This window comes from Panthera tigris, chromosome C2 (genome assembly GCF_018350195.1).
Source record: "Panthera tigris isolate Pti1 chromosome C2, P.tigris_Pti1_mat1.1, whole genome shotgun sequence".
Taxonomy (NCBI): domain Eukaryota; kingdom Metazoa; phylum Chordata; class Mammalia; order Carnivora; family Felidae; genus Panthera; species Panthera tigris.
Genome location: NC_056668.1, coordinates 58,424,023 through 58,568,201, shown reverse-complemented (window position 1 = coordinate 58,568,201; position 144,179 = coordinate 58,424,023). Strand labels below are relative to the sequence as shown.

The following is a 144,179-nucleotide window of genomic DNA, read 5'->3' as shown; positions in this document are numbered from 1 at the left end:
TTTTGCTGTAACTTCCACTCTGCTTCTTCTGCTAATCCAGGCTGAACTGTCTTGTCCGACCCTGTAGCCACCCAGGAAGCAGAGGGCCCTCACTCCATGTGCCCATGTCTGGGCCTTGCATCACAAAGCTCCCCAGAATCTCCAAGTGGCAAATTATGCCACATGCCCAGCTACCCTATCCCCCCTCCATCCTTCTCCTTCCTCTCTAGTCTCTGGGATCAGGGTTAGGGTTAAGGTTAGTTCCTGTTGACCCTTTCTCTTCTCTGGAGAATCAGTTTCCATTTCTATGTGGCATGCCAGCAGCGAAGACTTTCATTCATTCGTCAACAATATTTATGTTGAGCAATAAGGACTTAGTATTGCCTTTATTTCCAGAGAAATCTGAACAATTGTTTGGTTTTCTTTTCTTATTTCCAAAGAACTCTGAACCATTTTAAATGGAGACCTCAGTGTGAGTGCCTTAAATAAACATGACCTATTCAGAGACAGTAGAGGATGGGAGAGGGGCACTGTCCATATCCCTGCTTTTGTCCCAGGCAAGGGAGGGGAGGCTACAGAAAAGGGTCTCTTCTAGGCAGTTTGAAGATAGCTTGTAGCAATCCTGCCCTTGATGATGCCTCTTCTGGGCTCTCTGGCAGTGTGGGGCTATGGAAGGAAGCCTTGTCTGAACTATAAGAGAAAAGAAGTTTTCTCCCACTCCTGGCATGAGTCCCTCTGCACATTATCTGAAAGAAGCGAGGCTGACCTCTGGGAGAGCCAAGTGCACTAAAGTGCACTCGGACACATACGAGCTGTCAGAAGGGTGCCAATGAGTGCCATAGGATTGAAAACTTTTCAAAATACTAACAGCTCAGGGTGGGAAAGAGGAACAAAAATAGAAGGAAAAAAAATCTCAATACATGTGTGAAGATTTTGTCTGATGTCCTTTGAAAGAAAGCTGGAGTTGGAGTGGAGACCTAGTCCCTGGCCTTTCCCCCAAGAGATTCTTTTAGGGGAAGAAGGCAGATTTCGGGATCTCAGATGTTGACTAATTATTTTTTTTCTTTTCAGGAAGCTTGTCTGCTGGAGTCCTCATCTAACTGCTCTCTGCCCCTTGGAGTGAGATCTTTGTTTTGCTAACAAGTTTTGGGGTGGAAAAGAGTCCTGTGGATTTGTTCCAGAATATTGTCCGTTTAACTGAGGCTCACTCATTGGTTAGTGTTTATCTTCCACCTGAAACAAAACCAACTTCCCCATTCTGCTCACCCCTCTTTTCTCCTTTCCTTTTTAGGAGAAACAGGGTGCTGTGGCCACACTGGGGAGGAAGTAACTGGCCCAGCGTTCTCACCTCAGCAGGACAGCACGGAATGACCCAGAATGACCCCGTTCGGGATGGTCCTTGGCATCGCCCTCTGTCTCTGACCTGTGGCAGAGGGAAGAAGGAGCAAGAAACACGGTGTCAGAGAGAGGGATAAATTAAGAGGCCAAACATAAAGAACATGAAGAACACTCATGATTGTTTTGTTATTAGAATTTGGGTTGACATACGTGTATGTATCTCGGAAGGATATTGTAAGGAATAAAATCATTTTATATGTATAAAGTGCTGAGAATGGTACCTGGCAATCTGTGAATGTTAGCTATAGTTACTCTTTAATCCTAGACTTCACATTTTCTTTTGGTGAGCCCCTCCTGGCCCATTCCTCTCTGTGATAATCTGAACTCTTCCTGTTCCTTTTAATCTCAAAAAATCTCCTCTGTTTTATGAAACCAATGAAACCATTATGTGTACCATGCACTTAATCCATAGCAAGCCCTACTTTATTGTGTATTAGTTTTTCCTTATGTACCTTTTGTCTGCCTCAGTTAGACTGAAGTCCTTAAGGACAGCAATGCTCTTGTATGAATTCTTGTGTCTTCTGTGTCTTGTTCAGTGTTTTGTGCACATAGTTCCTCAAGTAATTTTTGTTACTGGGGCTATGAAAACAGTCACCAAGAAGAATTTGGAAAGAGCATGATGTAAAAGTAGAGAAATCCTATTTGGGCTATGTTGGCTCCTACTCTGACCCTGAGGAAGGCAGAATTTTCATCCTTTCTTGGTTGGAAAGCTGGGATGATCACAGTGCTTTTTGTTGCTACCATGTGGCTTTTCTTTGAAATGTTATCTCTGGAAACCACATAGAAATTTTCACTTCTCTTCCAATTTATCTGATAAGGAAAAGATGCTGACATGTATTTGCCAATGCAGTTCCAAGGAAGTTTTTCTCCCACAATCATCTGCAAACCCTTCTGCAGAAAGTTCTGCAGGGTTTTGGCATGAGGGTTGCCCAGCGCCTCATCACCTCATCGCCACACATGGCTTATCTGGAAGGCGGGCACTCTACGTGGGCCAGCGTTCCTGTGGTTGGCATTCCTGCTTGGATCCTGGTAGTGAGATGGTTGCAGGAAGGTAAGTGCAGAGGGAGGGCAGAGAGAGAGATGCATGAATGCAGCCCCAGCTTCTCTCAGCCTCAGGTGGAAGAGTCTGTCTAGTCTGGCTTAGCTTAAAGGATGTGGGTTTGTCCTGAGGTGAACTTGATGGGAAAAGTTTGCTCTAGTTCTGAACTCAGCTCTTGGAAACTCATGCCAAATGAATATCTGTTGAATAAAGAAATGAGTCAGTGAGGGAGGGAATGGCCTTAAGAAAACCGAGGTTGGTTCAAGCCCTCAAATTGAAAATGTGAAAAATGGTCTGCGTGTCAATCATAGTGGCTCAGGCCACATCTTTAATGTCCCCCCGAGTTTTAGAATAAAATGGCATCATAAACTTACCCAATCTTTCCATCTGGAGCTCTAAGCCTTATGTCATCCTCTAATCTATTTCTAGAGCTGCCTAAGATGCAAACGTGATCACGTTACGCTCACTCCTTCAATAGCTTTTTGCCACACTCAGAAAACATCCAAAGTCCTTGGGCATATCATGCAAAGAATTCCATGTTTTCCCCTCTACCTTTTTTCTTTTCTTTTCTCATCTTATCTATTGTTCTTCAATTCAGTAAAGTTCCATTTCTCGTCCTTTGACTGTGGAAAGCTATTTGTTGTCCTCCAATATGCAAGACACTCTCAAGCCTCCTCACCTTTGCATAAATGGCTCCTCTGCCAGCCATGCCCATCAGCTTTTATTCCCCGGCTAATATCTATTCATCCCCCAAGGATTAACTCAAGACTTTCCTCCTGGATGAATCTTTCTCTGATCTCTTTCTAGGTAGAGTTAGGGGCTCTCTTCTCATATTATCCCATCAACTTTTGCCAATTTCCATTGTAACATACTTTCTTTTCTCCCAACACACCTAATCAATGAAAAGTATTCCATCATACACGTGAGCATAATTTAGGTAGAGTGATTGTTGTCCATAAGTATAATTATGAAATTATAATTTAGTATAATGGTGATATTATGGACATTGAAGTTAATATTGCCTGAGTTTCCATTACAGAGCCCCCATTTTTTGAATTGGGCTAGTTTGTAACTTCTTTAAGCCTCAATTTCTCCATCTATGAAACCAAGATAATAATCATATTCACCCCTTAGCTTCATGTGAGTATTAAATGAAATGTTGACGGCCAATGTCCCAGCACAATGCCTTGAACACAGTGTGTATTCAATATTGTCGTGCAGACACAGATGAAGATAAAATTTATTTTTGTGTTCCCTGCTTCCAGCAAGAAAAGAGCTAGAAAAGCAGTTTGAACTCACCGAGGCTAACCTTTCCTAGAAGGAGGTTGAGATGAGGGATGTTCTTTAAAATCACTCTAGATGGCTATCCTTAGAAGGTTATTGCTTCATTATCTGGGGGAAAGGGATGGCATAAGACTGTTTTGAGACCCAAACCCTGGGCTAGAAGGGAGAAGAGGAGGGTGGGGTTCTGGGTGCCTGCACTGGCAGACTTCTGAGCCAAACCTAACTCTGTGCTCTAGGTCTGACATGCAGGTAGAGTGGGGTGTGTCTGTACAAGGAAGAAACACTGATATAAAAATGCTGGAATTGAGAACTGGCCCTGCCACAGAGTGCTGGTCTCAGGTCTCACAGCAAGTTTCTCCTTAGCTCTCAGTGGCTTACCACCCAGAGGTAGCACCCGAAGTGGAATGCCCCTGGGCTGGAATCCACCTCCCAGCCCAAGATACTCTTAAACTGGAACAAAACAGAGTCCACGATTTTAGATTGGTTCCCATTACTGATAGGTAGAAGAATGGGCTTGTTCATCAGGTATCTGGATTGAAACTGGATCATATTAGTTGCATAAGGAAACTTAGAAAGGGCTTGGGGACCCTCACATTATGATATCACCATTAGTTATTAAATGAATGGACTCTATAAGGTGGAGTTGATTTTGAGTTCCGTCGCTGTGTCCAAAATGGGTTGGATACACCACAGGCTGTGCAAGACAGTTCACTGAAGTGTGGGAGGAAAATATTAGATCTTCTATTTGTAATTTTTAATATATGTATAAAAATATATAAGTGTACTTACAATATATAGTGTTTGGTTTCACGCAGACAAACCCCGATAAAATAGATTAGTAGCACAAAAAATATTTCTGCAAAAAAAACACAACCCCCAAATCTCTGCAATGCTCCACATCCTGAAGATAACACTAACAGCATAAATACAAGGAAATCCTAAAACAGGTCAAAATTGACTCTTTTCTTAGTTTTAGTTGTTAAAAGATAAACTGAGGCATATTAAAAATGTTGAGTTTATTTGAACAAAACTTGATTTGAATTAGGCAGCACCCAATCTAACAGATTGAAAGGAGCTCTGAGGAGCAGTACAAAATGAAAGACTTTGGTAGGAAGAAGAGAACAGGAATGAGGAAGTTGTACTAGGCAAAAAGCTGGGCTGGTTATTGCTGTTATTTTCCCTTAGGCAACGGCAGGAATCTATCAGGCAGATGACCGAACTAGTGTTGATCAAGTGGTTCCTGATCCACTGGTTTAGATTCCTTTCTGGGAAAGCTGAAACTGTAATTAGGTCTCGGTGTGATGATGGCGGGGGTGGGGGTGGGGGGGGTGGGGGGGGGTGGGGGGGGATAAGCATCAGCAACCCCTTTGGGGCCTGTTGTCTTGTTTTTAACATAGTATAAACTTGTCAACCATGAAATTGTATTAAAACAATGATGATCTAAGCAGATCTGACAGTATGCTACATTATAGGTATTTTTTTGTGAAAGTAAATTCAGTATCTTCTTTCAAGGTCAAGAAAGTATTTGATCAGTGAGTGAGACAATAATTGCTTTTCAAAAGAAACCCATACTGTGAAAAATGCTTTATGAAAATGATGCTTCCATTAAATGTTGCTGTAAATGATTTTATGTTATCAAGTATTAATTATTCTTTCTCTGTACACCAACAAAATTAGAAAGTAGGGTTTTCTGAACTATTTTTCAAATCTTCCAAAAAGATTTAGTGTAGTTTTGACCCATTTGCTTAAAATACATAAATGTGCAACACCTTGCAATTCACTTACAAGAATAATTGATATCAGGACAGATGTTAATTTGCTAGTTAATTTCATTAAAAGTTTTAGCCTAATTTGTAATGACCTAACTATTCAAATTCTAGCAGCAAAGAAGAGTGAACAGAGGTGTTATTCCACTCCACTATCTTTACATTAGTAGGTATCTTTCAATGAGGCAAAACAGAGTCCATCTCCCATGTGGAAGATAATTTTGTGTCTACATCAAATAATTTTTTCCTGACAGATATTAAGTCACATAGAAAGTATGACCACAACTGGTCATCCTGTTTTTTCCCAAATCGGAAGTTTGAGCCACAACTATGTAAGTACTTTTCTTTCTGGGACTCCATGTTTCTGGGGAATTTGCCTTCAAAAATAAATAAATGGCCATTATTCAGTTAAAATTGAACACAGACCCAGGGACTCAGGTTTTAAGATTTACTGTGGGTAAGTCATTTAAGTGAAAAATACTAAAACTGACACTTTATTTAATCTTCATGAGAAAATCAGAACTGTGATATGCTCAAAATCATACACACACACACACGTTTGGAATTAAGAGAAAAAAGGAAAAATTACACTGATATTATTTAACTATGTTTTTATTTATTTATTTATTTATTTTTATTTTTGAGAGAGAGAGAGAGAGAGAGAGAGACAGAGCATGAGTGGGAGGGTCAGAGAGAGAGGGAGACACAGAATTTGAAGCAGGTTCCAGGTTCTGAGCCATCAGCACAGAGCCCATTGCAGGGCTCAAACTCACAAACCATGATATTATGACTTGAGCCAAAGTTGGATGCTTAACTCACTGAGCCAACCAGGCGCCCCTATGTCTTTTATTTAATAGGGTAACAGGGGCTAACTCAGCAGGTAATCCAGAAACTGCTTCAGTTTCTAGGTAAATTGCTTCTTGTTCAGTTTTTCTCCGGAGAATTGTGCCTATAGGTTGTAGCTCAAAAGAATGCCAAACCTTCCAACTATGGGCTGTCCTGATTACTGCCCCACTTACCTCCAGCTGTCCCCCAAATCCAACACACATTCCAGCAGAGTACTGGGGAGGGGAAAATAAAACCTGTCAGTTAGGATTAGGTTCATCTGGGAATAAAATGGACCACTTTTCTTCCCATCCAACCTCCACAAACACAAAAAGTGCCTTAAAAAGATAGAGGTATCATTCTCTCATGTAAAACAATTTCAGAGATAATAAGTCCAGGAATGATGACAACCTCACAGTCATCAAAGAACCAGTCTTTCCCCAAGATTCTGCTTCAACATGCTTAAGAGTTGGTCCTTGTTCTTATGGTTCAACATGGCTGCTGGAGTTCGAACCATCACATCAGCAGGATGGAGGGAATGTAGGGGAGGGCTTTTTAATCTAAAGATTAGAAGTGTCCTGAAGTGTCACACAATGCTTCCACTTATGTCATATGGCTCCAAATTAATCACATGGCTAGTCCTAGCTGAAAGGGAGATTGAAACATATTTTTTACTACATTCTAAGCTAAAAGGTGTATTTCTTAATACTAAAAAAGGAGGGGGGGAGGATAATGAATATCAAAAAACAAGTGTCAGTCTCTGTTATAATTCTTTTCCTTTCTTTAATTATTTCATGTTTTATAAAAACCACAAAGCCCTTCTCAATTGTGTAAATGGGACCCTTTTGTACTATGGAGTAGAATTCCTTTTATTCCATTTCCCAAAGAATTTTAAGTTATTGGCCCAGCAACCAAACTCCAGAAGGCTATACTTCCATATGGCTGTGGTCTTTCAATGCAACTCACACTTTTGCTCCAATCCAAAGCTCAGTGATTCTCCCAACCCTTTTGTTTATTGATCCCACTCTCCCCTCTTGTTATTAATAGCTAGAGAAACTAGAGCATCTCAAATATATTCAGATTCACAAGATGTACTCAGAAGTCTTGGAATTCTAAGTGGTTCTACTCAAAGTATTTATTATTTTTTTAAAAAAGAGTGAAATTATAGGGCCAAGTATCCCAATATTTCCAAATTTCTAGATATTAAGGCATTGTAAGATCCCAGCAACTGAGAAATCAATCACTTATCTCTTTATATGGATGTTTTGGCCTCTTTTTTAAAAATAGTATTTTCTTTTTGTCCAATTACAAATTTGGAAAAATAATCTTTTTGGTATTTTAGGTTCTTCTATAAGGATTTTGTGACCTATTTAAGATATCTACTATCTCTCATTTGATACTTATTAAATCCACTCCTTTATCATCACTAACTTCCTAATTTATCTCCTTAATATTTTTAGTATTTTCTTAAAATCATAGGCCTTCTTCTCAAAACTTCTCAAAATTTCTAGAAGAATTCCTGATAATGGAGAACACATTTGCATGAATAAACATACTTCTCCTGTTTCAATTCCCACAAGAAGATTTTTTTTTTTTTTGTACCAGTGAGAGATGGAAAGAGCATGGGGATTCCTAGGAAATCCCAATCCTACACTGTACTCAAATGTTTTCCTCACTTGTAATTTGTACACAACATTTTTGATGTAGCCAAATGATCAAAGAAAAGTACAACGTTCTGTGCATGGTCTTTGCAAGATGTTTTGTAAAACCCACATATTTTCCAGGCTCTGTGCTGACAGCTGAGAGCCCAGAGCCTGTTTTGGATTCTGTGTCTCCCTCTCTCTGCCCCTCCCCTGCTCATGCTCTGTTTATTAGAAAATAAAATATTTTTTAAAAAATTAAAAAAATAAAACCCACATATTTTCTGTTAAAATAGTTAGAGGAGTTAAATTAATTTACATGTTTGTATACAATTTGTTTATAATTCTCAACTGGTCCTCGTGGATTTTCTGGCTTCTTTCTTATCAGTTGAAGGTATCAGTATGTGCTTGTACTGTTGTCCTTGTGGTTTTGTATTATCTCTCCTCTTTCTTAATTTTTTAAATGTTTATTTATTTTTGAGAGAGAGAGAGAGACAAAGTGCAAGCAGGGGAGGGCAGAGAGAGAGAGGGAGATACAAAATCCAAAGCAGGCTCCAGGCTCTGAGCTGTCACCACAGAGCCCAATGCAGGGCTTGAACCAACGAACTGCAAGATCATGACCTGAGCCAAAGCTGGCTGCTTAACCGACTGAACCACCCACCCAGGTGCTCCTATCTCCTCTTTAACTCATTCTGATTATATTCCCATGAAGAAGAAAAGTAAAGCATAAAAGAGAGCTTGAGGCATATAAAGAATGAGAGAGAATGACAGAGGTTACAGGGAGTATAGGCTGTCATATCATATTGGTTAGGCAGCTAATTCCTTTAAAACCATCACCTCCATTCATTATGCATTATGTATTCATTACACACTGGGTATGTCTTGCCAAAACCTGAAGGGTGAACTTCCCCTGGGAAAACCAGCTGGGAATATACCTGCTTGGAGCTGGAGGAGGCATTAAATAGCTATTCTGTGGGAGAACAGGACTAGAGGAATTTACAGGTGAGCAGTAGGGACTGAAGGTAGGCTGGAGCTCTACCATGATCAGAGTCAGACCCCTGCAATGAAATAATGTTAAACTTCATGACAAAGAAAGAAATAACAGTTAACACCAAGGTGTATGAAAGTTGTAAATCTCAAAGGGGTCAGGACTAAGGACTATGGTAAGTAAAGGGAACTGTGTACAAGTGGCAGGTGAAATGGAAAGAGCTTTTGAGGCATTTGCAAGAACGCCTTCTCTTCTCTTACCTTGTTGTTCTTGAAGACTTCTGATCTCTCTGGATCTGGGAACTCTACAGAACTGACTTGGAACCCTGGAGTATATATGTGGATACAGGGGCTTATCAAAGAAAAGACTACTTCCTTATCTTCAGAAGACAAACTTCTGTTTCTATTTAAATTGATGCAATTATTTAGAAAACCCTATTTGGGAGGTGCATTTTATTTTATTTTTTTTAAAGTTTGTATTTCAATGTCCCTTAGTCTCTCTGCAGATATCTCTTTCAAGGAGGCCCTGGCTGTAAAGGGGCCTGGCAACAAATTTGAAGTGAGACTATGAAGACAGTAGTAAGAAGAAATAGATATCTTTCCAATTGTTGTTTTCTTTTGAAAAGTTTGGGTTCACATAAATATGTTGCACCACAAGAGTAGCCACGAGAACAGAAATTTTTACAAAAGATTCTGTGTGATGTCAGTTTTGGATCACGTTGAGAGTAATGGTTCCATCCAAGGAATTTTAGATGTTACTAATCTGCTGTTTTTAAAAGCTTTCTTTAAATCCATATCACAATGATAGGAACATGCTGTGGGTAACAAGAAGGGCTCATGGGAATGGTATTAGAGCACAAAACTTTGGCCTTAAGGTGTTTTGTTTTGATCCAATACACTTTGTAAATGACTAACTGCATACCAGTAGTTTAGTATTGAGGTCTTCCCAGAAACAACACCAAAAAAACACATTGTTATTAAAGGCACAGTAAGTATTAAAGATGCAAATTAGACGATGAGTAGTAAAAACAGATTTACACAGATATATAAAATATTAATAAAACTGGACTCCCTCTTAGAAATCATGTCGAAACATGCCACATTTCAAATGAGGTAAGTAGTTTCAGATTTGGCTTTCCAAAAGCATTTGAGAAAGAGAAGTCAAAAAATATATTGATCTTATTATAAAAAAATAGTTAATAATAATAGAGCTGGTCAACTTGGTGGAGAAGTAGGGGGACCTGAAGTTCTCTCGTCTCTCAAACACAGCAATGTTGAGGCCGGAGGACTTGGAATTCCAAGAGTCCAAGCTGCAGAGTGATGGAGACATCTCCAGGGGACCACTGGGACAACTTGGCTGGCCATAGGTGTGTGATTGAGAACTGGAAGAGATAAAACATGCAGCATAGGAATGGAGGGGAGGGATCCCCTTCTGTGGAGAGACAAACCAAAGAGAAAGAGAGGCTGTGGAAGTGTAGGATTATATATGAAGAAGAGAAAACCCACAGACCAGGGATTGGAAAAAATGGAGAAAGATCCAATTTCTAACTGTGGGGCTTTCTCTGGACTGGGGCCGGCTGCCCTGTTCGTGCACCTGGGAAGGTGGGGAGCCAGTCCTGGGCTGGGTAACTAGCTCAGAGGCACAGTCTGCAGTGGGAGAAAGCAATCTCCTCTCTTGAGTGCTGTGGGAAGAAGGCAAAGAACCGTTCCAAGGACAAAAGACCCTGCTTGCAACCACCAGCCAGAGGCCTTTTGTCAGCAGGGTGGAGTGGCTCTAACCCAGAAGCGGGGTGCTCAGAGCAGAATCCTTTAAGACATCAGGGTTTGAATCCCAGTTGAGTGCCTGGGAGGCACAGGAGACTGTGGAGCGGAAAAAAACGGCCAGCTCACACCGGTGCAGCATTGTGAAGATGGACTGAATGCAGTGGTTTGGGACACCCAGTCTGGGGAGGAGATACTGGGGTGTCACAACTTTTCTCCCCATCACCAACAAGGTGGGGCTTCAGGGAATGGACAAGGGGCCCACAGTGGAGGCAGGATCCACTTATACAAAGCATGCCCCTCTGTGCCTGGTAACTGTGTATCTACTAGAGCAAGACTGACACTGATCACCAGTGTTATATATATATATGATGTATATATGTACATCATATATATATATGGTATATTTTATATATACATATTTTTTTTCCTGTCTTCTTTCTCTTCCTCTTATTTCTTCCCTGGTTATTCTGGTTGTTGGTTCATTTAAGCAGACATATTTAATCTATTCCTTTTACACCTCTTCTATATCTCTTTCTTCTTTATTTTCCTCTCTCTTTCAATGGATTAAGTTATATAGTTTCTCTGCCTGGTCAATTTTCTTTGATTTTTCCCCATCCCTGTCATTTCTCTCTTTGTATGGGATAAGGCTTCTTTAACCACCACCCCCCTTTTTAAAATTTTTTCCAGAGTTATTTCAATGAACAAATCAAAGCACACCTGGTGGAAGGTCCAAACCACCAGTACGAAGAGGGAGGTAAAACAACCAGAGTTGCAACAACAGACAGAACATAACACGCTCCAAAAATACCTCCTGTAGGGCCAGGCCCTGGACAGTGTATGACCCCTTTTTAATATAATAGTGCTCACAGGTGCAGGACACATAACAAGCTATTAAAACACATAAGGGACAGAAAACTAACAAAATGATGAAATGGAAGAATTCTCCTCAAAAGAAATTCCAGGAAGAAATGACAGCTAGAAAATTGCTGAAAACATATATAAACAATATATCTGATCAAGAATTTAGAATAATAGTCATAAGATCAATTGCTGGGCTTGAAAAAAGCATAGAAGACAGCAGAGAATCTATTGCTGCAGAGATCAAGGAACTAAAAAATAGTCATTATGAATTAAGAAATGCTGTAAATGAGGTGCAAAATAAACTAATGCAGTGACAGCAAGGATGGAAGAAGCAGAGGGGGAATAAGTGAAATAGAAGATAAAATTATGGAAAATGATGAAGCCAAGAAAAAGAGAGATAAGAAAATAGTAGACCACGAGGGGAGAATTAGAAAACTAAGTGATTCATTAAAAAATAATATTCGTATCATAGGAGTTCCAGAAGAAGAAGAGAGAGAGAAAAAGGCAGAAGGTTTACTTAAATTATAGCTGAGAACTTCCCTAATTTGGGGAAGGAAGCAGACATCCAAATCCAGGAGGCACAGAGAACTCCCTTCAGACGTAATAGGAATATGTCTTCTCCATGGCATATCATAGTAAAACTGGCAAAATACAAAGATAAAGAGAGAATTCTGAAAGCAGCCAGGGACAAACAGGCCTTAATCTACAAGGGTAGACACATGAGGGTAGTAGCAGACCTGTCCACTGAAACTTGGCAAATGAGAAGGGAGTGGTAGGAAAATATGCAGCCAAGAATCCTTTATCCAGCAAGGCTATCATTCAGAATAGAAGGAGAGATAAAGTCTTTCCCAGACAAACAAAAACTAAAGGAGTTTGTGACCACTAAACCAGCTCTGCAAGAGATCCTAAGGGGGACCCTGTGAGTTGAATGCTGCAAAGACTACAAATAACCAGAGACATCACCACAAGCATGAAACCTACAGATAACAATGACACTAAATCTATATCTTTCAATAATCACTCTGAATGTAAGTGGACTAAATGTCCCAATCAAAAGACATAGGGTATCAGGATGGATTAAAAAACAAGATCCATCTATATTCTGTCTACAAGAGACCATTTTAGACCTGAGGACACCTTCAGATTGAATATGAGGGGATGGAGAACCATCTATCATGCTACTGGAAGTCAAAAGAAAGCTGTAGTAGCCATACTTATATCAGACAAACTAGACTTTAAAGGCTGTAACAAGAGATGAAGAAGGGCATTATATAATAATTACAGGGTCTATCCATCAGGAAGAGCTAACAATTATAAATGTTTATGCCCCCAATTTGAAAGAATCCAAATATATAAATCAATTAATTGCAAACATAAGCAATCTTATTGATAAGAATATAGTAATTGCAGATGACTTTAATACTCCACTTACAACAATGGACAGATTATCAAGGCAGAAAATCAATAAAGAAACAATGGCTCTGGATGATATACGGGACCAGATGGCCTCAACAGATAAATTCAGAACTTTTTATCTCAAAGCAACAGAATACACATTCTTCTCAAGTGCACATAGAACATTCTCCAAGATAGATCACATATTGGGTCACAAAACAGCCCTCAATAAATATAAAATAATTTAGATCACACCATGCATATTTTCAGATCACAATGCTATGAAACTTGAATCAACCACAAGAAAAAAATTGGAAAACCTCCAAATGCATGGAGGTTAAAGAACATCCTACTAAATAATGAATGGGTCAACCAGGGAATTAAAGAAGTAATTAAAAAATATATGTAAGCAAATGAAAAGGAAAACATGACAGTCCAAACCCTTTGAAATGCAATAAAGACAGTCCTAAGAGGAAAATACATTGCAATCCAGGCCTAACTCAAGAAACAAGAAAAATCCCAAACACAAAATCTAACAGCATACCTAAAGGAACTAGAAGCAGAACAGCAAAGAAACCCTAAAGCCAGCAGAAGAAGAAAAATAATAAAAATTAGAGCAGAAATAAACAATATAGAATCCAAAACAAACAAAAACAGTAGAACAGATCAATGAATCTAAGAGCTGGTTTTTTTGAAAGAATAAACAAAACTGCTAAACCCCTAGCCAGACTTCTCAAAAAGAAAAGAGAGAGGACCCAAATAGATAAAATCACCAATGAAAATGGACAGATCATAACCAACACCACAGAAATACAAGCAATTATTAGAGAATACTATGAAAAATTATATGCAAACAAACTGGACAACCTGGAAGAAATGGACAAATTCCTAGACACTTACACACTACCAAATCTCAAATGGGAAGAAATAGAAAATTTGAACAGACCCATAACCAGCGAAGAAATTGAATTGGTTATCAAAAATCTCCCAACAAATGAGAATCCTGGGCCAGATGGATTTCCAGGGAAATTCTAGCAGACATTTAAAGCAGAGTTAATACCTATTCTTCTCAAGCTGTTCAAAAAAAAAAAAAATAGAAATAGAAGGAAAGCTTCCAGACTCATTCTATGAAGATAGCATTACCTTGATTCCCAAACCAGACAAAGACCCCACTAAAAAGGAGAATTACACACCAATATCCCTGATGAACATGGATGCAAAAATTCTCAAGAAGATACTAGCAAATCAAATTCAATAGTATATTAAAAGAATTATTCACTATGACCAAGTGGGATTCATTCCTGGGCTGCAGGGCTGTTTCAATATTCACAAATCAAACAATGGGTTACATCACATTAACAGAAGAAAGGATAAAAACTTTATGATCCTGTTAATAGATACAGAAATAGCATTTGACAAAATACAGCATCCTTTTTTAATAAAAATCCTCAACAGAGTTGAGATAGAAGGAACATACCTTAACATCATAAAAGCCATATATGAAAAGTCCACAGCTAATATCATCCTCAATGATATTAGGAAAACTTGGATATTAGGGGAAAAATTGAGATCAGGAACACAGGGATATTAGGGGATATTAGGGGGAAAATTGAGATCAGGAACACAGCAGGAAAGTCCACTCTCACTACTGTTGTTTAACATAGTGTTGGAAGTCCTAGCCTCAGCAATCAGACAACAAAATGAAATAAAATGCATCCAAATTGGCAAAGAAGAGGTCAAACTTTCACTTTTTACAGATGACATGATACTCTATGTGTAAAACTTTCACTTTTTACAGATGACATGATACTCTACGTGTAAAACCCGAAAGACTCCAAGAAGAAAACTGCTAGAACTAATACATGAATTCAGCAAAGTTGCAGGATACAAAAACCAATGTACAGAAATTGGTTGCATTTCTATACACCAATAATGAAGCAACAGAAAGATAAATCAAGAAATTGATCTCATTTACAACTGCACTAAGAACTATAAAATACCTCGGAATAAACCCAACCAAAGATGTAAAATATCTGTATGCTGAAAACCATAGAAAGCTTATGAGGGAAATTGAAGAAGACACAAAGAAATGGAAAAACATTCCATGCTCGTGGATTAGAAGAACAAATATTGTTAAAATGTCAATACTACCCAAAGCAATCTACACATTCAATGCAATCCCAATCAAAATTGCACTGGCATTCTTCTCAAAGCTAGAACAAACAATCCTAAAATGTGTATGGAACCACGACAGACCCCAAATAGACAAACTAATGCTGAAAAAGAAAACTAAAGCGGGAGGCATCACAATCCCAGACACTAGCCTCTACTACAAAGTTGTAATCATCAAGACAGTATGGTACTGGCACAAAAACATAGGCCAATAGAATAGAATAGAGACCCCAGAAGTAGACCCACAAATATATGGCCAACTAATCTTCAACAAAGCAGGAAAGAGTACCCAATGGAAAAAAGACAGTCTCTTTAGCCATTGTCCTGGGAGAACTGGACAGCAACAGGCAGAAGAATGAAACTGGACCACTTCTGTACACCATACACAAAAATAAACTCAAAATGGATGAATGACCTAATGTGAGATAGGAAACCATCAAAACCCTAGAGGAGGAAATAGGCAACAACCTCTTCGACGTTGGCTACAGCAGTTTCTTGCTCAACACATCTCCAAACGCAAGGGAAATAAAAACAAAAATGAACTATCAGGACCTCATCAAGATAAAAAGCTTCTACACTGCAAAGGAAACAATCAACAGAACTAAATGGCAACAGATGGAATTGGAGAAGATATTTGCAAATGACATATTGAATAAAGGGTTAGTATCCAAAATCTATAAAGAACTTACCAAACTCAACACCCAAAAAACAAATAATCTAGTGAAGAAATGGGCAGAAGATATGAATACACACTTTTCCAAAGAAGACATCCAGATGGCCAACAGACACATGAAAAGATGTTCAACATCACTCATCATCAAGGAAATACATATCAAAACCACATTGAGATACCACCTCACACCGGTCAGAGCGGCTAAAATTAACAACTTAGGAAACAGCAGATGTTGGCGAGGATGCGAAGAAACAGAAACCCTCTTGCACTTTGGTGGGAATGCAAACTGGTGCAGTCGCTCTGGAAAAAAGTGAGCAGGTTCCTCAAAAAAATAAAAATAGAACTACCCTATGACCCAGAAATAACACTATTAGGAATTTATCCAAAGGATAAAGGAGTGCTGATTCATAGAGGCACACACACCCCAATGTTTATAGCAGTGCTTTCAACAATAACCAAATTATGGGAAGAGCCCAAATGTTCATCAACTGATGAATGGATAAAGAACATGTAGTTTATATATACAATGGACTACTACTTGGCAATGAGAAAGAATGGAATCCTGCCATTTGCAACAACGTGGATGGAAATGGAGGGTATTATGCCTAGTGAAATAAGTCAGAGAAAGATACCATACGTTTTCACTCATATGTGGTACTTGAGAAACTTAACAGAAGACCATGGGGGAACGGAAGGGAAAAAATAGTTTCAGAGAGGGAGGCAAACCATAAGAGACTCTTAAATACAAAGAACAAACTGAGGGTTGATGGGGAGGGAGCAGGGGAGAGAGGAAAATGAGTGACGGGCATTGAGGAGGGCACTTGTTGGGATGAGCACTGGGTGTTGTATATAAGCAATGAATCATGGGAATCCACCCCCAAAACCAAGAGCACACTGTATACACTGTATGTTAGCTAACTTGACAATAAGTCATATTTAAAAATATAATAATACTAATAATAATACTAATAATAATTAGGCATTATTTAACTTTCATTGTGGCATGCTTGTGTTAACCAACCACGACATATCAAGCCTAATGACTTGACCACCAACCACAGTAAGAAAACACTATGAACAAGGACTCAGAAAATTACAAAGTTAAAGGTTCCCCTTTTGACTTTAGATATGAAGAATTTGGTTAAATCATAAGAAAATCTTTCCCCAAATTTCACATGAAGAAAAAGGAGAAGATTTGGACAATTCAAAGATACATTTTTCACTTCAAATTAAATAGATGTAAAAAGAAGACATTATTAAAAATAATGTCTTCCTCTGTAAAAAATTGATAATAATACCTGCTCATCAGATTATTCATCTACATAAGTCCTGACATGAGGAGATTGCTCTGTGTATGTTCATTTTCTCTCTTCAGAGACAGTGATCAAAATGTAACTATAAATATAACTATGATCATCTGGATCATTTAGGACAAAGTAAATTGTGATGGGAACTTAATTATTTTTTACTCTTAGATCAAAACAGCTCTTTCATTTCAAAGAAAGCAGGGAACTACAGTAGAGGTACAGAAGTCCTTAGAAAATCATTTCCTCCCTTCCAAGAGTGCACCCCCATCTACCCTCACACAATGATACTGTTGGACTCTGTAACTATGACTATTAACTTATTCACTATTTTGTAACTATGATATCTATAATTAACAGAGATAAATATTTAAAAGTTAAGGTAATTCTTGAAAATTTCTTCCTATAGAATTATAAAGCAATTAAAAGTGAAAAACAAACAAAGGAAAGACAAAGGCCCTTCATAGAAGGTTGATGGTGTGATGGAAAAGACATGATATCTGTAATCACGAAAACTGGGTTTCAATTTCAGCTACACACACAAGTACTGTGTAGCCTAGAGATTATATTTCCTTGCTTGTAAAAAAGAGATGACCCCAACTGTGAGAGTAAAAGAGTATACACAAAACATTCAGTCTACGGCTTATCTTGTAGTATTCACTCCATTCAGCAATGTTTAATGCTTTCTTACACTATGTTTGGCAATGTGCAAGCACTGGAAATACATCAGTGAAAAAACAGACATGGTTCCTGCTCTCATGGGGTTTCTAATATGGCAGAAAAGGCAGACATAAGAACGACACAAATAATGGTTTGATAAATAAGTAAAAGTTAATTCTGACTAAAAATTAGTTCCCTTTCTTTTCTCCTCATTTGTAATAAAAAGAACACCTGTTCTTTGTACTTTCATTTATAAGAATCAAGTGAATTAATGAATGTGAATCCACTTTGGACATTATAAAGCTCTCTACAAATGTCCATTTCTGTATTTATAACAAAAGTTGACCATGCACCTGATATTTGCAAGGCCCTACGGCAAGTACAAACATTAACTGGACACGGGTTTTGCCTGCCTGTCCTGGGGGAAGGTAGGACAACTGGGCACTGTGGGCTATTATTCTGGGCAGAAAGTCCTAAAAAGTGCTTTGAGAGAGGGAGGAGAAAGTAATTGGGTATTTGGAGAGGGCAGAGGTGAGCTTGATTGAGAAGGCTCAGGGAAGACTTTATGGAGCAGGTGTATTTGAACTGGCCTTGACTGGGAGTATCTGGACTTGAGGAGATCAGGAAACAGAATAAGTAAAAGCACAGAAGTGGGTGGACAAGGGGCAACAGAGAAACATTATGTGGTATATTTTGGCTAGATTGAAGGAAGTGTTAATGGCGGTAGTTGGCAATTAAGAGTTTTGACAAGTAGTTTGAAATCAGATCATAAAGGACCTTGAATGCCGAGCTATAGAGTAATGACCTGTATTTTTGACAGCTGCAAGCCATGAAAGCACTTTGAGTGAGATCATAACATGACTGGAGCTGTGAGTAAGGAAGAGTAATCATCTTGTAACAGCATGTCAGAAGGAGTGTTATGACTATTGATATAATTTTGCTGAATGGCTTGGAGAGAGAGCTTTGAAGTCTTTTATTTTGTCTTGAAATCCAGGGTCCTGAAGCCATCAGAGTCAGAGTGGTCTAGGGAACTTGATGTATTCTTGTAGTTCATGGTACTGAGACAGGTAAAAAATAAACTTCCTTCTCCAAGTAATATAGAACTCATAGATCCAAAGAACATTTTTCTTTGCTGAAAACAAAGCACTCTTTGCAACCACATTTCTCATTTGCCTTAGCATGGGTCACATTATCTATGATCTCATGTCATCGAAATAGACGAGAGAGACACCAGGAGGTAAAAACAATTGCTCCAAAAACTAAGCTGCTATGACTCACCATTCTAAAAGGTACACACCGGACCCTGTTTCACACCCACTCAGGGTTGTGAATTTAGCATTCAGTAATGGCTGATCAGAGCAACTTAATGAAATATCCCTGCTTCTGGAACTCCCATGGGGCTACGAGCACAGAACAAGCTGACCCTGATCCCCTCCCTCCACACCCAAGAGCCTTTCAGAGCCAAAACAGCTGTGGGAGATGAGTGGCAGCTGGTCATCCAATCAACAAGCAGCTGACAGATGACAGGCTCCATGTGTGGCTCTGCAGAGGTGGTGGAGGGAGCCAAGCTGCCCTGCCCAGCTGGGTTCAGAACCTCTGGACTGAAAGAGAATAACAGATGTTCATTTAAAAAGTCCAACTGCAAACCCCAAACATAATTTTACTGCACAAATACATGCCAGCGAATATTTGGAGAATAAGAACATTTTTTGCCAGCCCTCACAGGGTGTTTGGAAGGCGGACACAGAGAAAGGTCTGCATATTTCTAATCTTTATCACATTTCCATGATGAACTCCAGAGAGTGTGAGACACTGTCTTGGTATGTCCCACAGAGCTCTCAGAGCTTGCACTGGGTTTGTTCAGAGCCAGGGGCAAACATGGGGCTGAGCTTCCTATTCCCAAGGCAAGGAGAATTAATTGAGTAGGAGCAAGATAGGTAGCAAGAGGGTAATACTATTACTTCATACAAAAACTTTCACATTAAATTGACATAACTGGTATGAATTTACCAACATAGAAGAAAATGACACTAAGCCATCTACATAAGCTTTTAAAGAATTTAAAAAGATTTAAAATTCTCTTCATCCAAATAAGCAACCAGCAACTAGGGTTGGGCCTTGTGATGAACAGATTATGTAAGAAAGGGAGGCAGCCAGAGGTTAAGCCTTTCTCCCAATGGTGAGCAAGGAAGTAGAAATCTCCTACCATGGAGAAGACCACCTGAAGGCCAGTTCTTCAAAAGCTTCACCTTGCTGCTTTGGCCCAAAGGCCAGTGTGTTTAGAGCCAAGGTGTGAAATTATGAGCTCTATAAAGGTCAAGGAAGATGCCAGAAAAGTCTTAACAGGTTATTTGGACTGGTCTTTAGGCTCTAGTCTATATTTGTGTCTCTTATCTTGTCTGAAACTGCCTCCAAAGTCTTTCTAGCTCAACTATGAGAAGACTTGAACCTCCATCTCAGTATCAGGATTACTTGACCTCCTGGATCTCTCCTGGGGCAATACTCTGTAATGAGGGAAGGAGCAAGCTGGCTTTGAGTAAACGAGAGGTTGTGCATGTCCAGGACAACTTTTCCCGGCATTTCACTTGGGGTAGAGTTAATTTTACTTTAAAAAACAGATAATACCTGTGAGGACTTTTAGAGTGGAAATGGATTCCAATAGGCACTCAGACTTATGTGCTAGACCCCAAAACACTAGAAGTAGTTCAAGAGACCAAGGTATGATTCATGGAGCAGACATCACAGGCAGAGCTGGCATAGACCTCGTTTAGAAGCAAACACCTGAGTCTTGGTATGCTGAATCACCTAAAAATGTCACCCATAATTGCATTCAGTGACAGAGATCCCAGGGTATGCTTCCTGCCTTGTATAAACTGGGTTTTTTTTGGTATAATTGATTAGTCGAATTATCTTAGACATCTACAGAAGCTTATGACACAACAGGCTTAGACATTTTCCTTTTAAGTTGATATACCTCTGCTATTTCTACTATGGATTTGTGTAAGGTGGAAAAGTTTAAATAATTTCTTAAATTTTATTAATACAGTGCCTCTCATTGTATATGTTTGTTTTCAGATTCTTTTAAGGAGCTCCCTTTGAAAATACAAGAAGTCCTTATGGCTCAACAAAAATTTAATCCTGAAAGAAAATTAATCCACCCAAATTAATCTATCTCAACAAGTACTAAATGTCATAGCAAATAGTTCAAAGTTTGTTTGCAACCTTATCTTGAAATCTAAGAGAAAAAATATATAGTTTATTTCATTTTAGTTTTCAATTGAGTTATAATTGCAAATGTGCACTACATTCTTTGGATGATGAATGAATGACTCAGCCCTTGATTTGGGGGAGAGTAAAATTTCCCAACCAAACTGCATAACGTGACCTAGTACCCATCACTTCACAGTGGACTTTTATAGCACAGTCCCAATGAGGATCACACTTTTAAGTCTATTCAATGACTTTTAAATGGCTTAATTGATTTTCTGAAAGACCTATTTCCAAATAATTTTCATATGAAGTACCAATCATTTTTTCATGCTTGCTGATTTTGTCTTCTGCCAGATTCATTTATTAATATGTCTGCATGGAACTTGAGTAGTTCTTCAGTATTTCTTGTTAGATAAAGATGGTAATTGATGGGCAAAGTTGTTATGTGGAGACGAACGTTTGGAAACTAACTTTGTTAAGTGGACAGTCCACTACTTTTGTGTTATTATGACACTTGCTTCTCTACCTCGTGTCTTTAGATAACAATTCTGATCATAAGTATTTCACATAATTTTTTTCCCCAAAAAATAAGCCAGGGAAATTACTGCTTCAATTTATACATGGTCATTATAGTAACCATAGACTCCCAGAGTCTTCAAGGCTAAATATCCACCTGGGTTAGCCACTTACCTAATGTTTAAATGCTCGGCTAAGGAGCCCTTATTTTAACACTTTGTGCGGCAGGGAGCGTGCTGCTTCCCCAGGCATCTCTCTTCATGATTGAACAGCTCTTATATTTAGAACATTTTCCTTATAGTAAGCCGAAATCTTATCTACTATTTGGGCATGTGAAAGTTCAAGCTGTCAGGATGCTGGAAAAACACAGTGGGGAAAGGGAAGAAAAAACATCAACTGGGTTATTTTTTCCATGGACGTAAATTGAATAGTTGGGTGAACATTTAGCTGGCTATACTACAGTTGAAAACACAGAAAAGAAATTGTTCTTTTAAGCATCTGTTAGACTGTCATGCTCTGAATATCTACAAAACAAATAGTTTCAAATCTCTAAGTACTCGTGTCATTTCAATAAACTGCGTGAATATTAAACACTTAAACATAATAAAATACTTGTTTTTCAAAAAAACTCTTAAAAATAACCTCCGGATTTAGGGGTGCCTGGGTGGTTCAGTTGGATGAGCATCCACTTCAGCTCAAGTCATGATCTCGCAATTCATGAGTTCGATTCTCTCATTGGGCTCTCTGCTGTCAGCACAGAGCCCACTTTGGATCCTCTGTCTTCCTCTCTCACTGCCCCTTCCCCACTAGTGCATGCTATCTCTCAAAAATAAATAAACATTAAAAAAAAATAACCTCTGGATTTGAAACATTTTTTTGCTGTATCTTCACTATAACCACTCACTGATACAGAAATCCTGGTAACTTAGACATATTACCATGGACAGGTGTACATGTGTCATGTTTTAATGCCCATCTATTTTGATACAATGTTTAAATTAAAGATAAATTGAAGCTACAATATTTTAAAAATCAAATAAATTATTTCCAAAAATAAAATTAAAGGCATAATTTTCTTTACTGCCCTTTTCCTCTTGTTAAGTTTTAAGTATAGCCAGGTTAATTTAGGTCCAACATAGTATAAAATTATTTCCATCTTATTCCAAGTTTACACTCAGGAATACTTTTTTATAATTATAACCCTTAATTAATGGAATCACTGCTCAATTTCCAGTGCAACTGCACTGGTCTTTAATTGGAAGCAGAGGCTCTGGGGCTCTTATGTCCCTTGTACATGGGGATATTGACTATTTACTGTCCTCTGTAAGACGTGTCTGGGGAGTTTCATAAATACTTGCATTTTGTGCAGCTCATATTCAAACCATCAAGTGGTTTTCTTCTGAAGACCATGGCCATGAGGTCATGCATTCCTCTTGCCCATGTAGGGCACCTTCATACTCATCTGTTGGTTAAAGTTCAAAACCTTATTTGCAAAAGGAAATCTCAGGGTCCCAAGCTCCACTCAGATATCATACTGCAGTCCATACAGTCTCACGACTGCTTCCAGCTTGATCCGATTTCACACCATTGGCAGATTTCCATTGATACTGCTAGAATCAGTGCCCATCAGCAGATTTCTGTGGTTACTGCTAGAATAAGTGCCTATTTTTCAGCTCACTTGTAGGCCAGGGGAGGCTTGAGTTTTCTCACTAAAGTTCTCTGCTCACTGTGGAGGAATTTGCAGCAGAAATGAAATATTGATGCTTGAGGAAAATTATAGTTACAACCACTTATAGGATAGATTGGAAGGATGAACCTGGTGGCCAGAAAACCAATCAGAAGACTTTTGCTGCTGTAGAGGTGGAAGCCAACAGGAGACACAAAGTGTACAGATTACTCTGGCTTCTGATTTCACAACAGATTCGCACAAAATAATCAGTGAGTCCTCTTCCAGTGTTTGACCATTTCTCTTTGTGTTTGGTCCTTAGCATTTCCGTCTGACCCTTTAATTCCTTTCCACATTGTTCTAGTAGCCCTTTGCCTTAGGCTAGAAGCCCGAGTTTATGGCTGTTCTTGTGTGGGCACCATTCCCTGTTCCCCCCGATTAGCTGAGTATTAGTATTGTGGTAGGCACATCTCATACATTAAAAGCCATCCACAGTTCAATTCATAGAGTCAGAAAGTAAAATAGTGGTTTCCAAGGACTGAGGAAAGAGGGGCAATGGAAAGCTATTGTTTAATGGGTAGAGTTGCAGTTTGGGAAGATGAAAAAGTTCTGAAGATAAACGGTGGTGATGGTTGCCCAACACCGTGAGTGCATTTAATGCCACTGAACTGTACACTTAAAAATCGTAGCAATGGTAAATGTTATGTTGTCTATATGTTACCATAATGAACAAACAAACAAACAAAAATTGAGAACTCCTGGGGCAAATCAACCCAGAAGATTGCCCTACTTTGAGATACTTTATTTGTGTGAGCTAACAAATTCTCTGTGGTTTACAGCAGTTAGCTATGGATTTTCTGTTATTTGAACCACAAAGCACTCTAATAAAATCATTATTAGAAAAAAAAATTAACCCTATTATTTATATAAAAAATAGCTTTCACATTTTTATAGGTGAAGACACTGGGGTTCAGGGAGGTTGACAGCTTGTCCACATCACATGGTTAATGAGCAGTGAACCAGGGATTCGAATCTAAGTTTTGTTTGGCTTCAAATTTTGTACTACCTTTTCATAGGCAAAACAAATCTTATCCAATGAACGTATCAAATCTCCATACACTCATACATTCATATATCTCCACCTAAGAACTGTTCTCCAACCAGGAATTTGGTGGGGGAAAAAGGAATCGAAGTTGTTTCTCTTGTTTTTGATGCAGTTACTTACCAACATTTATTTGCACTGATTGAATTTTCCCCATAGTTATGCCAAGACTTCTGTCAAAATCCACTATTACAAATTACTTGAAAAGGGACCACACGCTTTTATTTTCCATACTTAACTTTTAAATAAAAATAACATTTAAAGCTTTGGAATGTTACCTGTTAACATATTCAGAATGAATTTTGCTTTGAACTTTTTAACTCACTTTGAAGACCACATTGTATTTGATCTTTATCCTGAAATTTTTTGCAACAGACTTTGGTTAAAAATATTTAAGCCATAACAATATAATTTTTAAACAGAGATGTGACTAGAAACTAATGTGACTTTTTAGAAAACAGTGGAGTCCAAATTCATATTATTGACTTCAAAGCAAACATCTTGGGAGACTATAGATAGTGATATTTCAATTATTTATTCAGTGAAACACATAAGAAATACTTATTCTATGTCAGACACTCAGAGAATTTTTAAAATTCCTTTTTTATATTTCTTCCAAATCCAGTTAATGAAGCATGAAGAAAACATTCCTTTTTTTTTTTTTTTAATGTTTCTTTATTTGTTTTGTGTGTGTGAGAGAGAGAGAGACAAAGAGCAGGGGAGGGGCAGAGAGAGAGGGAGAGAGAATCCCAAGCAGGCTCCACACTGTCAGTGCAGAGCCCAACACAGGGCTCCATTTCACAGACTGTGAGATCATGACCTGAGTCAAAGTCAAGAGTCAAACACTTAACTGAATGAGCCTCCCAGGTGCTCCAAAACTTACTTCTTTATAGTCATCTATTATTTTGACCCCAACCGGAAATATACAATTTGGTCATCTACCAAATAGACTATTCAATAGACTTGGCTTCTAGAATCTTCAGGCTATAACTAAAAGTCAATTCCAACTTCAGAGGCTGAAGAATTGATCAAGTTGAAGATATGCTAAAGATTCCTTTATGTGTAGCATACAACCACTTCGATAAGGCTAGCAGTTGGTAATATCCGATCACCCCATCTTAAAGAGTACATTTCTTCCTTTATATGCTATTACTTTTCCCTACATTATTTTTCTCTACTTGAGAAAACTGAATAGAATCTCTCAATAGAATGTGAGTTTCATGAGAGCAGAGACTTTTGCATGTTGCTGTATTCCTAACATTGGAATAATGTTTGACACATAAAAAGGTGCTCCATAAACAGTTTTTGAATGAATAAGTGAATGAATGAATGAATGAACAAATAAAATGAAGATTTATATTACTTCACATAAAATTTTGCTTTAATTTCACAATTCCATAAGTCAATGCAAGTATAAGCTTTCAATTAATGACTTATATAGTTCAGTGTTTTCTGTTTCTTCTATTATTATTCAATAAATAGAGATAAAGTGGTCCTCTGGTTCATTAGCAGTATAGATTATTTTCTTCTGTTCTTTCCTACTTCAAGGGGATAAGTTACCATTGGATTGCCTTCTAGAGTCTTGCTGTCTCTGCCTCTCACTGTATTATATTGGTACAATTTTTGTGCCATAACTACATGCAGGGTGCTAAGAAGGATGCAAAATAAGTGTAGGACTACTCCAGGTTTTCAGGAGCTTAAAGATGTGCTTGCAAGAACAAGAGCCCATATTTAAAGTAAAAAACAATGAGAAGAGTGACGTTCTATGGAATACCTTCTCAGAGAGAGGAGAGTGGTTTGTGTTGGAGCTTCTCAGAGGATGGTGTAGAAGACAGAGTACAGCACCTTGACACTGAGAAATGAGCTGAATGTGGACATGTGAGGTGAGGACCTGTAGAGAAAGGGTCAGAGGCAACATGTGATTCAAGCTGTGGGGCAGCGGAAAACAGCACCGATCTATCAAATACAATGACTTCCTCCTACAGCTGCCCCTCCTCTATGACCTTGACCCCTCATCTTTTAAACATTGTGCTCTGCCTGTTTCAGATTCTGTGTCTCCCTCTCTCTCTGCCCCTCCCCCATTCATGCTCTGTCTCTCTCTGTCTCAAAAATAAATAAACATTAAAAAAAATTTTTTTTTAATATATGCCAGAGAGGATGATTTTTCTGCACCTGTACTCCTACTAGCAGCCTAATTTAAGTTACCACACCATCTACTTGCTCTAGTGCAGTATCTTCCTAACTGGTCTCCCTGCTGCCATTGTCTATTCGCCATGTAGCCCCCCTAGTAATCACTTCATATTATATTCAGTTCTTGTGACATCCTTGCTTAAAAGCCTTCAAACATTGCTCTTCTGGGATACACTTGCATAAGAGTCTGCTTCAGTGCCTGTGTACCTGCTGTTCCCTCCGCTTAGAATGTTCTTCCCCTCCCCCAACACTTGAGTGACTAGCTCCCCTAGCTTCCCTTAGGACCATTATCCTCGAGCCCTATTTAAAAATGGCCACACTCCATTCATCACCTTTTACTCCCTTCTCTTTAAAAAAAAAAAAAAAAAAAAAAAATCTCTTCCAAGCACTTATCTGGGTACAGGTTTGTTCATTTATTTATTCATATCCTTATTGCCTGTTTCCTACCACTGGCATATAGGTTCCATGAGGTCAGGGAGTGCTCATTGCTATACCTCTTGTGACTAGAGCAATGCCTGGCATTGAATAAATATCTGTTGAATGAGTGCATTGCCATCCTCTTGGTTAGCCCCTCCTTATGTAAGGTGGTATCCTGAGTGATGTGATCAAAACCCAGAGTGCAGGCACAATATAGAGAAATTACAAGTGAAAGATGGGGCAATCTTAGCAGAGCCAGTGCAGAAGACAGAACTAAGATGGGGACTAGAAAATGAGGATGAAAGGGCGGTCAGGCAATCCAGCACCTCCTGCCACATAGAGTATCTAGACTCTTGTAGACTCTAGGGGACTCTAGAGCCAATGGAACATACCAAGCAAGATTTTCCAGTGTCATGCAGTGGCTGCCATGGGAAGCCTTTTTCTGGGGGAACTGAAGGAGCAAAGTTTCCAACAGGAATGGACTCTGTGCATATTGGCTGTAGCCATAGTCAGCACTGAATCTTTACACGAAGAGGAAGTTGGTGGTATCGCTGTGCAAGTATAATTGAAAATTGTTTATCTTTTCCAATGGGCTGTGAGTTTCTAAAGGGAAGAGACTGCCTGGTCCTGTATCACTCCTGATACAAAGTCTACACTCTTGGCAAATATTTGAGAGAATAGCTGAAAGAAGGGGAAAAAAAATGGATCACTGATCTCTTCTTCGCTATATACAAAGGTGTGAAGAGCAGAGTAACTAGAATTTGCCTCTTTAAACCTGATTGCTAGAAATCTTTTGCATGCATTACATGGCCAATGGTTAAGACTTTTAACAAGGTACTGTCTATCCCTTCCCAAGCAGCAAATTGATATGCCCACAAATTTACACCTCTTGCACAGACAGAATGACAACCAATATGGACCTAAATTTCAAATCATTGACCTCAAAGATTTAAAATGAGCCATTAGGTGATTCACTTATTTCCTTAATCTTCCTTAATCTTCCTTAATAGCAAGATCTTTCTACTTGTTCTTATTAGGAGTTCAACATTCTCTTAATTAAATAACCTTCCGCTTGGGGAAAAAAGTGCCTTTAAGTCTCCCCCGACAAACTCTAAAGCAATTTAAAAAAAATGAATAAAAAGAATATTAATAACCGTTTCCCAATAGTTTGGGACATTATCTTATCAAATAATTATTTTTATTTTACTTTTTTAAATACACATATTCATCAATTTTGGATCAAACATGTGACCCTGTTGACATTCCAGGGACAATTTTAGAGTGTTTCTTTGTTGGGAATTAGCCTGTCTCAGAGCCTCTTTGGACTGGCAGCATCCTGAATTAACACATCCCTGGCTTTTCCCTGGACCCTGTTGTTTATTTCTTTCATTGTCCTACCCTTTGAATACTGAGAAAGAGGAGAATTCCTTTGCATTCTGAAAGACACAAATGTGGTCTTCATTCTTAAGACTGAACATTTGATTAAGGTCTGCAAATAAAAACGAAAAAAACCCAGCAGTAACCTCAACGCGCCATTCCATGCCTCTGCCACAAAGATGTGGATAAAACAGCTCTGCTATTTTCCCAAGTCTTGGTCCCAGGTTGCTGAAGCTTTAGGTCAGTGTGGGTCTGACCAGTTAGCACACCTCCTTCTGGATGCCTCCTTACATTCACTCCCACATTCATCAAATAACTACTCCCAAAACTGTGTCTCCAAAGCCATTCTGTTTTGCTCATTCATTTCCTTTCCTCCCTCCAAATTACTGTGCAACGGGTGTCAGGCAGTTTCAACACAGTGAATTCCCAAACTAGCATTTCTAAAGTCCACTTTAAACTTGTATTCCTTTTACCCCCATCTGCCTCAGCATCCATCTCTTTCAAATCTCTCTTCTCAGTTAATGGGTCACTGTTTCTTTTTTAGGTTATAGAAAAATGGAAATATCTCCGTGGAAGACTTTTTAATACAGAGCTCTTAAATCTTGGACTAGAAATTGAGAATCTTTGCAAACCATGTATCAGTACACGATTCTCCAGAAAGCTGTGGATTCTCACTTGTTTCCTAATTGCTTTTATTAAGTATGTGCTCCCTGGACTCTTAAGGTCTCAGGGAAGGCTTTAGGTATTGAGGTTGAAAAATTCCTAACAGGCAGGAGAAGCCCCACTCTGGCAGTGCGTGTGTGCGGGAAGGTGGGGGGCAGATAGCTCTGGGGAGGCACTGAGTCGGTCCTCCTCCGCCTACGTGGTTTGCGCGCCATCTAGTGGAGCTCACAGAAGGGAAGAAAGCCCCACGAAGACACACACAGCTCAAGGTTGGGCTGGCTTCCCCTCTGGGTCAATTCCCCATGGCAAAACTGACTGTATTTCAACTTTACTAGTGCACAGGGGGCAAATGTGGTACACATCGTTAGGAGGTTGCTTAAAGGCATGGGATGTTTAAGAAAGAGGATAAAAGACTTTGAGAACCTATTAAGAAAGTCAAGAAGTACTGTTAGTTATTCCAGAAAGCAGCACTCTAAAATTATAAGTACTCTGGCTGAGAAAACAAATAATACTTCTCTCTGAATATGAGAAACACAAAGAGGAAGGAAGAGGAAAAAAGAGAAAGCATGGGGAGAAAATGAAAGAGGGAGACAGGATAGCATAATGCTGGGTAGATAGTTCTAAATCTGGGTTCAAATTTCAGAGCTACCACTTACCATTCGTGCGATGTTGAGAAATTTATTTAAACTTACTAAGCTTCAATTTGTTCATCTGTAAAATGGGGGTCATCCCCCCTACCTTGTAGGGATGCTATGAGGGTTAGATAAAGGAAGATACAAAAGCACCAGGCCCAGGGATGCATGTGAAAATGCACAATAAATGGTAGCGTTATTAGTAGGGAAAAGACAAAAGTAAAAGAGAAGGAAAGAAGAAAGCTCAGTAAGGGATAGATATGGAACACATTATGATGTGAGAAAGAAAATAACATCTAGGACTTCCAACTTAGCAGAGGCATTTATTTGATCAACTTAACAGGTGAATCCCATGAAAGGGGGAGTCTTCCCCAACCCCAGTAGATACAGAGTCTCTGTCTGAAGTTCACCTTTGTTACTGTACTCACAAGTGTCAGAAAGGGCTTCACAGGAGAGCCTTCCCTCTTGGCACACCTTGGTCTTGAAGCTGTGGGCTGAGAACCCTACATTCAATCCCCTACAGGTCTTTAATTCAGTGCTGGGAGTTTGTGTGAAGGAAAGGTAAATGTGACCAGTCGGAGATGGGACTGATCAAGGGGGTGGCAATTAGGAACCAGTGAGGGTAACCATTAACACGACCTAGCTTGAAGGAGGCTTCTGAGAATCCTGGTTCACCACTGTCTATGGCCGTTAATCCCGATTGAATGGTGCTCTTTCAGAGACCGGGCTAAATATCTGTATACCCCGAGGTGCCTTCTCTCACCACCAAGAGCTAAATCCCCCTGGCAGGTCCAGGAGGTGGATGCACAGAGCTGTCTCAGTCTCTCCTTTGGAACCTGATATGACAACTTCTAAGGATTGCCTAAAACCCTCCAGACAGCAGAAGCCTCTGGGAGCACAATACTGCACTACACCCCCCCACACCCCCAGACACACGATCATGTTCTCTGAGGAAGCTCTCTCTTAGCCTAGCGTCTCTAGCCAGAGCCCAGAACTAGAGATCATAATGCCCTTCTCCTGATGTAATGACCAATCACAATCTCAGGAGAACAGCAGCCATTGCTTGCATTTCTAACCTTTTACCAGCTTCTTTCCATGCCAAAGAGAAAACTAGGAACAAGAACTCAGTAATATGATCCCCAATTAGCATAAAATAAAAACAACCCAGTCATGTTTTCCACGGGCTTTTCCAACCTCAAACTAAACACATGAAACAGGGAGAAAGAGATAAAAATATACACATGGAACTATAAATATATATACTGTCTGTGGATGTGCAGCCAAGTACCCTGAGCCAAACGAGTATCTGTCTCTAGGAAAGCCAAGCAGCCAGATGCAGAAATCTGAGAATTTTCCCTTTCCAACGTACAATGTGAGTACAGACAGGAAGGGAAACTATCCTTCCTGGCAAGGAAGGGGTTAAGTCCTCAGCCATCCTATTCTAAAGTGATTTATGATGATGGGTAGTGTTTCAAAACTCTCCCCCACCCCAAAGAGCAGCCCTCCCCTTCCCCACCGAGAGTCCACTCTCAACGTGCTGAAGTGAGAAGGAGGTGGTGTTTTGCTGATCTGTTAAATTCTTAGTGAAGTTTCCTTGATTTCCAGCGGCTGCTGTTGTTTGAGTTTGGTTTGGATCAAAACTGAGGTTGTCCTGGCATTTCTGGGACCGAGTCCAGGCAAGAGGAAGAAGAAAAAGGAGAAGGAAAAGAGGAGGAAAAAAAAAAAAAAAAAGGTGGGGAGAAATAAAGGGAGGAGAGAAGCTCAGGAAAAGAAAAAAGTCTTTTTCAACATCACATTCCTGTGTTTTCCCTCAGCCTGGAAAACATATTAATCCCAGTGCTTTTACGCTTGGAAACAAAGGGACTAAGCCAGACTGTGGGGGAAAGGGTGATAAGAAGGATCCTGGAACTCTAAAGAGAGAAAGAGCAAGATTCAGGACTAGCTGGGACTCCACTTCCAGGGGCGCCCTGTGTTGTCGGCACAGGGGACTGGCACACACAGACACACAAGACCGAGCAGAAACTACAGACAAATGGAGAAGCAAAGACTTACAAGGACAGCTCCTTTCACCTCATCCTACTTGTCAAGAAGGTGAAAAGACAGCCAGAGGAAAGAAGAAAGCAGCTCAGCCCTCAGGTCAGGACAGGCTGTGGGTCGGTGGCGCCTTTGGGAGCTGGAGTTGCAGCACACCCCCCTTTGTACCGCTCAGCCTGCAAAGGAGAAAGAGGCTTGGGAGGAAAAGTATTTCATCTAGAAAACTGTCCTGGGACCACACTTCAGATTGCCTTTTAAACCCTCTGCATTCCATCTCCATGAGCCACCATGTAAGTGTGTAATCTTTCCTGTCTTTGGTGTGTTTGTTTGTTTCTTTGTTGCTTATTTGAAGAAATGAAATAGGAATGTTGTCATCATTAACGTGCTCAGTGTGCCTTTTCTCTGGAGCATCAGAGAGCCCGTGGAAACGGTGCACGCAGGCTGAATGGGGAACTGAGCTGGGTTTCCTGCTTAATGGAACTGTCTCTGTTAAGCACTAACAAATTGCAGGGGTTTAAAAGCAACAGGATTTCATCCTATTTTCCATTCCCTGACCTCCTTCCTTCTTCTCTCACCATCCCTTCCCCCACCCCTTGGCCAAGATAGAGAAAGAGAAAAATGCCCAGTTCTGTTTGCAATTAAATGATTTTCTTTTCTTTCTTTCTTTTTTTTTTTTTTTCACTCCCCCTCCCCCCTCTCTGTCTTTTGACCCCGCTGCCTTTCAAAGTGGATTGCACAATGACATGGAGAATGGGACTCAGTGTTACCATGCTGCTGGCAATGTGGCTGGTGTGCGGATCAGAACCCCACCTCCATGCCATGCATAGAGGGAGCCACGGAGGGCGGAAGGTACCCCTGGTCTCCCCCGTCCACAGAAGGCCAGCTCGGCTTCTGAGGCACACAGGGAAGACTCAGGGACTTGAGAGAACCACTGTGGAAGAACCAAAGCTTCCGCCTCTCCAAAGAAGGAGGAGTGTGCCCGTGTTGAGGGTGGCCCCTGCAACAGCCCCGCCAGCCCGGCCGCGCGGCAGTGGAGCCCCGGCGAGACCGAAGCAGAGACCAGGAGCCCCGAGCTCTCCGCGTGACATGGTCCGAGATGAGGGGTCCTCAGCCCGTTCCAGAGTGTTGCGCTTCCCCTCTGGGTCCAGCTCTCCCAACATCCTCGCCAGCTTCGCAGGGAAGAACAGGGTGTGGGTCATCTCGGCGCCGCACGCCTCGGAAGGCTACTACCGCCTGATGATGAGTCTCCTGAAGGACGATGTGTACTGCGAGCTGGCCGAGAGGCACATCCAGCAGATCGTGCTGTTCCACCAGGCCGGCGAGGAAGGAGGCAAGGTGCGCAGGATCACCAGCGAGGGCCGCGTCCTGGAGCAGCCCCTGGACCCCAACCTCGTCCCAAAGCTCATGAGCTTCTTGAAGCTGGAGAAGGGCAAGTTCGGCATGGTGCTGTTGAAGAAGACGCTGCAGGTGGAGGAGCGCTACCCGTATCCGGTCAGGCTGGAGGCCCTGTATGAGATCATCGACCAGGGCCCCATCCGCCGGATAGAGAAAATCAGGCAGAAGGGTTTTGTCCAAAAATGTAAGGCGTCTGGGGTAGAGGGCCAGGTGGTGGAGGACGGGAACCATGGTGGAGGAGCCGGAAGGCCAGGACTGAGCGGTGAGAAGAGAAAAGAAGACCCGAGGCGAGCGCAAGTCCCGCCGACCAGAGAGACTCGGGGGAAGGTGCTCAGGAAGCCGGCCACCGCCACGGCCGCTGCTCCCCCCGCTCCTCCAACCCCAAGGGCCACCACCACCCTGTCTCCTGCTGCAGTGCCAACAGTGACCCGGGCCACCTCTCGGGTGGTCACCGCGGCTGCAAGACCGACAACCACCACGGCCTTTCCCACCACCCAGAGGCCCTGGACCCCCAGGGCGCACCCCTCCTCGGACGCCCACCGGCCCCCAGCAACTGCTGAGGTGGCCACGGCCAGGGAGCCCGGGGCCTCGGAGAATCTCTACCCCCAGCCCAGGAAGGAGCAGCACAGGGAGAGGCTGCAGGCCACCAGGAGGCCCAGCAAGGCCACCAGCTTGGAGAGCTTCACGGCTGCCCCTCCCACCACCGCCTCGGAGCACAGCACGCGGGCGGGCGCGGGCCGTCTCCGGGACAACCGCACCGACCGGCGGGAGCACGGCCACCGGGACCCAAACGTGGTGCCAGGTCCTCACAAGCCAGCGAAGGGGAAACCTCCCAAAAAGAAAGTCCAGGACAAAATCCTTAGCAATGAGTATGAGAGTAAATACGACCTCAGCAGGCCAACTGCCTCTCAGCTGGAGGACGAGTTGCAGGTGGGGAATATTCCCCCCCAGAAAGCAAAGGAATCCAAAAAGCACGAAAAGCTGGAGAAACCTGAGAAGGAGAAGAAAAAAAAGGTGAAAAACGAGAAAACAGACAAGTTACTCAAGAGTGAAAAGCAAGTGAAGAAGGATAAGGCTGAGAAAAAGAGCCGGCAGGAGAAAGAGAAGAGCAAGAAGAAAAAAGTAGGGAAAACAGAGCAGGATGGCTACCTGAAACCCACCACAAAACACTTCGCTCAGAGTCCCAGGAAGTCCGTGACCGATCTGCTGGGGTCCTTTGAAGGCAAACGACGACTTCTTGTAAGTAATCTCCCCAGCAGTGTTCTGTGGGCCGAAGCAGGGCACGTTAATGTTTGCTTTGTTATTTTTCTAAAATCATGTTGCTAGACGGCGGGCTGTGGCTGAACCCAGGCCGTGTGGAGAAGATCAGGAGGTGTGCCAAGAGAGGGCAGCCAGGCCGGTGCTCTGTGAACCTCTGTCCACACAGATTCCTGGCCCCAAGGTCCAGACTCAATGGCCAGAGGACCTCAGACCTTGTGCCTGGGGAGGCACCTATGCTCAGCTTCTTCCAAACCTGTCATTGCCCATCCCCCACCCTTAGCTCTCTCCCAAGGGATAGTTCTGGGTATAGTTCCTAAAATGGCATGCTTTGACTCTGGTGACAACTTAGGAAAAGGACTATCTCTTCATGAGCTTAGGAACTAGACGCATGTGTGTGGAGAATTGGTAAAGTTTTTCCTTTTCCCCCTAATTAGGTCTGTATCAACACATGGAAGCCTCAAAAAGGAAAGTAAGGCAGCCTGGGTGGAGAGTGAGTGTGACTGGGAGTGGGGGAGGGTCCTTGTTGGTGTGACCCTCACAAATACTTTAAAACCAGCTGAAGTCTTCTCCCCTTAAAGATTGCCTCCCTCGTCACTGCCCAGCTTCCAGTAAGAGGCCAAAAAGGTAGAGTGTGAGGAACTGGGTTGATTGTTCCAATTTCCAATACCCTAGAGACAGATGTCAGTTTCTCCCGAGCCCCTGTCAAATGAGTGTGTGTGTGTGTGTGTGTGTGTGTGTGTGTAAGGAGACAAGCAGCTCTTTCTCCTACTTTGTGGGTGTTTCTGAAGCCACTGATGTTGAGCAAGCCGTAGGTCCATCTCAGGAGCTCTCTCTTTTGGCCATTACTTGCCTCCATCCAAAGAATGATAAAAGAATCTAGTCAAATCCAAGGAAGCCTTTGGACAGAAATGAATCCTATCCTAAATGTAAGGGCAGTTGTCATCAGCCATGTGAGAATGGCTCCTTCCCCTCTCCATGTCTCCTTGCTCCTTCTTTTAGGGCCCTTCCAAGATTTCTACCCCTTCTTAATACTGTCATTTTACTCCAGGCTGTCAAGGAGGAGAAGGTACCATACAATCACTTCAGAGAAAAGGATCAGAAATTAATGTTGGGCAATGTGGGTCAGGGATGAGTTTTTTCAGATACTGGGTGGGAAGGAGACCTCTCATGCCACCGAGGACAGCATCTGTCCTACCGAAGGCACAAGGTGACTCTGCACCTTGCATTATCCCCACCAAAGGAGACAGGCACTCTTCTCTCAAGGCATCTCTCAAAGGGGCTTTTAGTTTTTCCAGATTAATGATGGATTAATTGGTCATTAATGGATTAAGAATCTGAGCAGCAGGACTCTGGTGTCCATTCATCTTTAGTGATTTCAAACAAGCTGAAATATGCATTTGAGCAGAGTCCCTGGTGGTGTTTATCATGGGCGAGACATGTCCCAAAATTGTCTTAGCTGTTCCACAATAGTGTACCTATGTATTAGAACAAAACGTAAGTTTTCATTGATTGTACAGGTTTGTGTGGTGTGTGTATGTGTGTTGTTATGTGTTTTGTTTTGTTTTTTGGTATATTTTACTCATTTTTAACTGAGCCTTAAAGTATATAAATTAGTTAGTAGAGGATATGCTGTCTGCTAGAGTACTTTAACAGCTACTTGGGTATTTTCAGAGGACATAAATTTAAGTGAGAATATTTTAGTCAGAACCAAAGAATCACTATTTCAGAGAAGAATTTACCTGGTACTTAAATGTTTATTAGAGAACCCAAGGGAGTCAACTGCTGTCTTTGGGGTGTGGGCAAGCATTGGTAGTGTGCCCCTCCTGAGTACACAGCACTTAGTCCAGCCTGTGAAAGCACATCACCCAACCCTGGCCATTTAGCCAACAGGGCAGGCGAAGTGTTCCTCGTGGGCAGGGTTCAAGCAGGGGAGAAATAATCCTGGGTAAAATGTCAGGATTGTAATTGTGCACCCGGCTGGCAAATACTGCCATTGCCCCTGGTTTCTGAGTCAAAAGAAAGAGGTTTTCATACTCTATCCCTGACATTAGTCATGCCTTTCATTTCTCCCCCTTTCTCTCTACTCCCTTAGTCAGGGATTTGAAAGTCCAGCTGGCTATTTTCTGCTTTAAACAGTATCCCTGATCATAAATTTCTAGCAAATGAAAATCAAGCGACAGTTTCTGCTGATGTCATGTGAGGCAAAACAGAAACCAGCTGGGATTGCTCAGGGCAGTGTTGCTCTTTGGGGCTGGTGAACGAACCAGGTTTGTTATTAGAAAGAAAGTAGCAAGAGGAGGCAGTTCAATCTTGCCATCCCACATGTGCCCAGCTGATGATCCTATCAGAAATGTGTGTTCTTAAGAGCTAATATCTAAAATAAGAATGGGTTAGAAAAGACAAGATGAAATAAACGTGACAAAATAGCAAAAGATGGAGAGAAAAGAAATTCCATGTCACCAGGCAGAGAGGAGACTTGTGTTTCTGGGTGAAAGGGCTTGTTGGTGCCATTTGTCTTTTTCTACTCATTTTTCCCATTCGACACGCCGATGTTACTCGGGAGGTTCTGTGATTCAATTAATATTCACTAAGGTTCAGCACGCTCTGAGTTGTTAAAGACGGCTGACAACATATACCTCCAACTGGCCTCAACCTAACCCAGTGTGCTCGGACTGAAATAAGGTGTCATTCCCAGAAATCACACAGGACTTTGAGCTCATCTTTCCAGTGTTTCCGTAACCTGGCGCCCAAGTACAATTTATCATAAAGCCCTAGTGCTTTTACACTTATTTATATCATTCTTTAGATGTGAAAACATCATGTAATCACTCCTTACCCAAGTTTTTAGAGAAACAGTGGCTGCAGTGGTATGAGTGAACATCCTAGTAGGGACCTTCAAAGGAGCTGCAAGTAGAAACAGGTTTCCTACTCTGAGGCCAGAGGTCAGTCCTTCCAAGCCCCTGCCTGTCAGCCTGTGAACAGAAAAGGGCACATCCTTTGGCAACGTAAGGTGCTTCACCAAAACTGTGTGGTTTAATTTTCACAACAACCCCATGAGGAAGGACTGATTAACTCTACCGTACAGCCAAGGAAAGAAGCTCAGAGAGGTTGAGAAGTTTCCCAAGGTGTGCAGCTAATATGTGGCAGAGTCAGAGTTAGAACTCGGGTCTGTTTGATTTTTCTTAAGTTTATTTATTTATTTTGAGAGAGAGAGAAAAAAACATGAGTCAGGGAGGGGCAGAGAGAGAGAGAGGGAGAAAAAAAATCAAGCAGGCTCCGCACTGTCAGCACAGAGCTGGTTGCGGGGCTCAAACCCACCAACTGTGAGATTGTGACCTGAGCCAAAGTTGGATGCTTAACTGACTGAGCCACCCAGGCACCCGGGCCTGTTTGATTTTAAAGCTCACATTCCAGCCTCTCCCTCTATTCTGCCTTCCTATGGGTGTGAGCTTCTAGTGGGCATAAGCAGTAAAGTGAGGGGGAAACTAAGGATTCATCCCGTTAATCAATACAGATGTTTTAAAATTCACTTTCAACCTTAAATTACTCAGGTAAACGGCCAGGTATATCAATTGTCAACATTTTTTTGCTAAGCAACAATGTAGAGTTTCCGCCTTTAATACCCAGGTAATTCTCTGCACCTCAGCTCTCTGGCTTTCCTGGCCCTCAGTCAGTGGAGAACAATAGACTGAATCCCTGTTAACTTAATCCCTCAGACCGGTTGGTGTCAGTTTGGGATTGACAACGTAAGAACACAGTTAAGCCTTTTATCACGAAAACATTGGAACTATGTGGAGCCAAGCTGTAAAGCCACCACTTTGTGCCCCGAGATGTCCCTACTTGTCAATTAGCAAGAGGCCTCATAATGTGGGACTGCATAGACTCAAGATCAAGTTTAAGTACTCTTTGGAGACTGAATCTCTTCTAATGCAACTGGGTTCACACTTTTAGCCTTACCTCAGAAATCTGGGTATTGGGACAACAAGCCACTTATTTGGTTTAATTTTAGAAAGGGATACAAAGCTCTGCTTTACTGAGACGACTAGCTGGAATGTCATTTTTCAGAATCCTGTAAAAATCTAGTGTTTTGATCCTAACGCAGCACTTAGAAGAAGCTGAGACTTAAAATATCTTCCCTCTGGCATCCTCCCATTCCTGTTTGCTCCCTTTACTTATGCAAACTGGCTTCATGACATTCTGAGGCTCCTTGTGCCAACACACCAGTTGGAAACAGAAATGTAAAAAAGAACACGACACAATTCTCTATTCACGACACATGCCCTGATTTATCACCACCAAACTGGAAAGAGGGCAAGTGTCAGACAATAATGTTTACCAAAAAGTTCTAGGATGCTCTTTTTAGGAAGAGGGGACTGGACACGGTTACCATTTTAAATACCGTTGGAAATACTGCCGAACTGAACAGTGAATGGGCTGGAGGTGTCAGTATACAGAGAAAGAGTCGCCGAAATATGTTCACATGATCAGCCTCCTCTGATGCAAACTTGAGGAGCAGATTAAATGAGGATGGGCGGGGGGGGGGGGGGGGGGGGGAGGAGTGTCTTTATCAGCTGGTTTGCAGGCTGCATCTAGACATTCCTCAGCACGGGACCACTTCCTCTCCTCTGGCTGGAGTGATCTGTGGGACCCGAGAAATGTGGGCCTGCATCTGAAGAGCAATTAAAAGAAGAAAGTGACCATTGTGGGCCAGTAAAGGCATTAAGAAGGATCTTGCATTTGAAGACTACATTTGATGTGGATAAGGGGGAGGGGAGGGGAGAGCTTTCTGGGTGGAAAGAGTGATAGGGGCCAAGGCAGAGGAAGGAATGAGAGTGAACTCTTCAGAGGCAACATACACGTATGGTGTTTGTGTGCACACAGCCTGTAGATAGATGATAGATAGATAGATAGATAGATAGACAGATAGATATAATTTTTTTCTTGATTTTCACTACTTGATGAGTGGCAGAGTTGTTCTGTTATAAAGATGCAAAAAGCTAAGGTTCATAAGGTTTAAGTGGTCTTGTTGAGGCTGCAAGGTAGCCAACGGTTGAACTAGGAGAAAATTCAGGCCCTCCCGCTTTGGCTGCAGACACCCTTTCTCTGTGCCACTCTGCCCAGATTCCTTTCATTTCACCATTGAGAGCAGTCTGGCTGAAGAGTGAAGTGGTCATGTAAGGGAGGAATAAGAGGAAAGGTTAGCAAGAGAGAGCCTGGGGCCAGGTTGCCGAGGGAGGGAGGAAATGAGTCATGCAAAATAAATGTCACCTCACTGGTGGGTTAAGGCATCCCTGGGCATAGGTCCTGAGATGCAAATAAACATCAGGGCTCTTTATTTACTTCTGTTGGATTCCCACTGGGTATCCAATGGCCTCAGGCTACGGTGTTCAGAGGTACCGAGAAAAGCTGCCAGGCAGGGGAGGATGAGGTTCTGTATGAGATTCTATATTGTCTGCAAACCCCAGTTATGCACAAGAAGGACAAAGGGACCAGAAGTAGTTTTGAGGAATCTGGAAATCCTGTCATGTCATGTCATATCATAGACTGTAATAGTTCATGGCAAAATATGTCAAGAATGAAATGTATGGATTTGAAGTTACAGTGGCAGGTAACTATCAGTCATCTAGCACATGGGCACTCCTCTAAATATATTCTAGATATAGAAAAAGGAATCCAAGATCATTACCAGTAGAACTTATCCTTGTTTTTGACGGTTTTGTGTTTTCACGTAAACATTCATTTATTTTAAAATAGTGTGTTTGTGAGCAAAGAATGGCCAGAAAGAAAAACCTAAAACATACCAACTGAAAATAAAACTCCAAGATTTGGGCCACCACCAAAGCTGAAGAAATGCTTTCAAATATCATAAAGCTAATTAAAAACTAACAAACAAAGCAAAAATATCATCACCGTGTATTTTTTATAGCCACTTTAAATCTTTTTTAAAGCTGAGTATGAATCAAGGAATACATTTGGGGAAATACTATTTTTCCTCTTGGGAAATTACATTTCTAAAATAAGCATTTTCTACCCAACCCTGTCCGTCTGAACAGGCATATAAACATGAAATCAAAAATAAACAAAATCATGACTACTTAAAGTAAATAACAACCTGAGGGGAAAAAAATTTCATCTCAGAAAAATCTTTGTTAATGTTCCACTCAAAAGTGTTATTGAACACATTTTGATATCCACAAGTGATAGAATTTGGCAGGCACAGGAAATCTTTAAAAGGAAAAGCCTACAGGCAACAATTAACACATCTGTGACAGAGAAAGATAAATACCAATATCAAGCTGGGAGCAGATTTAGTAACCATTTTGATAAAGTGTGAAGAAGAGGTTTAGCAACATGGTGACTTCCTTTCTGAAAAATGCCAAGCTAATAGTCACAAACTTCAGAAATATTTTGTAAGTTTAGATGGGCAAGTAGCAAAGTGGCTGATAAAAGCATAAGAGACTCTTAAAAACTGAGAACAAACTGAGGGTTGATGGGGGTGGGAGGGAGGAGAGGCTGGGTGATGGGTATTGAGGAGGGCACCTTTTGGGATGAGCACTGGGTGTTGTATGGAAACCAATTTGACAATAAATTTCATATATTGAAAAAAAAAGAAAAAGAAAGGAAAGGAAATACCAAAAAAAAAAAAAAAAAAAAAAAAGAAAGAAAGAAAAAGAAAAAAAGAAAAGTGGCTGATAAATTTGAATGTGGTCAAGTTCGAGAAATGTGTATAGAGGCTGGTTTCTAAGGTAAGTGATGAGTTAGCAAAAGATCAATAGACAGCCTTCACTGCAGACACTAGCCTAGTGAGGTATGTGGGGTCAAAGAGCTCAACAAAGACCTGATCATCCTCAGAATGAAATTTCACATCAGTGGGCAGGGTGAACACCACCATGCCCACTCACTTGTGGAGTGAGGTATACAGTTCTGGTTTCTGCTCATGAAAAATGTGGTAGAATTGGAGAAGGCTCAGAAAAAGGCTACAAAAATAATCAAGGAAGGAGAAAAGCTTTTATATCCACTTAGATAGGAGCATTGAGACATTCTTAGAGCATTCAACAGGAGCCCTAAAAATAAGGATATTCTCTTTTTCTACAAAATTACAAAATATGTTGTCCCAGATGGCTCCAGTGACTACAGCATCTCTTTCTTTTGCTCTATTTTTCCTCTTTTTTCCCCAGAACTCAGGGGTTCAAAGTGAGCTTGAAAGACACAAGGAGTTAGGTGAAAAATACCAGGTCTGAATTAGAAAGAAGGCTGAAATGAAACAGTAAAAATCCATCCTGTTGGGGGATTCGAATGTCAAAGAAGTCTGCCACAAGCTCTGTATAGGCCCAGTGTGACAAAACATAGGCGAAAAGGCCATCCTAAAAACTTTCTGCAAGTTGCCTACTAAAGATACTGAGTCATTGAATGTTCCGTAGTGCCCCAGGCCTGGTTATGAAGCTCTCTCAACCCTATGGGACATGACACAAAAGAGTAAAAACCACTGAATTTACAAATGTGTGAGCTGCCAATTAGGATTATGAAGACCAAAAGGAAGGAAAGGAGATAGCATTTACTGAACAATCATGACATATCAAGCATTCATGTAATGCTCGTAACAGCCTTGCAAAACAAGTATTCCTATGCAGAGTTCACAGATGAGAAAACTAAGGCACATGGAGACTGGTGATAAAGATAACTGGTGGGAATAGAAAACTCTGTGTCTGGAACCATTGAAATGAAGAGGGCCTTTCCGAATGGCCTGTTTTGGCCCTAACTATGCTAAGTGTCCAGTAGAGCGCTTTAGTTGACTTTAGTGCCAGTCACTGCCAGCCCTCTATTCCAAATGTTCCCTTTGGATTTTGCCTCTGTGTACAACCATCACTGTGAATTAATATTTGCTTGCCTCCGCCTGCCTTTAGCTGATCACCGCTCCTAAGGTTGAGAACAACATGTATGTGCAACAGCGAGATGAGTATCTGGAAAGCTTCTGCAAGATGGCCACCAGGAAAATCTCCGTGATCACCATCTTTGGCCCTGTCAACAACAGCACCATGAAAATCGACCACTTCCAGCTAGGTTCTCTTAAACATTTTAATTACATTATTGTTTTTCTCATACGTAAGGTGGGACAAACTTTATGGGAGAGGTCAGTGGGAAATTAAGAGGAAAATTCAGGTATTCAGAGGGCTCTTTCCTCGTCGTAACAAAGGTCAGCTTACCTACCTACTTATGTTAACTGTTCCACATGGTTCTGGTGTAGGTTTTTGGCACTTTAAAATGAAAAAAAAATATGCAAGAATTCTATGGTTTGCAGATCAATAAGGTAGAGAAAAATGTGAGAGGTAATACAGTGGTGGGACAGCCAGAAAAGTATGTAGACAGTTTCTTCTGGATCTGGAGTCTTCTTGCCTGTGACTAATACCATCTGATCTTCCTGCTGCCTTCATGCTGCAGGTGACTCACTCACAGATGGGGACCTGCCAGGCCCTTGGAAGCACTTGACTCTGGCAAGACTGGGGAGGGCTGAGAGACGCTGTTCAGCTAAATGAAAAGTCACTGAAAGTGTGGACTGAACTGCACCCAAGTCCTTTTGGAGAGCAGAAGAATTTGGCTTAATGTAGAGTTTTCACAATTTTTCATATTAATGGTGCATGTGAGGCTCAGGAGGTGCACAGCTCAGCGCTGGGCAGCTGTCTAACTTCTTGCAATTCTCATGGGAATGTCGCAAGACTTACTGTGAGTAGTTCAGCCACAAAGTCAGAAGCCCCAGATCAGACCCACCCAGTTTCTTTTATAATTATTACATCTCTGGGGCTTTATCTTTAAAAAAAAAACTTTTACCTTTCATGTATTTTCGACTTCTCAAAGTTTTTATTTTAACTATAATGAAAGTCCTTCATATTTTACCATGTGCATATCCTGCCTATTTTTCATAAAATATATTTCCTCTGAAAGAATATAAAACATATTTTCCCCATTAGTTAACAGTTAGCTTCAATATATATAACACATTAGCTCACAGATTTTTCTGTCATGTGATCTTGATGTAACAGAACACATAGTAGTCATAATTATGTCATGAGAATGTCATTTGGTTTGAATGTTGTCTGGCTTCTAAATCATATTTTTTAAATTGTGGTTAAAACACAACATAACTAACTAATTTCTAAGTGCACAGTATAGTGTTTTTAACTAGAGGCACAATATTGTATAGCAGGTCTCTAGAATTTATTCAGATATGGAATTTCAGTTATGCCTTCTCTCTTTTTATTAACTCACCTTCCACTGAGATAGCTCCAAAGGAAAATAAATTCCATCCTTTCCAATGTCCCATCATAAATCATTGTGGATTGGTGATTGGTTTGTGGACATTAATCCCTGTGCGGTGTGTGTTTGGGAGAGAAAACAACAACAAGGTCCTTTACCAAAACAACAATACTTATACATACAAACAGAAGATACGACAGAGGGTCTAGAGTCAAACAGACCAGTTCAAACCAACAGTCCCAACTTATTTCTTGTGTGACTTTGGGCAAGTTACTTCCTAAGCCTCAGCCTTGAAAATAATTATATCTCTTTCACAGGCTATGGTGAGGATTTAGTAAGATAATGTGTATAAATATGTGCCATATAATAAGTACTATGGTGTGGTCATCATTACCACCATTTTTTCTGGCAGGCATCTGGAAATCAACGAACTGTCACAGGGACTAGAGCACCTATAATGAAAAGGGACTTGTAATTGCTTTCTGCTAATTACAGAATGTTAACAGTGAACCCTCATGACTGCCCTTCGAGGTCACAAGGTGCATTACTACTCCTGGTAATAAAACCAAAGCCCCAAAGACTAATACTACAAAGCCACATATTTAGTGTTTAACTGAGATTCAACCATTAGCTTCCTGGATTTTTAAATAGTAGCAAGAGCCAGTGAGCTTAATTACAGCCCAGATGTCTAGAAAGGAAGTAGGTATTCAATCTAGTGCAGAAGCTGGTGCTGGCTGGTGATAAAAGGCCTCCTCCACCAGGTGTTTCCAGTGTCAAATGTGTTGCCCACCAACCCTTACACAAAGAAACCTCATTCCTTATTTCAGAGAAGTTTGGAAAAATCATTATATGTTCTACTTCAGTCTCTATGTGGTCCCAACTGTTATAAGCATCTGGTGTTGCCTTGGCAAATTTTTAGCATTAATCCTGCTGTTTTTTAGACATCTGGATTAAATATGAGCAGTAGAGGCACTGAGGGTTTTTTCCCTGCCCTATTGGAAATCAGGTATTGTGCATTGGTGTTTGCCTCTCACTGAATGGCAGTTTGGACTTGATCTTGGGGGGGGGGGGCCTTTTATTTTGTTCCTCATTTAATTCCTGGAAGGCCTTTCTCTCCTCGTGTTATGTCCCAGCTTACCCTTATGGGAAAGGCCGTAGAACTTTCAGCCAAGACTGGGAGCCAGCCATGGGAAAACAGGAATTGGCATGCATCATGGGCTCAGTGAACCAAACTCTAGCCTTGACCAATTTTCAGCTGGAAATCTATCAGATGGCCTTACTTTCCTTAAAAATAAATCAAGTAGTCTCTCCTCTTCCAGACTTTTACTGGGCCTCAAAAACAGAGACCCACATCCAACTACACTGTGGGCTGTACTCACCAGCTAGTCCATCTTGCTAAGTGTATTTGAACTATAAATGATGGACCCACAAATTCCAGGAAATTTACCTTAAGATTTCAGTCGTTAGCCTAATGAAAGTCACTCATGCCTGAGCAAATTGCAATGCAGGATAAGCCCATCTGGTTTTCTCATCCAAGATAATATTATACATGAGAGTTTAGAAAGACATGGTACATTAAAGCATTCCCAATTGTTAGCGGTATTTAAAATATCAATTGGGTAGAAAAATTTGTATCTATGTCAAGAGGAGGAATTACAGACTAAGTGTGCAGATGGGAAGAAGTTGCTGGCCTAAGACACTTTGTTGCAGAACTGAAAAGAGAAACTGAGGGGAAAGCACAGCAAACATGTTTCTTTCTTAGCAGAATAGAGGGCTGAAAAATATTTGACACTGATAGTCAATCACCGGATTTTAAGGACCAGAACATACGGACATTTTTATGGGACAAAGGAAGTTCTTTGATGGCCTCCTTTGAAGGAAGAAGACTCTAAGGGTAATTGATGAGAAAGGAGGTGGGGAAGTTGATGGGCTCATGGATGGACCATGACAACAGGAAAGAAAGTGATTCCATAGTCCCATGAATAAAGAATTCATGGGTGCATTTCTAAAATACCTTTGATAGGTGAAAATGATAGACTCCATTTCAGCCTAATATTCTCTTTCTGTCTTTGATCCTGTTGAAGAGAATTGTTCTTTATGGACAAGCCTCATAGGCTCCATAACAATGTAGAGTGTCACTTTTCCTCAGGAGCACCTGAAAATTTGACCCTTTGCCCCAACTCCTCCTTTCTTCCGTCAGTAGTGACAGTGCCTGGCAGCTGCCTTCTTCAGACCCTGCCACTTTGTGCGGGGAGGCAAGGCTGGGGGAGTGATCACACTTCCAGACACTGGCTTGGCGTCCCTCTCTGTTTATTCCGTCTTTGATTATCAATCACGCTGTGTCCTCGAGGCAGGGGAGCCTGCCCCCAGCTTGTCCATCATCCCATTTCACTGCCCTCTTGCCTCTCAAGTGTGTCAGTGTCAAGATCAACCCCTGATGATCAAGGAGTGAAAAGCACCTGATACGCCAACCATACAAAACAAGTGCTTGGAGAATGTGGTGGAGGAATTAGCTCTTCCAGTTGCAGTCATTAGAGAAGGTGTAAATATCAGAAAATTTTGAAAAGTGGGTTGATTCATTGGAGGGGCCTTGAAAATGGAGATTTGTTGGTAGACGATGATTCTATCAAAGTACTTTTTGTTTTTATTTATTTTTTTAAAGAGAATTGGATTTTTGGATTCCAAAGTCAAAGCTGCACAAAAAGGTATCCACAGACAAATGTTACACCCATTCCTGACCCCTTTACCCTGTTGATCTCTGCCCCATAGGTATTTTTATGATTCCTTATTTATGAATTTAGTGCTTCTTTATGCAAATACAAATAGATATAAACATCTGTATTCCCTCCACACTTTTAGTACAAAATATAGTATATATAATACCCTGGACTTTGCTTTTTTCACCTAAAAAATATTTCCTGGAAATCTTCCCTTATGAGTATACAAAAATCATCCTAATTCTTTATTAAGCCATTGTGAGAGCCTATCATAGTTTGTTTAACTAGTACCCTTGTTAATAGACATTTAGATTGCTTTCAGTATTTTGCTATTATAAACAGTTTCACAGCAAATCACCTTATGCATATGTTACTCTATCTATGTGGGTATATCTTTACAATAGATTCTGAGAATCAGGATTATTGGGCCAAATGGAAAATGTATTTAATTTCGTTAGATATCAGCAGGTTTCTCTCCACACAAGTTGTATCATACTGCAATCCCACCAGCAATGTGTAAGTGTCTGTTTCCCTAAAGCTCTCCAAAAGACTGTACAACCAAGCTTGTCAATGTTTTCAGCCAATGTGGTAAAGAAAAATGAGATCTTAGCATAGTGTGTTGGTGGGTTGCATTTTTCTTTCTATGAGTATGATTGGACATTTTTTCATGTGTTTGAGGAGCATTCATACTTTGTGTTTAGTGTCCTTTGCCTTTTTTTTTCTATTGGATTGTTCTTCTTAGTATCAATTTATAGGTACTCTTTCTAAATTAGAATGAAAATTGAGACTCCAGTTCTCTTCCCAATTCCAAGATACTGACCCAGTTTGGGGATAAGGTCCAGGAATTTATATTTTTAAACTGTTGCTCAAGTGGTTCTGATTTGCAGCTAGGTTTGGTGGAGAGCAGACGGTTAAGTGTAGGACAGAGTGAAAGAGAGGTTGGCACCAGATTTTAAAGGATTTCAAATACCAGCACAGAGAAATCAAATTTTATTTGGTAAACCATGTGAAGTCACTAAAGATTTCTAAATATATTTTTCAAATAAATTTTAAATAACTGCCCAGGTTTGGGGGAGTCAATCTGTAGGACAGAAAAGAATCTGGAAGGATGCTTTCTTCATAGATAGGACAAGTTGCTCTTTCTAGAGACCAAGAAAGCAGCAACTTTGTGATCAGGAATGGCCAGGTTAGTCTCCCCTATCAATTTGATCCAGACACTCATTTCACAATGGGTTGGTAGGCAGGCAACTGACCCATTCATACAGTAAAATAGGAGCAAGAGAATCGACTACAGAGTCATTTAAATTAATCTGTTTCCAATCAAAAGAAAGTAAATCCCATAGCTGGAGGCCAGGGTTATCGTCAGCAATCTCAGAAATATCGCTAAAATAAAAGATTCAGCTTTTTATGGAGTCTTTGCCTTCAGATTTATCCATAGCTTTGGCCTGTGCTGACTTCTTGAATAGGATAGTTATATTTTATTATTAATTTTTTTTTAACATGTATTTATTTTTGAGAGACAAAGTGAGACAGAGCATAAGTGGGGGAGGAGCAGAGAGAGAAGGGAGACACAGAATCCAAAGCAGGCTCCAGGCTCTGAGCTGTCAGCACAGAGCCCGATGCGGGGCTCGAACTCACAGAGCGCGAGATCATGACCTGAGCTGAAGTCAGGTGCTTAACCTACTGAACCACCCAGGCACCCCAGGATAGTTATATTTTAAATGCCATATAAATAGATTTTATCTATGTTGTGTGTTACCCCGGAAAGGGTTTATTAAGGTAGGTGATGAATGGTGCAGCACAGTGGATGACACTCAAGAGATCAGAATGCCAAAGGAAAATAGAGTTTATTGCTCATGGGTGCCAGAGAGGAAATTGCAGCACGCCCCCTAGGCCCACAAGTGGAGCCAGGGTTGGGTCAGAAAGCAGCAGTAAGAGCAGGGAGGGGAGAGCCTAGGTCACTGTCTTTATTGGGGTTCCCAAGAGAAAGGTGAGGCAGGACAAAGTACAGAGTTTCTGATTGGCTAGTTTGAATAATTTCACCAGGCTTTGGGCTATAGGGCTGGTCCCTAGTTGCCTGGTACCTGACCCTGGATGATTAAGGAAGAGGAATATTGTTTCCTGGCGTGCACGTGTCAGAGAGAGGAGGCAGGGCATTGGGTTGGTTGGTTTGCATTTCAGAGAGCTACTGCAGGCTGCAGATTTGCTGTCTCTAAGAATTGGCTAGTTTTGGGAGAGGCAGTCTCTCCCTAGTCAGAAAGGGTTTTTAACATGTCAAAATATCATAATATATAGAAATTTTTAAATGTGGTTAATGCAATTATAAGACCTCATATGTGAAAACCCAAATTTAGAAAATAAATCTATATGATGAGCTTTCTCAAATTACACTTAGACTGGCTGTGTTATAAGCTCACAAGATACAGGAAGTGTAAGGGTTTGATGATGCATTTTCTATGTGGACCCAGAACTGCTCACCTCCTTCACTCTACCCCTCACTACCCTCTTTTTTCTCACGTGGCATCTTTCTTAGGGGAGAGATGTCATGGTTACCAAATCTGTACCTAGTGTCTATGTGTACCAGGCTACAGGGATTTAGAAGACAATCAAAGGTTAGTCCCTGTTGATGAACTGCTCGTATCTAGTGGAAAGATAGATGTGTAAACAACGTGTTGCAATGCAGGGTGATAAGCATTATTGCAGAAGCAGCTAAAAGTATTGTGAGTGCATAGGTGAGGTAAAGATAGGTTGCAGAAGTAATTAGGAGTTCCCATGTAGACAGGGGTAGGGATAGCATTCCAGGAAGAGAAGGCATATTTCTAGAAACTGAAAATAGAAGCTGGAGCATATTGTATGGAAGAGTTAAGTGATCAGCTCACTAAGATAGACTGAGTCCAGGGCAGAAATGGCCTTGGCCGCTATGCCTAGGATTTGGATTTTATCCTGTCCTTGTTCCCTGTCCTTAGATGGCAACATAGCGACCCAGAAAACTTGTTAACATGCAGATTCCTGAGCCTCACCTCTAGAAATTCTGATCAAATTGGTCTGGACCCAAGGATTGTAATTTTAACAAGTGCCCCAGGTGATTGTGCCCCACCTGTCTACCCAGGTGAGGGTAGACAGTGGATCATGCTTTGAAAAACTGTTAGAGGAGATAAAGAACTTCTGAAGCAATGGGAGAGGCTGAAATGGTCCAGGAACATTGGCAGAATGCCTGAACTCAGGTGAGACAGAGTGGGAGTAGGAGATACCACAGATATCGTAGAGAAGGAGCCGTCACAGATGGAAACTTCAAACGTAATGCCTGGCACACAGTTGGTGATTAGTAAGTTGTTGCTGGAGCTGAATTTTTCTGCAACGTCATTGCTGTCTATGGTCAGACATGGAAGAACAAATACATGAAGAAATCTATTACCACCTCAACTTGGGAATTGAGATCCTTAAAGGATGGAAACCCAGGCCAATGCCCCACTTACAGGACCAGTCCCCACCAGGGTGTGACAGAGTTCAAGCTCCCTTCTGTCCCTCCTAAGTCATCTTAGGTCAAGGACAGGCCGTGTGGCATAACCAAATCCCACCACATGAGTTTGGATCTGTGAATCCATTTAGCTGGATCAAGACCATGCGGACTGTTTATAGGATTGCGTCCTCAAGAATGTTTGCTTCTAAGCCCTGCAAAGGACTAGAGAGCTTTGGCAAAACTGTTACAAAAATGTAACAAGAAGCTGCCAAATTGATGCTGCATTTCCAGACCGAGGAGAGCCTCGTGTTCACCCAGCCCTGACTGAGACGGAACGTGGAACGTAATGGAGATCTGGGGCAGGGGCAGGCAGCTGGAGCTGGGAGCTGGCCTCACACATCCCTTCCTCCGAATTGGGCCAGAGGTGGACACTGTCTTATGGTAGAGCTGCTGTCATCCCTTGTAGGAGCCACCGTTGATCAGTGCTTTCACTGTGATTTTCCACCTCAGCACAAACATTCATTTGGGATGTAGATACTCTGCAGTCTGAAGTGTAAAATGTTTTATTTTTAATGTCAGGTCAAAACGTTTCAGAAGATCTTTTAGTTGAAAGGAGAAAACAGGCCATGACATCGGTTTCTTGCTATATCCCAGTTAGAATGAAGGTTGGCTTAAATCTTGGTCCTAGGTCTTCTCTGTCCTTGGGTGGGATATGTTTTGGTCAAGTAGAGAGAATACTCAATAAGAATGAGGTCGTATTAACTGAGCCTTAACCCTCACTCTGTTATTAACTAGTAGGGTAAACTTGAGCCAGTTGCTCCTTTGTGGGCTCTGTGATAGGTTTGTTCTCTGGGAAGCAGGCTCTGAAACTGAGATTTGCATACATGCGGTTAATGGGGGAGTCATCTTCGGTTAATGGGGGAGTCATCTTCGGAATAATGCTTTTGAGAGGGGAGGGATACGAGAGAACAGAGAGGGAGTTTTAGTTGTAATGCAATGAACCCTTCGGAGTAGCAGTTCACTTGGAGGCAACGGGGACGTTTTTTAGATCTACCCCACTGCATCAGCCGCTGAATGTGGGCTGTCCCCTAGGAAGAGTGTGACTTAGCAGAAAGGCACCTCCTTTCTAAGGTCAGTGATTTTCAGAGAGGGAGTCAGCGGCTAACCTTCACAGCAGCCTTGCTTCTGAAGGCAGGATCTGGACAGTACACCACAGTGTCTGCTTCAGTCCCTGTTTCATCTAATGTGCCATATATTATTGTTTCTCAGTAATGTGACTGGGTTCTGCTAGGTAATGTCCGTATCACTTCTCTGTTGCCGCAACAAGGCTGTGTAATGACGACCCACACACTCCAGTGGTGTGTAATTATTAAACATTCAGTCATAAGCCTGTAGGGTTCAGCTCACCTGGGCTGGGCTGGGCTGGGCAAGCCTTGGTGAGGCTGGCCTATGCATGTCCAGTCAGCTGCTGGTTGGCTGGGTGGTCCTGCTGATCTTGGCTGGGCTTGCACACTTTAGGGATCAACTGGTGTCGCCCCGTCTGGGCTGAGGCCAGGGTAACTTGGTTTAGCTTATTCTTCAGAAGTCTAGCGTGCATGTTGTTCTCATGGCGACGGTAGAGGCAAGAGCAATCCCAAATGTACAAGCTCATTTCTAGCCTCTATGTTACTTTTGCTAACATCACCTAGCACTGGCCGGAGCATGTGGTATAGATGAGCTCAGAATCGAGAGGCACGACAGTTTAACTCATCACTTTAAAGAGGAGCCACAGTCACTGGACAAAGAGTGTAGGTATGGAGAAAGGTGAAGAACTGGGGCCATTTTTTTGAAATCTACTACATTCTCCAACTTCCTTCCATCCGAGCCATTTAGTGCTTTTTGTAACTTTCTCTGTGAGGTAGAGATAATGGTCTCATTTTGATTCTAATTAGGAATTTGAACTCTATCCAAATTACTCATTTCTGAATCCAGCACCCAGCATAGACTTAGCTCAGGACACTGGCTGCATTTCCAGTGTATTAACAGTGTATAACAAATACTTTATTATTTGTATTAACAGTGTATTAACAAATACTTTGTTATTACACTCCAGTGTATTAACAAATACTTTGTGGAATGAACAAAAGTATGCTGAGAATTAAAACTAGGAATCCTTAGATTCAAGAGAAAATCTTGCTTGTAAAGTTTCAGAATCATTAGTTATTAAAAACATTTTTAAATCAGTTTTTAATTATTTATTTTATTATTATTACTAATTGTAAAATATGCTCCTTGTTAAATTTTACATAATATAGACATGCTTAGAGTAAATAGTGAAAGTGTCCACTCACCTTTTCCATTCCCTAGAGGCAACCATTGTTACCAACTAGATGTCCTTCTGGACATTTTCCAGTGTCTATTCCTGTACAGATGTATTTTCTTTTATTTCCTTTTAAGCAAGAATAATGTCTACTATGCATTTTCTTCAGCAACTTGCTTTTTTAGCTCAATGAGACATAGTAAACAAAAACCAACAACATGAATCTGGCAATTTTTTTTAATTACTTTGTAATTAATTCATGACAGCAAAAATGTACATTTAAAAAACAGTTTAGGGATGCCTGGGTGGCTCGGTCAGTTAAGCTTCTGACTCTTGATTTCGGCTCAGGTCATGATCTCACGGTTTGTGGCATCCACCCCCACGCTTAGGATTCTCTCTCTCCCTCTCTCTGTCTGCCCCTCCCTGCTGTCTCTGTCTCTCTCTCTCAAAATAAATAAGCAAACATAACAAATAGTTTATATGGGGGTGCCTGTTTGGGTCAGTGGGTTAAGCATCCGACTTTGGCTCAGGTCACGATCTTGCGGTTTGTGAGTTCGAGCCCCGCATCAGGCTCTGTGCTGACAGCTCGGAGCCTGGAGCCTGCTTCCGATTCTGTGTCTCTCCATCTCTCGGCCCCTCCCCTGTTCATGCTCTGTGTCTCTCTGTCTTTCAATAATAAATAAATGTTTAAAAAATTTTTAAAAAGTAGTTTATATATACGAAGCATATAATTTTTCACTTTGCAGAGCGCTTGGTCCTCATATAAGCTATGGGCTCCCATGCCTTTGAACTGCCTCTGTGAAGAACTGTCACAATTTGGGGGAAGAAAGCAGATTCTTTGTCTTTGCATTTTGATCTGCTTTAGAGGAAATCAAGTTCCTTGTTTGTGTACTTTCAGTGATCCTAATCAAATAAACCAAAGTAATAGTTAAATTGCAATCGTCCCCTTTTGAGGAAAAGAGCAATGGTCTGTGGTACTCAAGCCCTATAACCTCTGTATTTGTAAAACTATGGCTGTTTCTACTGTAGTACTATTCAGTGGGTAGCAATGTGGGCAGTAAGTGATAGAGTCTTTTCACCAATATATCTATGATCACATCTTTGCTGACTTTATTTTTTTCACATTTTTTTTTAAAATACAGGGAGTCATTTGGCAGATAAAAATTTTTGTAGGGTTGAGGGAAACACTGTGACCTGGGAGGGATGTAACATTTTCATCTCAGAGATGTTAAACTGATTTCCAGACTTAAGAGTTGCCATATTCAAACTTCCCATCCACCTAGTGACATGTTCAAGAACCATTTCGAAGTATAATAATTTATTTTTAGGGCTTGATGTTTAAAAAATATATATAATGGTTAAAAACTTCTGTACATTTAGTAACACTTTGCTTGAAATTGTATTCACTTACAAAATTTGTATAATGAGGGCAGCTGGGTGGCTCAGTGGGTTGAGGTGTCCGACTCCTGATTTCAATTCAGGTCACGATCTCATGGTTCGTGAGATCAAGCCCCTCATTGGGCTTGTCACTGACAGCTCAGAGCCTGCTTGGGATTCCCTCTCTCTGCCCCTCCCCTGCTCATAGTGTCTCTCTCTCTCTCTCTTTCTCAAAATAAATAAATAAACTTAAAAAATTGTATTATGGAGAGCTCTACATTTTTGGAGCTAAAATGAACTTGTTGGGCAGGCCTGAACATAGGCTTGTTTCTCTCTATAGCAATGACATGGTTCACTGAGTCTCAAAGTGATTCTGTAATAAAAGTGAGGAAAAGATAGAGATTTTAGACTCAACTAAATAAATAACAAAAACTAAAAGAAAAAAAACAGAAACGTTTTTCTTTAAAAACAGAAACAAAAACTAAAATAAATTTAAAAGCTCCTTGGTGAGATGGGGTGATGACTCATTCCCAGGATAGAGTTGGCAATCTTCTTCCAGGGGTGAGTCAGCGGCCTTCACTCTCACTTTGCTCCTTCTGATTCACTACCTACCATCAGGGTAGGCACAGATGGGGCTTGATTATCTGTAGAGAACTGACTTTCAAAATGAGTTTATTCATTTATTTCTACATTTACTTATTCACTTGGGGAACTTGTGTTCAAACAAAATGTTGGCTGAATGTGTGCAACTAATGAAAGCTGTTCTAATTAACTCAGGACGGAGACTCAGAGCTTCCCACTTATTTTGGTCTTGTCACACCCATATTCATTCACATTTCATTTCCTTGAAGATAATGAAAAACCCATGCGAGTGGTGGATGATGAGGACCTGGTAGACCAGCATCTCATTGGTGAGCTGAGGAAAGAGTATGGAATGACCTATAATGACTTCTTCATGGTGCTCACAGACGTGGACCTGAGAGTCAAGGTAAGGGTTTCTGTTTTAGACAGTACAGTTTCATTCCTTAGAATAGCAACTCTGAATTTTTTGTCAATGAATCTATTAGACGTATGAATAAGCACAAATTATTTTATTAAGTGGGAAGGTTTTGAAAAGGTCCAGATATTCCACGTTATCTTATAGAATTTGTGCCTACAAATGTAGTCTATGGAAAGAACTGGGTTGGATGACCTTGTATGGCCCAGCTGTTTGACTCAGACTAAACTCTTCTGTAACATCAATGTCATGTATTCATCAGACACTGGTTGAGTAGCTATGATGTCCCAGGCCCTGGGGATAAAAGGTGAAAAGTAGTTGGCTTCTTCCTTCAGGAAGGTCAGATTTAACATGGACCCACTCTGGAAGGGCCTGGAAGTTTTACCTCTCAATCCCACATGGACAAGACAGTAGGGTTTTATACCTACTTTCTTCTTATGCTTAGGGACAGAAGTTCTGAACCATGAAAAATTGTGCCATGTAGTAATACTAATAATACTAATACTAATACTAATACTAATACTAATACTAATACTACTAACAAAAATAGCTAACTTTATTAAGTATCTTCCTTACGCCAGGCACTTACCTCAACCCTTTACAATCCCTATCTCAAATCTCTGAGATAAATAATGAGTATTATCTTCATTTCACAGAAGAACAAAGATAGGCCCAGCGTGGTTAAGTAACATGCCCAAGTTTACCCACTTAGCATTGCGCTTGGTACCCACACAGGCTGGCTCCAGATTGCACTGTCTACTATTCTAGTGCACCAATAGCATACCATGCTTATATGAAGATCATCAGGAGAAAGGTCACCTGGGCCATCAGAATAGGTCATTCAACCTGTAGTCTACTTCTGGATCTGGAGAGAGTTCCCTTCTTTAATGCATTCCTTACTTGCGTTGCCCCACCTATAACGTGAGGGGCTGAACTGGATGGGCCCAAAGGTCTCTGCCAGCTTTTACACTCTAGCTTACTGAATTGCCACAGGGGGTATATCTCCAAGCCATGTCCAGACTTCCCTGTAGTTTATGCTGACAATGCTCAGCCAGCCATCAAATCCATCTTAGGTTGCTGTTATAAGTGCAGGAAGCTCTGATCCAGGAAACTGAATTGCATTATCTTTAAGGTGGATTCCAACTTTTTTTCTAAGGATACACATAGAAACATGGTCTAATTTTAAGTGATGCTTGCTCAATAAAACAGCCTCTGGGAATCACAAAGAGTTTATCTAGATTCCTGATGGCCAGAGAATGGTGCTCCTTCTGGTGAAAAATTACCCTGATAGTTCAAGTCAGATATTCCAATAGGTTATTCCGTTTCCGTGTCAATTACAGCACTTCTCACCTTCTCCTCAGTTGTGTAGCGAACAGGAACGAGTGTAGTCCCAGAGGTAGGGAAGTGAGCCTAGGATATGTGTGATAAGGAAGTCATGGACCCTTTCCCATAAAAGGCACGCAGTTAAGAAATTCTCATTAAACATAAGGGGCAGTTGCTTCATGGATTCTGAACCCCAAAACATCAGCAGAGGTATTTTTGCAGAGGAGGATGTGTAAATCAATGAACCCTCGAGACTCTGATTTCTCCAGCGCTCCCCTGAATTTTCCCAGGCCCTCTATCCTCTGAGCAGAGGGAAGAAACACCCTTAAACATTATATGCTTTCTATTCTTTCTTAAACAGCAATACTACGAGGTACCCATAGCAATGAAGTCTGTGTTCGATTTGATCGATACATTCCAGTCCCGAATCAAAGATATGGAAAAGCAGAAGAAGGAGGGCATTGTTTGCAAGGAAGACAAGAAGCAGTCATTGGAGAACTTCCTGTCCAGGTACCTCACCTTTGGAGTCCCTGAGGAGGCAGGTGGGGATGTGTTCTGAGTGAGTTAATGAAAAGGCTAAGGAAACACAAAGTAGATGTGTGTGCAGACCTGCCCAGCTGAAAGGTCCGTCTGCCTCATGGTCCTCTGGCCACTGGACTTAGTCTTTTCCTGTCAAAAGGGCTCTGGTCACAAGGTTGACTGGGGTCAGCTCCAAGCTTGAATGTTGATTTGGTGGCTTTGGATAGGCCTTTTCTCTCTTTTCTGCTTCTTTCTTGGCACAGAATAAATAATTCTAACCTGTGAGGGTTAATTTATTCCATCAGTGAATTTAGAGGGCTTTATATACTGCATTTTTATTTTACATATTTATTTATTAGGCCCTTCTGGTTTCAAACAGGATTTGGAACACTCTGCTTGATTTTCTGCTTCCCTCCAGCTCTGCAGAAAACAACAAAAGCCCCTCTAGGACCTCAGAAGGAGAAATGCCTTTTACCCAGCTCCCTGATTCCCTGGGGAGGAGGGTTTATTGAAAACCATTGTAGGGAAACTTCAGTAAATACACAGAGAAGACTGTTAAAAAAAATTGCTCCACTTCCTCCCTTCTCCATCCCTTCCCCCATGCTGGATGGAAATTCTACAGGGCCTTTGGGGTCCTAGGAGATGCAAAACTACAGAAGTTCCACCTACAGCAAATAAATGCACAGAGATCTCCATGTAACATCTCCCCTCCCCAAAACCTCCCCCCCCCCCCCCGCCCAGCTGTACTGTGTGGCCAAGAGACTCCAGAAATGGAGCAAGAATTTACTTGGAGGCTCATTAACTTGGAGGCTGTGAACTTCCTTACTTGTGTCTATAAAGCATGTTCTTTATGTGTGAGTCAGAGAATCAAGGATTCTCTGTTTAGTAAGTAGGTAATCTGAACTCCTCTAGATTCAGGAGGCTTGGGTCTCTTAAAAGATAACCTCATGATGTGTAAAGAGCACAGGACTTACTGTTCATCCAAGTTTGGGGTCTGCAGTTTACTAGCTATGTTGCCTCTATGGCCCTGACTCCATCCCAGGGTTTCTGGGATCACTTTTTGTATGCTCACCTCTGTCCCAAGCACTTCACCTTCCCAAGTTTAATCTTTACAACAATCCTATGAGCTGAATACTGTAACTATTGTTGAGTTGTAGAGGGGACAACTGAGGCTGACAGAGATCAAGTAACTAACTTTCGGTCATCACCCAGCTAGTGTCAGCTCTGGGACTCACGGCGCCACCCAAGGCCCGTATTCTTTTCAAATACTCCTTTTGAAAATATAACTTGAATTATTTTTAGTCTTGGGCCCAGGATCCCAGAGTTTGAAGTGAAGAGAGATATCCCTAAAACCACAGGATTTCAGAGCTGAAAGGAACCTGAGGTTCTTCCTTCATCCCAATTTTCAGTGCAATGCAAGCATCTGGAATGGAGATGGAAGGTGCCTGACTTTATAAGGACTTGAGGCTCAACCCAGTCTTCAGTCCACTCTCTTAGCTGAGAAAGGGCTCTAACTCTCCACCTGACAGGTGGCTCCTTGTCTAGTCTTGGGGCACTGAAACATCAACTTCTGATCCAAGGTCATCCCTCTCTATGGCAGTGACTTAGAAGATGGATGGTCAAAGCTTATTGTTGCCCTTGAGGTGTTTTTCTTCCTTTACCTTCCTTCCCCCGTTCTCCCCTACCCCTTCCTTCCCTTGCTTTCTTCCTTAGCTCTCTCTTAAACTTTTAAGTTAGGCTTTTTAATCTTATTATTATTCTATTTAGAACCTAGCAAATTTTAGCCATCACTTTTATGGGGCTTTGAATAATGTTTGATCTGGCTTACAAACTCAATAATTAAACAATCTTGTTATTTCAAATGGTCATTTTATATTTAATATATATTTTTGAGTTGTTGAAATAAACAAAATCTTTCTGAGTACTTTAATGATCCATAAGTTTAATTAGTTAATCTTGTAAATACAGTGAATCTAGAGTTTCTCAGGAGTTCCAATCACTTAAAACCACACATCTAAACCAATTACTCAATTATAAATTCTAATTTAAAGTTTCAAGGTTGTCATTTTATTGAGCCAAATTCTCTTAAGTTTCACAAGTACATATATTGTGTATATAAAGAAGACCAGGATCGTTCTTAGAAGTATAAATTATCACTATGATTGATTCTTTGAAAACTTGCTCTTCTTAATTCTAAATCTTCCAGGACTATAAGATGCATACCTGCTGAACCAACCTCATAAACTCAGGTTGCCCAACCTCTACAGCAGGCAGTTACCACCCAGTCCATTGATGTTATTTATAACCAAGGATTTGGGCCAGCTCTGAGAGCTGCAGCTACAGACATCCTGATTTTTCTTACCATCCCCAGGCAGGCTGCCTTTTTTATAATGACTGTGTCATGGGTTTCAAAACATGACAGGGAAAGCTTGACATTATCTCAATTTTGCTCACACCCGAAGCTTGCAGTGCTCATTCCAGTTGATAACTGATTTGAATTTGGCATATCTTTGATTTTTAAGACTTGTACCCACATTTTGCCTCTAAAGTCTTTTGTACTGGTTAGGGCACTGTGATGTGTAAATGTATCTCCTTTCTAATGTCAGAGCCTTACGGGCTTTCATATTCTGTACCATTTTAGGAACATGCATCTGTTGTGGATACTCAGGATGGATATGATTATAATTTAGATGTCCTGTAGCTATGCATGATTTGTGGTCACAACTCATGAAATCACTGTGCTGATGATTATCATTGATCTTAAAAATTAATGTGGAGTTGTGTATAACCTAAAGGTTTGAGTCAGACAGCCCTGAGTTTGATTCCTGGTTTCTTCATTTATTGACTGTGTGACCTTGGGCTGATTACTTAACTTCTCCAGGCTTTAGTTTTCTCATTTGTGAAAGGCAGATAAGAAATGTATTTATTCTTAAGAGTTGTGAAAAGTAAATTCACAACAATGGCCCATGACCTAGTACAAAGTAAGTAATCGATAAATGCTGGCTATTAGTATTGGGACCAGTTAATCAGCTGCTAGTTAGAGAATTTTGTCATGAAGGAAGAGGTAGGAGGAAATTTAGTAAACACCTCAGGATTGAAACCCAGGCAAAGAGAACTGAAGGAAAAAAAATTTAAATAGCAGTTCTATAAATAAATGAGTATCCAAATGGGAATTTTCCTTCAAATTTGCTGAGTTGTTGGTGAGTCTATACAGCCTGGTTTCAGCTGACCAGACTCTAAAGCCAGTCTGGTCTTTAGTGACACTCATCTGGTTCAGGCTATAATTACGTTCCTCTGAGACAGAAGCCCCAAAGACTGGCAAATGCACACTAATCTGGGAATGCCAGTTAAGGGAAGTAAACACACACACAGCTCTTAGAATTTTTATTTACTGATAAGTTAAAGTGACAGAAAATCTATTTGCCCGAAATAAGGATCTGGGCCACACTGACATCTCTTGTTACATCCTTTGGAAGTTATTTCCTTCAGTGTTGTGAGCTGGAGTCTTGTGTCTCAATGTGAAGATCCGTGGGAGAAAGAATCATTACTTAGGGGGAATGACCTTTGCCTGGTTCTGTCTGCGACAGGGAGTCTCAGATCCTGTCCCCATCCAATCAGGACAGCATTCAGTGGTGCACACAGGTAAACAAGCCAAAATATACCTCACCCAAAATAGCTCCTTCCAGGATACCCTACAGCTCTGTGTGAGGCCAGGAAGGCTGGCCTGGTTTGGATGCTGGCTGGGGGGCCAGAGCTGGGCTGGCATGCCTCCTAAGGAAGCCGGGAGAGTACAGGAGACCATGTTTGTGATCACTGTTCCCTTTCCCGGGAGACCTTGGACAATCTCAGACACTCCTCTCCCCTCCTCCATGCCAGATACACTCATCTCCCTATCCTCAGTGGAGATTTTAGTTTTTCTTTCCCTTTGAAGAGAAACAAGCAGAGGAAGCAAATGTAATGTCACAGTAAGCAGTTCTTGGCGAGCCTTCCTACAGGCGTCCATTCAGAGGTTGTATTTCATCAGACTATCATTTTCTCTCATTCACCCAAACCACTTTTCCCCCAAGAGGCCATTTTCTTCGGGGTTGAAAACTCTCATGTTCACTGTGAGGCTAGAATGAGCGTAGGGAGAGAAGTCACGAATAAAATCGAGTGGCTTCCAGCTCAGTGAGTGTACTAACACCCCACAGGGGTCTGCACAGTAGGCAGAAAGCAAAACCCCTCCTCCAGTGAAGGTGGAGTTTGAGATAACTCCATACAGTTGCCCCTGGGATGCATTCCCTCTCTACTTCGTATCTCCTTTGGGACCCTGACTGTATGAGCCAAGCCTCAGGATCTCCGAGGGGGATAAACTAGGGAAACCATTGGCCTGGGAGTCAGAGAAATCTTATTTTGGTACCACCTCTTAGATGTACTAGTTAGGCAGGTTACTTCTCTAAGCCCCATTTTGTCATCTGTACAATGAAGACAATAAGCTGTGCCTTCACTGACCTCTAATGTTGTCAGTATAGATGAACGTGAGCTGTGAAATGATACACAAACATGAGGATTGACTAAGTTATCATATGGCATGAGAGACAAACGTCCAAGATCTATTAACGGACAAACGTCTACATCTAAGAAGCCCACAGATTAAGCCACCATCTATACCCATGTCATCACATGAATAACTTACACTGACGGATTTTAGCTTAAGTCTTATAATACCTCTTTGAAGCTGATGCTATTTTTCATTCTAGAGATAAGGAAAAACTGAGACTCAGATGAACTCAGCGATGTGCTCAAGGAACCCAAAAAGTAGCAGTGACAAAACATGAACTCGGGTTTCTAGGTTACAAGACAAAAGCTCTTTCTACTACCCTACTGTGTTGGAGCAGCAAGTTTGTTATATATGCTACGGTCCTAGGCTCGAGATGTAGCCCCATCCCACTTCACAGAGGACTCTATAATGTTGGGTCTTACTAATGAGAGTAGGCTGTGTTTTAGGACTTGCATTTGCCTCTGGAAGAACAACTGGCTACTGAGAAAGGCACACAGGGCTTTGTTTTCCCAGGAATTCTCCTTGGCCCTTGGAACTGCTTTGCCACTTTCCTTCTTCCTGTCACTGTCACCGCCTTAAAACTTAGTTCTCTTTTTTCTACTCTGTTTCCAGTCCATACGTTTGATTCTTAACCCCCTCCAAGCCTGAGCAAACTCTATTAGATTGTGAGTTTTCTTCAGTTTTCTTTGGATTCCCTATTTCTGTGGCTACAACATAACATAACGATTTGGGCCAGTCCTCATTGCGTCTAAAACTCTGAGTCTCCGGAAGTGACTTCTTCGGGCACGGTGGCCAGACTCACGCCTGATGTTTCGTGCAAATGCCAGTCAGCAGACCGTGAAGTTACAACGGAAAGAGAGTAAGAAATGTGGAAATGCAGTTTAATGACTTTGATGAGCTAGGAGATACTTCTAAGGGTCGGTGTTTTATATTCTGGGCACAAGAAAAACCCGACAGCCAAAGCGAGTCTGCTTTCTTACACTAGCCTCTATTGTTTGAAGCAGTAATCACGGCCTCCTGTCTGTTCCAGGTTCCGATGGAGGAGGCGGTTGCTGGTGATCTCTGCCCCTAATGATGAAGACTGGGCCTATTCACAGCAGCTCTCGGCCCTCAGTGGCCAGGCCTGCAATTTTGGTGAGTGGGAAGCTTCGTCATCACCGTTTTCCCATACCACTCTCTTCCTGGTCAATTCTAAAATGGAACATAGAAGCTTAGATCATCCAAATATTCCTCAGTCCAGACTGGAGATTCCCAGACACTTACTCAATTGTGTTGAATATAAAGTTGCTTTCAGACTCAAGCTTTAGTCCACTGGAGTTTTTTTTTTTTTGCTTGCTTTCTTTTTTTTCTCAATATTTTCCCCCCTTGGATTCTTCACTGAAGTGTTTGAAAATAACCACTGTTTTACTTTCAGTGATCTGTGTTATGTGCCTTCTTGTTTGATTTGTTAAAACTTGCCTCAACATTATAAACCTCAGGTATCATCATTTACTTAGATAATACTTAGGTAAAAACATTGGGGGGGTACTTCTCCATAGATGAAATGCCTTTTGTAAAAACATGAATGGCTTTGAGAATTAATATATTAATGGAAGTAAACTGTACTATATTGCCATTCCCTCAAAAAGGATTTTGATCTATAATTGGGCATCAAAGACAGCAAGATCTCTTAAACAGAATCTTATTTTTAAGACAAGTAGGTCAAAGAGAAACATAGTTTATTATTTATTTATTTATTTATTTTTTGTAGTGAACTGCTTAGTGTTTCGAAAAGTAACATTTGCTTTCTTTACCAAAATGATTATCTTGGTGACCTAAAGTATCATTTTGAATATGGACATACAGAAAGGAAAATGAATGGTTATTATGCATAGACCTTATTACTAAGTTCAATGGTGAACCAAGGAGCTAAGGGCAATTTCAAAAGTGGAACTCACAACTGAAGTCTCATTTAAAATACACTTCTGCAGAGGAAGAATTTGAACAATTGTTAGAGGGGTGGAAAAGTAGCTAGGAGCCACAGATTTTAAAAATTCCTAATTGGAACACAGATGAATCAGCATTATTTTGATACTTCTGTTAGGAAGAAGAATCATTTATTAGTTACAAAACTGTGCCTGATTTATAAAAAGATGGGGGTGTAGGTTTTGTAAAGCATTAACAGAGCCTGGGTCCCTGCTATGACACAGTACCTAGAAATTATAAATACATTTCAATTTTAAGATGTGAAATAATAACACACACAAGCAAGCAGAAAACAAGTTCATAATAGTAAGAACAACTAGAAAAGTCGTGAATTTTTATGTATACTCCTATTATCAAATAATTTAAAATTGTATAACAATATATAAGATTTTTTTGTATTGTTAAGCATATTTTAAATTATTTATAACCACCAATGTTGCTAGGTAAGACAGAAGTTCTTAGAGCAGTTAATGACCCTTCACAATAAGAATATAAATAAAATCATGGATTATTAATTTTCTAAAGACATCTTTGCAGCAGTTATTAGGTGGTGTTTCATTTTTAATCTATGCACACAGAACCTAAATCACATTAGTGTAACCAAACCCTTTTGTAATATACAGGAAATGTAAACAAGTCATATTTTCCGGGAATAATGAAATTCGTGATCTTCCCTTTAGAAAACATGACTCAACAACACGCAGAACAGAATGCTTCACTTCTCTGGGAGAAGAGCAAAGACCACAAACTTTTTTTTTTTTTTTTTTTTTTTAGGAATAGCCTTTTGCTTGAATTTTAGCTCCTCCTTAAAACAGCCCTGCCCCGGCAGCTTTCAGTTTTCTCCCCTGAACAATAAACACCATCAAAACTCATATTCATAGTCCCCAGTTATGACCCTGACAAGGTTGGCATTTTGTCTAACACCATGAAATCTTGATATGATGAACTGACAGCCCCCTTGTCCTCCTAGGTTTTCTCTCCTGAACCCCTTCACATGTACTTCATCTTCAAAAGAATTCCAACAAGCTACCAAGGCATGACCTTCTCTCCTTTCCTGAAACTTTAGCTGAGGGTGGGAAGCCAAGCTGTGCTTGCTTAAGCGCTTCTTTGAATCCTCTAAATAAGTGATAAGAAACTGCCCTTTAAGCTGACAAACTTCTGTGCGAGGAAGCCAGAACTCTTCCTCTGACACTCCCAATACATGGGTTCTGCAGTCTTTTCTCTAAGACAGTTGAATTATCCGTGTGAGTATTGAAACTTCAGGAATGACTCTTTTTCCAGAATGCTAATCAGCTCACATTATCCCAGATGTTTTAATGTTCTGATGGCTTCATTTTTGTTTTGTTATTTAATAGAAGCACAGTTTAAGAGCAGATTCTTTTGTTTCAGTCTACAGACCAAAGCAAACCAACCCACACCTGACCCTGTTGATAATCCTAAATCTGCAATTGGTCTTTTTCAAGGTTTTAAAAGTATTTGATTACTTTTTTATGGGGAAAGATGAATTGTTTTACCTAATCAGGTTATGTTCCATATTGTTTTTAAGGTAGAAATTTCTAATTGTCAGATGTTGGCCTTTGGAAGTAAAAGATGATTTACCAATTCTATGGCTTTCTTTTTTCTTTCAGGTCTGCGTCACATAACCATTCTGAAACTTTTAGGGGTTGGAGAGGAAATTGGGGGAGTTTTAGAACTGTTCCCAATTAACGGTAAAGTGCTGTTATTTTAAAACAGTATGAACTCCTTTTAAGTTCTGTTAGGGATGCCTGGGTGGCTCAGTCAGTTCAGCGTCCGACTTCAGTTCAGGCCCTGATCTCACAGTCCATGAGTTCGAGCCCTGCGTTAGGCTCTGTGCTGACAGCTCAGAGCCTGGAGCCTACTTCAGATTCTGTGTCTCCCTCTGTCTCTGCCCCTCCTCCACTTGTGTTCTATCTCTCTCTCTCTCTGTCTCTCTCCCTGTCTCTCTCTCTGTCTCTCTCCCTGTCTCTCTCTCTGTCTCTCTCCCTGTCTCTCTCTCTGTCTCTCTCCCTGTCTCTCTCTCTGTCTCTCTCTCTCTCTCTCCAGTAAATAAATAAATATTCAAAAAATTTTAGGGGCACCTGGGTGGCTCAGTTGGTTAGGGGTCTGACTTCAGCTCAGGTCATGATCTTACAATCCGTGAGCCTGAGCCCCGCGTCAAGCTCTGTGCTGACAGCTCAGAGCCTGGAGCCTGCTTCAGATTCTGTGTCTCCCCCTCTCTCTCTGCCCCTCCCCTGCTCATGCTCTGTCTCTCTCTGTCTCAGAAATAAATAAAACCATTAAAAAAAAACTTTAAAAAAATAAAAAATTTTAAGTTCTATTAAATTATATTAAACTATATGCAAGCAGTGGATGTGCCTCTAAGGTGAACACAGTTCACAAATCCACCTACCTCATGTGTGTATGTACCTGTGTGTGCACATGTGCACACAGGAAGTAGAGTGCACTCACTAATATCGTTCTTAATATAAAATAATTCAAAAATGACAGTAAAAATATCCATTTTCTTGACTAGAATAATGCTTTCTGTCTGTATAGGACTTTATGATTTACAAAGCATTTTTATCTATGTAATCTCATTTAATTCCCACAATAATTTTATGAGGCACGTGGGTCATATCTTACTGATTCCCTCTCAGCACATGAGGCTAAATGCTTGAAAGGCTCAGAAACGCTGTAAAAAAAAATGACTAGCGATTAAAGTTTTCAGAAAGCAAATCAGTTCTTCTTTCCAAGATCAAGCTATTCACATGAGATAATGTGCATAAAGTCCTTGGCCCAGAAAGCCTCAGCACCCTCCCCATTCCCCCTCTTCTTTTCACTGACCATAATAGTTTAAATACATTTATTCACATCTTATATAATTGGTATTTTCCCCCTCTGACAAGAAAATAAGCTTTTTGTTATAAAAACCACAGTATCAAAAGGAAATCCATACTTGCAAAGAAGTAACTAAGCTAATTGGTAATAAACTTAGTAATACAAACAATATAATCTTTGTTCATGACAAACTTGAAAGAAGTTGATCTTGCCAGAATTAAATTAGAGGACTGGTTTTATATTTTGTAACATTCCTATAAAAGAGACATCATGTGTCCTAAAGTTTGATGCTAATAATGTTGCAGAACATTAGGGACATTTAATTTCTAGTGGAAAACCCCGGCAACCTTCTTTAATTGGATTTTGAACCAAAGGGAATAGACTCATGTGTCCTCTGTCTATTCTCATAGTGATTTCTTCTCATTTAGGTGTTTGCTTGAGTGGTGACTCTTCAATCCACTAACAACTTTTTTAACCCTCTTCTAGGGAGTTCTGTTGTGGAGCGAGAAGACATATCAGCCCATTTGGTGAAAGACATCCGTAACTATTTTCAAGTGAGCCCGGAGTACTTCTCCATGCTTCTAGTTGGAAAAGATGGAAATGTCAAATCCTGGTATCCTTCCCCAATGTGGTCCATGGTGATTGTGTATGATTTAATTGATTCGATGCAACTCCGGAGACAGGAAATGGCCATCCAGCAGTCACTGGGGATGCGCTGCCCAGAAGATGAGTACGCAGGCTACGGTTACCATAGCTACCACCAAGGATACCAGGATGGTTACCAGGATGACTACCGTCATCATGAGAGTTACCACCATGGCTATCCTTACTGAACAGAAATACGTAACCGTAGCCCCAGCCAGTTTCCCCTGCAGCTGTTAAAGCCACAAGTGGCCAGCTATGCAAAGGAGTTCTTCCACACTGCCTACATTCCCTGCCTTTTTCTTTCTGTGTTCTTCCAAGATTAAATAAATAGCAAACTTTTGCCTACTTGTGAGTTGTTATTGAAACCTTAAATCATAAAGATGTTTAAAAGAATTGTTTCTCTAACTGGAGGGGACCTGGTGCTGAACGGACACTTCCCTTTTCTTACATGATAGACATTATTTGGAACACATAATTCTATATAAAAGTATTAATACCTCTGATTTACTTTTTAAAAGTATTAATTGGCAAGTAAAACTGATTGTTAAAGAAAATTAAGGACCACGGCACAGATGTTTTCAGGAAACATCTGATCACATGTAACAGAGGAAATAGCTTCTTAACACTTTTGGAAATGTCAGTGTAAAAGTGATTGAGATGGCCCTGCTTCCTATTGTTAGTTTCTTTCATAAAGCTTGATACCACAGGAGTCCAATGATATTGGCCACCAAAGCCAGGAAATGCACCAAACCCAGCTTTGCTATCAGAGCCATTTCCTGCCCTGTTTCTCTTATTGTCTTTTCAGAAATAGATGAGAGGGCCAGGAAAAGCAATCCCTGAGTCACCACCAGAATCTGGCACGGCAGCCAGACATGATACTTCCAGAGTTTTAGCAGATGCCGTGAATTCCTGGCATGGAAAACCTTGACTCCCTCACACCTGACACCCCTGCACTTACTTGTTAAGGGGTCTATTACCATAGTGGCATGTCATATAAGAAAATTACAAAGAAGATTATACCCAAGGGTTCTTTCTGTTTTCAGAGAAAAATGTTACTAAGTTAAAACGGATACAAGTGTAGCTGGGGTGAAAAATAGATTCTCTATCTTTGAAAAAGAGCATTTGTTTTTTAGATATGGCAATTCAAACTAAATATCCTCTCTTCCTCCTACCCTCTTTCCCTTCCTTCTTTTCTACTTTTTCTTTTTCAACAAATACAATAGTACCAACTAAGATCTATGAACTTGCCTTGAGGCAGTCAGTCCAATTCCCAGGCATTTAGCATCCTAACAGCCCCAGCCTCTATCAGTAGTGGGGATGCTTATTATTTTTTTTTTTTGCCACTGTTATTAATGACTAATCCTGCAAATCATCTTAGTATTGGTTAACTCTAATGAGCATAGATGTTAATAACTGCATTCAAGCCGCATGTGAATATTTGCTATTCATTTATCTGTGCCTATTTGCACAAATCTGTCTTTACATCATCTGGACTCGGTTATAAATAATTATATTGTAAAAGTAGAATTTGTACCTCAATGACCTTGAGAAATTACTCATTTTGCCCTTCATTCTCCATGAAGATCCCATTCATTCTTACTTGTCTTATAGGCAACTGAGGCCCAGGCAGCTCAAGTGACTTTAGAACACGGTTCTCTTACTGTGTAAATTATGTTTCCACCTCCACCCCTCTCCCATGGTGAAGAGCTTTCTTCCTCTCTCCATTTATTTATTTATTTATTTATTATTGTGTATTCCTTGTTTGAGAGAGAGACACACACAGAGCATGAGCAGGGGAGGGGCAGAGAGAGAGAGAGACACAGAATGTGAAGCAGGCTTCAGGCTCTGAGCTGTCAGCATAGAGCCCGACACGGGGCTCAAACTCATGAACCGTGAAATCATGACCTGAGCTGAAGTCGTACGCTCAACCTACTGAGCCACCCAGGTGCCCCACTTCCTCTCTCCCTTTAGAACAGTATATACCAGCTGCTTGAAGTGGGCAGGTGGGAGAAGCAGGATTATGTAATTGCTCTTAAATTTTTGCCAAGGTGATGGACAGCTTAAAATCCCCAATAAAAATGGGTGTCTTTGCCATTGCTTCTGAAATTACATAGGGACAAATTCTAAGTAAGGGGTCCACATAGTGTCAATTTCAGGAAATATAGTAACGAGGGAGATTCAACTCCTGAGGAAACTAAGTAGATAAGAATAATAGACAATTTACTTATATAATAATATTAATAAAGTTCTAGCTTCCATAACCAAAGAAAGACAACACTTTTTTCATTACCTGAGATTATTTTTCACTGGCACTGAAATAACAATTAGCAATGTATCTAAACTTTTTCCTTTTGTGCACGGGCCAAGAAGCCATGAATCATCATTTGGAGTGTGGTAGAATAAGCCATAGCTCAGCAAAGGGACTGAGCCACGTGTAGAGGAAGATGCTGTTGGTAAATGTCCTCAAATCCCATAATCTGGAAAAACACAAAGTATATTTCAGTAAATGCGAGGATTAGAGAATTTGGTATCCTGAATCTCTGTCTTCAGGGCATATAGATCAGGTTGTTTGAAACCTGGGTGTTGTTTTTTGTTTGGTTTTGTTTGGTTTTGTTTTCATAAAAGCATTTCATTCCAAATAACAGCAACAAAGACAATATAGTTTTTGAGAATTATTATAGAATTATGGTATTTAGAAAGAAAAGCACCCAGTAGAGTTAGGGAAATCCGGAAGACTCTGAGGAAGACAAAGCTACTGGTTGTTACAATTCTTCCCTAAACTTCCAGGAATTGTTTTTCACTGGAGAAATCCCAAGGCTCTGAGGTGAATATTAATTCAGCAGAGAAATCCTTGTCCTGCTACAGGCAGTCCAGACACAGTAGAATCTGTAGAACCCAGCTGGTCTCATTTTCTGGAGTATGGTTAATATTGAAGTTCACACCTTCTTGACTTCTAGAGTCTTGGTGATAAAAACAACTCAAGACTAGGGTGAATAATGGCTCAATGGGCCGTGACTGATGATCTCAGTATTTAATAATGTATGGAAATTCCAGAAAAAGAGAAGTGTCTTGAAAAGAACCTCTGTTTTTCAGCCATTAACTCCCATTTTCCTGCAGGATTGCTTTCCTTTCCCCCTTTCTTCTTCTTGGCTGCTCTGTACTTAATGGTTTGAGGTGTGCAGATAGTGGAGGTGGTTGATGAGTACTCTTAACTTCATGACAAAGTGAAGGACAGTTAAATGCTAACTACTTCTCTTTAGTTCTCTCAAAGCTGGTGCAAAGACCCAATGCCAGACTTTCTCTTAGTTTCAGATATGTTATTAGGAACTCAGGAACGAAGTTTAGGGCAGTGAGAGGCAAAGGGCCAGTTGTTATAGAATTCAGTAGTGTCATAAAATGGCCACTGGACTTAGGAAAATAGCTGGTCCATGCTCTGCCATAGTCCGTGTGTGACCTGAGGCAAGTCACTTTACCTTTGTGACTCAGTGCCATATCTACAAAATGAGAGAGTAGGAATAGATTATATAAGTTCTTGTCTAACTCCATGGTATTTTGAATCTTCCTTTCGCCTTTAGGAAGCAGGATGCTAAACTCGAGAGATTTAAACTCTTAGAGAATCCAGACTTCATAGTTCAGATTCCAGTTCCAGATTTTTATGGGAACAGGAAAACGTATTAACTTCTTTCCAGCATGGTGCACTTTTCCAGCTGAGACCCAAGGGGCTTATCACCTCTAACAGAGAAACCTTCATCATCTCCACACAGCCAGACTGGAGCTTCCAAGGACACTCAGGCTGGCGAAGACTGAGCATCCTGAACATTGAAGGAATCCCTCCAACAAAGCACACACTTGTTCTCCAACACAATTACCTAATGTGGTCACCGCATGCATCACCTCTCCGATATCCTGAAGCTTCTACAAACTGGGCAATCCCTGGACAAACTTCAGAGACCTTCAATATTACCACTTTCCTTCTAGAAAGCAAAAGAATGACCTTCCATCCTCCAATCCATGGGTTGATACATGTGGCAGAGATGCTGGGTGAAGGGGTGGGGTGATTTTAAAGAGCTAAAAGTGACTCTGGGCAACATTTTCTTTGATTTTCCACCTCCAACATAAGAATTTTTTTCATCTCTCCCAGCCCTTTTCCCTTTCCCAGGCCACTTTCTCATGATCCATTCTGGCTTAGAGATGGCTACAATTGATTAGGCATAACTTATAGGCTAAAGGTGCCATCCATTCTAGGAATATCTACAGTGCAAAGGAAAATCCTTGAAGGAGAGAGGTAGGAAACAAACCACTTCTGGAAGGTTGCCAATCCCTGGAAGCAAGCCTCACTTTTCTTCCCAAAAATGTAGAGAAAGGATTAAATTCTGCCTGCAGACTTCACCATCATTCCATTTGTCTCCTCCAGTCCTTTTTTCTATCTTTAGCTTACTTCTTTGTGATGAGCACTCTTTAGAGATCCAAAGTAGGCTAGGGTAAGCAGAGGCTGGAATACTCCCAAATTTGGCAACACCTGATCCACAATTGCTGAAATTCTTGATGTGTGCAAAGAATCATCTGGTCATTCTGGTTCTTAATCCAAGATACTTGCTTGTAGATTAGACTCAAGTTATATGATGATTCAAACATTTATTGTATTTTATACTATTTTCTGTGTAGTCTGCTAGAAATCCGGAACACAAAACTGAAAAAAAAAATTTTCCCTGCACAGACGAGTAGAGAACAGTCATATACATTTAATTATATAACACTGTGTATGGATAATCAATGATAGGTCCTCATTTTGGGTGGGGTGGGTGGGTGAGGGGTGAATAAGAGACCAGGGAAAGATGAGTGATGATAGTTCTTCAGTCTTTTGGAGTCTAGAATTATAAATTGCTCTGTCAGTCAGGCTCCAAATGATGTGAGCAAGTGCCTCATATTGACTCTATTGTCACCAAGGTCAAGGGCTTTGGGTACTCACAGTGCTTCTCCTAGAAACTTCTTCCCTCTCCCAGATTTAAGAAGTTGTCTGGATATCCATGGGAAGATGGTGGCATTAATTCATTTGTCAACACCACCCTTTCCCTGAAATAAACCAAAATGAACAAGCATCAGTGAATTTATAGAAGAAAACTTCCTCAAGATTGAAACTAGGTTAGAGAGGGAGGGAGGCAAACCATAAGAGACTCTTCAAAACTCAGAACAAACTGAGGATTGATGGGGGGTGGGAGGGAGGGGAAAGTGGGTGATGGGCATTGAGGAGGGCACCTGTTGGGATGAGCACTGGGTGTTGTATGGAAACCAATTTGACAATAAATTTTGTATTAAAAAAAAGGATTGAAACTAGGGAAGGGCCTTAATCTTATGCATTAACTTTGGTAATGTGTGCCTATACACCATCTCCAACTTGGAGAAACAGGGCAGTAGGAAAGATAAGTAATACACTTGTAGTCCATTGCTCATGCAAAGGTCAGCTGTCTGAGAACCCAAAGATAGGTGATATGGCTGGGTCCTTTTTGTCCCCCTTCTGATTCACCTAGCTTCTGTGGGAGGAAGGTGGTTTGGAGGTGAGGGTGTATATAGATATGGAAGACAGAATTGATTTACAGCTAGGCTGGAAATGCTTTCTCTTTATCTCTGAGAACATGAGGATGTCTGTTTTTTGACTCTTGGCCAAGATTAGGGCAGTGGGATTTATGATGTGCTGTTTAAAGTCTGGAACACTCTGGTGATCCCTAGGGTCAGCTTCTTTAATGATGGTTTCCAACTGGCCTAAAGATTAAGAAAACCCAGCTGATTATATGGCCAGCGAGGCATAAAAGTGTTGGGAAATTCTGCTTTGAGCTCTCCCAAAGTCAAGATTCCTCACACAGATCTTGGTAGCTCAGGCAGGAGACAGGGGAGACAGTGTGGTCTGCATGAACAGATGAGAACCCTACAGAGCTTAGTCAAGAGCCCTCTTTTGGACTTCCAATATCTCTGCCCCCCTTTTCTTGCTACACCATATCCTTTGCCTTTAAATAAGTATGTTCTGTGGAGTCTGATGAGTCCTTTGAAATATACGAATTTGGGAAATCTTTGCAGGGTGGTGTGCATATGTATATATGTGTATGTCTGTGTATATATATACACAGACATACACATATATACATATATATTTAAATATATATATAAGTATTATATTATATATAAGTATTATAAGTATGCATAAGTATTTGTATACATATGTGTATATATATAAAACTTTATAAAATATAACATTTTATATAGCATAGAACATGTATATAAGATATTGGGTCACCTGGGTGGTTCAGTCGGTTAAGCGTCCGACTTCGGCTCAGGTCACGATCTCGCGGTCCGTGAGTTCGAGCCCCGCGTCGGGCTCTGGGCTGATGGCTCAGAGCCTGGAGCCTCCTTCTGATTCTGTGTCTCCCACTCTCTCTGACCCTTCCCCGTTCATGCTCTGTCTCTCTCTGTCTCAAAAATAAATAAACTTAAAAAAAAATTTAAAAAAAAGATATAAAATAATACATTAAATATTTTGTGATATAGAAGTCTGTAATATCAAAATTCTAGCAGTAAATTTCACAGCTGTAGAGAAAGTTTGTGTGCTACTTTCAAGGCACTTTGCTTAATCTGACTTCTTACCAAAGCAGGGCCTCCATCTAAAGCAGAGGAACAAACTAAAACTCCCCTCCTCACAGACAGGACACAGTTTTCCCTATCTTTTTGAAACTGGCCTCAAAGCAGAAATTTCAACCAATACAGAAGAAAAGTACTCATCACAAAGGTCCTTCGTTGTAATTTTCTATGGTCCCTGCTTCCCAGTATTCAGGTAAAGAGCAAATAAGTAAAGGAGATTCTACCTACACCATTTTGTGGCAAGTACTTGGCCTGCTTGGAGTGTTAAATTTGCTTAAAGATGGGTACACAGAAACCTTAAAAAAGGGACTCATACAAAGGGCATTCAAGCACTTAGTCTAAGAAAACAACTCACCTACAAAAGGAAAAAAAATCCATGCATAATAAAAATAGCAGGGAAACATTTAACTTCTTGGCAACACTGAACGATAAAAAAGAGATTTCTGATAGAAAAAAATGGGTGACCCAAGAAATGTTTTCCAGGGGCACCTGGGTGGCTCAGTCAGTTAAGCATCCAACTCTTGATTTCGGCTCAGGTTATTATCTCACAGTTCATGAGTTTGAGCCCCACATAAGGCTCTGCTCTGACAGAGCAAAGCCTGCTTGGGATTCTCCGTCTCCCTCTTGTTCTCTGCCCCTCCCCCACTCACTCTCTATCTCTCTAAAAAATTTTAAAAAATAGAAATATTTTCCAAGCAAGCTTTTCTTTATGTTAAATGACTATGTTTGAGCAATATGACAAGAAAAAGTGTGCAGTTAGTAAATAATTGCTAGATGCTAAAAAAAAACAAAACCAAACAAACAAAAAAAACCAAGACCTCAGGAAGTGAATCAGCCAAAAACTCTTTCAGAAGAGAAAAACCTCTTTTGTGTCAGCTTTCAGCTGAGAGAAAAATTAGCATTAAAAAGTTATAAATGAGGAAATTATGTCATGAACAAATTAAGTTTAATTAGCTGTGATAATTGGGATTACAAACTAAAAGGCAAACTATGAATTCTTGAAAGAAGAGTTATAGCACAACAAAAAATTTAATGAACTTCCAAATTGCAACATGCCTATGACAGCTTCCAAAAGGAATCACTATTTTATGCTCCACTAAGAAAGCACACTGTCAATTAAACATTCTTTTTCATGACTCAGGAGTTTTACTTTCATATTTCCTTAAAGAGCTTTTAAAGACAACATTTTATATTCTGGTTACATAACAAGGAAAGCTATACGTTAAATAAACTAATTAAGCTATTTCTAAAGAATCTTCCCATCTTGAGCCAACGATCTTTGAATCACTTTCTGGCGCAGAGCTGCAGATGTCTGAAGTTTTCCAGAGTTCTCTGCGCCCTTGAGAGAACTGATGATGATGTAGCATTCCTTAAGTTGCTCGACTGTCTCCAGGGTTTCCAAAAACTTTCAAGCTGTTGATAACCATTTTGCAAAATTCAGTGCTGACGTGTTCCTGATCTTACTAGGAGGGATCGTTGGAAGATTTTCAGACAACAACCAGAGCTCTCACCCTCTCCTCAAATGGTTTTTAAGTGGTTTGCCGACTGAAATGTCATCTGGTCACACCAAATGCCCACATACACAAGCAAAGACAACTTCATCACCACCGCCGCAAGGTGGCAGCTAGTTTAACCTGCCATTGTTTAAGGCATTCCAATTTCAGAGATGGTAATGGGAAAACATGAATCATAGAGTAGATGAAATACAGTTTAGCAGACCTAAAGAAAATTCTCGAGCTTATTAACGAAAACCGGGAATTGGGAGGACACAATATTCTATGTTCCTCAACTCTCAGTGAAAGGAGTCAATGACTGTATTTTAACTTTTGAAATTGATAAATGTGTAAATAAGGTTCTAAGTTGGCTTTTTTTTTTAAGTTTATTTATTTATTTATTTTGAGACAGAGACAGCGTGAGCAAGGGAGGGGAAGAGAGAGGGAGAGAGAGAATCCCAAGCAGCCTCCACGCTGCCAGCACAAAGCCCGACTCAGGGCTCAAACTCATCAAACTGTGAGATCATGACCTGAGATGAAACCAAGACGGGGACATTTAACCAAATGAGCCACCCAGGCACCCCTAAGTTTGTTTTTTTTTTAATGTAAAAGTAATTACCAGTGATGAAATAGATTAGAAAGGTGAGTGGAATAAATTTCAAATATTACAAGAAACTTTTGAACTGGTTCAAAATATCAAACCAATACCAACTTTCTCAAAAAAGTTATTGCATACTAAAGGAGCAGCCAAAATATACTTAATAATACAATAAAAAATATACATTTAACAATGGAGAGAATACTATTCTCACTTTGTAACCAAGTGTATGAAAACTAGAAAGTAACAAAAATACAAAAAAAAATCCCTCAATCCCACAGCCCTTGGCTCAAAACAGATTAGTTAGAAAATAATCATAGTACCATATTTTAAAGTCTTTGGGGATTGGCCTAATATGTACTCATTCCAAGAAATGTTTCTACTAGTTATAAAAGTGTTCATTAATGAACAAGAAAGAATGAATGTATTTCAAATACATAAGATGGAAAAAGAACATAAAACAAATCTTAGAAAAATGGAACATAAAATAAACTTCAATAAAATGAAAATTAGAAACTGCTGGTTGACTTATTTAAAAAGACTATAGAGAAACCATTCACACACACAATTAAGGAAGAAAACAACTACAGTAACAGAGGAAATTAAAAGAATTCTGAGAATAATTCATAGATTCCTATGCAAGTAAATTTAAAAACCTGGATGAATGACTTTTTAGCAAAACATAAGTGACAGAGAGTAGACCCAGAAGGAGGACAAGGAATAAATAGAGAATGTTGTAGGGGAAAAAAGTGCTCCTCAAAAAGTGCCAAGCCTGGGCAATTCTGTGGGTGAGTTCTTTCAAAACTTTAGGGAACACATAAAGCTGACGTTTTAAATATCTTTCCAGGGCACTGAGGCCAATGGGAGTTGGCAGCTTGACCCACACCACATCCGTATGGGATTGTCAGGGACGTGGGCTGATAAATCCCGGCAGGATTAAGTGCATTACTAGCATTGTCAGCAGGCTTCAGTTATCTTGGCAAAGACAGGATGGAGCTTGAAGCAAATAAAATAGCAAGGGAGGGCAAAAGTTCTGCAGGTCTGGTAGGGGGGGTTATTGTGATTTTATTTGAGCAGAGCAACACCTTCTCACTAAATTCATATTTGCATTGCAAGTCGGTTGGTTTTATAGCTACATTTCTATTTTAATTTATAAATTTGTTTTGGTTTTCATATAAAAACCATAAGCAAGTAAGTTTATACTTCATATCATGTTTGTATGAATTTAAATAACAGCAAAGTAGAAAAAAGCCAATGCTGATCTCTGTGAGAATTTTTTTTCCTTTTAAAAGAGGATGTATTACTCAATTTCAGAAAGTCAGCTCTAGGTGTTAGAAGGAGGAAAGCCAGTGTCTTTCCTTTGAGTCTGGCTTTCTCTGCCTCTTCTCCACGCTGGAGCAGTAAGAGTTGGTGGGAAAAATCAGCACAAACATAAAAAAGAACTGAGGAGGACCTGGGCTGTGTTTGGTCGAGCCTGTTGGGCCCGTTCAGAAAAGTGAAGGGATTCCCTGTAGCTCCACATAGTCTAGTCCAGCTCATGCAACAGGGCTTCTACATGGGGATTTAGAGGCAAGTCTTGGAGTTATAAACAAAGTCGTTTAGTCCTGAGTCCCCTCTGCATGTGGACCATGAAAACCTACAGCAGCGGGACACAGCTGGCCACAGATCTGGGATCCTGGCTTTAGGCCATCTTTCCCTCTACTACCGGCATCCACATCCTGCTTCTCCTCAGGACTCGGGTCCTAGGGCCAGTGACAGAGCTGGAACTAGGTCACTGCAAGCCACACTTGTGGTCCAACCAAAGGCTATTCAGAAACTACGAAGAAAGCAGATTCAGCATATTAGCTGTAGGTCATAACTGCTTAGCAGAGAATCTAAAAATAAGAAGGGACTTCAGAAATCACTTAGGTCAACTTCTCTACCAATGACCGAACCTCTTCTAAAGCATCCTGATGGTACGATCTCTCCTGAAAACTTCAGAGATGGAGAATTTACTAGTACTCTCTACCACTCTTCAGGAGGGACTTTTGTACTGTTGTAAAGAGTCATTTGTTAGGAAAGTCTTCATATAAGGAAAGAATAGCTGTCAACCTATAATTTTCACTATAGTTTGGTTCTTTAGACTAGGAAAGACTACTTTTTCCACGTGACAACTGTTCTTCTCCCCAGGTCATACACTTGACTCCAATAGCACCTGAGATGAAAGGATGTGGTTTCTGGACCTCTCACCTTCCAGTTATTCTCCTTTTAAAGCAGTAGTGCCCACAAAGTAGTACAGTGCATCCACACCAGAACCTCACATTTTAGTTCCAGCTCTTTCTCTCTCATTAACTGGTCAGTTAACACAAGTAAACCTATAATTACAGATAAAGTACTTGTAAATAAGAAAATCAAGCTCTGTGGACCAGTGACATCTACTTAATGTATTTAATATAGGCAATAACTTTGCAAATAATGTTATAATTTTATCTGTTCCATAATATGATTCGTGTATTTCCCAAAAGTGAGGTCTTCCTATACTTGATTTCCTTACCTTTAAAATGAATTGCCACGAGGCGCCTGGGTGGTTCAGTCAGTTAAGCGTCTGACTTCAGCTCAGGTCATGATCTCACAGGTCATGGGTTCGAGCCCCGCGTCGGGCTCTGTGCTGACAGCTCAGAGCCCGGAGCCTGCTTCGGATTCTGTGTCTCCCTCTCTCTCTGCCCCTCCACTGCTCATGCTCTCTCTCGTGCGTGCTCAAATATAAACATTAAAAAAATAAACAAATAAAATAAATTGCCATAATAGTGCAATCTCCTTCTTTGACACCATGGAGGGGTATACTTATGATTATTCTCAGAGGTCAAGATCGACTGAAAAAGAAAGTCTTAAAAGTTGTTTGAATTTCTTGCCTCAGTACATTTTTTGTAATGAAAAGTATTCCATGTCCCATGTCCCATGACAGAGTGATGACTCAAGATATAGGTTTAATAATTATTTTATTTATAAATCTCCACCAACTCTTGCCTGTCATATTATTCCAGGTATCACAGATGGATTATATAACAGTATTTTCACATGTTCATCTGCATGAAAATTAGGGGAAAGAAGAGATGTACAGACTGCATGAAAATGACACCTTAAAGTTCACATCTATAGTGTAGTGTTCTGTAAACATAGGCCTGTGAGCCAGCTCTGTCCAATTGCCATCCAGCTCCATGATCGTGGGCAAGTCACTTCTGTTTTCTCACTTTTAAATGATCTATCATCTGGATTCTCTATCTCATACTCAATTGACTGCATGCAAAAATACCATGAAAATACCATGCACTTGAAGTATGAATATTACCGTTAAGTACTTTACGTATTACTAGGCTTCCTCATTTTAGAGTAATACTATTCATAATCAGTGAAAGTCATTTGTTTGCAAGGTGATCGTTTTAAAAGGAATTCTTAGGCATTAGTCTTACTGACAATCTGTTATGATTCTGAAGCCAATGGCTTGATTCTTAGGGATAGGATATGATAGTAAGATATATAACAAACATGAGTTCTAATTGACAACTGATACAATGAAATGGCTCATTAGTTCTCTGAAATCTAATAATCTATGAGAAATGAGGTCAAATTGAGGGGAAAAAGTCCACCATGGCTTAAGTGACTTAAAATCCAAGTGAGAATTGTGGTAATTGGGAACAAACATTCACCTAAATTGAAGCTTATTTGTATAGAAAAATATATCAAAAAATAATCACTGAAAATCAAATTCCCTGTGAATTTTTAAAAATTAAAATTCTAACCTTTCAGCTCTGAAAAACTGCTTCTTCAGCAAAACATTCAGCATAGACTATATTGCCCTCAAATCAATGTTGTAGCCAGATAGATGGTAAGGTCCTTCCACCAAATTTTTTTGGAAAGAGTCACATTACTTTTTAATAGCAAAATGAGCTTCTCTTGGGCTTCAAAATTCAAGGGACAACCTAGGAGATATTTATAATGATAAATAAGGGAAGACTTTGCCATGCAGAGTAGAACTACATCATTATGAATATCTGGCAAGCTGATCTCTATTTGTACATGTCTAGGGTACAGCTAACGTGATTATTACAGGTTTTTTTGGAACCCTGGAGGACAAGGAAAATAACCTGGGAGATAACTTGTAACTTATCAAGTACCATTAATGCAGTCTCCATACTATTTATTACTCTCGTGTCAGTTCCTTAGAACTTTTTAGCCTTTGGGTCCTCTAAGCCATGGATGGAACTGTTTAGGGAGTGGTTACACATATGCAAAGAATTTTCTACTTCAGAAATATTCGTGTTTATCAAAGTGAAAAGATAAATATGACACATGCTGAAAGTGTGCAAAAAAGTTTCTGTGAGCAGCCAATTATTTGGGTACTAATTAGAAAGTATCTTCATCTGAGTCAATATCACTTTTTGGTTTCGTAAGCCTTTCCAGTTCTTCTCCATCCTAAAAAGAAATATGAAATCAGTAATTAATTAAAACAAAACTAGAAATGTAGCATTTGTAATGATTACTAAGGAGAAACCTTACTGGCAAATGTATTTCATTAAACTACAAATATAATCTAGTCAAATGAAATTCAATAAATACTTATGTTCTTAGAAAGTTCATTTTTGACACCTAAGGAGATTCACAAAACATGGACAAGCAAGCATCCTAGGACTTGAATTTCAAAGTTGACAACAGGAACACAGTAAGGAGCGCCCTCTGCTGGTCTTCAAGGGAAATAACTAGTGGTTAAAGAAATAGGTACAGTATAAGTAAGCTAGGCTACTATCTAAATTGTTACTTTTTTTTACCTATAAAGTAGGGCAAGCAGTGTTATCAGACCACTGGAAAAGAATGCAGGACTTTTGAAACTATACTCTGGCTGAGGTAAGGGCATTTGGGACCCATGCTTCTAATTTATTTTTTAAAGCACATTTATTTATTTTGAGAGAGTCAGCATGAAATGGGGAGGGGCAGAGAAAGAGGGAGAGAGAATCTCAAGCAAGGCTCCATGCTGTCAGCACAGACCCTGAAGTGGGGCTCGAACCCATGAATCGTGAGATCATGACCTGAGCTGAAACCAGGAGTGGGACGCATAACCGACTGAGCCACCCAGGCGCTGCTGATTTTTTCACCTTTGGGATCTGTTGTGCTACCACCTCAGTGACATTGCTGATGGAAGCTCTGCCATGAACTCTAATGGGCAAGAGATTGTTTTCCCAAAGAGTGAAATGTTCATTTTGTGAAGTGCTTGGTATTTTGGGTGTACAGGAAAATTGTAAATTTAAAGCTAGAGGAGTTGGTTTCATCTTTTAAATATATATCTAACTCCTTACTTCAGTCTCCAAAAGATCACTGTTCATCTGTCAACACCATGCTGACAGACCTTCCTAAAACAATTATAAGCAACTGGAAGAATAATGCTTATTCAGAATAACGACATAAGTAGGTTTCTAGAAAATATTTTTCTCTTACTTATGAAGATAGTTTTGAAAATCACCTTCATAGTGAGTTGAGGCCTACCCTTCTGGCACCGTGTGGTTTACAAGCAACTACAGATGGAAAATCAAGGAGCTTACATCTAACAAGACCTACTAATGTCGAAGATGATCAACTTTTCTTGCCAATGAGGCATATTTCTCTGACTATGGCAGAGTGGAAAGAGTAATGGACTAGGAGTGAGACCTCATGGGTTGATCATAGTTTTTTTTACATACTATCTATAACCCATTTAGCCTGTCCAAATCTGTTTATTCACTCCGCAAACCAGAAAGACTGGACAAGATAACCTGTGTGCTGTCTCCCAGCTCTGCGGCTCTATAATATTCTAAGATACAACTAATGGATAAGGTCCTCAAGGCTCTGATTCACACTCTTTCTCGACCACTGATGGCATTATCACGAGCCCTTGCACATGTAAGTCCAGTGAATGTTTGCTGAATAATTTTTAAAAGTCACAGAAATCCAATACACCCTTTGATAAATAAGCACTGATCGATTTCTTTTCTATGAGCATGCACTGAATCTGGGAAGAGCAGGAGAAAGGCAGCATCTCCATAGACTTACCCCACTGGAGCGCTCCCAAAGGCTGCCACTTAGATCTCGGATCCTTTCTTGCCTAGGTGCATATTCCAGACCTTGAGGCTTGCTGGCTTTGTAAATAAATATGGAGAGAAGAACCGACGGTGCTTCTAAGAAAAACTCCAGGGAGGGCCTGAAGTCAAAGACCAGGACAGACACCGCTGTGATGATGACAGTGGTGACCTGGGCCATCAAGACGTGGAACATGTTATCTAGGAACTTCAGAATAAAAGCCACTGAGAGGCCCTGGAATGCAGTCACAAAAATAAGGGTGACTGAAAACACATTGTGGCCATAGAAAACCCCACAGTTCTTAATCTGTTCACTGTTACTGCTCTGAAGGACCAGTGTCAGTCCATTAAAAAGAATGCCAAAGAAATAGAGTTTGCTATTCTGTATGAAGATGCTTTCAGTGAGCTGGTTCCCTTCCTTCAATATCTTTTCATTATAGATATTGGCCATTGAGGAAATAAAACACTGGACTATAATAAGCACATGGCCCAAGCCGAGATGGATGTGACTGAAAATCATAGCTGTGGTGTTCCACTTAGTTTCAGGAAAAGTCCATGCCTTTGCTGTGCAATTGACTTTTCCGGGACATTCGCTTCGGAAGAGAAGGCAGGAATTGGATGGGCTGAAGAAGGCATCATGATGAAATCCATGTCCTGCCAGGTTATTCTGTGAAGTTTCAGTCCCAGCAGTGAGAGCCACAATAGACAAGAACAGAATCAGAAGGGAAGCCCACTGTATCCAGTTCAGGTGCCTCCTGTTCAGAGAGGAAAAACAGGATATTACTACTTTTTCCCCTCCCTTCCCATATTGACTGTTTCTACTGAAAACTCGACACTTAACTACTTGGCTGAATAAACTGTACCCAATTTTTGCTAGCATTCCCAATTCAAGTTCAAAGAAGACCTTTTGGTGTCTCTGCTTCTTAAACTTGGTATTTTTATTCTTCTTTACAATAACTGTCCCTTAATACCATTGCAAGTTTCCTTTTAACCTACAGGTTTAACTAAGTCTCTTTTCTACCTCCAGAGCTGATCTTAGATCTTTGTAAAATAACTTTTTATCTTGCTATAAAGTAAGTTATGGCAGGGATTCTCAACCTGGTTTCCCTGAACCTGAATGTGATGAGCTTCAGAAATCTGTGAGTCCTTGCAGTGGGTGCCACATCTATACAGTTGAGTTCCTGTCTCTGCCCCTACCAATCCCACGAGACCCTTCAAAGCTCTGTCAAATTTCAAAGGTGTTCATGAACCAAAAAAGATTTAAGGAGGGAGCTAGCTCCTAGATCCATGGCCTAATCATAAAGCATTTTATAGCAAACTCCTGTTTGGGAAGGCAAGGAAAAAATATTTTTAGTGTTTCAGTTTACAAAGTCTTAACAATGCTTTATTTCTTTATTTATTTTGTCTAACCACAAGCTTGTGTAATATAAATGACACACATTATTGTCAATCTATTTTGTGGGTTTATTTAGTTCAACAGACATTTAGTAAGCAGCTGCTGTGTGCCTGGGGAGATAAAGAAGACTTGACCTCCATTCCCAAGGAATTTTAATAGAAGAGCCATGAAACTAAGTAATGACAATATAATGTGTGACAAGTAATACACAGAACAACTGGGGTACAACGGGGGAGGGAACACTTAAGTATGCAAATAGAGTCAGGTATTGTTTCCAAGACAAAAGGACACTTGAGTTGACACATGAAAAATAAACTGAAATTTGCCACATGAAAAGGGAGTTGGTGATATATCCAGGCAAAGGGAAGAGTCCATAAAAAGGCAACAAGAATGTACAATGTTAACTAAGAAAAGAGGAGTAGCTGACTCAGATTGGGGTAGTCAAGGAATAAAATCTTCAAGTTTAAAGATCTATCAGGTGAAGGAGAGGGCGCTTGTGTGCGCATGCAGCGTGCGCACGCGTACACACACACACACACACACACACACACACACACAGAATACCAGAAGCAAAGGCAGAAGTGTAAAGCAGCAGATAAGAAATAGAAGTTACAAGATTTTGGAGCATTTACTGAGCGCCTACCATGGATCAGCAATTTCTGTTCCAAGGAAAGAAACAGTACTTTAAGACTGACTTCCCTAAGGTCATGTACTTACAAAAGAGCAAAGAAGGGATCTGAGCGATGGTCTGCATGTTTCTTCCTGGACCAATGACCCTCTTAAGTATAATGAGTTTTCAAGGTTCATATACAGGCAGATGTGTCTGATTTCACTAATGCTTCCATAGAGCTTCATGAGTGGAGACTGATAAATGCATAGACCAGCCTAGATAGCAGCACCATGTGCACAGGATCATGCTTTCTCATGTATACACTTTCAAAAAGCCAGATCAAGCATTTAGTGATGGGGCTAGCATAGCCCGGAAGGTCCAAAATTGTGAACTAGTCACATAAATTTCTAAAGGTGTAGCTGGTACACATTAAGTGGTAGAAACCAAATTGATTGAAGACAGGAAAGACAGATGAAAAGTATATGCCCAATTTATAAATATCATCATGTAACTAATTATTGGACATCCAGACAAATGAGGCAAAAACAATCTATAATTCCTATAGAAGTTTTCAATTCTGATAGCTGTAGACTTTCCACTAACATGGACATTGAGAAAAAAATAATCTAAACAGTCTTAAACAAGTTAATCAGTACCACTGCAAACATTCATTCAAGGTAATGTTCTAGAAGGTAAAAATTATTAAGGGTTAGGCTGAAAATGGTAGATTTTCAGCAAAGAAAATAAAGCTTAATAAATTATCCTATGAAGTCAGCTGAGGATAGGTGCTCTTACAAATGACAGTGCGTGACAGTTTGCTCCTCAGTTTAGTGGATGAGACAGTAAAAAACTCACCTGATCCCTCCACTGCCCCAGTAAACCACATGTAAACCGTTTGGATTGCTGCTCAGAGTGGAACATGTACAGCCAGAAGGCTCCTCTACCTGAGGGCCTCGACTCCCAAATGAACTGCTTGCCCACAGAGAGACCTGGTTCCTATGTTTTTGCCAGTGACCTCATTATTGTAATTAGATATTTTAATGATTACATAAATGACAAATTATGAGTGAAGGAAAAGGACTGCTGTTTTTATGAAAAGTTGAATGCTCTGGGAAAATTAATTAAAGGCACACTACTCACAAGATAATCTGCCTTCAAACTGGGTACAGGTGAGCTAATTTTAAGATTAGGAAATAAAAATCTACAACAATCTACTTTAAAAGTATTTTTAAGAGCTTGCTCAATTTTTTTTTTTTTTTTAGTTTATTTATTCATTTTGAGAGAGACAGAGAGAGTGAGCAGGGGAGGGGCAGAGAGAGAGGGAGAGAGACAATCCCAAGCAGGCTTCACACTGTCAGCATGGAGACCAATGTGGGGCTCAAACTCACAAAACATGAGATCATGACCTGAGCTGAAGCCAAGAGTCGGACACTTAACCGACTGAGCCACCCAGGTGCCCCAAGAGCTTGCTCTATTTTAAAGAAACTAGAACCAGGAAGCATGTATGATGTAGATTGAATGTAGCTTCAAGAAAGAAGCCAGAGCACTTGGGTGGCTCAGTAAGTTAAGCATCCAACTCTTGATTTTGGCTCAGGTCACGATCTCAGGGTTGTGAGACAGAACCCCCTTCCCCCAGCCTGCTTGGGATTCTCCCTCTCTTCCTATTGCCCTCCCCATGCTTGCACGTGCACATGCTCGCTCTTTCTCTCTCTCTCTCAAAATAAATAAATAAACATTTAAAAAGAAAGAAGCTAAAACACTCCAATCAGCAAATCCCACACATTCTCAAAGGCCTGAGCTCTTCAGAAGAATGATGAATGGACATTTACATATCTTAAACTGTTTAAAGTATGTATTTTTTAAACATGATTCACCATTTTGAGTACTCTTAGTAACTCAACAATTAAGTCCAAATTGTATCAGATAAGAGCATCCCTACCAAATTTGGTGATAGTAAAACAGGGCACAACATGAAAATAATTAAATGGAAAGACTCAGATGACTTTTTAAAACAAAATTGTACACATTTCTTAGTAGCACAGAGTGACCAGTAGCAGATTTATAATGAGAAATTATAAAAAAGAATTATCAAATGAATGATTTTGGAGAAATGCTTGTACTACCGAGTGGCACTGTTATTTCTCTGCTGATTTTGAAGAGTAAATGTTACCATAACTTCTAAGACACCCATCATCTGTGCCAAAATGTTCTTCATTGATTTTTTCCCAACAGCTTTCCTTTGAAGATATCAGAGAAACGTATATACATTTTTTTAGACAAAAATGGTTACCTTTTGCCCCCAGTTCTCAATGTTCAGGTTGATACTACCATTTCCTAAAGACTAATTAAACAATATTATACAACTTCACCAAGCCTTAAACAGCAAGCCAGCAAGGCTTTGAGGGATAACACCTGCAACCAGTCTCCACTGCGGACCAGTGGCTATTCCTCAAAGAGCAAATGCACACATTCACATGGGGTTTCCCTAGAACATATGGTAAGACATTTGGACGGTGATCTTTTGTGTACCGCTTCCAAATTCTTCCAGGTAATTCTTGCATTAGTCACTGGGCTTCTTTTTCCCTACCTTGTAGCCTTATACTATTTGTCTGCATGGGAAAGGTATTTGGTGGCTCCGCTAGAGTCAAGTATAAGACAATGGCTTTCATATTCATATTCACCATGAAAAATGAGTTACTTATGGCAAACACATTAAGAATATGACAGAACTCAAGCTTCTACTCCTGGGTCAAAATTTTATTGCTAAGGGCAAAAGAAGAGTAGACTGAATAACAAAAACCAAACAAACAATATATACCACCACCAACAAAAAGATCAAAATAGAACAAAGTTGATTTTAAAATATAATAATAGGGGCGCTTGGGTGATTGAGTCGGTTGAGTGTCCGACTCGCGGGATCAAGCCCTGCATCAGGCTCCCTGCTGAGTGTGAAACCCCCTTAAGATTCTCTCTCTCTCTCACTCTCACTGCCCCTCTGCCCTGCTCGTACATTCACTCTCTCTCTCTCTCTCTAAAAATAAAAAAGAAATTTTAATTAAATAATAAGATAAAATAAACTGTAATAATAGATAATACAGTACTTGGAAGACATTCTCATAAAAGACAGTATTAGATTAATTATATTATTTTAGCACTATTAAGAGTAGCTTCGGTGCTAATTTGTGACTCAAATTAAGACTCCCTTTGGGAGCTAAGTTAGTACTTGTAAAAATAATAAAAAAAATAAATGATTTTATTGTTTGTTTAATATAAATAACTTCAAAGGATTCAAAACATATTAACAACAAAGCAAACACATGTCTAAGAATATTACTGTTCTATTAAGAGGTAAAATATTTGAAAAAGCTTTTTGGAACTTTAGTTCATAACATTAATTATTATTAAAACTAGCAATAATATAATATTTATTATAACTAATAGTATTATAAAAGCAAACATTTAAAGTTTAAGTATAACTAGATTTAGATTACACTAGGAATTAACTTCCTTTTCCCCTTTCCTTCCTTCCTTCCATCCATCCATCCATCCATCCATCCTTTAGAGAGAGACAGAGAGAAAGAGAGAATCCCAAGCAGGCTCCATGCTATCAGCACACGGTCCAAAGCAGGGCTCATCCCATGAACTGTGAGATCACAACATGAGCTGAAATCGAGTCAGACACTTAACTGATTGAGCCACAGGCACCCTTAACTTTCCTAATACAAATAGTTAAATGCTTAAAAATTTAATGGGCCATCTCTGCCCATATATTAGCTCTCTCAGCCTGACAGGGGCAGTTCTAGTTGGTCTCTGCCTCTAACCCTGCCACCCCACATACTCCCTTCTCCATGGTCAAAACCACCTATAAATGCTGCAAAATACCCAGTGGTTCTGCGCACAGACACCGCTTGGAACAAATCTACTTATGAATGGGGACAATAACTCCTACCTCCTGGGGTTGTTGTGGGGGTTAAGTCTAGATAGGCAAAAGGCCCTCGGATCAGCCCTTGGCTCTGAGGAGTCTTTGGTGTGATTATCTTGTCACTGTCAGCTGAAAGCCTGCAAGCACTGTTGTCTACCAACCAGTAAGACCAGCCCTGGATAAGGCCTGAGAGGCCCCTCACCTCAACCTCAGAGCCACAGCTCAGGCTCTGGAGTAAACTTATAAATAACAAAAACAAAAAAAACAAAAAAAAAAAACAATAAAAAATATTATATACAACTACAGGCACAGCTAGAGCTATGGGTTAATTCCAAACCTAGCAATACATACTTTGTATTTTTGCTTTGGAAAATTTCAATTTTAAATTGATACAATTTTGATCTAATACTTACGTCTTGTGTAACATAAGTACACCACTACGTGTACCCATAAACTGTCATTTCAAAGGAAAAAAATTTAAAAACCCAACATGTTTTTGAGACCCCTTTATGAGATGCCCTTATTAAATAATGAGCCTTTCATTATATGTCAGAGCCCATTTTTTTTCTTCCATGGACATGCATCTTTAATTTTATTACAGGAATAAATATAAAGATATTACTATATATATATATATATACACACACACACGCACACACATATATGTATATATATCTACTTATGAATGTATATATATATATATATATGTACTTATATTACTACATGTATATACATATATATATATATATATATATATACACATTTTTTTCCCTCAGAAATCAACTCTTTGTCCTATAAAGTGGCTTTTATGTTGATTTTAAAGACTTCAAAACATTTTTGGAATAGCATTCTTTCACTTGCTAGTTGAATTATTTTCACAATTCATAAATTAAATAAAGAACCTGATGCAGAAACAAATTTCAGGGCCACCTCAGTTGGTTAAGCGTCCAACTTCAGCTCAGGGCATGATCTCATGGTCCGTGGGTGGGTTGGAGCCCTGTACTGGGCTCTCTGCTGTCAGCTTTCAGAGCCTACTTCGAATCCTCTGTACCCCCATTTTCTCTGCCCCTCCCCAACTTGTGCTTTTTCTCTCAAAAAAAAAAAAAAATTCAGTGCACTCTAATATTTAACCTGGATGAAATATAATGTTCATTTTTTTCCCATCTCTCACATCAAGCATTAAATTGAATGCTTCCTCAGGGTAAAAGAAAGTCTTTCAAGAACTCCATATAATTAATGTACTGAATGCATCACGTATTCAACAAATATTTATTGAGTGCCTACGTGCCAAGCTATTCACCCTTACATACACATAAATTATGAAAGCACATAGTATGACATGGTACATTGAGAATAAGAAATTAAAAGGGCAAAGTGAACATAAAATTAAAAAAAAAAAAACAATCACAACAAATATAACAAGAAGTTAATTTTATTTTTATCATCAAGTAACAACTTAAACTGGAGTTAAGTGCCCAGATCCCATTACACCTTAGAATAGTCTGGCCTTTACATGGTGGCAGAGACTATTTACTTAAAAATGTTTACTCTATTCAAAGGTCCTCCTGGTGACAGGAAACAGTGGTGACAGCATTTTTAAAAGCAAAAATCTATCATTCTTATTTATTGTAATTTTGACTAGATTTCTCATGTAAATCTTCTGCCAATTAGAGCTTAGATCATGTACTCAAGTAGTTTGATAAAGAATTTGCCACTCTTTACATCTCCAAACTACAAGTAACAAATGTACTAACAATATTTAGGAACTTCTTGGTTCCCTACTAAAGTATAGAGATTCTGAAAAAGATAAAAAAGAAAAGAAAAAAAAAAAAACCTCATGAATTTGTTGAAAAGTTGGCACTGAAAATTAAAGTAAGCTGGACAATTATTTATTTATTTATTTTTGAGATACTAAGAAAAAACTTTTCATACATCTAGTTGCAATGATTTAGATAGGCCAGCACTGGAGCTGCTTTCCAGATGGGTTAAACAAGTTGCCCAAAGCCAATTAGGAATAAAATCCTGGCCTTGGGATTCAGAGGGTTCAGTGCTCCGGGTATATGATCTGAAACAAGGCTGTGCCGTTTTAAAGTATGATATATGCTTTCAGAGCAAGTTACTTACTTCAGCACTATCCTGAATAGAAGAGCTGTTGTTATAATGCTAAAATTTGAGAAGATAACAGCCATGGCCTAGAAAGAAGGAGAAGATAGAATTACAATCCAAACAAAGTAGTGACCTCAGAAATCTCCCAGCCTGCTGGTTCACCTGACAAAAAAAGCTTTTTGGTCAAAAACCTGAGGGGTTATTAGGGCAGCTACTTCACTAGAGGATGAAATTCCATTTTTATTGCTTGTTAAATTTATACAGATATGATCAAATTATTGGACAGACTTTGAAAACTTGTTTAAATTCAGCAAATGCCTGTGTAAATAATCTGTATGTGCAGATCAGGGAATAGTTATCAACTCTAAATGTTTAGGTCTAAAAATAATAGTGACCTTACTTATGAAGCATACTTTTTCAGGCTCTTAAAGTGCTTTATAGACTTTTAACACCGTTTCCAGAGGTAGAGAGAAGGCAAGTACTATTAGGCCCATTTACACGTTAAGACAATAGAGGTAGAGGTTTTTAAGCATCTTTACTGTTACAGGAATTGAACCGGTTCTCCTGGTTGAACTGCAGTGATTCAATACCAGTGATTCAGTCCCAAACTCATACCTGACAGTCCTTGGACTTATTCACATTGCTCTACACACTTAGAAATGTGGTAGCCAGATTTCATAAAGATGGGTTTTTATGAAGTCAGTCATATTTCACATGAGTATTAATCTGAACATGTATATAATTTGGCTCAAAAAGTACGAAATTTCATCAGTGCTCCTCCATATTTGGATCTGACATTAAAAAAAATTAAAAAAAAATCCTACTCATTTACTTCACTCTACCTTCTTCCTTGCTGTCAGTTTAAGTTCACTAAACTCCAAAGAGTATTTTTCACTAGTCTTATATAACCAGCAAGCATGGCTACCATGCAGGTAAATTAAAGAAATAAGAGTGAACCCAATAAAAACTAGCAAAAATTCCAAGAATACATCATTGTTGTTTTTCTACTGAATTTTTTATGAGAAGCACTGTTTTAGGAATTTCACTGTGTCCTCTGGAGACAAATGTTTGTGAACCCCTTGGTAAAAGCAGAGAAAAACCTAAGGAGGAAAGTAAGTGGCTGGTAGGAAGAGGGAGGACACAGTAGCTCTGATCAACCACAATAATGGAGCGGATGCACCTAACCAAGCAGTCTGGCTGACCTGATGATGAATTTAGAACCCACTTTCCATGCAAGTGCACAGAATAAACAAAACACCAGAGCTCTTTGCCCCAAAATTTCTGTGCATCTCTATTCAATTCTTTCCAACTAGACTGGGCACAGCAATACACAGAAAATGCCATGTGATTTCTTTTGTAATATCTGTGGTTGTGCACAATCAGGAAGGAAGAGCAAAGTAATAAGGTGGAAGAACAAGGAAGCTGCAATCTTGCTTTCATGCTGGGGATATAGGAAAGGGATATAAATTTAGAGCTAATCTAAATAAAGTACAACAAATATGTACTCATTGATGCAAATAATTATGTTGTTGGGTACAGGAATTCTCAGATCTGAAAAACAAAGTGGAAGTAAGAATTTAAGAGAGAACACATTCTAACATTCAAAACACTTACTAATAACATGGATCACATAGCTGAAAGGAACTTCAGGCGATCGATCACCTGGCCCCAGTCCCTGCCTTTGGGTTAGTATGGTAATGTTATTCTATTTTACAGATGGTCATCTTAGAGTAGTTGGGCTTGCCTAGTTACACAGCTTCTAAACTGTGCAAAATAATCAAATACCTGTTGTCTAGTTAGTGCTCTACTGATCCTTTTCTTCTCGTCCCACTCTCAAACTGATTTCGCTATACGTAAAAGGCTTCACATGGAGAACTAGGACCAATAAAAATCCTATTTATTATCAAAATGCCTGAATTTATTCTTGAAAGAAACTTAAAATACATTTTGGCAACAATGGCAACAGAAATCTTCATTTTATAAATTAAGGGAAATAAATACACAAATTCCCCCAAACTGAGTAACAGGTAAAAGCAAAAGCCCAAATTTTAATTCTGATTACTAATGGATTCCTAAATTGGCATGGAGAACACCAAGAGAGATGAGAAACATCCCTAGTGTTATCAGTCATAGATAGCATTTATCGTTGGGAGAATGTATTTTCTACCCTTAAAGAACTCGTTGGTTAAATGATAGGACTGACAGAAAAAGAAAATCATACAAACAGAATACATTTACTACATTAAAGCAGGTGCAGGAAAAAGTAGGGCACTGAGTATACAATTTTCTGAGAATGTGGGGCACCTGGGTGGCTCAGTTGGTTAAATATCCAACTTTTGACTTCTGCTTAGGTCATGATCTCATGATTTGTGGGATTAAGCCCTGCATCGGGCTCCGTGCTGACAGCACGGAGCCTGCTTGGGATTCTATCTGTCCCTTTCTCTTTGTCCCTCCCCCATCCCACTCACCTGTGCACTCTCTCTCAAAATAAATAAATAAACATTTTTGAAAAAACACAGTGAGCAGCAGATTGGTAACTCACTATTCAGATGATTCTGGTGAAACCTCAGGGAGACCACTGACAATAATGAAAAACTAACACTGATAAGGAAAATGATAAAAACATTAGTTCTGGGATTCATTTCTCTGTGTTTTTCTAATGCTATTTTCTATCATATTTACTTACAGGCTGAAGGTAGGAAATGACATAGAAGACAATTAAATTATCCAGGAAATAAAGAAAGGCAGGAATGGACCACTTCATGAAATTAGAGAATTCTTTCCAGGAAGCACATCTCAAGTTTCTACTTTGATGATCTTCTAAAGAAAGAAAGACAGTAATAAACAAAGAATATTGATGAGAATGCCCATATTTTTAGACAAAGCAAGTTGTATTTGATTACTGATACAATTCTTTGAAAGAGGTTTTATGAACTTACTTTTATCAGTGACTATTAGCCTTAAGAAATTAAACACAATATAAGATTTCATTTATGGTCTCTCTTTCTTCAACTCCCCACCAGACCTCATCACTGACAATCAGCAACACCCTGAGGAATACTGATTCTCCTAATTCCTGTTAACTTGAGATAGAAACACCACTTAGAACAACTCAGGATACTATGGTTTTATTTACTACTATGAGAGCCTAAAGCAAAGAAAGAAGTTAGAATCCAGAGAAAATAAATCAAGTATTTATGTTGGGATTTTTCCCCCCAGGGGGAATCAGGAAAAGGAGTACCAGGTGAAGATTTATACATACAGGAGCAGAGAAAATTAAATTTTGCTAATCCTGGTATGAGTTATGATCCCATCTCCAGAGTTCCAAGAACTCAGGAAGGTACTGTAACCAGAGAATATAAAATAACATGCAAAAATAGAAAACAATTTAAGTCCTGCAAATTCATGAGATTAAGAAATATATTCCACCAACTAGAATCTTTGCACAAACTGACACTTTTAAGAATAAAACAGAAATCTTCTTGGAAAAGACTTTTAATACTTTGAATTCTGTTTACTTCATATGTGAAGGCAGATCACAGAACAGAGAAAGGTAAGGCTCAATAAATGGGGAACTAAGATGAAGAATTAATACACAGGAAGAGCCACAAAAGGCTAGATGCTTTAGATTTGAGGAAGGGATGAGTATCCCTGCTTGATAATTGATGAGACTGGAACTCAGAGAAGTTAAAATAATCCCACCCTAGAATATAGTCTCCAATCCACTCTGCTACCTCCCTTGCAGGAAATGGGGACTGTTTTTGCAATGTGCTACATATCAAATCAGACAGCAGTGATTTAGAAAATCCTGAATTTGAGTAAAAATGAACTTGCTGTGTGCTCCAACAAAGGAACAAGTAACAAGGTAGAGCGATGGCCAAGACATGAGGAAAACATGGGCTGGAGTCCTGGCTCTGCCCCCTCCTACCTTCCACTGCATAACATCTGTTCTTTTGAGCCTGTCCTTGCTTTTGCAAAACATGGGTAACTGTACGTATGTTTGTATCTTAGCGTCCTCATATATAAAATTACTGGGCTAGACTAAATGACATAAAATCTTCCTTTTAGTTTTCCTAAAATGTTTTGATTCTGTGATTTTTAACAAGTATAGGGGCGCCTGGGTGGCTCAGTCGGTTAAGCGTCCGACTTCAGCTCAGGTCATGATCTCACAGTCCATGAGTTCGAGCCCCGCATCGGGCTCTGTACTGACAGCTCGGAGCCCGGTGTCTACTTCAGATTCTGTGTCTCCCTCTCTCTGACCCTCCTCCGTTCATGTTCTGTCTCTCTCTGTCTCAAAAATAAAAAAAAATAAAAAAAAAAAAATTAACAAGTATAGAGTTCAAGACTTCAAGACTCACCTTTCTTTAAAATCCATAATGACACAAGCACACAGAAAACCAGTTTCACCAATTCTGAGCACACGTTCACAGTAGTTGGAAGATAATCATACTTGTTCTCTGAAATGTAACAGGCATTTTTTAACTATAAATTTTGTGCTATATAATGCTTGTATACAGGTAATAATTTATATCTGTTTTTAAACTTAAAAGCTGGATTTTAATACTGGTTATATTAAACTTCATCCAATTGGCTTTCTTCTCTTGGAATTTTTTAATCAATTCACCTAATGTATTAGCTATCCCTACCACATTCAGTGTTTTATTATTCTTGAGTTTCTCATCTTTTCACCCAAGTTGCTGATAAATATGTTGAGGAGGATAAGGCTATGGGCACAGAAGGCTTTGTGGTATGGCATTAGACATGACCGTTATTTAGCACTGAGAGCCTGACTCATCAAAAAGCTATGAATTTAACTGGCGGAATTATGACCCAGCTTATGGTTCCTCTTGTGTCATTTGTTTGCCTTGCTACAATCAAAGTAAATGGTCTGTGATAGTCCCTTAACTTGGAATCTTCCTATCTGTTTTGTATCACAGCACATACAGAAAACAGTATTGGTCTGGCACTCTGGAATAAATGGTACGTTGGGGTAAAAGGAGCCAAGAGGCAACTGCCCAGAGCTCTGGCTACCTCTAGGGCTGAGAGGAAATACTCTGATATATCAAAACCCACTGATGAGTTGGAAAGATCACTTATAAGTCAATCTAATCAGAAAATGAGGTTAGGTTTGTATGCCTTGGTCTTAGCTGTTACGTCTGTTCCAAATGCTTACAAACAACTTGCTGTAAAATTTTGCCAAGGACAAACATAAACTTTAGTAGGTCCTATTTTAAGGAGTGCATTTTTCCTATCATTTGAAACATTTCCTTATTTTCCTTGGCCATGATATGAAAAACCAAAACTGGCCAAGTACAGGGGGACAATGCCAACTCAACACTCTTTCTATCCAGAACACCTTTTATCTTTTTTTTCCTGTGGTTTCCCTTGACCTTCTCAACCTAAACACAGTCGATTCTTTATTCATCTCTAATCCTTTTGTGCTACCTATAAACCTTTATAACAGTACCTGTCACATTATATTATAGTTACTTCTTCTGTGTATGTCTTACCCTTGGAATGTAAGCTCCTTATGAGAAAGTGCCCATGTCAGTCATCTTGATAAAACTGGCAGTTAATGGTATTCTGCACTTGGTAGGCACTTGATAAATGTTCTCCTGAATTTAATATTTGCCTGTTAAACTTTCTCCATCATTCAAAGCCTAATTAAAACATCTCCTCCTCCCTTCTCTGAGCTTAAACCTAGACTGAAATCACACTCTACTATCTTCCACTAATACTTTGCATTGATCTCTATGATACACACATGAGGGAACATGCACACACAAGAATGGAGGCAGAGGTCTTCAGATTAGAAGTCTCAAACTCTTACCACTGCTCCAGAACTCACTTTGACTTTTATTTACTTTTAAATCATATTTCTCTCATAGTAGATCCCAAACTATGATTCAGCATCATGTGGTACCTCCTTCCACTTAACCTTCTGCTGACACTCATACACCAAATCGACACTGCATTCATCCTTACTGATCTCCCATTAGTCCAAAGAAACAGGCCATAGCCCCAGGATGACCCCTTCTCCCCTTTAAAACTTTCCTTTCTCTTCAGGAACTTTGCTTCAGTGAGTATTTCTTCTTCTGGCTTCAGTGTATCTCTTTTATCTTTCTATTAACTGGCTTGCTCCCCTTGGCCTTTAAGGATGCTCAAACTGTCCCATCCGAAAAACAAAATATACGATCCCACCCCTGCCCCAGCTACCATACTTTCTCCTTCTTTCCCTAAAACAGCATCAACATTCATTATCTCCATTGTACCCACTTTCCATTCAGGTCTTCTTCCCAAGCAATCAGGTTTCTGATCCCATCACTTTATTCAAACTACCTGGTCTCTGAGATTACCAAACATCTTTTAATTTCTAATTCCAAAGGGCATGCTTGAACCCCTATCTTACTATGATGTTGCAATTTCCTCTGTCTTCAAACTTATTTCCTTCCCTTCTATGAATCATGTGCATTTAGTTCTCTTATTTTTTTAATGATTCTTTCCTAACATCTGAGTGTCAGCATGCCTCTTAAATGTTGGCTTCCTTGGAGTTGTATCCTTGGCTCTCAATTTCTCATTCTGTGTGCTTACCCTGAAAAAGCCCTCTGGCTCCTACAGTTTTAAATAGCAATTTAATATTCATGTCTCCAAATCTGTATTCTGGAACATTAACGCTCACTAAACATATCCACATGAAGTACTACTTCCTATTTATAGATTTAATTCGTATTTCCTTCATATATGTGATGTGCTAGATAGTGCAGAATATGGCAACGAACAAGGACATAGCTCCTGACTTCACAGAAGGTACCTAACTAAAACTGTTCAATCTTTCTGAATTCTGTCCTATCTGCTTATTCCTACTAATAGCTTCCATCTTAGCTGAGAGCATCATCAATCCACTTAGCACCCAAACAGGAAACCTCTGAGCTGTCCAATATTTCACGTCCTTTAGTCTCTACGTTCAATATTCTCTGAGTCCTGTCTTTTCTCATGTTTAGTATATTTCTTGAATCTATCCTCTCTTCTCTATTCCTACCTCCAAAGCCATGGTTAGTCTTCTTAATCTGTGGCTTGTATTTGCAGTAACCCCAACTGGCTACTCTGCATCCAGTCTCTTCCCAAGTCCGTCCTCTATTCAGCTAGTGTAACAGTCTCTCTCATTCTGTTTATAATCCTTAAAGCATTCCTTATCCCCCAGACTCTAGAGCCTAGAAAATAAAGTCCCAGTTCCTTAGCGTGGCATATGAAGTCCCTTAGTAATCTGATCATTACTTCCCCTCTGGTCATATGCATGCGTTCCTTCCTCCTCTCCTTCAAGTCCTTAAACTTTTTGCTCAGTCATTCTGAAGTGCAAGTTCTTACAATCCATCCTGCTTTTTTTTTTAAACATATCTATTTGATTCTATGGATTGTTTCTTCTGTTTTGAATACCACTGCCCACCTGTCCTCTTGTGGATCAACTTCACCTTCTCAGGGAAGTATTCCCTAATCCCTTTGCACTCCACATCCTCCTGTCCCAGAGAGAACATAGCATTTTCTACATAAAACTATCTCCACACCTTTGGTATAGGGCTGCATTTATTATACTGTACTTTCATGACGTTTCAAATGTACAGCTCTCCTCTAATAAACTGAATTCTTGAGAACAACGACTATGTCTTATACGCTTTGAATTTTGTTACTAATATTTAGCCTACTGCCCAAGACAGAAATGTTAACCGAAGTAGAGACTTATATACACATCTGACTCCCCAAGCAGACCATTAAGGGTCATGATGTCATACTTCTATGTGTCCTGAATAACTAGTGAGAGGCTCTCAATACAGCTTTGTAGAATTAAACTGTTTGTCTAAATCCAAATTCCTACATTAAAAAAAAAAAAAAACAAAACACAGAAGACTTCTTAGCTAATAATTTCAAAGATTTCAAAGCAAATAATCTATACTGCCTCAATGATATAGTAATTAAGACTAACCCACAAATGCCAAGTGACCAAATATATCCTCCTATTTCAAAGTAAGTTATAATTACACATATTGCTATAGGTCCAGAAATACCTGTTGATTAAAATAATAGTCAGATGTTATGATCTGTTCTGTAAAGGGTGTGACACTGTATTTAACCCAAATTTCACTCAGCAGGAAAAATTTTTCTTGCTAAGGAATAAAAGGTTAAAGAATCAAACTTAAACACGCTTTGCCCTTCACATGAAGCAGAGTACTTGCCAGGGTATTTTCTCTATTTTGCATACAAGGAGACCAGCAACAGGAGACGTAACGTGTGATTAGATGCCAGTGTTCCATATATTCCAAGTCTTCACTTACCTTCATTGGCTGAGTATTTTACCAGTAGGATTCGACTTGAGCTCAAAGCAATGAATATGGTGCCTAGTAGGAATGTATACATCGCTGGCAAGGAGCACAATGTGGGATGATCACAGCACTTGCTTTCCATTCCACTGGTTTTTAATGGTCTTAAAGAGAACATATTCGTGAGCAACACTGTTGGTAGATAAAGCATAGTACAAATACCACTGATTAGTGAGGAACAGAAAAGCAATTTTTTATATGTTTGGCTACAGTTGTATCCAAACCAAGAAAATTGAGGAGAGCCAGAGAAAAGGGAAAGCAAATGAAAGTGTCAAAAGTTGTTGGGGGGGGGGGGGACTCCAAAGACAGAAAGACAGCGCCAGACTAGAAGTACTGCTAAAAGTAGCAAGTGAGCAACTGACATCTGGGGACTGCAGAATTTTGCAGAAAGCCCATTTTAACTTCCATTCCTATTAGCAACTTTGCCCTAGAGGAGAATTTCAGATTTCCCTTCACCTCAGTAGCAGCTCTTCCCTAGAAAGAGGGACAGTTCATTACAATAATGACCGAAAGGGGAATATCTGAAACAGTGTTGTGAATCTGCACCTAACTAGTGTTAAAAGTACAAGAGAGCTTAGAAATCAATGACTCTAGAGTCCTCTTCTGACATGTTGAGGGCACTAAACTCTAGGCTGAGTAACTTGTCCAAAGCCTGCCTGTGTAAGGGATAGCGCATAGGGCCGGGAGGACTGGATAGAGATGGGCTTGAAACGTCAACACCGACAGCCCACCAGCGCGCAAACGTAGAGGTAAAAAAGACACCTCCCCTACCGAAGGAAGGCAGGTTTCCCTCCAGGCACGGCGGGGGGGGGGGGGGGGGGGGGGGGGGAGAGAGAGAGAGAGAGCCTTCTTGTCACACATGCGCAGTAGGGATCTCGAGCGGCGCGCCCTCCCCTCATACGCACGCGCATTTCTTTGCCAGCCGGGCGAGGTTACCTCTGTCCGTCCAAAGGGTTTTTGGTGGAAGAGCGCACATCCTACAGATGAAACAGTAACTGTGTAGCTCTGCAGAGGCAGCAATAGCTTTTAGGGTCCATGGTCGGGGAAACTACGGGAGGGAAAGAAAGGCGAAAACCCCAGCCCCTGAACCTCCTATTCCGGAACAAAAAAGCACAACTACGTCCAGACTAGGAAAGAGCGGACCTGGCACCCATTGCGCAGGCGCGCTCAGTGTTACGCTTCCGGAGGGAGGAGAGAAGAGGACTGAGCCCGCCCCAGTGAGCCCTCTCTCGCGTCACGTGGCGGGAGAGTCCTGTGTCACGTGAGGCCCAGGTAGCGGCGGAGCTACGGCAAGAGAGAGAAGGGGAAGCCGGAAGGGGCGCGAGTGAAGCGAGGGGGAGAAGACAGCTCCCGAGGAGGCGAGGGGTGCGCGTGCGCCCGCCTCTCCCCCCAACTCTCCCCTCGTCCCCGCCGCCCTCCCTTGCGGCCGGGGAGACACCTAGGCCCGGTCCTCCGCGCGCTGCCTGGGTTGTGAGCAGCGTGCGCCCTGCCCTCGCGATTGGCGCAGCCGCCCCTCCCCCTCGTCCCGTCCGTCCCGTCGCGTCCCGTCCCCTCTGGTGCCGCCGGCTGGGTGCCGATGCGCGTCGGGGACAGCGGGGATTTTTTCTGACTCCCGGTCCCTGCCCCCGCTGCCTTTCCCACCCCATCGCGGGGCCGGCCACTTCTCCGGCCCCAGGATGCAGAATGTGATTAACACGGTGAAGGGAAAGGCACTGGAAGTGGCTGAGTACCTGACCCCGGTCCTCAAGGTAAGCCAGGCCGGGCTTGCCCAGGGCTGTCAGGTACACGCTCAACTCCGCAGGGACTGAGGACCCGGCGCCGGGAGGGACACCGTGTTTTCCGGAGGGGGAAAGTGTAGGAAGGTGGTAAGGGTGGGATGGGACACAGGCAAAGGCGCAGCCCCACCGGAGGTGTTATCCAGCTGCTCTGTAGGGCTTTCGGGCTCTTCAGGTAAACTTGGAGCACTGCTGTCGCCACCCGTCAGAGCTCAGCGCGTCTGGGTACGTCAAGTTGGAAGGTGGTCCGCAGCTAAGTAGATTTGAGAATGTTAAATCTTAACATCGGAAGTCTTTTGAACTTTTTAAACGAGCGTATTGCTTATCTTTTTAAAAACGAAATCAGTATTTGGTATTAAAATGACATGTCACTATTCCTCAAATTTCATAGGAAGTCTCTTATGATTAGGGGTTTGAAATAGTAAATTGTGACTGAGGTCTCATCTTGTTAGATTTCAGAGAACACTGTGAAGTGCAACATTATCTCCAACAGTACCATTGAACCTACCAGGCAAAACCTCCCTTTCCTGAGTTTTTTAAATAGCCGAAAAACTATTTGTAAATCTTGGATTTAAGTGATAATAAGGAGCAGCTTGACGCTCCTAGATATACTTCTTTTTTTGCATTGTCAGTACGGCGTTTTTAAAGTAAAATTTGTAGCATACTGGTTTTAAAGCAGTGACTTTATTTTCAAAGATAAATTTCTACAAGTGCGTTCAAGTTTTGATAAGTCTTAAAATTTAAGTTTGTTGTCATTGTTTTTCCTTTCTGAAAACTGAGCAATGAGAATAAATGAATAGGGAGTTCTTAAGTGCTTTTATTATTTTTTTAAGCTTTCAGTAAAAACTTTACAAATCTTACGGTAGGGATGAAATACCCATGGAAATGGTTGGTCCTCTTTATTCAAGAAGTTATTCTGGTATGCTAGGAATAGTGGGTAGCTTTATTTTGCTCCCTTTCCATGACAAAGGGAAATGTTAGCCCTGTACTTACTTTTTTAATATTTATTTCCAAGACTGATTTTAAAATGATACCTTGTTGGCCAAGTAAAAAAAAGGGGGGGGGATAAGTTTATAAATGAGAATTCCAACTCTTGCTATGCTTTTATATATGTTATATGATATACATATATATATATATACATATATATATATATATTACAGTGAAATCCCTTGTAATTAAAATAACTCATTCAACTCTGAAATTGAAAATAATTTTGACATTTAAATCAAATGATTCTTTTGCATATTATGTCATTTTTCAGAAATATGTCTACCAAGGTATGTAGCATTGAAATAATACATATTCTTAAACTTTTTTTTTCCAAGGAAAAGAAAAAGTTCCCAAATTAAATATAAAACTACTGTTTTATTGGCCAGTTGTATTTTATTGAACTTAGAATTATATTTTAAAGAATCATTTTACTTATTCTCCAAACTGAAAAGTGTTAGCTTGTCAGAATGTACTTGTTAGTGTGTATTTTTAGTAATAAGGAAAGCAGAATTATTGATCCTTTCCTTGCCTGTCCCTGTTTACAGAGAGAATCCTGTAGTTTCCTACTAGACATAAGATGGCAAGGAAGAAAAACCAAATCCCTTGAAAGAAACAGTGACTTATCCTAGCAAGTAGAAATTAAGAAAAGTCATGGTACAGTAAAGGCCAAAGTCCTTTCAATGATCTTCAAGCCTCTACTTGATTGGGAGAGACCCTTATCTCAACTGCTACTTTATTCCTTGCTCACTTTGGCTTAAGCCATCTAGTCTGTCCTGTTTGTTTCTCCGTTTAATGCTCTCTTGCCTTGTGTTTTTGTATTTGCCACTCCATCTGCCTAAAATGCTCTTTTACAGCTGTGTGGCTTGTTCATTTTTTTTAAGGTCTCTGCTCAGTAGTCACCTATCAGGGAAGTCTTTGTTTTCTCACCATCCTATTTTAAATAGCCATCTCTTTTCCTCCACCCCTGACCAGTTTCCTCTATGCCTCATTTTTCTTCGTGGTTTTCATTACCATTTGGCTTTTCTCCCTCCACTAGAGTTTAAATTCCTTATGAGGACAAGGATCAGTTTGGTCTATTTGATTCACTCCTGTAGCCCCATTACTTCAAATAGTGCCTGGCACATATTGGTCATTCTAAATACGTGTTGAATGAATAATGTTCATAAATGAATTCTTTCATTTTTGTAGACTGTACTACAAAATCTTACATTTAACTTAAAATTTAGAAACATTTGGTAAATAGCATCTTTGCTTTGGAGGAGAAAATATTGTATCAATATCTTGGTGATATAATAATGGGAAAGGACTAAATAATTTATGACCTCTAGATTTGGGTTCTAATATTACTCCATTGAAATGAGATGTTGGAGATGTTGACTAAATAGTAAAAAGTCTAAACATTTTTAAGACATCTTTATCGTTCTGTAAAATAAAGATGTGTACAAAATCATTGTGAGACTTAATGTATAAACCTTTGGATGCTTTTCCAAAGAGCTTTGCTCTATTATAGCACTGATCAAATTGTAATTATTTCATGTCAGTTTCCTTCATTAGACTTGTATATTCCTCTAGGTACCAGTGATACATTCTTTTTTGTATGTGCTCCTTTGCCTAGAAGGGTACCAGGCAGATACTTGCCCACAAACATCTTTAATTTGAAAGCGAAAGTGTACTATGTTAATTCTTTTTGCTCTTTTTAGGAATCAAAATTTAAGGAAACAGGTGTAATCACACCAGAAGAGGTGAGTGTTAAAGATATTCTGAAACTGTTATGTCTTACAATTATATTAAACTGTGTGGCTTTTTTGTTTTATAAGAAAATATCTTAAAGTTTAATTTTGATTTGATTAAAATTAGATTCTTTTGACTATATTAGCAGTTTTATAGGGACTTCTACTTCCTATGTGAGAAGAAGATGTAACTTCCCTCTCAGTTTGCCACTTCTCATATTTCTCTGTAGTTCCTCTTGATTTAGAAATGGTGGGAGAGGGAATGGAAAATATTCCTGGTCACTTACCCCTCACTTATATTTGTGTTATATTGAAGCTGTGCAGGGAGCTCTTGTGGTGTTTGCTGTGTCTTGCCTTTGTCTGCATCAAACATGAGATTTCATGGCTTTTCATTTGGAAACTTTGGTTTACTGCTTGTATGTTTTCTTTCGGTATTTAGCTTAAATATTTTATTGCTACATACTTAAGGCTGACTTTTTTCTCACAATTATTTAACTTTTTCTACTAACCAAGTAATGTTGAGTCTACCTAATGCTGAAACTGATGGCTATTTTATAGGCCAGTTGTGTTTTATTGAACTTTTAATATAGAATTAGGTTTTGAGGAATCATTTTACTTGTTCACCAAATCTATATAATAAAAATGTTCTCTTTTTTTAGGTAGTTTGTTTTGTTATCCTTTGAGAAATAAATACTGTCCTAAAAATCCTTTTACATTCCAGTTTCATGAATAGTTACAGTTGCATCAGACTTACTTTCTTGTCTTAATAAATGGCGAAAATTTTAAGCCTCACCTTTAACTTTCATTAAAAATACCACTCGTTGGCAATAGAACTTTACTTACTGTTTTGAAAGAAACATTTTGAATTAGGCCATGCTTTGTGATCTGGCTGTTGCTAGAAATTCTAAGACCCCACCTAAGAATTTATTGATCTTTCAGTTTTCAATTGTGATGGAATCTCTTGGGTTCCAAATCCTTGTGAGTTCTGAGAATGGTGTGCTGAACTGATCTTTTTATCTGAAATTGTCTTTATTTTTAGTGAAGACAGATGGCGGTATAGAAAGAACCTGGGAGATCGACCTTCTAGACCCATTTCTCTTAATTTCTCCTTTTCTGACTTGGGCAAATCAGTTAAGCTACTAGACACAGGCCTCATGTTTTCTCGTCTATAAAATGAGGGGTTTTGGCTAGACACTCTCTAAAGGATCGATTCTACCTTAGGCACCAAGAGTTTAATATTTTGAATACCACATAAAATTAAGTTTTGATATTCTTAACTTTCTTGCCAGACAAATGTATAATTTAGACATAGCTCTTAAAACTATCTGAAATCAAGAGCAGGAATGAAAGTATGCTATTCTTCTTCCACTCTTTGGCTTTATATATGGGAAGATGACTAATTGGTAAATAGACAGTTGGAGTGAGAGATGCAAGTCTGTGGTCATTGGATAGACTTAAGCTAACTGTTTTAAAACAGCTACTCACCATAGAATGAATAACTAACAGTTATACTCCAACAGAGTTGTATCATTAAGTGGTTTATAAATTTCCTCCTTTAAAAAAAAAATGCAAGGCAAAACTAGCTCAGCTGGGTACCAACCACATAATGCTGGATTGAGATAGAACACAGTTACAGAGTTCAGTTTGATTAGAATGAGTCTCCAGGAGGAAAATAAGACATAATTTACTTCGGATAAATGATATACTGAGTTGATCTATGTATTTGTTTTCTCTTACTGTTTCTGGGCTTCTGGCTGTTAGTCTCCAGCTCTCTTTTGTTTTCATTGAGAGGTATTGGAAGTACTGTGTTTAAAAAGAGAGGTAGACATTATCTAATACAGAATTGTCTGACTAAAATTAATATATATATATGTGTGTGTGTGTGTGTGACTGGATTATCAGTAATACAATAGCTTGAAGGATAAAGTTGCTGACTAAAATGTTAATATTGGTTCTGTCTTGTTGGAATTATTCAGTACAGTGCAATTTTTAATCACTGAGAGAAACTACAGCTTGAGAAACTTGAGTCTGCCTTGCATTTGTTTCATTTGAGCATATAAAGCATGCAATAAAGGCCATTGCTAATGAGGATAAATGTGTACATATATTAACTATCTGTACAATTCTTTGTTCCTTTATAATTTTTCTTACCTTCTAGTGTTTTTTAGTTTTTTTAATTTTTAAAAAATTTTTTAATCTCTACACCCAATGTGGGGCTCGAACTCATAAACCCAAGATCAAAAGTTGCATGCTCTACCAACTAAGCCAGCTAGGTGCCCCTGTTGTTTTTCAATAGATGCTGCTGGAGGTGCCATGGAATAAAATACTAGAGTCAAGGCAATATCATTAAAGAATTAAGTTTTTGACTGTTTTTGTATTGTATTTTGTTGAGTTAACTTTTTCAGTAATAAATTAGTTCCTGATAACCACAGAGTTAATGGTAGCATTGGTTACAGTGAACTAAAATGCTTAAAACTTTGGGGAGAGAGTATTGTTTTCATTTGGGTTTTTTGTCTTTACCTAACTAGTTTAATAATAAAAAGATTCTTTGAAATGAAAGAACAGAAACATTTGAAAAGGGAATATGCTGCTAAATCTTATCTTGTTAATGTATCTTCTCTAAAGAAATTACTCTTAGAATTCTTGTTTTATAAAATTTTACTTTCTTAAACGAAGATAGAGTATTAATGTAGACATTGTTTTCTCAGAAAAGCATTGGAAGATTAAAGGTAACTTTTTTTTTTTTTTTTTTTTGGCGTGTAATAACCCATGAACAATGATTTTAAGTTAGAGCTGTTGTGAAACAGAAGTAATTGGGAAAATATGTGCATGTGTATTGCTTGAGTTGGGACACTGCGGTTACGCTTAACAGACTTTCATTTTCTGCTCTCAAGAATAAGCCTGATTCCTGTCTTATAGTAAGATCAGTTCATGCTCATGTATAATGGAAATTCTCAAAAGCTTAAACTCTTTTCTTTCTCAGTTTTTTATTTCTGAAGAAAAACAAAAACTTGTGCAGTGTTCAACCTGCCCAGAAAGTCCAAGGTGTTAGAGGATTTAATTTCTTAACTGTGTTGGTGTTTTCTGAGTCAATCCAAAAGCTTCTAACCTCTTCTCCATTGTTTGGCACTGCGTTTCTCACTCTTGTTAATATGAAAAAGCTTTCAAAATGGGTTGTTATCTGAATTTAAAAAAAGAACAAAAAAAGAGAAGTGTACACTGTGATGTAGTAAACTATTCTTACATTGTAGGCCTGTGTCTATTTAGTAATTTTTCACAAAGATCTTCTTTGAGTTTTCAACCACTAGCAAGAATCTCTCTTCATCTTATTTATCCATAAAATGGTTTTGACATTTTAAATCCTGCAGTGTTACCTTTGTTCATTTCATGATACAGTATCCTTTTGGCATTATTTAATCCGAAGATAAAAATTGAATTTAAAATAAATAAAGAATAAAAAATAACACTCAATACTTTTTTTCTTCCAAAATTTAAACTTTATGGATGTAAAAAATTTTGCAGTGTTAGTAATAATAAAAAATAAATCACCAGACTGGTAGAGCAGGTTTGGTGTTGTTTGCATTTATGTGATTATTGTGTAACAAGATTACACAGATGGTCACTTTGGTATTTTACCATCTAACATTCAGTGATGTTCAATTTTTCTTTTTCCTTTTTCTTTATATTCCTTCTAAATCCTAAATAGTTTGTGGCAGCTGGAGATCACTTAGTCCACCACTGTCCAACATGGCAATGGTAAGTAATCTTGAGTGAGAAATCGAAAATTAGTAAAAGGTATGACTTCATAATCACGGCAATTTGCAAAATAAATTAGGGCATGAACTTTAGAATGACCAGTTTAACCCTCTTCTAGTAGATTTCTTTGTTAAGCAGTGTGCCCATGATACTTAAAGTAAAATACAGGCTGACAAATTGGGTGTTATACCTATTTTGTTTTGCTCCATTAGAATAAAAGATATTTTTGAGATAAATGTCTTCCTTTATTAGTATTCACTTTCTTTGTAGTGTCTAGGTCTGATCTTACGGTGGATCTTTAAAAATTAATGTTCAAGAGTTCAATAAATTTGACCAGCTCACTTTTTTTTTTAACTAAAATGTTTATTGAATATTTTTATAACATTAATAAACACAGACATTTTACAGTCTTATGTTTTTTAATCATAAAACTTTGTATTCACGTTCAAAAGTATGTTCCCATTTTAGGAATTAGCCGAAAAGAAGGTTCATGATACTCATTAAGGTCTTAACTGGAAATTTGCTGGTAATAGGCTTTTTACATTTTAATTTTTTCATTAACACTTTTAATTATAAAATTAATTTAAGCAACTTAGCAGATCTCATAACATATTTTAAATATTCTGAATAATAACAATGTTTTAAAACAAATGCTGTTTCAGTACTTTCAAGTACTTACAGTAAAACTACCTGTGGCTGAAAAAGTGATCCCAATACTGACAGAGCTGTTTTAATTTAAAGGCTAGAATTGTTTTGGAATTACCATCTTGTTTGGATATAAGTGGCTCAACTCCTTCTCCCCCCGCCCCTTTTTTTTTTTAAATTCCCCCAATGACACTTTTACAATTGTTGTTGAAAGGCGTAGTTTTGATTTGGGAGCAGGGGTTCTAAAATTAATAAAGTTAGAACTGATACTGTTTTCCTTCATATCTAAAAAGCTTTAACAGTTAAAACTGTTTTAAGCCAAAGTTGAAACTCTCTTTTATCTGTGGCCTATTCTCTTCTTAATTTTTATATTTGACACATACCCAAAATAGTTGTTACTGCTCTTTGTCAATTGCTCTTTCAGAACGCTGTTTCTTAATGTACAAAAAAAGGCCAAAATGTCAGGTTTATTTTTATGTCCTTGTCTTCCTTACGTGTATTTCTGTTTTGTATTTAGAATTGAGTTAATATGATAGCAGTTGTCTGATGTAGTAAGGGTGATTGATTTTTTTAGATTACAAATTGTTAAAACTATATTTAGCTTGGTTCTAGCCTATAATTTTTTATATTTTAAGTCAAATAGGTATATAAAATTTAAAATAATATACATTTTATAAAAGGAAGTAATTTAGGATTTTCTTTAATAGGTATACATTTTCTTTAGGTTTCTTAGTCATAGTCTTTATTTGTCTAATTAGTTCAAACATATGATTAATAGTAGTATTATGGAGGTTTGGTATACGGTCAGGATCTTCCTTTAGCAGGTAGTTTATAGTTTCACTTTATGAAATGTGATAGTTGAAATAGTTTTATTGTAACTTAGAAGTTAGTTACTCCAGTGTCCATAGTGGCCGAACAGCTGGAGCCAAAGGAGCAATTCATTTTAAACCTGTGCTAGAAAAAGATAATTTGTATGTTACAGTTTTGTGTCTGCAGGCACCATCATGACCTTGTTGTATATTCTTCACTCAGAACTTAAGGCATTGCCATTTCATTGTTGAATTTGACAGTTGAGAATGGTCTAAAGAAGCCTAGGAGGCTACTAAAAGGTAGTAGGTCATTTCCTGGCTTTATTTTGTGCTCAAATGTATTAAACTTTAGACTGAAGCTCTGATAAGGCAGCAGACTCTCAGTTTTTGCAATAAACCACATGCCGCTCCAGCTCTGGCCAATTCCATTATGAGACCCACAGAAGAATCTTTGAACCAATTCTTGATAGTCCAAAGTAGCTATGAAAAATCACAAATGGTTATAGCTGGCTCTGACCCACAGAGGGAATAGTGTTGAAGAGCAGGAGCCCTGCTGTTCTGTGTTTTGGTTTTATGACTGTGAGCCATCTGACTTCTTTAAGCTAAAATGGAGATGTTAATATTACCTCTTTGAGTTCTGAGGAGTAAATAAAAGTTAGAGTTTTAAGTCTTACACTTAATAAATCCTTGATAAAAGGATTTTTTCTGTTTTCACTCATTATTTTTAACATTATCATCTTGTGACTCAAAGCATCTTTTTTCTCTTAGTTCCAATTTTAATAGAGTGGAAGAAACAAGGATCTTGCCAACCACCTACTTTGTTATGTAATGTCATGCAACTATTTTTCTGGCCTCCTCTTGGTCTGAAGATGTCTGAAGTAACAATACTTTAGAACTCAAAGTCTGAGATTATACTCACTAAGGAACAACATTTTCTTTTTGTTTGAGGCAAACATAATAGTTGTTTAGTAATTCTGTATTGTTGTCTTTTTTGTCTCATGTGTAATATAAATTCTGTTAGGTCTGTCTGTGTCTCTTAGTACATTTTACTTAGAATGCTGTGTCTTTCCATGCCCTAACATACATCACTTAACAGCATCCTTCCCAAACCAGTCCTGAGACCGTTTTCTCAAGAGTGTGGATTGTGTAGTTTTGGTATTTAGATGTGATAGCTTCTGTTCTGTCTTTGCCTGTTAAAATAGTTCTCATATTTGGTCCTTTTTACTCTTTAAAGGGCTACAGGGGAAGAATTGAAAGTGAAGGCATATCTACCAACAGGCAAACAATTTTTGGTCACCAAAAATGGTAAGAATTACATTGTGTATATCAGTAAATCTTGCACAAAGAGTTATATTTAAAAAAAATAAAACTTAATTTATGCTTGAAGCCATACTTACAGCTTCTCTCAGACAGAAACTTAAAAATTTGATGAAGTGCTGTGTTTTCTGTTGCTAGAGTATTTTTTCCTTATTTGGTTTTTACCCTCTTCCTTTTTATTACTTCTTTTTGCCAAAAAGATCCACTTGTAAGGTGTGGAGGAAAAGGACCCGAGCAGAGTTGGAATTTTAATGGCCTTTTTTAAAAGTTGACTTCATAGTCATAATTTTTTTAGCTGTTTGATTCTGATCTCCTTTAGACTTAAACATTTGTCATGAAAAATGAAATTGATACTACCTTTGACATCTAAAAGCTCCAAGCTAAAGATTTTATTATCCATTGTGTCTTTTAAAGATTGCCTTTAGGAACAAAATTGTTTTTTGAAACAAGTGGTATCTTATTTATGAAAACAGCCTCAGAAGGTTGTTATAGTCCCTATCTAATCACAAAACAGCACATTGATTTTTGTTCTGGTTTATCTATTACAGCAAAGGAAAATATGTATAACATACCAGGTTTTTTTTCTTTCCTACAGCATATGTTTTATTAGAGTTGATCATTTATATCCTGCTTGTTTTTTAAAGAAATCAGGAGATGAATAGCAATTTCTCGACTCTACATCATGTTTTTACCTTATAATTGTTCAGTTCTAGGTTTATGTGAATAAAAATAACTGTCCACACATATGCTATGTGAAAAACTTGGCTCCAATATTATAGAACATAGTAAAATTTAGCAGTTACTGACTTTTACACTAGCTTATCCTTTATGAATAGCTGGAACTTAGGTATGAATTATGAAATACATATTGAAAGTTACTGCAGCATTACAAACTGAAGGTCACCTCTACCACCTCTGAGAATGCCAGGTGGTGCCTTCATGTTTTGAGAGTAAAGCCATTAAAATAAGGTATTATTATGCATTAGCCTGAAATTGTACAGTGTCATCTCTGGCTTTAGCCTGCTGTTCTTCACAGACCATCAGGGTAAAGAATACACAGAAACTTTCAAGTAGAGAGGCACTTGGATGGCTCAGTGAGTTAAGCATTGGACTCTTGATATTGGCTTAGGTCATGATCTCATAGTTTGTGGGATTGAGCCCCATGTCAGGTTCTGTGCTGACCGTGTGGATCCTGCCTGGGATTCTCTCTCTCCCTCTCTCTCTGCCCCTCCACCTCTCGTGCTCTCGCTCTCTCTCTCTCCCTCTCTCCCTCTCTCCCTCTCTCCCTCTCTCCCTCTCTCCCTCTCTCCCTCTCTCCCTCCCTCCCTCCCTCTCTCCCTCTCTCCCTCTCCCCCCTCCCTCTCCCTCTCCCCCTCCCCCTCTCCCTCTCCCCCTCTCCCCCTCTCCCCCTCTCCCCCTCTCCCCCTCTCCCCCCTCCCCCTCTCCCCCTCTCCCCTCCCCCTCTCCCCCTCCCCCCCTCTCTCTCTCTGTCAAAATAAGTAAATAAACAAAAAAAATTTTCAGTAGAACTTTTCTACCTGTGTTCTGACAGAGCTATTTAGGGACAGATAAGTGTGATCATTATGTATTTGTGAGCTGAATATAACTCTTTAAACACTTACTTAAGCACTTATTAGAAATGAAATACAGTATTTCCTTAAAATGGAATAAATTTTCTCTTTTTTTCTAATGGATTCATAGGAAGCAGATTATGTGCTAGTAACTGTATTTGCTACTTGTTTAATAGTGCCATGCTACAAGCGGTGCAAACAGATGGAATATTCAGATGAATTGGAAGCTATCATTGAAGAAGATGATGGTGATGGGGGATGGGTAGATACTTACCATAACACAGGTAAGAGGAGAATAAAATACTGTATTTTAGTCTAAATTGTTTTAAACTCTTTTACAATCTTTTATAACAGCATTGATTTTAAAAAACAACAACAAAGGATACATAAGGCACAGTTGTCCCAATACACTTTTACCTGAAAAATAGCAGGAAGACAAATTGGAAAAAAAAAGAAAAAGTGCCTTTGGAGAATACCAAATTTCTATAGTACTGCTACTTCAGTAGCAATTTGAAAATGTCCATATCATTTTCTTTATTTCTAAAGAAAGAAAATTAGTATTGCTGAGTATGCATACTGCTTTGCTTTAGAGTTCCTTATTTACGTGTCATTCCATTGCTGTGTGATGAACTTTAGGACAGGAACTACGCTTATATTTATTGTACTCCAGAGACCCACATTTAAAATTATTTAATAATTATTTGTTCAGTGACAAACACTGTATACTCTGTGGAGGTAGAGATTCATTGCTGAATCCTCAGTATCTAACATAGTATCTGATACACAAGTTGATCAATAGATTTTTGTTAAAGAAATTGACTAAATTTAAGCCTTTCGTAAGTGTGTTTGCAGAAGTTGTAAATCTGAATAGGATTTTTTATTCCAAGTCCTAAACACCGATTTTGCTACTGTATTTAACTGTGTAAACGTAGATTAGTATATGCTGCTATAGCTAACTACCATTTATGACAGGGACAGCAGCATATACTAATGTGCGTTTATGTAGTTGTATGTGGTTACATAATATATAGTTACATGAATTAATTAATGTTAGTTAATAGTTAACAATTAATAGTTAATTTACACAGTTATATAAGTGCCATTTTTGGCTTAGTTTTAATGGAGAAAACGTGTTCTGAGTTTAAATCTAGGTACCAAAAATAAATTTTCTAAGTCCTAGAGAGTAGCAGCTGTATCAAAAGTAGTACTAGCACAGAGTTTCTCAGTCTTAGCAGTACTAACATTTTGGGCTGCGTGATTCTTTGTTGTAGCATTTCCTGTACATTGCAGAATGTTTAGCAGTATCTCTGGTACTAGATGCCCACTAGTTGCCAGTAGTACTTACCCAATTGTGGTAATTAAGAATGCCTCCAGACAGTACCAAGTGTTCTGTGAAGGACATATTGCTGCCATCTGTTGAGACCCATACAGTAGTCAGAGGGCTAAGTAATCTGCACAGGAAAAAGTACCTTGTTAGGTCAGTTTTTCTCTACCCTTAAAAAGGGACACTGCCATGTGTTTCTTCATGGTGATAGAAGCATAGATTCAGTGCTTGGGCTTCTTCATTTGAAACCTGTTTCTTTTTCTTTCTTCCAGGATTTTATTTAAATTCAAGTTAGTCAACCTATGGTGCAGTATTGGTTTCAGGAGTAGAATTTAATGATTCATCACTTAAAAAAAAAAAAAAAAAGAGGTTAGAGTGGGAGAGAGCCAAAGCATAAGAGACTCTTAAAAACTGAGAACAAACTGAGGGTTGATGGGGGTGGGAGGGAGGGGAGGGTGGGGGATGGGTATTGAGGAGGGCACCTTTTGGGATGAGCAGTGGGTGTTGTATGGAAACCAATTTGGTGATAAATTTCATATATTGAAAAAAAATATATATATATATATAAAACAAAAATAATGATTCATCACTTAATATATAACACACAGTGCTCATCCCAAGTACTCTCCTTAGTGCCCATCACCCATCTAGTCCATCCCCTAACCCACCTCCCCTCCAGCAGCCCTCAGTTCTCTATAGTTAAGAGTCTCTTATGGTTTGCCTCCCTCTCTGTTTTTATCTTATTTTGCCTTGCCTTCCCCTGTGTTCATCTGTTTTATTTCTTAAATTCTACATAGGAGTGAAATCATATATTTGTCTTTCTCTGACTGACTTATTTCACTTAGCATAATACACTCTAGTTCCATCCATGTTGTTGTAAATGGCAAGATTTCATTCTTTTTGATGGGTGAATAATATTCTGAAACTTGTTTGTTTCTTAACGTGTTGAGTGTTAATTAGTCAAGGCCTTAAGAAAATGTGGTTTGAAAACCTTTATTTTTTGACCTTTCCAAAATTGTTCAGCTGCTCTGCTTTAGTTTTCCTGTGTCTGGAAGACATGAGCAGGACCTCTATAGGCAATTGTTGACTAACCAAAGCCATTAGTTGTATCAGTATGTTTCTGATGTGAAGTAAATGAGCTATTCTGTTGTCTGGTTGTATTCTATTCCATAATCACTAGCTCAAAATTTGGTGCATATTTACAAAGGCATTCATTACAGAGGTAAGTAGGTATTAGTACGATTGGATTGATGAAAGTCTATTAAAGAAATTCAAAACTGAAAAAATGTTTGCCCTGCTGGAGAGATATCCTTAGAATTTTAGTTTAAACTCTATCCTGATCTGATTAAAACACTACTTCCGTTGGACTCAAAAGGCCATGTGCCCGGTTCCTTAGTTACCTCAGTTCTCTTTGCTTCATCCTTGCTTCTCATAGGTTTCTTTTATTTCTCTTAGCCCTTGTATTAGTCATGGTTCTCAGAGAAACAGAAACAATAGAATGTATATATAGATATAGATTAGATTATAGAGGTAGATACAGGTATAGATACATAGGTATACATAGATTTATTTTGAGGAATTGGCTTACATGATTGTGGTAGCTAGCAAGATTGCAGTTTATAGGATGGACTGGCCAGCAGGCCGAAGACCCAGGTAAGGGTTGATTGCTTCCGCCTGAGCGTGAAGATAGTCTGAAAGCAGAATTCTTTCCTTCTGAGCACTTCAGTCTTTTCTTATAAGGCCTTCAACTGATTGGATGAGGCCCACCTACATTATGGGGAGTGATCTACTTTACTCAAAGTCTACTGATTTAAATGTTAGAGTCTACAAAAATCTAAAAACCACCTTCAGAGCTACATCTAGACTGGTGTTTGACCAGGCATCTGGACACAGTAACGTAGCCAAGGTGACATAAAATTAACCATCACAGTCTTTGAGAATGTTACCCTCATTAGAGTCATTTCAGCTTTTTTTTTCTTTGTCCTACATTTAGAAGAGTCTAGTGGCATACTACTGCATTATTGTATATAAATGAATTGAAGAGGTTTTTTTCTTTGTATCTATGTATTGGATTCAGGGAATCATTTTGTAATACCAATTCAGTATGTTAAGATTTGGATCTTAATGTTATGAAATAATCGTATCTATTATGTAATAATTTCTAAAAAAGGATGAAGTAAAAGCATTGTGCTAGAGCTGTGGATTGTGACATTTTCTATTAGTAAAAAGTGAGTTATTCTTTGGACATGTTGAACAGATGTATCAAAGTTTTAGAAGATTAAAAAGGGAGCAAAGCATATTTTGTATGTAGAGTTTTTTTCTCTAGTGTATCTCATCCTTCTTAAACTATCAAATTAGGGGGGCACCTGGGTGGCTCAGTTGGCTAAGTGTCCGACTTCAGCTCAGGTCATGATCTTGCGTATCATGAGTTCAAGCCCCGCATCGGGCTCTGTGCTGACAGCTCAGAGCCTGGAGCCTGCTTCGGATTGTGTCTCCCCCTCTCTCTGCCCCTCCTCTGCTTGTGCTCTCTCTCTGTCTCTCAAAAAATGAATAAATGTTTAAAAAAATTTTTTTTTAAATAAACTATCAAATTAGAAACATTGACATGTTCTCTCTCTCCCTGTCTTTCTGCCCTCCCCCACTCATGTTCCCTCCCTGTCTCTGTCTCTCTTTCTCAAAATAAATAAAGAAGCTTTTAAAAAAGTGGTGGTGGGGACGCCTGGGTGGCTCAGTTGGTTAAGCAGCTGACTCTTGATTTCAGTTCAGGTCATGATCTCATGATTTGTGAGTTTGAGCCCTGCATCAGGGTCCACACTGACAAAATGAGGCCTGCTTGGGATTCTCTGTCTCTCCCTGTGTCTCTGCCCCTCCCATGCTTGTTCTCTAAATGAATAAATAAATAAACTTAAATAAACTGACATGTATTTTAAATGACAATGTACTTAGCTGACTTGTGGTGCTGCCATCTTCTTAGTGCCACCTTCATTGAGACAAGTATGCGAGGTAGTTGCTTAATGGGGTGCAGTAGACAGAGCATTGAACTAAAAGGTAGCACATATGGATTCGAATCCCAGTTTCTTCACTGTGAGACTCAGCAAGTCTCATTCGTTTCTTTATAAGGAGAAATGATTACCTAATTACCTCAAAGGATAGTGTTTATAAGGATAAAATAACCTATGGAAACAGTAAAATAGAAAGGTGCATGTAAGTGTGGTATGGTATTACTACTTCTGGCTCTCCTAGATTTCTGAAACAAATAACATTAATATCTTCTTGAGAAAATTTTAATGCAAGTTTAAATGAAATATGAATATGAATCCTATAGTCTTCTAATGTGTTCACTCTGAGAATGAATATATATTTGATAAAGACTCACACAGGGAAAGTAAATGAGGAATGGTAAATGGGTGATAGAATAATTCATGGTAAAATATAAAAATTGTATATTTTTTAATTTGAGAAGTGCTTTTGGCATTATTTATTCCTATTAGAGTTTATTTGTAAAAATACTGCTAACATTGCCTCCTTATTTCAGAGGAGTTGTAAGAATTTAGGTAATTTTAAGTGTTAATTTATATGTTGCTTGAATCTGGGAAATGGTAGATGTTTACACTTTAATCCAGGTATTTTTTTGAACTTTAAACAGGTATTGCAGGAATAACTGAAGCAGTTAAGGAGATTACATTGGAGAGCAAGGTACTGGTTAATTAGTTACATTTCTAAATTCAGTGTTGTAATTATTTGCATATATATATTCTTATTCAAGCTTTTTAAAATTCGAGTTATTTTTTTCTCCTCTCACTTTTTTATACAACCATATCAAAACTAGTCCTTCTCAGTGCTTATCTTCCTAAATCTGTGTATGATAAAATTTTTTTTTCAGATTGTAACTGGTAAAAACAACTAATTTTCACTAATTGGGAAGGCTACTATGCTAGTTTAAAAGAAATGTTTTTATTTTTAAGTATAAAATTTTCTGTGAATAGAAGTTTTTGAAGAGGTTTATGTACTTAGTGATTAGTAGCTACTAATTTCAAATTTTGTAGTTTAAACATTGTCTTAAGTAATTTACTCATTCCCTCTGTAATCTCTTAATTTATTGTTGTTTTCAGTGGAAGTTTTTGTTTTTGAAAATTTAAAGGTAAATTTTAACATCATCCAGAATGGATTTTGACTGAGTGGGAGCTAAATCAGTTGAGTTTTATTGTATGGTTTATTGTGGGGAGAGGGGATAAAAATCTGTAACGGGGTGGAATTTTTCTGCTTGAAAATTTTCAGTTAATTCAAGCTAACTTTATTATAGAAGCTTTTCATTTCTAAAGAGAGGATGATTGCAGCTGTCTTCATATTTTTATATTTGAAATAATATGAAAAATACAAAATGCCTTTATTCTTTTCTTTATTATTTTGTTAATAGTCAGATCTCTTAGAGAGCAGAATGTTTGGACAGAATAATTGCATTTCTTTTGTCCTTAGGAAACACTTGGTACAACATTTGCTACAAGTTTAAGATACTCTTTTTTGTGTGTTTTTATCATTTAGATCTTTTGGGATTCATAACTGAGTCTTAACAGGAAGGGTTAGAAACTAAAACAAGTTTTCTTTTTGTTTTGTTTTGTTTTTTTAATGTACAGTTTTATGCTTGCTAGGGATTAAGGTTCAGTTCATTGTCCTGAAAATTCAGCCTTTTGAAATTCTGTTTTTTGGAGAGTTTGAATGACTGAAAAACCCCAAAATGGCTTTGGCTACTTTAGAAAATCTTGTTTACTCCGGCTGTTAATTATGTATCCTTCAGCCTTTGGGAATGATAAATGGCAGTGTAGTATGGGGTAGCATTTTATGATAGGTTGATGATAATTCTTGAAAGAATTGTTTATAAATGCAGTAGTGGTTAATATGGTACTTGATATCCCATCTAACATCCTTATGTCCTACTAAAGTGTAAATACATAGAATAATGGACAACTGGAATATATCTTTCCTGTCATTTCCTATGTAATATAGAATTTATATTATTTTTCATAATTTAATGCTTAGAATATTTGTTGTCCAGACCCAAATATTAATCTTTCTTGTTGATTTCTACTGTATTCTGTTTCAAGTATGATCACCATGACATCAACATGATTAAAATTTCTCTTAACAATCACTTTGTCAGATATTGGCTCTTCTAATAATTACCCAGATATTATCTTTCTTCTCTGGTTTCACATTTTGAGTGTAGTAATGATACATACAATTTAAGCTTCTAGTGGTAAATAAAATCTTCCCTAAGTAAAATTACGAATTAGGTGAAACTAGATATCCAGGATTTTTTTTTTTTTTTTTTTTTTTACTTTACTACATTGACTTCACTTTTTTAGAATATTGATTTTGTGAAATAATTCTATATTAGGCTTGTCTTTGGTTAGCATTATTCTTTTATTCTAGTGCAAATATAGGTTAAAAATTGAACTGAAATCTTACATATTATAGTAACTGTAGAGTCTGATAATTTTACTTAATTCAACTGAAGATATTGTTAACAAATTAGAACATAATGTTTGATTTCTAATAAGTTTAACTTATAAATGTATTGTGATTTATAAAATATGCCTTTTTTTTCTTTTAAATTATGTGTGTAAGTTATAACTATGAACCAGTTTCCTAATACTAATGAATTGGTTAAATAAAAATACAGTTTTTTGGAAGTGCAACTGACAACTATTTTTAAATGGAGAGCTTAGGTGATTCTTGGTACTTCTATAATACTTTTATATTTTTCAGTCACAGCACTTAGCATATCATTTTTAATATTTGGCTTATGGGTTTGTCATCTCCAGTGGAGTAGGGGTTTCTTGAGGATAAGAACTGTCTTTACCACTCTCATTTTCACGGTGGTTTGCACTGTGCTGATACATGAGTGCTCAGTGTGTGAACTAATGGACATACTTAAGTGACTTTAAATATACTTATTTTCAAAGGACAGTATAAAACTTCAAGATTGCTCAGCAATATGTGAGGAGGAAGAAGAGGAAGATGAAGGAGAAGCTGCAGATATGGAAGGTATTTGTGTTCTAGATTTGCTTTAATCACACTAGAATATGGATTTTGGAGTATTTGTAGTTGAGGCGGACAAGAATTCTACTCCATTGTGTTCTAGATTTTAACATTTAACAGCCTACAGAGGCTTTTATTTAAACTTAAGTAGTGCAGAACTTACCTTATCTTGGACTCTTCTACTTTACCTAAGGCATAGCCTTGATAGCATTATTTCTAGTGGGATACATCTTAGTCATAAATCTTTAACACTGGGGACAGCTCTAATTCTTTTTTTTTTTCTTTAATGTTTATTTCTGAGAGAGAGAGAGAGAGCCTACACATGTGGGCACATGCTTGAACAGGGGAGGGGCAGAGAGAGAGGGAGACAGAGAATCCCAAGCAGGCTCCATGCTGTCAGCGCAGAGCTGGATGCAGGGGTCAAACTCACAGACCAAGAGATCATGACCTGAGCCAAAATCAAGAGCTGGACACTTAACCCACTAAGCCACCCAGGTGCCCGCTTAAAAGCTAATTCTTGAAAACTATTTCAGAGCAGAGCAAAGTGTGCTCTTGTATTATGCATTTACTTTTCTTCTTTTGACCAAATACATAGAATTTATGGTGAGATAGAAATGTTCTGTAGCACGCAGAAGTGGAAGATGGTGCCAAGGAGAGTTGAGGCGCTGTTAATAGCAAGTGGTGTTTGCTCATGAGGAGATGACGCGTAGCTGAATTGCCAGCATAGTCTTGACTCAAAGTACTTTTCTGTTTTGTTTTCTAAATTACTTTTGAGTCTTCATGAAACCTAGCTGTATATCTGTTACTGAATTCTAGTGAGAGTTTTGTCCTTATTTTTGTGGCAAACACCCATTCTTGGAAGAAATCTGTATGAGTTACTTGTAACCAGAATTGCTCACAGCAGCCTCACATACCAACCATCCCAGTGATCGACTTCTGTATCTAAACCTCCAGTCCAGATCTCCTGAACTTCAGAGGTACTTGTGTAGTTTCCTTTGTACCTGGATGTCTCATAATTGTCAGAACCACCTTCTTGCACAAATACTTTTGTGCATTCCATCTGTCTGAATGGTGTACAGTTATCCAGGCTGGGGTAGAGGGTAGGAAGAATACAGTGAAGAAAGCACTGTTTTTAGAGTACAAGTTGTGGGACTGCCTTAAATATCTGACCGACAGCCTTTTAGTGTATTTGTGACATTTCCCTTGGATAGAGCTGAAGAAAAAATTGCTGTGTGTGGAATTTTGCTTAAAAAACTGTGTTGATGGTATAGGAGGTAATATAATAATTAATATAACAGGCAGTTTTCATTAGTCAGCAAATATTTATTGGGCAATATAGTATCTATGTAGCAGGCACTGTTCTTGGTGCTAGAGATAAAGCAGTAGACATCTTACGGAGCTTATGTTCTAGTTATGGGAGACAAAAAAAAAACAATAGATAAGCAATATACTTTATTAGGTGATTATAAGTATTAGCAAAATAAAGGAGGGGGAGGGAACAGAGAGTCTTGGGGAGGGATGAGTACTATTTAAAATAGGTTGATCAAGAAATTCATTGAGAACATGAATTTTAAGTAAAAGCCTGGCAGGAGGTGAGTGAGCAAGCTATTTGGATATCTGAGGCCCTGAGGAAGGAGCTTGTGTGGCTTATATAAAATACTGTGAGCAGGGGCACCTAGCTGGCTCGGTCGGTAGGGCATGTGACTCTTGATCTCGAGGTCATAAGTTCAAGCCCCACATTGGGTATAGAACTTACTTTAAAAAAAAAAAAATCCTGTGTCCAGAGATGAGCGAGGGCAGAGAAGTAAGGCATGGAGTCAATGAGGTAACCTTGGGACCAGATCATGTAGGGCCCTGGCTTTAACTCAGTGAGATGAGAAGCCATTGGAAGGTTTTTGTAACTAGAAGAGCAACTTAGAATAAGATTTACTATTTTAACAGAATCACTGTAATTGTTGTATTGAGAACAGGCTGAAGGGGATTAGGGACAACAGGACACTGTTTGGATAATCTAGGCAAGAAATGATAAGAGCTTGGGCTCGAGTGGCAACACTGACAGTGATGAGAAATAGACTTCTGGACATATTTTGAGGGTAGGGTCAAAGGGATTTGCTGCTGAGTGGGAAGTGGCACGGGAGAGACAGAGTAGCCAAAGATTTTTGGTGTGAGTGTCTGGCAAGGTGTCTTGAACTGAGATGAGGAAAATTGTAGGACCAAATAGCTTTGGAGGGGGAGTTTAGGAGTTCAGTTTTAGATGTGTGCTGTTTGCCATGTACATTAGTCATTCCATTGGAGCCATAAGTAAAGAGTTAGATATTGTGAGCAGGGGTAAATTTGGGGATCAGTAGCATTTAAAGCAATTCAGACTGGATGAAATCATCAAGGGAGTAAGGGTAGATAGAGAATAGACAAAGTCCAAAAACTGAGCCCTTGGTTACTATAGAGTTTTTCTAAAAGAAAAGAAAGAAAAAAAGGAAATAAAGTTGAGATGAAGAAGAACCAAGCATAGAAGTTAGTAAAGGAGAAGCCACTGAGATGAGAGGCAAAGCCAAAGAAAGTGTTCAGGAAGGTGGGAATAAATCATCCAGATGGTCTTGGAAGGTCAGTTAAGATGAAACCTGGGAATTTACCCCTGGATTCAGCAAAGAGGAAGTCACTGATGATTTTAATAAGCACACTTTATGCAATTATATAAACAGCCTTATGTTATACAGTGGAGTCACTGAGGGTTCTACAGTATCATGCCATTTGGTATTGCTAATAGACAGTAGCGTGGACCAAGCCTTGCCATGCTGATGTTCTCTGGCTTTGTCAGGTATAGTGCTGCTTTGGAAGTGTGGAATTAGCCCACTCATACCTATTTTGTTTTGTTAAAAACAAAAGCAGGGGTGCCTGGGTGGCTCAGTCGGTTAAGCGTTCGACTCTTGGTTTCGGCTCAGGTCTTGATCTCATGGTTTCGTGAGTTTAAGCCCTGTGTCAGGCTCTGTGCTGACAGTGCAGAGCCTGCTTGGGACTGTCTCTCCTCCTCTCTTCCCCTCTCCTGCTCATGCTGTCGCTGTCTCTCTCAAAATAAAAAAGTCAATAAATAAGTAAATAAAGTAAAAACAAAAGCAAAAACCCAGGTTTTGAATGATACTCTGAAGTAATATATGTTATTTGGTTTAAGAAATCTTGTACTTGATTAATCTTTTGTTGCTTTTTATAACAGAATATGAAGAGAGTGGATTGTTGGAAACAGATGAGGTTTGTAAATTGAGTTTTTAGTTAACTTTTACTGAATAAACTTGCTGATTAATATTTCTAATAGTATCTTGATCTTTCCAGTAAACTTTTATTTATATGTTTACATTGGTTATAGCGTATAACATTTTAGCTTTGACTTTTAAGTTCTATTTGTTTTTGGAAAAAAATACAAGGTGGGAAAATTACCTTTTCTAAATTGTTACATTCATACTAATTTTAACGGCTATAAATTTTTCTCCATTATTGCTAGGCTACCCTAGACACAAGGAAAATGGTAGAAGCTTGTAAAGCTAAAACTGATGCTGGAGGTGAAGATGCTATTTTGCAAACGCGAACTTACGACCTTTATATCACTTATGATAAATATTACCAGACACCACGGCTATGGTTGTTCGGCTATGATGAGGTACAAACAGAAAATATATTTATAATTTTTGGATTTACTTCCTTTGTCATTAGGTCCATGTGTATATACTGTGACCTTTTAAATTTTAGAAATCATTTGTTTTATAATTTCATGATTAATACTGAACTTGATTCTTATTTTAAAGAAACTATGAATTATTCAGTGTGACAATAACACTACTAAGAATTAAACAGAAATAATCTGCTACATATTTATTGCTTTGTTCTTGAGGTTATTCATTCATAAAGTAAGAGAAATTGAACTTAGTTTCTTGTATTAAATTTTGGGGGTATTACATTGGTTGCATACATAAGACATTTACAAAATGATCATGTTGCGTGTGTTTTTTTTCCTTAAGACGGAAAACCTTTTTTTTTTTAACTTGTTTACGTAATTGAATTAAGGGATAACTGAAATAAAATCAACTTGTTTTAACATGTATGTCATTCTTATGACTATAAATGGGAAAATAAAAAAGTAAAACAAAATAGGCCCCAAAGATGAATTAAAAAGTTATAAAATTGTTTCGACAGCTATGAACTTACTTTTTTGTGGAATCTTTACTGCAGCTGAAGTTATATAACCTTGGTGTACAGATTCCTTCCTCCTTTCCCTAGTATAAATAAATTGTAATTTCTTCCCCAAAGAGTCTGGTGATTCTAAATAGTCTGTAATAGTGTATTGCAGGTGATATGGGAGGGAGGGATATATCTATTTTAAACATTGAAGTTTAGGCCTGAAATTTTTTAAGTGTTTTTTGTTTGTTTTTGTTTTTGTTTTTTGAGAGAGAGCGCAAGCAGGGGGTGGAAAGAGGATCTGAAACAGGCTCTGTGCTGACAGCCGCCAGCCCAATGTGGGGCTTGAACTTCTGAACCATGCAAGATCATGACCTGAGCCAAAGTTGGATGCTCAATTGACTGAGCCACCCAGGTGCCCCAGGCTTCAAAGATTTTAAACAGTGATTTCAAAACATTTTTTATCATTTCAGCAAAGGCAGCCTTTAACAGTTGAGCACATGTATGAAGACATCAGTCAAGATCATGTGAAGAAAACAGTGACCATTGAAAATCACCCTCATCTCCCACCTCCTCCTATGTGTTCAGTTCACCCGTGCAGGTGTGTGTGTGTGTGTGTGTGTGTGTGTGTGTGTGTGTGTGTGTCCATAAGGATTTATTACTTGAGAGTCTGTAAACAAAGTGTCCTAACAGAAAAGTTTAATAAGCAAGTAAAATTCTCTTTTGTCTTTTTTAGAAAGGTTCTTGTGCTTAAATATGTAAGAACAAAGGAAAAAGACCAATTTATTTTAAGTGTAATTAATAAGACTATGTTTTGTTCTCTTTGTGTGTTTAGCTATAGTGTAGTATAGATCTTTGTGGTTTTACTGTTTTCAGCTCCAAGAATAGTTTAGAAGATGCTTTTTAGACTAAAAAGTACTCATCATTTAGATATGGTTTGCCCTATTGTGATAAATCTTGCTATGAATGTGGAGTATAAAGTTATCCTTGTGTTTTTTATTTATCTCCTTTTATTGGTTAGTGAAGGAAGATGTATTCCGAGTTTCTATTTTCCTTTAGTCTCCAGTTAAGAGATATTCAGTCCTACTGTTTGGGATTTTCTTTGCATCATTGTGTTTTCTTAGGGCCAAGTAAGTGAAGCGGGCTCTATATGCACAATTTACTCTATTATTTCTAATGGGTAACTCTTACAAATCACTGAGAAATTCTGGTAACAATATTTTTTGGATGAAAACTTTGGTATTCCATTGACTAATTAGATGCAGCATTCTAGTTTTTAAAAATTCTTAGTATTTTCTTCTTATTTTTTGCAAGCTCTTTGTCCTCATACTTTATCCAATAGAAAGCCTAGTTCATTTTTCCAGTTTATTTATGTCAAGAGTTGTTAATATTGCTAACTGAAAAGTAATTCAAGAGTCATTAGTTTTAGTTTTGAATTATCTGAAAGGTTTTCATTTTATTTTGTTGCCTTCTCTGATGGTTTGAGGTTTTAGGATGGTGCTTATCAAACTGAGGCATGTCTCTTTCTTAGCTGTGTTAGGGAAAAGAGATAAGTAATTTAACTGGTAATTAATGTTAAACGTTTTAATAAATGGCTGTATTATACAATGTAATGTAAGTAGCAAAAAATTGGGGGCCTATAAGGTAAGATTTCAAGTACATTTTAGGCCTGGCCATGGGCCACCTCAGATTATGTTTTTGGATTCTCAGGACTCTGAGAATCTTTTTTTTTTTTTTTTTTTTTTTTTTTTTTTAAACTGTATTTTATTTTTATTTTGAGAGAGAGTGAGCAGGGGCTTATTCTCAGCTAAATATTTGAGCAGCTGAAATCCCAGCATTGTAAATATGTCTTTTTTTTTTTTTTGATTAGCTGTTACCATGTAGGTTTTTTGAATTTGCCTGGTATAATTCTTGTTTCTTAGAGCACACAGCCCTTGCTCTGCAATTATACCCTGGCATGGTTTCCCTTTTCTCTAGTTTTCTGCTGCACTATCCCCCAAACTCCTTCAGCCCGCATTGTAGGATAGCTAACTAGTGCCATTGTGTTTGTGACTACCATAGCTTTTAAAATTTAGCCTGAGCTCCAGTAAAATATTCTACATGACTCAACAATCTGATTTGTTTGGGAATAGGAAGGAGAATATTTTATAATATAACTATTATGTTAAAATTAATTCACTGACACTAATAAGGTAGATTCCTTGCTTTTCCTATTTTGATCTAATCTATGCTGATAAGATTTATTTATTCTTTTGCTTTTAGGCATGCTGAGGTGATGAAGAAAATCATTGAGACTGTTGCAGAAGGAGGGGGAGAACTTGGTGTTCATATGTATCCTTACCTGTGTATGTCATTAGTGGCACATTGGCTCCTAGGATTGTTTTCCTCTTTGGGACATGTAGTATAATGTTAATGACACAGTACCTATAACTTGTTTTAGCCCTTCATATCTGGAAGTCTTAATGGGAGTCTTTATTTAGAAAATGCCATATTGTGATTGTTATGCTTTGTCCAGATGATGAGCACATATTCCTTTGTGCTCCCATCAGCCCTGCCTTATGACAGAACCTCGGTCAGTGTGTTTGTCTAGGTAGCAGCTTGCTAGTTGCTTTTGTTTGTGGAAGAGGCAATGGCTAAGAGTATGTGAATATAGAACCATTGCTCTTAATGGAAAAAAACGGGCAAAAAGAAGAGTAACCTACTAATTTAGAGGATAACACATGAGTATCTTTTCCCTAAGTATATTTCCAGTTTAACTATTATTAAAAAATGTGCTTCCTATCAGGTAAAAGTAAAGTTAGGTTCTGTCATTCTGAGGTCTCTGAAACAGAATTCAGCTTAATAGGTTAATAAAAAGTAAAGCACACGAAGTATATTTCATATATTCTTAAAATATAGTATCTTTTTTATTTTAAGAGCACCCTTCTTCTATCTTACTATGGTTTTCCTACTTCTGGGGTTGACAAGAATAAACTAAGTAAACTGCTGGATCCTGAAATACATGTACCCAAAGCATGGATTTGGCAAAAGCAGCCAAAGTCAATAATGTAGATGCCAAATAGTACATAAGTTTGGTGCTAGATTGATATAACACTTGGTTCTTGCCACTCAGTGTTAGATGTAGACTGTGAGGGGTCACCCCTGTCTTAGAACTGTAAAGGACCTAAAAATTGCTAATAAAGTGTGTCCCTCAGAGGAACACTGGGCTTATTTGACACTGAAACAAACCTGGAACCCTCGGACCAAGCCAGTCTGATTCCTGAAACCCTATTGCGCATAACTTGAGCATTCGTCTCTGTGTTGGAGAATGGGTAGCGACTTGTAAGACTCTGTGTTTAATAATTGAGTCATCAGTTCCCCCAATAAAAATTAAGGTCTTAATATTTTCAGGTGCAGTGGAACATAGAAAAAAAATTCAGGATTTTATTAAACACAATCTAGTGTAGCAGATTGTATGGCAAGTACATACACTAACTACAATCAGTCCTTATGGAGGGTTTCCACTTAATTATTTTTTTCTCTTTTGCTTCAGTGCTTTTATATTTTTTACCCTATGTTATTTTCTAACAAACTAATAGGCAGTAAAGGAACCATTTCCCACTCATTTAAACATGAACAACCTTGTTCTCACTTTTATATAAAAAAAAAAAAATGGGCTCATGCAAACTCATACTTATTAGGAAGTTTCAAATTTTAATACTAAATGGGAGTAGGTCAAGCAGTCTTCAAGTTACAGAGAACCTCATGTTGAATAGACACAAACTTCCATGAATTATTTTTTAATATACTTAAGATTTTGTCTTATGTATTTTTTCTGAGAAATTGTTTAATAAGGATAATTACAATGTTAGCTTAAATCCTAGTACTATTTACCAAACAATTTTCCTTAGCTAAAGACCTTTAGGTATCTTCTAATTTTCTTGAAGTTCGTACAAGCTGTCATTCCAACAATAGAATATGACTACACAAGACACTTCACAATGTAACGAAGAGAGCATAGAATTTATCCTAATTACTGGTTCTGATTTTTAAAGAATTAACCCATAGATGTGACATTGACCATATACACCAATATGTACAATTTCTCTAATAAAGGGACTTATATGTTTATGCATTAAATAAAAAAAGTTCCACTACCAGCCTTATTTGTTTAATAAAAATGAGTGTAAAGAGACTGTTTTTCTTGCTTCTTATCAAAAGATGATAGTAGTATTTTAGAACTCTGGAAATGGGGGGCACCTGGGCGGCTCAATTGGTTAAGCATCTGACTCTTGATGTTGGCTCAGGTCATGATCTCACGGTTCCTGAGATCGAGCCCAACGAGCTGTCAGTGCACAGCCTGCTTGGGATCCTCTCTCCTTGCCGCTCCCCTAATTGTGCTCGTTCTCTCTCTCTCTCTCTCTCTCTCTCTCTCTCTCTCTCTCTGTCTCTCTCATCTCCCTCTCTCAAAATAAACATTAAAAAAAAAAATCTCTGGAAATTGCATGGTAGAATATTAGAATTTAAAGGGATCTCTTGGTTGTATCACATCAGTGTATAGATCTGGGTGTAGAAGTTCAGAAAGGTCAAATGCATTCTACTGTGGGACAACTAGGGAGAAGGACCAGAATGCCCATTAGGATATTCTCTTTGTACTTTGCCTCTTGGCTCTGTTCTTTCCATTCTGCATATAATGGAATGGCTAACCCTGCCTCTAAGGAACTTTCCTTGTTTTGTTGTTGCTGTTTTCTCATCATTCAAGAATACTCTCCTTTTTTCAGCGCCCCTTTACTTTTCTCCTTTTCCCATTTGTAGTTCAGTTCTTTTATTGCAAGGGAATCTCCATTATAAAGATAATGTTTTGGTAGAGTTAAGATGCTGTCTGATAGGGTGTCATATGGAGATACAAAAATGAGCATCATCGAATACACTTCAGATATCCTGCTTGCTCATAAAGCCAGCCAGCTCTTTTCCTTGTTAATCTTCCAAACTGATTTTACTGAAGTGTTCTATTTTTGAATACCTTTAATCTAAATTATGTCCATTATTAGATATTATCACAGTCAGCACTTTTTCCCAGTTAGTCTTAATAATATAGATAACCTCAAATCTTTTCAAGTAAAGGTCATATTTATTTCAGTCACCACTAGGTGGCATAAGCCATTTTGTTGGTCAAACCTTTTTAGTTTCAGTAATTTTTCCAATTGAAATCTTTGTATAAATCCGTAATACATACAAAATGGATGTGTTAATGGTATGAATGTGTTTTTAAACTCATGAATTTTATGAGAACAATAATTGTATTGATGAAATTTGGATCATGGATGACAGTCTTAAAGCCTTTGCACCTAATTTACTTTTTATATTAACTTCGTGGTGGTATTTTTAAACTCTGATTTGTATAAATAGTAGCAAATGGCAATAGTTTTCTTTATTTTTTAACTTTATTTTGAAATAATTTTATATTTACAGAAACATTACAAGTCCTGTATACCCTTCACCCAGCATCCTCTGTTGTAACATCTTATGTAACCATGATGTTTATCAAAACTAAGAAATTAACATTGATATACTATTAACTGCAGGTTTTATTCACACTCCCCCGAGTTTTTTTTTACTTAATGTCTTTTTTCTGTTCCAGAATCCAATCTAGGATGCACTGTATTTAGTTGTCTTAAGTCTCTTCCAATCTGTGACCGTTTCTGTCTTTGATCCTGATAGTTTTACAGAGTAATAGTCAGAAATTTTGTACAATACCCCTCCATCTGGATTTATCTGATGTTTTCTCATGATGAGACTGAGGTTAAAAAATTTGGGAAAGAATACCACAGAGCCGGTGTGCCCTTTTAACATCATGTTAGGAAGCAGTTGATTAAGGTGGTGTCTGCTAGGTTTCTTTCTTTCTTTTTTTTTTTTTAATGTTTGCTATTTATTTTTGAAAGCAAGACAGAGCACGAGCAGGGGAGGGGCAAAGAGAGAGGGAGACACCATCCAGACGAGGCTCCAGGCTCCGAACTACCAGCACAGAGCCCGACGTCGGGGCTCAAACCCATGAGCTTAGATAATGACCTGAGCTGAAGTCAGACTAGGTTTCTTAATTTCAAATTCCAATTGTTTATTGCTTGCAATACAACAGACTTTCATATACTGATGTGTTCTGTATCCTTGCTAAATTCATTTTTAATTCCTGTTTATTGCAGGTCCTAAAGATTTTCTATATAGACAATCATATCATCTGCATATATAGATAATTTTACTTTTTTGTTTCCAATCTATGTGTCTTGTATTTTTCTTACCTAATTGAACAGTACAGTGTTGATTAGGAGTAATGTGAGTGGACATCCTTTCCTGTTCCTGATCTGTGGGAGAAAGCACTCAGTTTCTCACCATTAAGTAGGATGTTAGTTGTAGCTTTTTGTGTTATGCCTTTATTAGGTTAAGGAATCTCCCTTCTATCCCTAGTTTGCTGAATTTTTGTTATAAGTGTTAAATTTGGTCAAATTTGTCTTCTGTATCTATTGAAACAGTCATATAGTGTTTTGTATTATGCCTGTAAAAAAGGATTACATTGATTATTGAGATAGCCTTGCATTCCTCAGATGAACCACATATTTTTATTATGACCGGATTCAAATTTGCTGAAATTTTATTGATGAATTTTACATTTATGTTCATGAGGGATATTGCCAGTGGTTTTCTTCTAATGTCTTTAATTTTGATTTTGGTTTTCCAGTAATGTTAGCCCAATAGTATGAGTTGGGAAGTGTTGCCTCTCTATTTTCTTGAAGACATTGTGTACAAATAGAATTTTCCTGTGAAATCATCTATCTGGGCCTGGAGATTTTTGGGGAAGTTTTTTGTTTTTTGTTTTTTAATTTTTTTTTTTTAACGTTTATTTATTCTTGAGACAAAGAGAGATAGCATGAACGGGGGAGGGTCAGAGAGAGAGGGAGACACAGAATCTGAAGCAGGCTCCAGGCTCTGAGCTGTCAGCACAGAGCCCGACGTGGGGCTCAAACTCACAGACCATGAGATCATGACCTGAGCCAAAGTCGGATGCCCAACCAATTGAGCCACCCAGGCACCGCTGGGGAAGTTTTAAATACAAATTCAGTTACTTTGTTTATGATATAACTACTCTTGAGTTTGGTAATCTGTATTTTTTGGAGGGATTTTGTTCTATAGTAGAGATAGAGGGGAACAATCTTGGTGGAGTTTCTGCCCGCCCCGTGCATAGCTGCTGTTCCCCCACCCTGGGTCAGCACCACAGCAGATACTTCTTAAGGCTCCTTCTGATCTCTTCTGTGAGTGCCACATGGAGTCCATGGAAGAAGAGGGTGTGGACTCCCCCCAGAATGTTTGGCCCCAAAGGTTTCACAGTATTCTGCATTCTGGAGTCTGCCTTCACTGCTTCCCAGCCATACCAGTTTACTCCCTCTGGTGGGCTTGTGCCACCCTCCTTTCTTGCTGGAGGGAAGCTTTTGGACCAGGTGTTTTCTCTGCAACCTCAGGTTTCCTGTGGGTTTACATAAATTCTTAAATTTGAAGCTAGTTTTCTTTTTTTGCTGCAAGGACAGAAGAAATACTTTTTTCAGCTCTCTACATCTTGAGGCAGAGGTCTTTATGTTTTTTACAACATCAATTTCTGGGGTGCCTGGGTGGTTCTTTTGGTTAAGCATCTGACTCTTGATTCCAGTTCAGGTCATGATCTAACAGATCTATGAGATTGAACCCCACGTGGGGCTCTGTGCTGAGCATGGCGCCTGCTTGGGATTCCCTCTCTCCCTCTCTCTGTGCCCTTCTTCACTCATGTGTGCCCTCTATCTCTCTCTCTCAAATAAACTTTAAAACACTAGCTTCAAAATATACTCCTCAGCTAAGCCAAATGGAAGAACGTTTATTCTGACCTCTGCACATGAATGATTTATTCTGGAAATACATGATGATGTGATAATGACTTGAGAGCTTCTAAAGTACTCTGTGAAGCTCACTTACCTAAATAATGCTTGATTTATTTTTTAGGATATAGACTTCTATTTGAAGTAAGGACAGACAACCAAGCAACTCAAGCCTAGATTTTCCTAAAATACTAGGTAAGAATAACAGCTTGTTAGAAGGAACTCTTAAAAGCATGTGAGCTTTATAGGTAAAGCTTATTACTTGTTAAGCTACAGAATGGAAAATGCTTTGAATTTATAACTTATACTCCTTCTACTTGCAAAGATTTGAAGGGGCATATTCTTGCAGCAAAAAATTACATATGCCTGAATTGAGGTAAACCTTCCCTGAAGAGAGGATGAAGTAGGCCAGAACAGCCATCACAGGTAAAATTAAAAACTTTCTAGAAGAAAGTCACCTTGTGACCTAGTGACCTTGTGACCTAGTATGTAGAAGTCTCCTTGAAAACCAGTCCTTCCCCCTACCCAGCATGAACCATAATTCAGCAAATAGATGAATTTTACTATATCAAAATTATGAATTTGTTTTAAAAAGACAATACAGACAAATTTTCTATTAAACAGTAGTCTGGAAAAGGATATTTATAAAGTCTAAAACTGACAGGAGACTCATCTTTTTAGACTATCCAAGGAAATCCTACAAATCAACAACAGAAAAATCAGGGTGTCAGTCCATTGCATAACAAATTGCCCCAAAATGTTAGTGGCTTAAAACAGTAATAATCACTTATTGTCTCACAGTCTCTGTAGATCAGGAATTTGGGAGTGGCTTAGCTGTGTTTCTGGGTAAGGTCTTAGTGATGTTGCCAGTCAGCATGTTGGCCGTGGTTGCAGGTGCTTGAAGGTTTGATTGGACCTGGAGGATCCACTTCTAAGATGACTGTCTTGGCAGATGACCAGCAGGTTGGTGCTGACTAGTGATTATTTCTCACCATGTGGACTTCTCCATCAGGTTTCTTGAGTGTCCTCGCGACACGACGGGGCTTTTCCAAGAGCAAGTCATCGAGAGAGTACGGCAGAAACCACAGTATATTTTATGACCTAGTCTGAGAATTCACACAGCGTGGTTTCCTTAGTATCCAACCCTATCTAGTGTGGTTTCACAGGTCAACCCTATCCAGTGTGGTTACACAGGTCAGCCCTATCCGGTGTGGTTACACAGCTCAGCCCTATCCGGTGTGGTTACACAGGTCAGCCCTATCCGGTGTGGTTGCACAGGTCAGCCCTATCCAGTGTGGAAGGCAACTATACAAAGATGTGAATGCTGTGAGGCAAGGATCGTTGTGGGCCACTTTATAGACTCAAAGTCCACAGCCAGGAATTCTAAATTTTTTTAAAAAGATGAAATATGAATAGGCAGTTTATAGAAGAAAAACTCAAAAAGCTAAGATGTGTAGATACTCAAACTTGGAGTATCTGGGCGATTCCATTGGTTAAGTGTTTAACTCTTGATTGCTGCTCAGATCTTGATCTCACAGCTTGTGAGTTCGAGCCCCACGTCAGGCTCTGCACTGATGGAGCGGAACCTGCTTGAGATTCTCCCCACCCCCACCTTTTTCAAAAATAAACAAACAATAAAAAAAAGTAAAAAAAAAAGATAGTCAAACTTACCAGAAAGACGTTAAAACAAGATGCTTCTTTGTACCTATTTAGTTGGCAAACATTTTGTTGGATAATGGCAGGCATTCAAAGACATGTGAAGATATTGGAACCAACCCTGTACACTGCTGGAGTGTAGACTGACACAGCCATTTTAGGGATGAATCTGGTAATACCTGGTCAAATTAAGAATGTCTCACTCTTGAGTGTATAATCCAAAGGAATAGATGCAGAAGATCTTATAGGGATATATTTTGCACCTGTGTTTCTCCTTTACTACTTGTGTAGAACATTTTACTTCTAGTCACCAAATGTGTGGAGGTTTTTCCCCACGTCAAGCAATTTTCTGTGACACCAGTTAGGCGTCCTGTAATTCAACTCAGTTCTCACTACCTGGAGATGGTATCAGTCCCAAAGGTTAAAAGCTCAGTCCCGTAAGACTTATCCACCCTACTTCAGATCCCAGTTCCAAGTAATAGGTCCCCAGGTTACTCACAACTTAGTCCAATTTGGCTACAAATTATAGGTTCCCACAATGCCCTCCTCGGTCTCAATTTTCTAGAGTGGCTCACAGAACTCAGAGAAACACTTAATGTTTTACCGGTTTATTAAAAGATATGATAAAGGATACAGATGAACAGCCAGATGAAGAGATCTATATAGCATGAGGTCCGGGAGGGTCCTGAGTGCGGGAGCTTTTGTCCCTGTGGAATTGGGATGCTTCACCCTTCTGGTGTGGCTGTGTTTGGCCAACTGAAAGTAACCCTGTACTATTGAGATTTTATGAAGACTTGCTCACATAGGCATAATCAATCATTAACTATTTCTAGCCCCTCTCTCTCTGGAGGATGAGGGGTGGGATTGAAAATTCCAACTTTCTAATCATGGCTTGGTCTTCCTGGTTACCAGCAGCCAACCAAGAACCTACCCAGAATCACCTCAGTAGAACAAAAGATGCTCTTAGTGTTCTTATCACTTAGGAATTTCTAAGAGGTTTAGGATCCTTGTGTTAAGAGCTGAGGGCAAGGATCAATATATATTTATTATTATTTTACAGGGAACAGATAGGAGGATGCCATTGCTGTATTGTTTGTGGTAACAGAAGTTGGAAGCAATCTGGCTATTTTCATTGGTAGGGTTACGAGGTACTACATGGCTATTAGAAACAGAATAGATAAACATAACACAACATGGATCGATCTTACACAGTTTTGAATTTAAAAAAGTAAGTCTCAGTTATTTCCTTTGTAGTTTCCTCTGTTTTCCATTTTTATTTGGCTGTCTGTTAGACATTACAGACTTAACATGTCAAAATCAAAGCTCCCAGTTTTGTATCCACTGCCAAACACCCACCTATCACAAGTGAACTGCTAAAAACCCATTCTCTTCTTCCAATTTTCCCCATCTCAATTAATGTCATTACTACCAATCCTGTTGCTGAGCCAAAAATCCTAGGAATCATCTTTGATTTTTCTTTCTGTCCATCCCTACACTAGTAACACATGATGCCATAGTAACGTTCTGTCCTCTCTACCTCCAATAGTACATCTGGATGCCTGGGATTCTGTGTACTGGACAAGTAATTCACATGATTCTGATGCAGGAGATTCATGGATCACACATGAGAACCCCTAAGAAGCACTCTCCTGCTCTTGATTGAGGAGTAAACTTTTCCTTTTTGAATAATTTGGGGGCTTCCTAAGAGGGAAAACTTAGAAGATATACATTTGGGCTTTTAGAATAAAGGTCATATTCTCGATTCCATTGTTAGTGAATAAACAGGTCTCAAATGAAAATACCTTTCCAGGTTTATTTCTAATACAGTTGATAGTATGAAAGTTTTGTATTTAGTGAACAAGAGGTAGCTGAGAGCTGGGTTCTAGAGCCAGTATTTAATTCCCAGTTCCCTTTCGTTAGTTGTGTAAACTTAGTTTGCTTGCCTTTGAACCTCCAGGTTCCTCACCTACAAAATGAGAATAGCATTTTCTAGCCATAGAGTTATTAAGAAGATTGAATTCAATAGTGCATGTAAAGCACTTAGCACAGTGCTTGACCTTTAATGCTGCTGCTGATATGATAATGAGCACTATTGCCACCACTCTAGACCTAGTTTTGAGTATCACATACGTCCAGCAGAGGGCAGAATAGCACAAGAATTAAGTATTTAAGCATACTGGAGATGTCAGTTACCAAAAATCACTACCTCTCTCTCCTGGTATTTCTTGTGGTGATGGAGGAAGGAAATGGATGATGTTGGTGAACATCCTTTGCGTTTGAGATTCTCATCCGTCCATTTATTGAATAACAGTGATGCATGCAGTTTATTTTGGTTATTAACCCTTTATCAAATACGTGGTTTGCAAATATTTTGGTTCTGTTTTTGTAATTATTTGCAGTTTCAATCTCATAACACCTTTGCTACCCTTCATATTTATCCTTCTAAAATTAGGGAAATGGACTCAAATTATTTTTGTCTTATCAAAGTATAATTGTGTTTACTGTGTACAAAGTGATTATTTGATATATAAATCAACTGTAAAAGGATTCTTAGACTTAACACATCCATCACACCCATCACCACATATTTCCCTTTTTTTGGGTGAGGGTAGGTGGGTGAGAACACTTAAAATTCATTCAAGTATTGGCAACTGTAGTCACCATACAATTCATTAGATCTTGATACCTTATTCATCTTATAACTAAAAGTTAATGTACCTTTTTACCAACCCCTCCCTATTTCCTCCAGCCCCTGATAACCACCATTCTACTCTCTAGTTCTATGAGTTTGGCTTTTTTTTTTTTTTTTTAAGACTCTACATATAAGTGATAATGTGTGGTATTTGTCTTCTATCTGGCTGATTTCACTTGGTGAAATGCCCTCCAGAGTCATCCACGTTATTGCAAATGACAAGATTTTCTCGTTTTTAAAGGCTGAATAATATTCTATTGTGTATATGATGTGTGTGTGTGTGTCACGTTTTCTTTATCCATTATCTTTCGAAGGACAATTAGGTTGTTCAAGATCTTGTCTATCATATATAATGCTGCAATGACCATGGGAGTGTAGATATCTCCTTGAGATAATGATTTCATTTCCTTTAGATACACATCCAGAAGCGAGGTATCGGGATCATATGGTAGTTCCGGTTTTAATTTCTTGAGGAAACATCCATGTTGTTTTTCATACCATCTATACCAGTCTCATACCAGTTTCATACCAGTTTACATTCCCACTGACAGTGTATTAAGTCTTTTTTCTTCACATCCTCACCAGCACTTGTTATCTCTTTTTGACAATAGCCATCCCAACAGATGTGAGGTGATATTTTATTACTGTATTGATTTGCATCTCCCTCATGATTAGTGAGTGATGTTGAACATCTTTTCATGTATCTGTTAGCCATTTGTATGTCTTATTTGGAAAAAATGTCTATTCAAGTCCTTTGCCCATTTTTTAATTGGGTCATGTGGGGTTTTTTGCTATTGAAGTGTAGGAGCTCCTGTATAATTTGGATATTAACCCTTTTTTGAATATGTGGTTGTAAATATTTTCTCCTACTCCATAGGTTGCCCTTTATTTTGTTGATCGTTTCCTTTGCTGTACAGAAGTTTTTTAGTTTGATTTAGTCCCATTTGTTTATTTTTGCTTTTGTTGCCTTAGATTTTGTTGGCAAATCCAAAAAAAAATCATTGCCTAACCAATGCCAATGGTCTGCTGTGTTCTCCTCTAGGAGCTTAATGGTTTTAGGTCTTATCTGCAAGTCTTTAATACACTTTAGTTGATTTTTGTGTGTGGTATAAGGTAGGGGTCCCAAATTTCATTCCTCTGCATGTGTATATCCAGTTTCCCCAACATTATTTATTGAAGCAACTCTCCTTTCCGCACTGTTTATTCTTGACACCTTTGTTGAAAATTAATTGACCATGTATGTGTGGGTTTCTTTCTGGGCTCTTGATTCTGTTCCATTTGTCTGTATGTTTGATTTTATGTCAATACCATACTGTTTGTATTACTACAGTTTTATAATACAGTTTGAAAGCAGGTAGTGTGATGTCTCTAGTTTGTTCTTCCCCAAGATTGCTTTGGCTGTTCAAGGTGTTTTGTGCTTCCATGTGAATTTTAGGATTGATTTTTCTATTTCTGTGAAAAATACCATTGGAATTCTGATAGGGATTGCATTAAATCTATGGATTGCTTTGAGTAGTATGGACATTTTCACAATATTCTTTCAATCCATAAACACGGAATATCTTTCCATTTATTTGTATCATCTTCAGTTTCTCTCATCAATATTTTATAGTTTTTGTGGGAACAACAGATCTTTCACCCCCTTGGTTAAATTTATTACTGAATATTTTAGTGGTTTTGAATCTATTGTAAATAGGGTTGTTTTATTAATTTCTTTTTTGAATAGTGCACTATTAGTATATAGAAGAACTAGTTTTTGTGTATTGATTTTGTATCCTGAAATTTTACTAAATTTATTAGCCTAATAGTTTTTTGACAGACACTAGCCTGTTCTATATATAATATTATCTACAGACAAAGAAGATTTAACTTCTTCCTTTACTATTTCCATGCCCCCCCCTTTTTTTTTTGTCTGATTTCTTGGGATAGGACTTCCACTACAATGTTGAATAGAAGTGATGAGAGTGGGGATTCTTGACTTGTTTCTGCTCTTAGAGGAAAACTTTTCAGCTTTTCACCATTGAGTATGATGTTAGCTGTGGGCTTATCATAGATAGCCTTTATTATGTTAAGATGCAGTCCATCTGTACCTAACTTGTTGAGAGTTTTTATCATGAAAAAATGTTGAATTTTGTCCAAAATTTTTTCTTCATACATTGGGATGCTCATATTCTTTTTATCCTTAATTGTATTAATGTGCTGTAACATATTTGTTGACTTGCATATTTTGAAACATTCAGGAATAAATCTCTCTTGATCATGTGTATGATTCCTTTTTAAAAATGTTTTTAATTTTTTTTAAATTTTTTAATGTTTATTTTTGAGACAGAGAGAGAGAGACAGAGCATGAGTGGGGGAGGGGCAGAGAGAGAGGAGACAGAGAATCTGAAGCAGGCTCCAGGCTCCGAGCTGTCAGCACAGAGCCCAACGTGGGGCTTGAACTCACGAATTGCAAGATCATGACCTGAGCTGAAGTCAGATGCTTAACTGACTGAACCACCCAGGCACCCCTTAACATTCATTTTTTGAGAGAGTGCATTTGCAGGGGAGGGGCAGAGAGAGAGAGGGAGACACAGAATCTGAAGTAGGCTCTAGGCTCCAAGCTGTCAGCACAGAGCCCGACAAGGGGCTCGAACTCACAAACTGTGAGATCATGACCTGAGCCAAAGTTGGATACCCAATCGACTGAGACACCCAGGTGCCCCAGATTCCTTTAATGTACTACTAAATTTGGTTTGTTGAGGATTTTTTGCATTTATGTTCATCAGAGATATTGACCTGTAATTTTCTTGTAGTGCCCTTGTCTGTCTTTAATACCAGGATATTGTTGGTCTTGTAAAATGAATTTAGAAGTGTTTCCTCCTTTTTTTTTTTTATTTTTTGGAAGAATTTGAAAAGGATTGGTATTAATTCTTCTTTAAATGTTTGGTAGAATTCACCAGTGAAGCCAGATAGTCCTCGAGTTTTCTTTGTTGAGAGAGATGTTTTGGTTACTGATGCAATTTCGTTATTTGTTACCAGTCTGTTCACATTTTCTATTTCTTCCTGCTTCAATCTTGATAAATTATATGCCTCCAGTAATTTATCCATTTCTTCTAGTTTATCTAATTTGTTGGCACATAATTGTTCATAGTAGTTTCCTATGATCCTTAGTATTTCTGTGTTATCAGCTATAATGTCTCCTTTTATTTGTGATTTTGAGTCTTCCCTGTTTTTTCTCTTAGTGTAGATAAAGATTTTTCTATTTTGTTTATCCTCTTAGTTTCATTGATCTTTATAATTGTCTTTCTAGTCTCTTTCTTTTTTTTTTTTTTTTTCTGCTCTGATACTTGTTTTGCCTTTCTTCTGCCAATGTTGAGCCTAGTTTATTCTTTTTCCAGTTCTTTGAGGTGTAAAGTTACTATTTGTGATCTTTCTTCTTTTTTAATATAGCTATTTATCATCATAAACATCCATATTGCTACTTTTCCTGCATCCCATAGGTTTGGGTATGTTTTGTTTTCATTTGTGTTTGTCTTGAGATGTTTTTTAATTTTCTTCTGATTTCCTTTTTGACTCAATAGTTGTTCAAGAGTTAATTTTCATGTATTTGTGAATAGTCCTGTTTTCTTGCTTTTATGGAACTAGTTTCATTCGATCATCTGATGCATGCATGAGAGAAATCAGGAAAGGGTATTGTATTAGTCTGCTTGGCTCGCCATAACAAAATACCACAGACTAGGTGGCTTAAGCAATGTCTCACAGTTCATGATCAAGATACTGGCAAATTCTGTTTCTGGCGGGGACTTTTTTCTTGGTTTACAGATGGCTGTCTTCTCACTCTCTCTTCATATGGCTTTTCCTCTGCGATGTGCAGGGAGAGTGAGAGAGATTTCTTCTTCATATAAGGATGCCAGCCCTAACATATCAAGGCCTCATTGTTATTATTTCTCCTAACCTTTATTACCCTCTTACAGATCCTATCTCCAAATACAGTCACATTGAGAGGTAGGGCTTTAACATATGAATTTGGAGAAAGGGGAGGGACACAGTTCAGTCCAGACAGGCATTTTTCAGAGATGTGAATCACAATTCCTACAGCAAATGACAGGAAACAGGTAATTTCTTCAAGGAATAAGTGCTAGGGAAACACTGAATAAAGAGAAACTTAATGTCACCCTGGGGTGTGGAAGGCTTTTGTAGGACATGAGGCATTCACCTTCATTCATTTATTTACTTGGGAAAGAGTTGTTGGGCATTTACTGTATGCCCGTTAGCAAGAAGATGAACAGGATATGATAAATGCCACTGACCATCTCAAATCGACTGGGGCATGTGGAAATGTGCACACCCTCAGCCCGGTGCAGGGTGCTGGTAGCCTGGAATCCTGAGTAGGTGAATCATGGATCCTGTTATGTAAAATGGCTCTGTGATTCAGGTTAAGGTTTTTGTTTTAGATTTCCTGTGGTTTTGATGTACCATGATTAGAGACAACTAGAGATTAGTTCAGAATAGTTTTGCAGAAAATCTGGCTCCCTGAGGCTCCTAGCCTCAAAATACAACAATACACTTTAAAATATTAGGAGGGGGGAAATACTCCAGGAGATGAAAACAGTTCTTTCCCACTTAGGCACAGAAGTGAGAATGGGCAGAATGATAATTTAATCAGGCCATTGTGGTTTCAACTAACATTTAAACACCATACAATCTAGACTTCATAGGACAGATTTAATCCTCTTACTTTACAAACAAGGGACTGTAAGCTCAAAGAAGTTAAAAGGGTTGTCAGTAGTCACAGTGGTAATAACAGAACTAGAAACAGCATCCTGTCTTGGTGTCAGTTCCTCTTACACTACTTGGATATGTTGGTGTTTATATTTACCACGGTGTAAGTACAGAAATTGAAAGTAAGCTTTCAAAAACTTTCACAGCAGTTTATATTGCCAAAACATCGAAGCACTTGATCATTTTTTTTTTTTAGTGATTAACTTATATTGATTTTATACAAGTATTGATTCTAACAAATCGAAAAGGAAAAATGGGTCTTTCGTCACAGGTTGTGAAGTGCTACTCTACAGTGTGCCTTCTGTTGGGTAGTGAGTGTCTAGTGGAATGGGTAGGTTGATGTAATCAGCCCAGGGTAGGCAGCGCAAGCCCTGGGAGACTATGCCAGAGAATTTGCACTGGGTCTACCCTACTCTCCATTGATTCCTTTTGCCCTCACCAAATACCAGTCTCTTCCAAGAGCCTGTCACTGATTCCCTTCTTTTCTTCCTCTGCACTTCCTTGAGTGCTCATTTACTCTCCCAGAGTTGCATTTTGGGCCTGTCTCATAAAACTGTTTCCTGCCCCAGCTCTTCTCTGATTCCAGTTTCTCATTTCAATTGTCCTGCTTCTCCCACTCAACATACTGCAAGTTGAGAAGACACAAAATTCTCTCCTCTCCAATCGTAGCTCTTTCTGATCATGTAGTTTCAGTTAACTTCATCTGCTTCAAGTTTCTCAACTCCATATCTAGTCATTCATCAAAAATCTATTTTGAGATTTCATTCAAAATATTTCTGGCACCCCTTTCTTCCTTTCCATCCCCACTGCCACCATGGCAGCCCGGTTCTTTAATGACTGCCATGGCCTCCTCACTGGTCCCTCTGTTTCTGCATGCTCTTTCTTTGAGCCTATCCTTCATGTACTCTAAAATGCTTTTTAGTTGGTAGGACTTTTATTTCATTTGAAAACTTTCAGTGACTCTCTATTATGGGATAAATTCCAAGCTTTTACACTGATGATGCAGGCCTGTGCAGCTGCCTGTTCCCAAATCATCTTTCCAGCCTTGTGTCTCACTTCTTCATCACATACCTTCTCTCCAGACAGTTGGAATTTCCTATTGCAATTCAAGACAGTCCCTGTACTTTCCTATCCTGCATTTCTGTTCAATCTATTTCCTTAGACTAGCATGATTTCCCTGTCATCTCTACCTACTAGATGCCACTCATCCTTGAAAGACCAGCTCTGATCCTACTTTTCTCTCTCACCATTGTCAGAAGTGATATTTCTGCCTACTGAACTATAGAATTTTGATTGTGCCTCTATTGTGGCACAAATTTCATACTATTTTGCATTATTGTTATTTGTATGCATGTAAAATCTTTCTAGCTTGTCTGCTCCATGGGGATGGAGTTATATTTTATGCATGTAACTGATATGTTGAATAAACAAGTCACATGGATTATAATCAAAACATCACTTTATTTTTTTTTTTTTTATCCTTCACCATTCTTTGAAATTTTATTCAGTAGGAATAATCCTTCCCTGACTCTGGGTAAAGTCTCCAGCAGGTCCATGGCTGTTCTGATTTTTCTTGAGTAATAGATTGTCCTAGAATCATGTCTGCAAACACAGTCATGATTCAGTATCACTGTGCTCAATCCACCTAGAAGACAAACCCCTCAAACTGACATGAGGTTTTCTGTCTTGGTCTTGCTGCGATAAGCACCCTGCTTTCTGTTTTCTTCCTGCTCACTTATTTCCTCACACTTGATAGAATTTAATAAATTGCAATTATCTATTTAAATGCTCTATTGTTCCACCTTTGGCCATTAGGATCCTCTTCAAGTTTTCTTCAAGCCCTTTTGATATAACCTAGTAATCTTTCATAACTTCCTTGCTATCTTTCTGACAAGATGTTCTAGGTTTATTTTGTACGTTTCCTGCCCTACGCGCTGAATTAACTTTCTCCAACAGGCCCTGGTGTTTGGTTGTTGTCTTTGTTTGCTTTGTTTTGTTTTCAAGTGGAAAATGTTAAGACCACACAGTTCAGTACTAGAGATGCTTATTGCTACTGGGTTGGTCAGTTTTTAGGCCTCTTGGGTGGATAGATCTTAAAAGATCTCCCTCCCACCTTCTCCTTCTGTCTTCTCTCCCTCCTTCCTTCCCTCCTTTCTTTCCTTTTTTTTTTTTTTCTATCCAACTATCTCCTAGTTCCGTGTTTAAAAATATATTTATACATACTTTAGGGTAAAATATTTAATACCACCAACCAAAATTTGAGGATGCTACAGTCTTTGACCTCTATGTTACATCTTTATCTCCTTTCTTTCATTGGGACTCATGGTTCTTAGAGACACAGGAATTGGTAGAATTATACTATTCTATAAATACATACTTACTTTATCCCACATTACACACATAATAGTCTGGATGCCAATATTTTGTTTGTTTTCAGGAAAACTGTTTAATTATATTTTTAAGTATTTTTGTTCTCTTGCTTTTTTTCTTCACCAAGGATTTATATTAATCCCATATTGCATCTTCTGTTTTGGTTTGTTTTTTGTTTTTTAATTTTAATTTAATTTAGTTTAATTTAATTCCACTTTAGTTAACATACAGTGATATATTAGTTTCAGATGTAGTGATTCAGCAATTCTATACATTACTCAGTGCTCATCAAGATAAGTATACTCTTACTCTTAATCCCCCTCACCTATTTCACCCATCCCTCTACCCACCTCCCCTCTGGTAACCATCTGTTTATTCTCTGTAGTTAAGAATTTGTTTTTTGGTTTGCCTCCTTTTTCCTTTTGGTTATTTGTTTTGTTTCTTAAATTCCACATATGAGTGAAACCATATGGTATTTGTCTTTCTCTGACTGAATTATTTCACTCAACATTATACTCTCTAAATGCATCCAGGTTGTTGCAAATGGCAAGATTTCATTCATAGCTGAAATAATATTCCATTGTATATATATTCCACATCTTCTTTAACCATTCACCTATTGATGGACATTTGGACTGCTTCCATAACTTGGCTATTGTAAATAATACCACAATAAACCTAGAGGTGCATATATTCTTTGTTTTTAAAAAAAATTTTTTTTAATGTTTATTCTTTTTTGAGAGACAGATAGAGACAGAGTATGAGTGGGGGAGGGGCAGAGAGAGAGGGAGACACAGAATCTGAAGCAGGCTCCAGGCTCCAAGCTGTCAGCACAGAGTCCGACACGGAGCTCAAACTCACAAACCGTGAGATCATGACCTGAGCCGAAGTCAGACGCTTAAAACTGAGCCCCCCAGGCACCCCATAGAGGTGTATATATTCTTCCAAGTTATTATTCTCATATTCTTTGAGTAAATACCTAGTAGTGCAATTACTAGATCAAATGGTAGTTCTAATTTTATTTTTTAAATTAAATTAAATTTTTAATACTGTCTTCCACAGTGGCCACACCAGTTTGCATTCCCACCAACAGTGCATGAGGGTTCCTTTTTCTCCACATCCTTACCAACACTTACTGTTTATTATGGTTTTGACTTAGCCATTCTGACAGGTGTGAGGTGATATCTCATTGTGGCTTTGATTTTAATTTCCCTGATAATAAGTGATGTTGAGCATCTTTTCATGTGTCTGTTTGCCATCTGTATGTCATCTTTGCAGAAATGTCTGTTCCTGTCTTCTGCCCATTTTTTAATTGGATTATTTGGGGGCTTTTGGTGTTGAGTTGTATAAGTTCTTTATATGTTTTATGTGCTAATCCTTTATCAAATATGTTATTCTTCCTTTCAGTAGGTTGCCTTTTAGTTTTGCTGATTGTTTCCTTTGCTGTACAGATTTTTATTTTGATATAGTCTCTATAGTTTATTTTTGTTTTTGTTTGCATTGCTTCTGGAGACCTATCTAGAAAAAAGTTGTTATATGGCTGGCTGATGTAAGAGAAATTACTGCCTGTGCTTTCTTCTAGGATTTTTATCAGTTCAGGTCTCATATTTAGGTTCTTTTCTTAAAATTTTTTTTAATGTTTATTTTTGAGAGAGAGAGAGAGAGAGAGAGAGAGAGAGAGAGAGAGAGAGAGATGGAGTGTGAGCAGGGGAGGGGCAGAGAGAGAGGGAGACACAGAACTCAAAACAGGCTCTAGGCTCTGAGCCGTCAGCGCAGAGCCCAGTGAGGGGCTTGGACTCACGAACTGCGAAATCATGACCAGAGCTGAAGTTGGATGCTTAACCGACTGAGCCACCCAGGCGCCCCACATATTTAGGTTCTTAATCCATTTTGATTTTATTTCTGTGTCTTATATAAGAACGTGGTCCAGTTTCATTCTTTCACATATTTCTGACCAGTTTTCCCAAAGCCATTTGTTGAGGACACTGTCTTTTTCCCATTGCATATTCTTGTCTCATTTGTCAAAGATTAATTGACCATAGGGGCACCTGGGTGGCTCAATCGGTTGAGCCTCCGACTTCAGCTCAGGTCATGATCTCATGGTTCGTGAGTTCTAGCCCCGCATCAGGCTCTGTGCTGACGGCTCCCTGGAGCCTGCTTTGGATTCTGTGTCTCCCTCTCTCTCTGCCCCTCCCCCACTCATATTCTGTCTCTCTCTCTCTCTCAAAAATAAATAAACATTTAAAAAAGTTTAAAAAAAAAGATTAATTGACCATATAATTACAGGTTTATTTCTGGGCTTTCTGGTCTGTTCTGTTGATCTGTGTGTCTATTTTTGTGCTATTACCATACTGTTTTGATGACTACAGCTTTATAATATAATGTGAAATCTGGAATCATGATACCTACAGCTTTGTTTTTCTTTTTCAAAATTGCTTTTTCTATTCAGGGTCTTTTGTAGTTCCATGAAAAATTTAGGATTGTTTCTTCTAATTCTGTGAAAAATGCTATTTGTATTTTGATAGGGATTACATTAAATCTGTAGATTGCTTTGGATACTATGGACATTTAAAAATATTTGTTCATCCAATCCATGAGCATGGAACATCTTCAGTTTCTTTCCTAAATGTTTTATAGTTTTCAGAATCCAGGTCTTTCACCTCCTTGGTTAAGTTTATTCTTAGGTATGTTATTATTTTTGGTGCAATTAGAAATGAGATTGCTTTCTTAATTTCTTTCTGCTGCTTCATTATTAGTGTATAGAAATGCAAGGATTTCTGTACATTGATTTTGTATCCTGTGACCTTACTAAATTTGTTTATCAGTTCTAGTAGTTATTTGGTGGAGTCTTTGGTTTTCTATTTACAGTGTCATGTCAAAGAGTGAAAGTTTTATTTTTTCCTTACCGATATGGATGAGTTTTATTTCTTTTTGTCATCTGATTGCTGTGGGTAGGACTTCCAGTACTATGTTGAATAAAACTGATGAGAATGGACATCCTTGTCTTATTCCTGACTTGAGGGGAAAAGCTCTCAGTTTTTCACTACTGAGGATGATGTTAGCTGTGAGTTTTTCATATATGGCCTTTATTTAGTTGAGGTATGTTCCCTCTAAACCTACTTTGTTGAGGGTTTTTATCATGAATGGATGTTGTACTTTGTGAAATGCTTTTTTCTGTATCTATTGAAATGATCATATAGTTCTTATTGTTTCTCTTTTTGATGTAAATTGTCACACTGATTGATTTGCAAATATTGAACTACCCTTACTTCCTGGGAATAAATCCCATTTGATCCTGGTGAGTGATTTTTTTAGATGTATTGTTGTATTCAGTTTGCTAATA

General features: G+C 38.9%; 3 protein-coding genes across 8 annotated transcripts; 2 read left to right on the top strand and 1 right to left on the bottom strand.

The window, feature by feature from the left end:
- The first annotated feature begins 30,839 nt into the window (after positions 1-30,839).
- Positions 30,840-66,486, top strand: CCDC80 (coiled-coil domain containing 80). The gene is made up of 8 exons (XM_007098610.3): positions 30,840-31,844; positions 32,282-34,188; positions 42,114-42,270; positions 54,166-54,302; positions 55,996-56,144; positions 61,724-61,827; positions 64,287-64,367; positions 65,983-66,486. The coding sequence occupies exons 2-8, from the start codon at positions 32,293-32,295 to the stop codon at positions 66,327-66,329; spliced, it is 2,871 nt and encodes a 956-aa protein (XP_007098672.2). The 5' UTR covers positions 30,840-31,844; positions 32,282-32,292; the 3' UTR covers positions 66,330-66,486.
- Positions 66,487-77,823: 11,337 nt separating this feature from the next.
- Positions 77,824-102,934, bottom strand: SLC35A5 (solute carrier family 35 member A5). 6 transcript variants are annotated; one of them, XM_015544971.2, is made up of 9 exons: positions 102,696-102,934; positions 99,260-99,382; positions 98,260-98,402; positions 97,310-97,458; positions 93,341-93,439; positions 91,669-91,802; positions 89,001-89,068; positions 80,923-81,703; positions 77,824-79,314 (listed from the first exon to the last, which is right to left on the bottom strand). In XM_015544971.2, exons 3-9 carry the CDS (start codon positions 98,328-98,330, stop codon positions 79,246-79,248), a joined length of 1,371 nt encoding a protein of 456 aa, XP_015400457.1. In that variant the 5' UTR covers positions 98,331-98,402; positions 99,260-99,382; positions 102,696-102,934; the 3' UTR covers positions 77,824-79,245. The 6 variants fall into 6 exon arrangements, with proteins under 6 accessions (XP_015400457.1, XP_042854349.1, XP_015400458.1 ...); XM_042998415.1 differs by having other exon boundaries at positions 98,260-98,331; XM_015544972.2 differs by having other exon boundaries at positions 97,310-97,486; positions 98,291-98,331.
- On the top strand, positions 98,626-125,652 carry ATG3 (autophagy related 3). Its single transcript, XM_007098608.2, has 12 exons — positions 98,626-99,102; positions 101,823-101,864; positions 105,559-105,608; positions 108,297-108,367; positions 110,127-110,234; positions 114,921-114,970; positions 117,238-117,319; positions 120,522-120,556; positions 120,807-120,962; positions 121,951-122,078; positions 123,740-123,808; positions 125,382-125,652. The coding sequence occupies exons 1-12, from the start codon at positions 99,031-99,033 to the stop codon at positions 125,461-125,463; spliced, it is 945 nt and encodes a 314-aa protein (XP_007098670.1). The 5' UTR covers positions 98,626-99,030; the 3' UTR covers positions 125,464-125,652.
- Positions 125,653-144,179: the final 18,527 nt, after the last annotated feature.

What these genes read in the sequence shown, in the direction of transcription:
- ATG3 (XM_007098608.2), top strand. Translation starts at nt 99,031, where the DNA reads ATGCAGAATGTGATTAACACGGTGAAGGGAAAGGCACTGGAAGTGGCT. An exon ending in GATTGTTGGAAACAGATGAG is followed by an intron (nt 120,557 to 120,806) that starts GTTTGTAAATTG and finishes CATTATTGCTAG; the next exon opens with GCTACCCTAGACACAAGGAA. An exon ending in GGAGAACTTGGTGTTCATAT is followed by an intron (nt 123,809 to 125,381) that starts GTATCCTTACCT and finishes AAAGACCTTTAG; the next exon opens with GTATCTTCTAATTTTCTTGA.
- SLC35A5 (XM_015544971.2), bottom strand. Translation starts at nt 98,330, where the DNA reads ATGTGCGCTCTTCCACCAAAAACCCTTTGGACGGACAGAGGTAACCTC. An exon ending in ATTATGGATTTTAAAGAAAG is followed by an intron (nt 91,803 to 93,340) that starts GTGAGTCTTGAA and finishes TTCTTTCTTTAG; the next exon opens with AAGATCATCAAAGTAGAAAC. An exon ending in CTATTCAGGATAGTGCTGAA is followed by an intron (nt 81,704 to 89,000) that starts GTAAGTAACTTG and finishes CTCTCTGAACAG; the next exon opens with GAGGCACCTGAACTGGATAC.
- CCDC80 (XM_007098610.3), top strand. Translation starts at nt 32,293, where the DNA reads ATGACATGGAGAATGGGACTCAGTGTTACCATGCTGCTGGCAATGTGG. An exon ending in AAGGCAAACGACGACTTCTT is followed by an intron (nt 34,189 to 42,113) that starts GTAAGTAATCTC and finishes GCCTGCCTTTAG; the next exon opens with CTGATCACCGCTCCTAAGGT. An exon ending in AGAACTGTTCCCAATTAACG is followed by an intron (nt 64,368 to 65,982) that starts GTAAAGTGCTGT and finishes ACCCTCTTCTAG; the next exon opens with GGAGTTCTGTTGTGGAGCGA.